Source organism: Streptopelia decaocto (assembly GCF_964273445.1).
Source record: "Streptopelia decaocto genome assembly, chromosome: 6".
In the NCBI taxonomy this organism is placed as follows: domain Eukaryota; kingdom Metazoa; phylum Chordata; class Aves; order Columbiformes; family Columbidae; genus Streptopelia; species Streptopelia decaocto.
This window is the reverse complement of record NC_138660.1, coordinates 35,619,599-35,721,083: the sequence shown is the minus strand read 5'-3', so window position 1 is coordinate 35,721,083 and position 101,485 is coordinate 35,619,599. Positions and strand designations below refer to the sequence as shown.

Below are 101,485 nucleotides of genomic sequence, written 5' to 3'. Positions count from 1 at the left end.
TAGCTCCTGAACACCAGTGATGTTATAAATTGAGATTTTTTTGTTCTTTATTTATGGAAGGTTAAATATTTATCTTTGCTACTAATATTAGCCAGAGGTATAAAGAGGTCAGCAAGGATGGGGAGGATGGGGAATCACGAAATCTCTCAGCTCCATTGATCTGAGAAAATTTGCTGCTGTCGTCTGGGGCAAGCTGATGTGTTGCAGGGTAAAACACCATCAGTCACGCTGTTTTGAATGGTGCCATATTCAGCCTTTATTAAACCAATGTCATCATATCTCCCAGCCCGCTCAAGCACAGCGAGCACTGTCTTGGCTTTCTCTGCATTCCTGGTAACTCCCAGTCCTTATCCATGCGGGAACATATGGAGGGTCTAAAGGGTCAGACAACAGCTTGTCCTTGCAGGGAGGTCAGTGTCCCCATCCGCATACATCTGGGTTGTGCCAGAACAGAGGAAGGCTGTTTGTTGTCATCGACCGCCTGGTAGCTGCAGCTGTGTGCTTGGATCCAGCTGTGAAAAGTGCGGTTGTATGTCTGTAATAGCCTGTTGTTTTCTGGAGCTCAGGAAACCCCCCGCTGCGTTAATAACACGGAGCTGTGTTCCCTTTGCCTGTCGTCTCGGTGGTGGGGATCGGCCAGCCCTCTGCCACCGAGGGAAGCAGCTCCAGCAGTGAGCTTGGAAGTAAAACGAGCCCGAATGTAAACCACACCTTGTTAAGAGACTTGTGGAGGTGTTGGATGCTGCTGCGCGGCAGGGTGGCTCGGGTGTGTTTCTGACAGGAGCCAACTGCGTCCTCCTTGTCTGTCCTGGGGGAGAAAAGGGACAGGGAGAGGTGCCCTGTACTGTCCAAAGGGAAGCTTGTCCCCAAGCCCAGTGAGGTTGGGGTCAGCCTCTCCCATGGTGGCTCTCCCCATCCTGTGCACAGGCACCAAAACATCTGGATGTTGCAGAAGGATGACATTGAGGGACACAGCTGGACAGGGCAACCCCGCTCCTTTCCCCGTGCTGCAGGGGATGGAGCTGGGACTGGGACCTGCTCCCTCACGCTGCTGAAACAAGGATGAACTCACAAAATAAACTAAAACAGTCATTTGTCCTTTAAACCTGAACAGTTGACAGATGCATCCTTAACATCCTGCTGCCTCTTGGCCATTGTGTGCTTGTCCTGTGCTCCAAAAACCAGTGCTCAGCACCTTGCCAGAGTTACTGGAAGACAGCAAAAGGCCTTGCTGCCAAGGTGAAACTTTAATGCAATTTGAAGCATTGAGCACAGGTTACAAACAGCACTTGATCCATAGATCTCTTGAGTCAACTTGGCATTTATGTTCGCAAAATATGAGATGCCAATATTTACTGTATAGGACAACAAAACAGATAAGTATCTCATCTTCCTTTCCTCTGGCTGAAATATGTTTAGTGTCCCCCTCAATAAATCCGCGTATGTGTGCATAGTCTCCATTGTGCTGAGACATTATGTGCAAATTTACAAACATTTACAACTAAGCTAACCTGAGGGAAAGCACTGCCCTGGGAAGCCAGCATCTAACAAATACTTGTGTTCAAGAAAGGTGTAAAAGTCACAAGTGATTAATTCTCCCTAATTTTATAAAGGTTAAGGAGTTGGTGCTCTTGGAAATCTAAGAAACTTCTTCCTCTGCATTGAATTACTGCAACCAATTGGACAGTCTGAAGCAAAAAAAATGATACAGAGAACGGGGGAAACGGGAAATATATCTCTAAATTTGGTTTATGCAGTATTTAAAGTACATGTAAAGCTATTCCAAGCAGTATAAGGCCCACACACTTTAAAATAAATTCATTGCATGACAGAAAGCCAGTAAAACAGTTTTGGCAGTGGTGTGATATAGTGCGACAGTCGCGTTCGGTGCGTGCATGAATCAGCCGCTCTGCACCCCGCTGAGGCAATGATCATCTTCACCGCCCTAAACTGATACTGTGATTTTCAAACAATGCGGGGCTTTGGAGCAAAACCCGCGCTGAAGGATGGTGCTGGGCTTACCGGCTGCTGAGGAACGTAAAAATCCTCATCTACCTCATGCTTCATTTCAAAGCATAGCCCATCTGGTAAAGACCCTTTTATGCAAATATGCTGGTACCTGATATTTTATTCATTAGTGAAGTTCCCCAGCTGTTTTTCAATAAATATACAATTATTATGTGATTCATCATGTAATGGGAAGAAGCCTGCAGAGGGAGGCAGTTTCCTCAGGTCTCACAAGTCAGTTGTTTTCCCCGAGGGTTAAAAGAGCCAAAGCATCTGTGCAGAGGGGGTTCCTCTCCCCTCATCCCCCTGAATACTGAGCACATTTCAAAACTGCCACATCTTGCCACAAAAGGGTGCTCAGCTTCAACATGCTGAGCGCCCACAGCAAGCGACAGGATGGGTTGGCTTCTGCAGAAGACTGGAAAAAAAAAAGGGAAAAGGAGCAGCTTCATGCTTTAAATTCCCTCTTTCTGAATCAAAGCCTTTAACAGACGTAGTTTGCTCCTCGGGCTGCCGTCTGGGGCCAATTTCGCTGCACGCCCAAAGCCCCGCGAACTCAGCGTGGTCTCGGAGGCACCGTGGGCTACGGCACCGACTTGGGGCTGCTAAGATCATTCGGTGCAGTAATTGGTAAGGGCCATTAAACTAGCAAGTTTTAAGATATCAAATATTGAGGGATTTGATCCCCAAAAGGAAATAATAATAATTTAGAAAAAGTCTATTACACTTTCAGACTAAGCAGCACAGTCAGCATTGCATTACACGGCATGAAATTATTAGTCGAGTCTCGATAGCAGGAACATCTGCTGGTGTTAGACATGGCATTTTTAATTAAAGGCAGCCGCAGAGAAGCCTGTGGTTCATCGGTTCAGCTTTTGCCGTGCGAATTGCTAAATCCAAAGGGCATATGTACAAAAGATTTGTCAGAGCACATGCTCTGGACCTGGCACTGCAGAAGTGTGAGCAGAAAAGCAACCAAGGTGACAGGTAATTTACACCTGCGTCCACCAGGCCTGTCACTTGGTGAGATCATTCTGTGAATTCCTGACTGGAGCAAAACTGCAGGGGATTTTACAAAATTGAGATTACTGTTCTGTGTTTTCCAGAAGAGGGAGAAGATGGGTTTCCAACAGAAAAGCAAGTAACAGAGAAAAGCAAAGCAGAAGGAAGCTCTGCGCTCAGCCATGCAGCTGGGAACCACATGCAGACCTTTGCTTCAGTGGCTGCTGATGCTCCCCAGCTCCCAGCCAGTGCTGGGGTGCACAAATGGATGACACAGACACTCCCTATTAAACAGCACCCCCAGGAGATTTATCTTTCAAAGCAATAAATGTTTGAACAGGGAATGATTTTCACCTCCTGCCTCACCCAGACCCCTGGCTCTTAGCAGGTTGAGAGTGACCAAAAATCACCATCAGACCTGGGCCAGGGATTTTAGCATGGCTGGAAAATTCCCAAAATCCCTGTCAGCATGAATACATCCAAGAAATGCCTGTGTGGATGGAGCCAACAAAAAAAAAAGCCTTCTTGCGCTCTTCTACCTATCACCACCACATGGGTCAAGACTAGTCAAGACCTACCACCACAAGCCTGGGTCAAGGCTAGGCAGTCTCCTTTGACAGGACCCAGGGTTTCTAGAATAAAATATGAATTCCAAATCTGTTTGCAAAAAGCCAGGTCCTAACTTTATTTGGTGAATGGACAGGGATGAGGAGCAGAGAAAAGCTCTCGTCCCAGGGTATGGATGGCAGAAACGTCAGGCCCCACGGACACGCACGGCTGCCTTCCCATTGGCACAGAGGGGGGCCAGGATTTCCCTCGATGAGCCCCACAGATGGTGTTTGTTTGCTCAGCCATGATAAAAAAGGAAAATATTTGGTGCAATCTGCTAGCAGGCAGAGGCAGACATATGGTCGGCGCGACGCAAGCCTGGATGCTCGGGAAAACGCAGTCAAAGCTTTGCAGCCGCTTTTAGATGTTGGATTGCCCTTGAGTTGAATGGGAAATAAGTCCACCTTTGAAGAACTTGGGTGCAGGTTTTGCGCAGTGGCTGCTGTGGTTCGAACCCTTTCATTATTAGCTCTAATTAGTCCTATTATACTATCCCTATTGTACTAGAGTCATGATAATTAACCCCATTTTAATTAATGCAAGCCTCAGCTCTGGCTCAGCACTTGGAGAAGATCTCCCTGGTTCGATGGCAGTTCATCTGGCACACACAAAACACAGGTTAAAAACGACAGAGGCAATTAAAGGCAATTGCTTGCACATTTGGACATGTCAGAATCGAAGTGTGGGTGCAGCATCACCTTCATTCTTTTTACCCTTGACTTACGAGCCTATTGTTAAATGTATCTTTGCAGCATCAAGCCTGTGGGAAATCTTTGGGCCTTCCCAAGACATAAAATCTTTTTTGTTTCTCTTTTAGTTAAATTTTAAAAACCCAAACCCTAATTCTTCTGACTTCTGTTTCCCAGTTATCAAGGCCTATTTCTTAATTGGGACTCATCCCCAGCTAAGACAGCACTGATGACATTAAAAGTTTTGGCGAGGCTTTTGGGCTGTGCCAAGGGGGTGATGGGGGCAACAGGCCACAGCTGCTGTGACATGAGCCACGATGGGACCCCGCACCCATTTGGAGTCTCTGCATCCATCTGATCCGAAGGGAGAATGATGAGGGCAGTGCATGCTCCACGGAAAACATTGCTTTTTTGGGTGTTGTGGTTTGTTTGTTTTGTTGGGTTTTGTTTGGGGTTTGGGGTGGGGTTTTTTTGAGGGGGGGGTTGTTTGGGATTTTTTTGGGGAGGGAGTGTTGTTTGGGGGTTTTTTGTGTTTTTTTTTTGTTTGGTTTTGGTTTTAAATGAAGAAATCACAATCATTTCCTTTTCATCAGGATGCTTTTGTCAGGATTTAATTCCCTTCCCCCCGTATGTGTCTTTTTGAAGATGTGCAGCCAAGTGTCCCTTTGAAGTTCTTGCTTTTAAATTTACCTTTTGGTTGCTGTGTGCTCCTCAAGGTCAGTCAGGGTTCTCCACACCACTGATCAGGGCTCAGCACCTCTGGTTTCATCAGGATAAAACAGATTACCAGGACTGTGGGCTCTGGGCTTATTCTGGTGAGAAAGTGGCCATGAATTCTTGACGAGAAACGTGCCTCGCTTTGAAGAATTCAAGTTATTTTGGGGAGAGTGAGTAGACCTCCTGGTTATACCCGAGCACGCAAGGGCAGGGACAGATGGGGACCCCCATGGAATGAATCTCCAGCCCCACCAAATTCAGAAGTGCTCGGCTGGGAGGGACGCGGTCAACTTGCCAGCCCCAGCGTGAGCTCCGCACCCAAGACACCGCATATGGTCGTGCTGGTGCCTCTGCTGGCCTTGCTCTGGTGCATGAGGGGCTCAGCTTAAATAAAGTCAAGTCAGAGAAAAAAAATATACACATATGTATCAGCAAGGAGCGTAGCTGCCATTTCTGGAGAATCTGAAGTGCGTGGGTAGTGCTCCTTCTCTGCTAAGCCTTCCCTCCAAAGGCAAGAGCAGAGGGCTCCAGGATCCCGCACAAAACCCATGTCTCACACTTTTTAAATATAAAAACCAGAGCTGAGCTGGAAACAAAACAGTAAGGAAAACCATGGGGTTATGACAGCGATACGTGGATGCGATGTGGTGCCTGGGAAATGCTGGCCCCATGCCCCACACAGGGGCTGGAGGAAGGGCTGGGGAGGTGGGAAGTACAGAGAGCTGCCCCTCCAAAATGTGCTGAAGACTTCCCGGTCCTGCTTCTCCCCCTTCTCCCCCGAGCTGATCTGTGATGGCGAGACACATTTTGCTCAGCTGCAGCTCAGCTGGCACCGCTGCACGCCCACCCATGCAGAGAGCCCGGAGTGTTTTCCCAACTCACTTCCTAACAGGAGGAAACTAAGGAACAAACACCCAACACATCTATATGTGATTACAAGTAAGGGTATATGTATTTTTAAATAGGGAAGGATATTATTTTTTTTATACTAATCCATACTAAATCCAAATTAACACGGTAGCAGTTGCTGATGATTTATGTTGTTATAATAAATAACTGCAACTGCGTGCCACTTAGCTGGTGATTAATGATCCTTATTTACAGTGTGTTCAGCTCAGGTCTGCAGATTACGCTTTCAGACATCAAAGGAGAGTTCAGCTTTCCTTCTCTCCTGTATTGTGAGGCCATGGCGTAAATCCTGTATGAGCAGCCTTGACAGCTGCATTTTAATCCACAAATAGGATTCTATAAACTGCCGGAAGAAACACCAGTCTGACCTGAGAGCCACGGGGGCTGTTCCTCTTTGGCCTGGCAGGAGAAGAGTGCTGAAACGTGGCAGCAGCCAGCACCATCGCATCGTCCCCTTCGAGTTATCAGCGTCTGTCACGCAAACATAAAAAGCACCAACCCCTATTTTTGTGCTCTCATTTTGTCACATCTCTCGGTTCACCTCTGAGGCAAGTGAGATCGTTTGTGAGCCCTCTGCACAAAACCTCCCTTCCCAAAGCCTCTGCCAGTCCCCAGTCCTGTGCCCATGCTGCTCCCTCCTGCTGCCAGGGCTGGGAAAACAGCTTCCAATTTTTTAAGATGATTTCAAGGGCTCATATAACCACGTAGGCTGACATGCCTACATGGGCCAAGCGATCTCACTCAGTAATTTCTGCTTGAGCCAGAGCTCACAAACACCAAGAAGGGTGGGAGGGAAACACAAGACGGCAGATTTGATTTGTCAGGACGAGGCTGATGAGTAACACAGAAACTTAGCAGTCCTGGGATGACGCCCATCTCTCCCATGTAACTTAGCGTGAGAGTGGTGGTGTGTTGTGCAAAGGGGCACTGTATTAATGTGTTCTATATCAGCTGATGTCAAGCACTGGAGTTACCATGCACGCATGGCAACTATGTGTGGAGCAAACTGTCCCATCTCCCTTCCCGCTCGCCAGGGCTGAACCATTCCTAACACCCCACCCCTGCAGGCATCTGAGGGCCCAGGTCTAGCACATTAAGGACCTTCGAAGATTTGGTCTTTTTTTTAATGGTTGTTGGTGGCTTTTTTCTTTTGAAAACACCATTTTCCAGTTCAAAAACAAAGCTTGATGGGCAAACAGGTCACAAGCAGCGTCTCCAAGCACAGGCTTGTAGCTCAGGTGCACACACACTGCTCAGCTTCCAGCCCCAAACCTCCCAGTGAAGGTCTCCATTGCTGTAACTGTAGCATTTCCTAATCCTGCCCAGTTTCACAAATCCCAGTTTATAACCCAACCCTGAGAAACAAGAGGTTTCATTTAACCCAGCAAACCTCATCCTGACAACCAAGGGTGTTGATAAGAAACATATGAACTTCGCCTTTGCTGCCATCCACCGATGTGTCACAAAGACTTGTTTATGGGTAAAAAAAAAAAAAAGTAGCTGCTTGCTTAGTCTTTAAAGAGTTGGGTCAATGCTGAAGATGTAGAAAGCAGGTTAAAGGAGCAGCACTGCTTCGCGTGGGAGGCAGGAAACACATACAAGCTGCCCCAGCTTGTTCATGGAGAGGGTTATTGCAGCGTGAAGCACCAGCCGGGAGTAAACGCTCCCTCTGCGGTGCCGCGCTCTCTGGAGAAGCTTTAATAATTTCTAGGGAGGCTCTGAAGGATAATAAGAAAAAATGAATAAAGAAGTCAGCATGAGCAATCACTCTCTTCCTCTTTCACTGCAAACCTGGAGCTGCCCTTGTCTGGCTGATCAGGTGCGGCTCTGATTTCCTGGGTTCCTGAAGCAGAACGGATTCAGCAGCATCGCAGCCTGCTTTGCCGTGATGGATGGGAATGACTGTAATTGTTAATCTGATTAAGCCTGTGGTCTCAAATTTTGCTCGTCTTACTGACATTGAAGATACTCAAAGAAACACTTGAAGAGGAGCATATGAAGATATATGGAACATGTGCTTCTGTGCACCTGGCAGTATTGATCTTAGGGCATGATCTGGTGCAAGCTGACGTGATTTTGCATCAAAATTGGATCCCTGGGTAATCAACACACACCAGCCTTCAAGCTGGCAGTACAGTGAGCAATGAGGAGTCTCCCTCAGCTTTGCTTTCTCCCTTGGACATGATTTTAAATAGGAATTTTGGGGGAGCAAGATGTGGTCCCACAGCATGCTGCATCCTGGGCAGCTTGGCTATGGGCTTCAACAGGGACTTTGACAAAGGCTCCAAGCCAAGGACGACACCCCTGACTTGCGCCTGCTGCATCTGTCTGCTCTGAGGGTGTTGTTATGATCCGGAGTAGAGGGTGAAAAGTATTTTGAGTTCCTAGACCTCAGATAATTCCCCAGAGATGGCTGAGGAACACCTAGAAGTACTCTTGTGTTTCTAGCATTTCTTAAGGTTTGCATTGTTAATTTTTTAATGAGTTTTCTTATCAAACTCAAATACTTTAGCTTCCACAGTTCCTGGGAGGAGAGGACGTTCAGTCACTGCAAGAGGGAAAGAGTTATGCACCAAAAAGGGTAAAAAAAAAAAAAATCTCTTAACTTTCAGAAGCACCTGGATCATAATTGCTTTCCAGCAATCATTTATTAGAGAAAATTGCTTTTAAAAAGCTGAAAATGGTTTCTGTGTTTCTCCTCCACCTTGCTCCTAGGGCTGGCCGGGAATAAATAAGAGGCAGCACTTTGGGTTGGGTTACCCAGCTCGCGTAAGAGCCCCAATTTAGCCAGAGAGCTTCTCTAGGCTCCCCCCTGCAGCCACCCAGCAGAGAGAGGATCCTCGAGAAGGTGAGTTAGGGCTTTTCCTATCGAGCTCCATCTCTTGTGATCCACCTCAAAGCAGATCTGTCCACAATGACCCGCCACCAGCCCTGCTGTGCTGAGGTTGAGGGAGCAAGAGAAAACTCCCTAAGGCAGGGGTGTTCACATCTGGGGCTGACAGCCTGAGGAGCACTGGTGTCCTCTGCAAGCAGTCACCCTGCTCCCAGCCACCCCAGGAGATCTCCTCCCAATAGAGGAGTGAACCACCACGTGGTGATGCAAACCCATGCGTGACTTCTCTGGAGCTGTGTGTCACCAGGCAAACTTCACCTCTGTGCTGATGGTCCCCTCAGCATGTGTCTGTTTGAAACTGCACTGGTGTAATTAAAGGTACTCTACTATTATAATTGGATGTGCAACCCTAAGAGACCTCCTTTAATTACATTTTGGTCTGGTTGGTATCATTTTAACTTAAATTCATGGCTGTCTTGCACAGGAATAACCCAATTGGGTCTGGTTATGGAGATGTAGGTCATCCTTCTTCCTCCTTCCCATCACACACAGGATGCACGGCAATTTGTTAGGCTCTGGCTGTGAAAAAGCCACCACACATTAAAGCAGAGGACTGTGTAAAATACTTTCAGCTTGTAACTAGGACATAGTAGAGGGCTGAGAGTTCACCTTGACCTGCTAAACGGGGGTAAAAACCTCAGTGATTACCCTATATTCACTTGGATTTTATCTTGTATGTGTTACCATAAATTCTGTCATGCCCTGCAGATGTGCTGCTTCTTTCTTTGGAGTCAGTGAAGACCTGAGCTCCTTCTAAGAGATGCTTTATTTCTACCCAGCCTGCCTGTTTGTACTGAAAGAGCCACTGCTTAAAATTCAAGAGCCTCCATTAAACTGGAGGCTGAGGTAGGTGATCAGATTGTTGCTTTGAGCCTCAAAGCTTGTGGGAGCACTGCCATTTATTTATCTCCCAGCACGGGGCCCTCAGAACTGCTCTCCCTGGCGATGGCCTATTTCCAGAAGTCTCCTCCAGCAGCAGTTAGCAATGAAGTGGGGGGCTGCACCCCCCAGGAATCGAGCACTGTGGAGAGGCACCTGGTTTCAAGCTTTGCTCTGTATCTAATATATTGCACAAGCTATATATTCACCCTAGGCTGAATGTGGCCACTGTGTCTCTCCCGTTTTAGCACGTGCTGATTTTCAGGTGCGGCAGGATTGTACCATGACATGGGCCCCAAGCCCAAAATATTGATATGCCTTGGGGTGATCTTGTGCATCTCCCCTTGTGTGAGAGTTACTTGGGGGGGGGCCCGGTCTGGCCCCAAATGGGCTGTGCTCCCTGTGCTGCCCTGAGCAGGGCCTGATCCTCCTCCCTCATTACCAGCACTGTGTATGCGCGTAGTGTGGGGAGCAGAGCCAACAGCAACTTAGCGCTGGCTGTGGCCCATACTAATGTTGTTCTTACTATTTCAGTGCCATCTTCCTTATTTCCACCCTCTCCCTGAACAACTAAATTAATTAGAGTGATTTTTTTTTTATTTAAATACTGTTGTGGAATAATAATTCCAGTCTTTTTTTTTTCTGTTTGTCATTCCCCACTGCTTCTTTCCTCTGTTGTGCTCTCTTTTAATGCACTGTTGATATTTTGTTATAGCTATGCAAGATCACAGCTGTTGTGTGAAAAAAAAAAATAAAAAAAAATAAATAGGAAGAGAGTAAAATCAAGCTATGTGCTTGTTGCCATCCAACAAGTATTTTTTCTTCCTCCACCCTCTCACAAAAGAGCCTTCCCCTATTAAGTGCAGGAGCATCCATTTTTCTTGGCTTGTAAAAAAGCAGAAAACCTCACAGTAGCTTCAGCTGCAGCCATGTGGGGAAGCTGAGGTGCCATCCTGAGCCTGTTATGAGGTGGGAACCTGCAAATCCTGGATCCCAGGAGTGACCCCACACAGGCAGCAGGTCTGTGGGCACCACCCGCTCCTGTGCTTCACTAGTCACTGGGTTACGTTTACCTTGGACATGTTCATTTGACTTATAAACATGTTTTCTGATCCAATCCAGTAGCAAAACCACTCCTGAGGTTCACCTGAAAGGACAAAAATAATCCTGTTAGACCCTGAATTTATATTTATAGTCATGGTCAGGGCTGAGAGAACCATGGTCCTTCTGGACAGCTCTCCTTGGCTGCCACCAGACCTTTTCTGACCCTGCAAGTTCAGCCCTGGGTGGCTGTTTGCATCGAGACTGAAGCTAAGCAAGGACCAGGCTGGAGAAGCACCGTGCTCTCATCAGCTGCGCAAAGTGATAAATGAAAGAAGCCAGGATGGAGATTTGAATCATTGTCTCCAAGCCCACAGCTCCAATTACAAAACTGATTTGAATCAGTCTCAGCAGCCACAGAACCAATTATGAAATTCCTCCTTGACTCCCTGGCCCTGGACTTGTATAGTGATTGCACCGTGTATACCTTGTGTCTGTAATATTTTAGAGCATTTTTAAATTAAGCTCAGTCGAGGCCCATGCAGTTCCAATTAGCACATATGGGCTGTGTGATCGCTCCGGCAGGGCTTGCCCAGCACTGCTGCTCCCGGTTGCCTCGAAGAAGGGTTATTAGGGTGGCTGAAGTGAGATTGCATTAAAGCAGTGAGATGAAAAGCTTGTTTTCCCCCCGGACAGCAGCATTCATCTCTCTTTCCGGGAGAGGTGATGCACAGTGGCATGCTGAGGGCTCCTCTGTCCCTTCCAGGGACACCAGGGTCAGTGTTTTTGGAGATCTTACCTCCCTGCTCAAACCAAAAAAAGGACTGCGCTTGCTGGCTGCCTGCCTGGGTTTGAAAGCAGAGTCATGTAAAACATATATTTCTGAGGGGATTCGGAGAGGGCTGACAGTGGGGGGCACCTGCTCTGACACGTGCACATCAGCAGGGTGAAGATTACCACAAGCACTGAGGGCAGGGAGTGTCCCCGTCCTTCCTCTGATGTCTGCAGCCCGCTCATCACCTTTAAGACAGGTTTTATCAGTTATTTTCTTAGGCGGGGCTCTGCATTTCTGGCCACCCGTGGAACCAGAATCAACCTCTCTCGGGGAGGCAAAGGGGCGATGAGAAACCTGGAGCTGGTGTTGTGATGCAGGACAGTATTACCTTCCACATTTACCATCCTGGAACTGAGCCTGGAGTGTGTCCCACCTCCAAAAAGGATGGGTTGAATCTGTGAGGCTCTGCTGGGATATTTGTGATGTGGCACAAAAGGTACTTCAGCCCCTGGTGATGTGATATACAACATCCTTGCCAGATGCTTCAACCCCCTAAACAGTTGTAACTGCTTATCCACAGGTTGCAATTAAATTCCCTAAAGTATGTAAACTTTGGCCTGTTTGGACCAATACCTACAGACTTGATTGCCATAGCAGATGTTTTATTTTTACCTGTGAGTGAAAACAGGGAGTATATATCCTGGCAGTGACACATTTAGCATGAAGCAGATGTTTCTATTAATGCCAGAATTGGGTAGAAATCCAAAGGATGCTTTTTTTTGAAAACTCTATTTTACCCAATTAAACTGCAACTTGCTGAAGTATTCAAATGAATCATTTCCTTTTTTTTTTTGATTAGTAGGCTCTAAAGGGACAAAAGAATAGTTTTGTATCAGTCTCACTCAATTAAATGTAAAGTACATCTGGACAGAGTCTGAAGATCCATCTTTCACTGGCAGTTGCAAAGCCATCGACATAATAAAATAATACTCTGATTGGTATTACAAGGCTGCATTTAAATCATTGGCATTCATGCTCTGAGTCCTTTGCAGGGAGCACAAGCCCTCCATTAGAGAAAAGCTTAATTTTATACTGTGATCTGTATAAGATAGGCAATGAAAATGAGAAAAAAAGAGCTTTTGCAGAGCTGGAGACATAATAATAGAAGCTACAATGAATGTCTGGGCAGCTTTTTCAGTTACTTATAAACTGCAGGTGTCAAACACATTCTGGAAAGAAGCTGAATTCAGTTTTAATTACAGTCAGCACGTTGAGGCATAATTCAAGGCTTGATAATACCTTCAATCCGTAGCTAAAACCCTCCTGCTATCAGTAAGACATTGACACTGTGATCAAGGAGAAAATGTGACCTCCCTGCAGTAGCTAAACTCTGAACTTCAGTATCCCACTGTAAAATCCCAAACACCCTTGATATTGAAAGTACCTATCCCTTGCATGATTATCTCAGCAAGTCTTAGCATCAAATGGGAACTGAACTAGTAAAATTCCTCTGATGATCAGAGTGAGAAAGATGTGTAATTGCAGCTTTCATCTAAAGTTTCCTTTGGCTCTAATTAGCTAGGGGGGGTGAAAGAAAACCAAAACAAAACAAACAAAACCCAACCAAACAAAACAAAACAAAACCAAACAAAAAAACCCCAACCAACCAACAACACCAAACAAGAACTTTTGGCTCGAATTGTGTGAACCCCAAACCAAGAGCTTTATGGGTCTTCCCAGTTATGTATGACCCAGCTTTATCGGCAATCTTTTACCACCAACAGTTAGTTTATTGAGCTCAAAGACTTTAAGTTCATTATGTGCTTGAATAGTCCCACATATATCAATGCCCTGACCCAAAACTGAGTCTTTGAGGCTGACCCAAAACTGAGTCTTTGAGGCCTTATGCTGGTACTTATAATAAAGAGTAGTATTAAATTCTTCTCCCTCTTAATGATTCTGGGGGAAAAAGCAGGATGTATGTGCTGGTGTGCTGAGCTCAGCTACAGGGGGCTGCTGCTCAAGGGTAGGCAGAGGTCTCATTTAAAGCCAGTGGGCAGAGTCTTTGAAGGGGAAGCTAATTATGCCTCATTACGTGGGATAATACAGCTCTAGAGTTACAGGGGCAGGCACCACCCCGGTGTTGAGGAGGAAGGTCACTGCAGAAGAAGCAGAGAGGCAGAGCCGCCTGGGAGAGGGAGGCTGGCGGAGGCAGATGTAAGGATTTCTGAGCAAAAGAGATGCTTGTTGCTTTTACTCTGCTCAGAGAAAAACGATATTATGAAGCTAACTTTGTTTTGGAGGATTCAACCAATATACCTGCCTTATACCATTCTTCTGTAACGGAGGAGCTCTGAAGAAGAAAGGGTCTGATTGGTGGAACGATCTTCCGTTGGGTACCAAGAGCCAGGAACTGCCTGGGACTAAAACTACAGAACAAACCAAAACCACTGGAAGTGATGATGTTTAAAATAATTATATTTGTGCTGACATAACCCACACATACAGATAAGCTTTATGTCATTACCAAAGACGGCCCCCACCAACAGCACCCATGACTCTCAGCACATAACACCTACATCCTCACTGCACCCCTGTGAGGTAGGACAAGGCCATGAAGCCCATTTCACCGGTGGGGAACCTGTCAAAACTGAGCAACTTTCTCATGGTGACCCAGACAGTCTGTTGCAGAGCACAGAGTGGAGCGTGGGCTTTCAGAGAGGGCAGCCAAGGGACTGCTTTTTTGTCAAACAGCCTGAGCTGCCAACAGCTCCTCTGCTCCATCATGGCCATTTCTGCTGTAACCAAGTGGCCACGAGCAGCAGGTGATGCCAACTAAGTCCTCTTGGGCATAAAAGAGATCATAAAAGAAGAGCTGGGAGTGGGGGGAAAGAGAACCTGTGGAAAGACCAATCTGATTTGTAACCAAATGCTAGTCTTAAATGCATACCATGTTCCTAGTAACAAAATAAGTGCATAGTCAAAAAAAAAAAAAAAAAAAGGTATTTTAAGAAAACGTGACATTTCTCTCCACCATCCCAGAATCATAGAAAACAGGGCTGGAAGGGCCCCAAGGGGTCATCAGGTCTTTTCCCCAGCTTCTACAATCCCTTGTGGTTGGGTCCCTTCAATAGATGGAGCTTATGGTGCTATCTTGGCTACTTGTGTCAGAGCTGTCCAGTGTCACATCAGGACCTGTGTCCACGCCATCAGGATCAGCTTGATTTTTAGCGAAGTTGATGAAAACCTAGAAGTTTAAAGGAAAACATTCAGTATGTGACAGCATAAAGAATTTATAATATGAATTAATATAAAGAAGGAATGGCTGTGAGCCTGGAGAGAGTGCTCAGGAATGGATTCACACTGGATTTGAGAATTGCAAATGTTGGGCTTCTGTGGGCTAATGTAAATAAATGGATGCACGCTCTTGTACCACTGAACTGGTACCCAGGATGCAAAGGTACATTCCTGTACAAAACCTAATTGTCCTGCAGCTCATGTTTCTGAAGTACTGGCGAGGTAATACCCATGTGGTGCCTCGTTTTGATCACAGTCTAATAGAGCTATATTATTACTTTATAAACCCATCTCTCTATATATAATTGACATCCATGCATGCAGAACTGCATATTATATAGATAGGTATATATAATCACACGTAAAAGTCTTTGTTTGAACAGTATCTAATGAATACATAAAATATTCTTATTAGAACACTGCCTGCAATCACATTTGCATATAGACAAATCCAAGCTGTCCTCCCACAAACCACGACTTGGGGCTTCCTGCTGTTTGTCTGCCCATTTCTCTCACCACCACTGCCTCTTATTAAAACAATATTGAGGACCTCCTCCTCCCCAGATCTCTGTTTAACAATCTGTAGGACCACAGGGCTGCAGTTTTTGCTCTCATCTCTGGGACAGACCAAATATATCAGAGGCTGATGCTCAAGAGGACAATTTCTTCTGCATATTCCTTGCGGCATCCCTTCAGCTGATGTGGTTCCTACAAGACTTTAATGCCAGTGAGAATGTTCTTCCAAGGGAAAATGGAAGGAACTCAACCATGAAGCTAGGTTTGGAGTAACGCTAAATGAACTTACAAGCAAAATACAGTAAGAGAAAGAGTGGAATCAAGCAAATTTCCAGGACTGGTGGGAAAAGCCCACTGCCAGGAAGCCTAGCACTGAACTCAGGGGTGATTCATAATCCTGCCCTTCATCCACACCTATGGGGCTGCTGAAATCTGCAGTCACAAAGGGAAAAACAGGTTCTTTATGCTAAGCGCAGCTTTCTATGTGCATTTTTCCTAGCACCAGCACAGGTATCTGGAGGCAGTAGTCCTGATAAAGTATCCCCAGGAGGAATATAGATGGAAATCCCTTTCAAAACGTAGTCTATTGTGTGCAGCAGTCCATTATGTGTAACCATCAGTCTGCTCCCCTGTTAACAGTTTTAAATGGATGGCCACACATCTTTAATTCCTTACCTCCTCTAAGGTTGTCTGACTCACTGAGAAGTGCCTGATATTGAAGGCTGCTTTGCTGGCTTCCAGGAGATCAAATATATTTGCTACCCCTCCTGCAGAGACCGGAACGTGATACTCCACCATGTTGAAATGCCGATCCTATGGGAACAGGAGGGATGGGGTTGAGTTAGGAGGGTGTTGCCTATAAAACACCAATAGATCTGGTGGCTGTCTGGCCAAGAACAAAAGCAAAGAGGAGCTTTGGAATCACAGGAGACTGAAGGGGCAGAGAGTGTGTTCTTCTGGCCCCCAAAGGTGAGGAATATTATTGTTTGGTATTGATCAGTGTTTCTCCATTGGGAACTTTTGTGAGTTTTGTGACTGGGAGATGATAATTAAGCCCCAGAGCTGGAAGCTTGAGAGTAGCCATAGCACTCTCCAGCTCCAGGTCTGCTGTTTTGATTAACACAGAGATGGGGTTATGGGCAACAGATGGGATTTGTGACTCAGTTACTCTGGTTTTACAGTTAGTTATTCAGTTACTGGAAGCACTCAGCTGTCTCACTACCCACTGCATATGAAGTGGGTCTCCACACAGCCCAGGCTTCAGTGGGACCATTAACAGAGGCAGAGGGTCACCGCAAAGCTGCCTTACAGGATCTCTGCAGCTGCTTGGCTGAAGTTATTTAAGCTACCAAGGAACAGGGGTGCTCAAGCCCTTGGATCACATTGCTGATAGCACTGAGAAGTGTGTGCATATGAATCCCCTACACTCCAAGAGCACAGATCTACAGGCACAGCATGTTGCAAGTCGTCTATCTTGCTAGATCCTCTTGGTTATTTGAAGGGCTTGAGAGGGCCTCTCCTGAAAGCATTTGTCCTGCTCACCTTCAGGCATGTGTTTGGAAACTGTGACTTCATGAACTCTGTCAATGTCTCAGTGCAAACTGTGTTGCTATTTAAGTGCATCTTCACAGTGAATCCTCTTCCAAACCTACACAAAAAAGAAAATCACAATTAACACAGTAGGAAAGAGAAACAGATGAAGAAAATCCTTTGAGAGTAATGCACAGGCTCTTTGGGGAAATCTAATCCAGGCAGAGTGCAGCTTGAATGGGGTCAGGGTTGTTAACCCGGAGTGAATCTTAATAAGAAGCTGAGCTATTGTGATAACTAATAAAATCGAAGCTCAACCCTAACATACATTTCACATTTTCAGCAGTGAGCAGATTACTTGAGGGAACACATCTCTGGGAAAAAGGTTGTGAGAAAGAAGAAAGTGCATTAGTTAACATAGAATTTCAATGGCGTAGTAAGAAACATAAATCAGAGAATGACATTATTTTGATGCCCTGTTAACAAAGGTCTCACGTTCTGAGTCCTCAAAGCTGTAGGTTACTAACTCCATATGCCATTCAGTAAGAGAGAAATTGGTACATTTTACTGACCTGCTCTTGATATGCTGCAATGAGCCAATGCACTGAAAACTCCCGTTCACCATAATTGCCAGCCTGGTACAGAGGGCTTCGCATTCTTCCATGCTGGAAAGCCAACCAAGAAACTTGAGTTGAGAAGGTGTAAAATTAAAAAAAAAAAAACACACACACAAAAAAACAAAAAACAAAAAACAAACAAACAAAACCCAAAACAAACAAACAAAAAAACCAAACCCCACAAACCAAACAAAGGGGGCCTCTCCATAACCCCCTGCAGATCCTGAGACTGGAGACAGAGCCAAAACCAGCCCTACCTGTGGGATGTGAGTATCACTGAGCATTTGTTCTGCACTTCCTCACTGATGATTTTCCAAAGGTGGCGTTTAGCGTTTGGATCCATTCCAGAGCTCGGTTCATCCTATTGGGAAAGACAGGACTCAATGTAAATTTGCACTCAAAATCTGATCTTCCTAACACTCGTGCTTTAAATATCTATAAACACCACAGGCATAACCTCAGACAAGAAGCTATCAACTGGCATTCGGTTCCCACGTGCACCTGCGTTTTGCCTCTCTCTCACCTGCTGACGAAGCGAGTGTTGCATTTTTCCATTTAGAGAGACAGTAAGCTAGAGATGAAAGATGGTCTATTGTCTCCTATCTTTGCATCACTGATAAAATTGTTAGCCCATTTCCCACTGACAAATTGTTATTGTCGAGGATAATGCCTTATATAAGGCAGAAATAAACCAGCTTGAGTTCAGGCAGCAGTCAGCATGGAGGAAATTTCCCCACCTTCTATTTTTACTGAGATTTTTTTTATGTCACAACAGCAGCTAGAGGGCTGGTATATGTGGTCAGAAGGAAAGGCAGTAGTATTGGGCTTGATACAAGCTTGGATGAGGGAGATTTATGTCCACTAGGTATCAAATTTAATATCGGAAAACCTGTTCACAGCACACTGCACACATTCAAAAAACAGCAAGTGCAAAAACTACACAAAAAGGTGTATTTTAGCAATGGCATCTCTCATGGAACAACTGGAAAGTTCAAAGTGAAAAACAGAAGGGGAAGCCAGACCTAGAAAAATAGTTTTATGTTCTAATCCTGATGGAAGTTGCTCCTTTGCTCTCCTACAGATTTGGAGCCTTGGATTCTGCTTTTCTTGCAACGCTGTGCAGGTAGTCAATAGAAACAAACAACAAACAGAAAACACACACAAGAAAGACCTGGCAACAAGGAGAATTTACTTGGCAAATATAAGATCTATTTTTGATCTCTGAAAGATGCTAACAGAGAAACTAGCAGACTCATCACACTTATGTCTCATCTGCCCCACAACAAGGCCCCCATTTCTCACCAGCAGCAGAATTGATGGATTCCCAATGAGAGCCAGAGCAGTTGACAATTTCCTGTTGGTGCCATAACTGCACATAGAGGTGACTCTGTCTTTGTAGGCCATCAGATTCAGCCGGTGGAGAAGCTGGAGTACAACCTATGGGAGCAAGACGACTGATTTCACAACCATGTCCAGGCATAAAATACCACACGCATATTTGTTTACTGAAAGACTAATTAAATCAATGTAAAATCTGTCAATAACTGGAAAATGTTTTAACTTGAGCCCCAGTGATACTCACTCCCTTGATGTCTCTCTCAGGGATGCCATGTAGCCTAGCATAGTAATACATGTGCTCTTCCACTGTCAGCAAGTCATCCAAGGCATCTTCTTGAGGACAGTAGCCAAAGAGTGACCAGTGTGCCTCACTAATGTCATTCAAGGACCTGTGTGAGGAAGTCAGCAAGTCATGTTAAACACAGTGAATTGTCGGTGTACTCTGGAATCACACAGGACAGAGAAAAACTCTTTCTACTGCTTTCTATCCCTTCCTCAACTCTCTAAGAAAAATTCTATGAACTTGCAGACCTTCAACTTTTATGTCTTCAGTTCTGCAAAGGAAGATCCATATCTGTGAGGTCTGTTAGCTGTGATGTCTAGTACATGACTCTCCATTTACCATCAGCACTTCAGATGGCACAGTTGTCACCAAGGCTGCTCCTGTTAGAGCGCGCTTTGAGATGGGCCTTACTGGTCTCCAGATACCGGCTCAGAAGTGGGATCACGCTCAGCTAAGGATCTGGGTCTGATCCCATTGGCAATGGACTGTTATGGAAGAAACACCACTGAGAGCAGCAGAGATATGACAGCAAAGTGCAACCCTGGGGAAGCAACCATACCATCTTCAAAGGATGAAATTTCCTGCCTTATTTATTTTTGCTCTCAATGTTTTGTTTCAGACTTTTACATTTATTTTCCTTTGCCATTCAGCCTGAAAAACTGCTCTCAAGCTGGTTTCCTCACATGCTTTCCCCAGAAATCATATCCTGCGTACCCAGAATGATCCTGGACCCGCAACCTTCCGCTGGATGCTCCGATATCACCTGTCAGCATCTTAAAGATGGTCGTCTTTCCAGCTCCGTTCACACCAAGCAAGCCAAAGCACTGAGTTGTGAGAAAGAAAAGTAGAAATGTAACCATTTTGTATTTATAATGCAGAAAATATTGCTCTGAGATGAGTGCTCAGTGCATCTTGTCTCTTCTCTGGACCCTTGAGCAAGATGAATTGCTAGAGCAGCAGAAGTACTCAGAGCATACAAACGTTATAATGGAGATTGTTTATGGTGCAATATACTGCAGCTTATATTAGGACCGTTTGTTTAATATGGTGAAGAATCAAGGATGTGCCTCTAATAGAGTGATTCCTTTTACTGCAAGGTACATTTTTGCAGTGAACTCATCTGACAGGCCAAATCCTGATCATCTAATTTGTGCAAAGCCTCACATTGACAGGAATGGAGCTATTCATAGGAATGAGGTGAGCGAGGTTTGTGCTGTCATTGGTAAAATCTTAATGCGACAAGATTTTTGTCAAATAATCTCACTAATGCACTACTTTAATAAGATTAAGAACTGGCTCCCTGTAGTGCAGTTCAGTATCTCATACTAAAATCTTTGTTTTATTGCTAAGGTTGGAGATATGCAGTTGTGTGTTGCATAAGCAATCACCACCGTGCTGATAATTCCTATTATTTTGATGTTGTTAGTACAGAGCAGCTGATGTGACAATCCTCACATGCTGGGCCCGCTGCAGATGTACAGCATTGATTCAAGGCTTTTCTCGTGAGTCAGTGTTTTTGCAGGTAACCGCACTGACGTGACCAAAGAGTCCTTTTTTTTTCTTTAGAGTTAGTTTTAAGTCCCGATACATGAAAATGTGTGCTTAGCTGAAGTGATTTGTCTTTCCCTGGTGGGAAATACAAGCAGATAAGCCTGGCTTACTGTCTCCCATGCAGTTTAGTTGAATAATTGCAACTGGACAAATTCTGCTGTCTTCATTTACTATATGGTAATCCACAGTGACTGCCCCCCCTCAAAATGCACTATGCTAGGTGCTGTACAAACACAGCAGGCAGACATTTTGTTCTGAATACAGCTCCATCACTGCCCCATCCACTTTTCCTCTTTTTGGGGCCTTCAAACTGTCACTTGGTGTCCCAAATCCACCAGGAGCCTTTAGTCACTACTATAACCCCAAGAATCAATAAATAAGGCAAAGGAGAAAGTTGGAGCAGAACAAACCATGACAGTTGTGCTGGGATGGCGACAGGGACTGGGAGAGAAGATGACAGTGGGACTGTGGACCTGTTCCAGTGTCCCTGCCCAGGGTGGAAGGTGCCCGCAACCTTTCCCCTTCACTTACCTCTCCAGCAGGAATCCCGAGGCTGATGTTTTTCACAGCCATGATGCGTTTGTGAGGGAGGTGGTAGATCTTTGTGAGGTTCTGGAGCTGCACCACGTCAAAGTCAGCTTTGCCAGACTCCACCCGGTTCCTCTCTGCCCGGACGTCCCCGTCCTCTTCAGCCGCGGGCGGCAGAAGCGATGTTTTGCCATGCACTCTGTCAGACAGGAACCTACGGGGAGGGCAGAGAGGGGACCTTACCCTCAGGCAAGCAGACAGCGGTGCACCTGTGTGCTTGGGGTACTAAGGAGCCTTCCTGGGACATCCCAGGGCATGCAAACATATATAGGTATACGCACAGTTTCTGTTCTCTCCTGATATTTGCACCATTTAGGGAATTAAAAAAACCCCTACGTTCTCTTTCTGCCTATTTTTTGTTCTTTTTCAGCAAATATTTTGAGCTGGAGGGGATCCTACGCCATAGACACACTCATAATGCAGGTGACAGGCCCGTTTTTGGTCTTCCTTGTGGGCACCCAAGCCAGAGGAGATGGGGAGACTGAAACAGTCAATGGACTGACTGCTCTTACCAGCCAGCTGAACATCAGCCTACCCAACCCAGAGCCCTGAAACAAAGGCCATAGTCTCAGCCAACAAGGACTACCAAGAGACTCTGGCAACCTATACCTCTATTAGTTAGTACTCTAATTACTGGTAGAAACTGGGACTGCTGCCAGAGAAAACTTACTCCTGGTTTGCAAAGTGTCTTGGAAATTTATGGGCTTCATAATTGACAATGATGGTGCGAGAGCCCAGAATTAAACCACTGAGTGCTGGCTTGGTCTGTTTTCATTGCGAGACTCCAGATGTTACTTACTCCAGTATGTTGTTCCAGACTCTCTGAATCATCCTGTCTTGAACTGCAAGACGAATGGCAAAAAACACAGTGCCCTGGATAAACATGGCAAACAGCTTGGATGTGGTCTTGTCCAGCTCGAAGGTTTTGTCAGGGTAGTCCACTCCATAGGCTTTTAAGAAGCCCAGCAGTGCCTGATCCTGTGACAGTTCAATCAAGCCATAGCCAAAGCAAAATTGTGGGAACAGAAGGAACGCATGCCTTAAGTTTTCAGCGAGTTCACGCAAGCCCTGAAAATAAAAAAAAAAAAAAAAAGGCAGCGCAGTCAGTCACTGTTTTTATTCATGGAACAAACTCATCGGCTTTACTGTGGGACTGAAGTGTAACAATTACATTGGGATTTGCTTGTGTCTCAGAGCAGAGATAAATTGAAAGCAAAGAGCTCTGGAGACATCTCATTTCACAGGCACAAGGTCAGAAAAGTCAACAGGCAGCTCTGAAGTTGTGATCACCCACAGCAAACAGCAGCCGGTTCCCAGTGCAGTCCCTCACTGCTGCTCCAGCCGCTCACCCTGTGTGTGCAGCAGCCCAAACCCACCCCTGAGCCAGAGCTTAATCCAGCCCAGAGCAGCACTGCGCCTCCCAAAACCACACAGCTCCTGCACCAGCCCACAGGGGAGCACGGCCCCCTCCCCTGCAGCGTTGTCCTGTCTGTTTTCCTTAGACAAACATCTCCATAAAACACAAGATTTGGCTTTAAAAGACACAGATGAGCCTTTCCAGTTAACTCATGGCAAAACAGCCCAGTGTGCGGTCTCACACTCACAAAATGAGATTTGGTACCTTTCGAGCAGAAGGAAGGATTAGTGCACACGGCAAAGCAGGGAAGCAGTAAATGAGCATGGAAAGAAACCAACTCCCTGCCACTGGGGCAGAGAGGGATAAAAGATGATCATAATTGCACATCCCTAAAATCCAGGGGGTTGCTAAACAAGCACTGACCAGCTAGAGAGAAAAATCCAACCCAGCTATTGTTTTACAAAGAAACTGCCCCTTAGAAAAAAAGAAAACTACATGTAAGGTGTACATTTTATCCCAGTAGTTCCCAGGGATATCTCAGTTTAAGAGAAGGCTTTACTTCAGGGAATCATCACTATCTCTGAGTCATTTTTCATCCTTGTACGGAGAAGATGATTGCATTACAGAACTAGATGACAGACAGCCGCTCCTGGGCTTAATACAGCACAAGTCAGACCCAGGGCAATGACATCTAGTTGTCACTCTTCACAGTTTGTGCTATAATAACGTGGCAATGGTTCAAAGACCCTATCAACTTCTAATCAAACATCTACACCCGCCTCCCACCATTCTCTGCACAGGCAGTTTTCTTCCCCTCTTTTTGTATTCTCCCCTCTGTCACCATCATTTCCTTCTTTGCTGGGGGTGCAGATTTACAGACAGGCAAGATTCCTATTTGACTCATGCCCTGGCTGTAGGGAATCCCATTAAGTCCTGCAACTACTGTCCTCTGCTTGGTCTACCTCAAACACCTTGAAACCAGCCAGCTGCTAAGGACCTGATCAAAGCCACCAAACTCAACGAGAAGCCTCCTGTTGTTTCACCAAGGGTTTAATATTAGTAGGGTTCCTACCTGGTCAGTGGCCTTTTCCTGGGAGAGCAGAAATACAACCGAGTGAGTGATGATCGTATTGATGCCAAAGAACAAGTTGACGCAAACATAAACAATGAAGGCCATTCCTGTTTCCTTGAAAAACCCAGCCAGCAGGTACATCCATGAAAATGTTGCATATCTATAAATTGCCAACATTGCAGAGAACACTACAGTAACTCGAAGTGCAATTGAAAACAAACAACTAAAGACCTCAGACAACATAATAGTTCTGGTTTGGCATGTGACTAGATTTCCATATTACAGGAGCTTCAAGAAGAAAAAACAGCTTTGTATCTGTTCAAATTTGGAAAGAAAGTTTATGTTACTTACTTTGAAAAATGGAACCCCAACTGAAAGCAGACAGACTGGGCCTGGAGGATTTAAATCCAGGGAGACAGTTTTGCTAAGTTTTCCTGATTTATGCTGCTCATTATTTTTTTTTTTCCTTCTCTGATTTTGAAATGCTTCTATATCTTGAACTTTGCAATAGTACAATAAGCATCTGCTTAGAGCTTGGGTCATCACTGTGACCTTGAATATTTCATGCCCTCACACAGAGTTTGCTTTGAACAAAGCAGGCATGATGACAGTAGTTTAGCTCACTGCTTCTGGAAGGAGCAACTAGTTACCGTATGTAAAGTAAATGTCAAAGAAAAAAGCCCACGTACTACTCCCTTGGATCCCAAATTGCAGCAGCCTGCAATATCCTGATCCTCACTCTGTGCAATGATATTTAAATAACTAAGCTCCACACTTACCCAAACATTAACAGAAGAAGAAATACTGCCAGTAAGTTATTGTTGTTGCAGAAAGCTGGTATCTGGAAGGATGAAATAACTCCTATTGAGAGTCCAACAGGGACCATAAAAAGTACCTGCAAAATGATATTAAAAAGATATTATTAGGATGATAATTCTTAAACATTTCTCTAAAACTACGCAGAAGCAACAATGCCATGCCTGAATCTGGTGCCACAAGCACAGTTTGGGTTTTATAAGGGAAACCAAGCACAGGAAGGGTCTCAGTCCTCCTGAGACTTTCAGGAGTCTTGCAAATGAGTTCCCACAAAGCCACTTAGAATGGGTTAAGCCTCGACATTCAGGACTGTGGACAGAAAGTGCTTTAAAAAAAAAGGTTGTGAATGAAAAATACCCCTTTGGGTTTTCTGTTAGCCTTGCAGTCAGACCACTTTATCGTGCCCTGTAAATCTCGTCTTTATAATGTTGAGTCAAGCCAGGGACCTACCAAACATCTGCATTGAGAGGTTCCTCTCTTCCCCAGCCTTGGGATTTAACAGAATTTATTGGCACGGGTTCGCTGAGAAATATCAAGTTGCCGAGAGCACTGGATTAGTCTCAGCCCACTGAATACTGATTGTGGCAAGGACTCTGGGGATTTTTCCACAGGCTGATTTAATAAATATGCAGTGCTGGAGGGAGGGCCTGGATCAGGGATGCAGACACAAGCCTGCCCCATCCTTCCCCAAGCCAGGCTGCAGCCACGCTGTCCTCAGACCCTTCCAAGCCACAGGTACTTGTGCTATTGCCTAATCACACTAGTCCCTGTAAACAGGCTACTTAGTGGTGAGCACAGTAGTGTTAGGACTGCTTTGTTAGCATGCATTGGTGTTACCAAAACACCCAGAAGCTGAGGCTCTGCTCTGCAGAAAGAGTCACAGCTCATGTTCCCCCAGGGATTTCAGCCCTTAGCCTTCACTGCAGCAGAGGGGCTGGCCACCCAAGTGCCCTCCAAGATTTCATATTTTCAGGAACTGATGACATCAGTGGGATTTTTAGGCACTAGCACAACTGCATCGATAGAAATTTGTTAAATACGTAGAGCTGATCACCATTACAGCAGAGCTGGCAGTGCCAAAGCTCACGAGCAGCTCTCTAACAGTGTGAGGGTTTGACATTGTGCACTGAAGGTAATTCATAAGACATAGAGTACTTTAGTCTACAGACACTGTGCATATTGATCCTCTTAGCTCAGCGATGCTTTCCAGCAGTGCTATTAACCCTCTTTACCATGAGGAAACTTAACTTCAGGGAGAACAAGGGCACACCTACGCCACGTAATGCAGCACAGTGCTGGGGAGCTCAACCATCTATAGGAAAAAGATTGTAAATCTATACAGAGCAGTGCAGGACTGTAGAAAGGAACTTGCTCGGGTCCTGGAAGGCATATAGCTGCATTATTAGCTTCCCTTGGCTTAAAAACCTTTATAATATATAACCTTAAACTGAGCATTCAACCCAGCAATGGATTTTTGCCCAACAGGGGAGTGCCAGCTGTGAGATGTCTGCTAATGTCACACTCTCTACCCCCAGGGTTTCCAAAATAGCTGTAGCCTCAAGAACCAAAGCCTTACCCCAGACGCGTAAAGCCTGCATGACAACTAATCTAGCCCTGCAAGCTACCAGAAAGGCAGCTTGCTGCTTGCATGTTAAAATTGAAATCAAACTCTGGCCTGTTGTGTGTTGAACTCATATAAACGTGCTGAGTGCTTTGCATACACTCGAGAGAGAAGAAATGCCTTCGCTTAGCAAAATCCAGCGTTGTGGTTCACTTTAATAGTCTTCAATGCCTTGGAGAACAATTACTAAGTAACACTCTTGGTAGTAATAATATTAAGAAGTCTAAGCAACCAACTTTAAATAAAGAACTTTTTTTTTTCCCCTGCTGCGTAATGCTACTCTTAGTGCATTTATGAATGTGAATTATTTACCAGATCATAAACGAAGTTAGTCACCCAGTAGCTTGTCATCCCAATGCCTGAAATATGCTGCAGTTGTTTGGCTTTGGTTTGATGTTCTTTTACCACGTAGAGCACAAAGCTTGCCGTTGTGATAGAGTAGCCAACCAGGACAGACATTGAAACTATGATGTCGAGTAAACTGTTGAGCCTGGACAGAAAGGGGAAAAAGATGTATATGGTGAGTGAAAGCGGAAGGTTTCCTTCACTGCAGAGGCACTGTTTAGAGCTCAGAAGCAAAAGGTCCTGATTCTGTGCCAGCATCTTTTGCTGATGTTAATTACTCTTAGCAAAAAGGAGTCACAGCACTGTACTATGGCATTGATTGGAAAGGCCAAAAGGAAAACTATGGAATTATTATTATTGTGGCAAAGCACAAGCATGTGTGATGCTGTAACAGTGATCTCCAGATCTATATGAGATCCTGCAAAGAAACCACAACAGGAATCAGCAGCTCTGATGGCAAGCAGGATGCTACTCAAGCGTAGAGGGAATGAAGACAAGGAAGAGAGCAGTTTCATCATCGAGAGATATTCAGTAATTTCGGCTGGTTTATGGTTTCCAAGAAGCTGGTTTGCTCCTTTTGAAGCTAAACAATTCAGGCATCAGCCAAATGAATCTTCTTACATTACTTGTTCTTGACTCTGTCCTCCAGGATATGGGTGAGATGATAAGAAAATACCTACAAAAACAACAACAACAAAATAAATTGAAAATGTGGCTAACTTAAAGCTTCCCTCACCAGCTCCTGATATCGACAGTAATACAGAAAACTCTGAGTAGAGAAGAAAAGCAGATCAAAAGCTGGCTTTTGCTCTGTCATCTTGGTGTGATGTTGGGCACAATTTTAAGCATCCTCATTTTTCCTATGACTTCACTTTGATGGACAGCAGATCTGAAATTCAAACCCTAGGCCTTGTTTCTGCATCTATCTGGCTGATGGCATCATTCATTTCAGTGAGAGCACTCCCACACCTAAAATGAGGCACATGGTCATAGGTCCATGTATTTGAGGTTGGATTCCTCAACACAGGCACATTCAAAACTGGTGAATATGTTTCATTTTAAAGATGCTGCTTGATGATCTCACTGCATTTAATTTGTTCTTTTATCATCAGAAACAATCATTCCCTATTGGCTTTTTCTACAACTATTATCTTCCTATGATATATGTCTTTCTCAATATAACATCTGTTGAGATGCTAGCATAAACCCATGTAAGCTGCAGATACTTTTGTTCCCAGTTTGGCAATGAACTAATTCTGAATTATTCTGTCTTATGCAGCTAGGAAAAAAAAAAAAAAATAGCATTTTGTCCAAAGGAACTAGCAAAAATCTAGTTACTGTGTTGGTAAGCCCCATGTGATATTTTGCAAAAAGATCCCTTAAAATGGGTTTGTATTGGGCACAAGCTGCAAGAGAGAAATTTTCTGCTCTTGTGCATCACGTTCAGAAGATTTGGTTTAAGTACTTCTTTACCAAGGAGAACACCTAACCCAAAATATAATACTATTGATCATCACAGTGCATTTTCTGTTTGGAGGCAATTCGTGCCTATAAAACCAGAGTTTCCTAACAAAAGGAGGAACGTGGGGGGCTCTGGTGGGCCAGTTCCAACCTCCGGTGAAGGTCTCTGCCCAGGTCTCACCAAGACAACAGCCCAGTCTCTAAGACTCCAGCACCTGAGAAAGGGTGTAGGCTAAGATGTGGCTAAAAACAAGGTACTCAATCCATATTTAGGCCCCTAAGTAAATGCCTCAGTTCTCAGGGAGCGCCGGAGGACCTGTAGCTGCTATTAAATCCCGAGTGATTTGCTAGAACATGCCACCTCTGAAATTTAAGCTCCTTACAGGCAGGCACCTGACTTTCAGCAGTTATACGAGGAAGAACTATTCTGGGTTATTTTCTCTAAGAACCAGCACTCCACACAGGGATCAGAAAGGGGGAGACTGTGGGCTGGGCTGTCTAAATGCCATACCAAGCAAATAAATTCAAAAGGGAAGATTTCATAGGAAATTCATTTTGGAGGAAAAAAAAAAAAAAAAAAAAAAAAAAACTCAGTCTTGTCATCAGTGAGGGAAATGGAATTAAAATCTTGGGCTGCTGATAAAGCCACACAAACAGCCAGGAAATGTTTCCCTTCTCTAAAAGAGAGAGAGAAAGAAAGATACTGTCTGTCTAATCTGTTAATACTTCACTATAAAGCCATTTTCCTTTACTGAAGCTTAGTCTAGAAGTCAAAATTTCCATTTCAATGCTTCTCTTTTTTGTTGGTTGGGATTGAGAGGACAGAAAGCACAATATACGTAAGTCAAAAGCTATTATGACTTGCTTAGTGACAGGGTAAAAAGCTTTTTATGTATTTTTTAAAAATATACACAGCCTGAGTCAAACCTCTAAAGCAGGACTGGCACCTCTTTCAAACTGCTGAAATGACAACACACTTTTATCTGGCCATTTCAGTGGTTCTTAAACTGTCATTTATTTGTCACAACAACAAATAGATTTAGCTGCCAGGAACATACCACGTAGAACGTCTGTTCAATTGTATTTCAAACTGGATTTACACTACCCCAGGGGAGCCATCCTTATCCATTCATTTTATTTCCCCTGTTCTATGGCTTGGATCATTAGTGGGAAGTGGGGAATTATCTGCCTGGTCATTTACTACTAAGCATTTCTTTCCAAAAATGCATAAGCAGCAGGACAGATGGAATAAAAACTGCTGCTATTCCTTCCCACTGAAAATTGTTGTGGTGTTGTGATAGTTTTTCTGGTTTTGTTTTGGTTTTTTTCCTGGTATAAAACTTACCCTGTGAAAACTCTCTGACTGTTCACATGAGCCTCCTGCCTTTGCTCTCGCTACAGCATGTGTTGGGAATACAGAGACAGGGCAAGAAGCTTCGCTGCTTAATAATTCATCTGCTCTGGGACGTTCCTGTTGCTGGAGGCGCCCAGCTCAGGTCTCCTCTCCCCGCACCCAGGCAGGGGCTGCAGCTTTGTGCAACATTCTCACAGTGCACACCTAAGAGCTTCAACCTTCTGACCTATCGGGCATGCTGCAAATCTCAAAGGCATGAGCCGGGGGGTATTTTAGGATGGCGGAGGGACAAGGCACTGGCTTCACTTGTTTTGAGCCGACCTTGTTGCGAGGGGAGTTTTGGTGCATCAGTATGTGGAGGTGGGGTGAGAGAGATGCTGTTTTGACTTGTAATCAGCGTCTTGCTCTTTAATTCATGGCATGACACTCAAAGCTTCAGACCAGATGCCTTTTCCATTGTAGTTCATTTGAGACACATCGATGAGCAACAGTCTTATGAGCAAAGAGACACTGTCACCTACTTCACCATCACCTGGAGCAGCAGCTCTCTGAGGTGAGGGGGCAAGGCAGGACCAGGACAGAGCTGGGAGGGCATCATTTGTCACAGAAAAATCAATCAGTAGGGCATTTCTGCACACAATTGCTACTCTTGTCAGATCCCATAAATCTGTGCATAAGGTTTCTCAAAATGGCATCAACATAAATCTTTCTCTACTCCCTGCACCCCCGCCCTCTCTAGGGACAGGCATATACACACAGACGTGTTTGTGCCCATGCCGCACCCTTAAAGTAGGCTAAACCACAAACTATGAGAGAGGGTGCCCTGGTTTATCAGCAGGAATTTGGGTTGCTGCATTACATTACTGAGGAGAAACTCTGAGAACTGATAACCCCAAATGGGTTACGCTAACACTCCTTGGAATCTGTGTCTGCTGGATGTCAGAGGAAAAATATAGCTGAAAATTATGTTTCTCACTTAATCTCCCTCTCATTCGAACACAAACACACACATACCCATATCCTGAGTTGCTCTCAGCAGAAGGGTGACATATTAAAATTTACTAATATAAACCACCCCCGAAGATGACCTAAAGTAGCCTTTCTATGCATAACTAATGGCCACCTGTCACAAGAAAGCTGTTTCAGTACCATGGGAGGCAATAAATCAAATAGCAACCATTGGCATTTTTTGGATGAAGGAAGTGGTTTACGTAGGAGCTGGGGTCATCCCTGTCCAGCTCCCCTGAGTCTTTGTCAAAGACAAATTAAACATGTGATTTATTCATGGGTTTCAATTCTGTTTATAAAGGAATTGCATAATTGGGAAAAAAAGAAATGGCCTCATTGAAGGCAAGGTAAGTGTTGTCATAGATTTCAACAGAACCAGGATATTCCCCCCAAAAATAGGAGAAATAACCTGCTTATGTAAAGGGACACTTACCATATCTGGAACTCTCATTTTCTGGCAAGTTAGCTCGAAGAATGAAGTTGTTCAAGCTGTTGAGATAGGCTGGAAGGCTGTGATAACCTTCAGGATTATACCACACCTGCAACAATTGAAAAATTGAAACAATTTGGGAGATAAATTGTTACTGATAACATTTTGGTTTGTTCTGCTTGCACAAATGAAACATTCCATGGTTGTTATCTGAAGTCATAAGCTCTACAAGTTAAAGTCCCACGATTAAGCCACATCAAGTACTAAATGAGCATAAAACCACATTTCACTTTCAGCAGAAGCAGTCCTATCAGCTTAATTTGCCTTCTGGGAGAGAAGAAAGAAGCATTAGCTGGATATGTGACGTAAAGCAGACAGACATTTGTTTTCTGCTCTGTAATAAGTTGCTCAGATCTGATGAATGCCAGCAGTGGAGACTTCCCAAAGAAAGTTAAGCAGTCAAATGTCTGACACTCCTTGAAAGCCAGGAGAAAAAAAGGTTGCTTTGGGGCAGAAAATGGCCAGTCATCACCTTCTCTTTCAGCAACAGCACTTCCCTCCCCATGAAAACTTTTCTTACCTATCCATCATAAACTCTGAGGATTCAAAGGAAAAATCAGATCACAGGACGTGCACTTTGGGGGAGTTTACCGTCACCTACTTTAGGCACAACTTACAGCACCCAGGTTGGAGGTGTAAGTTACCTACCAAAGGACAGAGAGCTTAGGCTATTAAGGTTAAAGGCTTCAACACAGCCCACAGCATCCACCTTTGCATATCCCCAAATCCTGCATGCTCAGTGATTTCATTCTCCTTGCCCAGCCGAGCAAGGACTGGAATCTGCCCAGCTTCCAACACTATCAAGTTTTCCAGGTGTTACATCTGACATGCAATAAGCAAACAGCTACGCTTTCAGATCTAAGATGAAGCTGTAAGACTGGAGGGGTGAAAAGCCCTGCAAATTCACTACATGACCTCTGAGGGATAGTGAAACAAATTTCGTGGTTCCCTTTCATTGGAGCCATCTCTGAAAACAGTACTGCTCTTGCAGGAACACTCTCCTGGTAGCTCAGTTTTGCAGTGAGATCACAGGATCTTGGTAACTCTCTTGCATTTCCCTGCTCCCTCAGATTTCAGCAGTGGTGCTTTTAATGCTGATGTGTTACAGCTTTTTCACTGAGCAGAAACAGAGAAAGGGTATATCAGAATGCACCAGCCAGCCCTAGCTAAGATACATACATTCCCTCATGAGATAAAGGTGCTAACTAATTGGTCTTTTCACCTCTGTATAATAGAATTATGACAGCAGAAAAATTGTCTCCTGCTAGCAAGAAAAGTCAGACCAATAAAGAAGAACGGGGAGAGGAAAGGAAATTAAGTGCGAGCCATTTCTCCCATGCCAAGGTGCAGAATTCAGAAGGTTTCGCTTCATTTTCTGAAATATCCCTGAACTCAACAGCACTTTTCCTGGGTCCCACGCTAGGATAAGCAGGTGGAGGTTAGTTACCTTAGTCAATGTTCTGTTGGGGGGCACCGGCCTGATATCAAACTGAAGATCTGGTGTCAAAGGCAGCCCGAAGCTCCAGCCACCGTACCTGAGTGAAAACCAGAGGGAAGTGCATTGCCACCCTCATTCAAAAGCTTTAATACCTTTGGCTGGTGCATGTTAGCATGCCACTGTCACCCCAGTTAATTCTAGCTTGACTTAGAAGAACATATCCCAGTACACAGTGTATGACCAAGCCAACACTGCTGCAGGAGCCCTTATTTGTGGGGGAATAAAAAAAAGGGAAACAAACTTGGCTATCGCTATCACAAAACTGTGCTGAAAGCCTCTATCTGAGAAACATTTTGGAGCCGTGTGGACTCCTAGCCCACTTACCTACCACACTGGAATAAGACAACTGCTTCTTAACCAGAAGACAAGCAGCTCGGTGTAAATCAATGGCAGATGAACGTATTCCTTGACAACCTTAATGGCAGGCTATTTTTGCCCCAAGACATGCTGTGCGTCTGCATTGCAGAGTCCAGACACACTAATAGCTCTAACAGTCCTATGGTGCAAGAAAACGCTCAGCCTCTGATTTCACTGGAACGGATGCGCTTGTTTAAGTGAAGCACACACTGAGAGTCTTCAGAGAATCAAACTTGGAGGAAAGTCTCTCCCTGGGGTTTACTTCATGACAGGCTATGTCAGATTTTCCTCTTTTTAAGCATTTCTGAGTCAGACAAAGGCTTGTCTGCAGATCCAGCCATCAGCCTACAGGGTGATTGACATGTTATCCCTAGGCTACCTCTGCTATGATCAAGCACAAACCTTTATCTTTAACTCCCTGATTGCAGGACATTTTGCCTCCTTTCACCAGATTCACAGGGACCATCAGCCGAGACGGCCTTCTAAACCTCTACTGCTCTGACACCTCTCCAAGCCCTGTGGGTAAGATATGTCTGCTCCCAGTAGGATTCAGGGGAGAGGGACTGGAGATTTATGCTGTACCGTTTCTGCAGGAAGTCTTTGGCAGTTGCCAGGATGTAGGTCTCCACATTGTGCCCTGTGAGGTTATAAACTGTCCGCGTCGAGAAGGTCCTTCTGTGAGGGGGAGTGTAGTTTGTCTGTGGACATGTCTGAGTGGAGACAAAAGAACAAAAATGTTAGTGTCTGTGTTTTAACTGAAAATTAGCGTATCGAGATAAGATTGAGAGCAGGTAATGGCAACAATCTGGTCCTGGAACCAATTCACAAATCAGGGTGCAAAGACACACCGCATACATTCCTTCATGCTGTCCTGAATATATTTCTTAAGGTGCTTAAAAACAACCTTTGCTTAAACCTACACTTCAGTTCTACTGACATCAGTGAGATCTTGACATGTGCTTTATGCTATGTACGAAGATTTTTGCTGAATTAAGGGTGATCCTACTTAGCAGAGCGTCAGAGTGACTGCACAGACAATGGCACAGGGCAAAATTCACAGAGCGGAGAACTCTGTGGTGGCCTCAAGCTCTCACCTTGCATTTCAGAGCAGCTACAGTCCACATTTTCCTTTACTATCAGTTATTAGGAATATTTACCAGAGCTTCAGAGAAACCTTGGATTAGTTCTGAATATATAATTTAACATGCTGAGGGTCAAGGTCACATTGACTGTTTTATAAGGTTGAAGTGTCCTACCAGCATGCTGGTTGTTTCTTTCTGCTTATCCATAAGAAAAACCCTGGTCTCTCCCATTGCGTATCTGTTCATAACTTTGCATCAGAATACACAAAATAGCTTCCTTCATGCTGAGGAACACCTGCTTCTGCTTGCTAGAGGTGAGAATTTGCTTTGAACATTATTCTGACTTACCAGAGAAATTATGCCAACACTTTCCATGATGTGAAATTAAGTGTACGTCCAGAAAACCACACAAAATAGCCAGATTTTAAGGAATGACTACGAACATTCAACTAAGGACATGCTTTATTGTACAAATGGCATCACACTGCACCTTGAGTCCGATTTCCTACTGTAAACAAGCTGAACAGCACTGGAGGGAGAAGAGATCAACTTCAAACTGGACTGTAAAATCGTAACATTCTTGGGGTAGAATCTGCCTTTTCCCCGTGTGCATATAAAAACACTAAGCCCAGCAGTGTCCATATCTGTTTCTGTGTGTACCACCATAATGGAAATAACTAATATTATTTATCATCGCTATTTATAGTATGGAGCAGAGGAAAAGCAGATGAGTCTAGCCTTTGCATAAAGTTAAATTCTGACAAGCAAACAGGAACACTAGCTGTGCTGTTATATAATGACTGTGTTTGAATAAAAATGCAATTTTCATCTTTAACACAATGCAATTTTCCTCTAGAATATATGTTCACCTCAGCTAAATGGGACAATCATATGACACTCAAAAACACCACTGAACCTTTTCCCACCATGGGCAGGAAGGCAGATATATTAACATGTCAATCTTCTGGGGACGCTGTTTCCTTTCAAAACTGGTGTAGACAGTGGTTATCCAGTGCACAAAATCAACAAGGCCAAAATAAACAGGAGAAATCTGAACACTGAGTTCCCCTTAGTATTGTGCCTGCCCACAAAACACCTCCCAACCTACAAGACCCCCAAATATCCTCCCAAGCCCCCTCTCTTTCGGGTTTATTCAAATTACCTGGATGCCATCTGTGCAGTTGCAAGCAGAATACTGAGTTTCCTGGTCTCTGCTGATAATCCACGGGCCGAGCATGTCCTCCTTTAGACACTGCCTGAAAATGAACACATTTTCCTTTGAGGTTCTCTATGCTCAGGTGTGCAAATGATGCTAATTGCTGTCATGTTTAATGACAGCAAGGAAGGCAGTGAGTGGAAAAGCAGACCTTCTTGTCAGCTCTGGGTGCTGCAGGGAACACCCATCCTCCCGCTGCCCTCAGCGCCCCTCGGCAGAGCCCTCACTCCTCCTCTCTGCACCGAGATTCATTCAGCTGATCAGAAAGAATCCAGACAGCACTTCTTTCCCACAGTAGATAGTGTAAGGAGTTGGCATGTAAAGGCCAAAATCATTTTACAGTGCAGAAATAAGGGCTACTGTCAGTGCAATAACTGGGGAGTCCTGCGATGGACTGTATTGACTGGGCAGCCACTAAATACTCAGTATAAACATAAACATGGCACCCTTGAGTATGTAAATCTGCCCAGGATTTTACTACTAATTCCTTGAAAATTTATCTGCAGAGCCTGAAACCAACCAACCAACCCCCATGGCACAGCTTTTAGATACAGGTAACAACAGTTATGCTAAGAACCTTCTGGGTGGGCTCAGTGCTGTAACTGGGATTACTGGGAAGACAAGGGCTACTTCCCAGATAGGAGAATAGCTTACTCCCGTCCTGGCATCCTGTCACTACCGAAGCTGCTCCCTTACTACTCACAGTAACAAAGGGTCTGCTTGTGGTGGCGAATAGTTCTTGGAACAAGCAAAGAACACCAGTGTCAAGGTCCCAGGACTGTGTAGATGTCCCAGTCTCAACCTTAAAGCAGAGTATAGTTCTGGTATAGTTCTGACTTCGAGAATATCTACAGTTCTGTGCTGCCAGACGCAAGCCATCGCTTTGAGCCGCATGGGAGCCACATCAGCTCTCAGCAGAGCTGAGTTTTTGCTTCACACCAGTCACTACACAGCTCCCTGTTCAGAACAGACATGCATCCCACCAGCTCAAGTGTGCAGGCAGTGCCTTGCACCTGCCTGCAAAAGGCCAGTTTGACATCTCCTCATGAGCTGAAAGAGCCTGCAAGTTGATTTGGAGAGGCAGATTTTTTTTTTTTTTCTCTGCATGTGACACCAATGTATGAAAATTCTGCAGATGATCAGAGATGGTTATTAAGGTCTAATGGCTAACAGTGTTATATCAATTCTCTCGCAGATTTGGAATTTAAAACGGAAGAAAACCAAGAACTACTTACGAATTGCTTTCATTCATGCATGTGTTATCCGTTCCAGGGAAAGCAAGCATTGAAGTGACTAAAGCATCTGTGGTTTCATTAAAATTCCTAAGATTTAACAAATTAAAAAAAAAAATAATGTTCAAGGAAATTCCTGTGTCTGAATGAAATAAGGTTTATTTACAATGCTAAATAAATGATTAATTGTGGTGCTGGCCCTACAAACCACTTAAGTGCCTGCAGTACATGAGCATAGTCACACATGTTTGAAAGGACTGCTCATTGCACACATTTCAGTGATCTGCTGCCTCTAGATCTAAGCAAGATAATGATGAGCTTTTGGACAATCAAGATTCTGTTTCCAGGGAGAAAGCATCTACTGCAATTTTCAGGCACTATTTCCAGCCTCGTCTCAATCAGCTCTCTCATCTGTGAAGTCCATTTGGTTTTGGTCATTCAAGAAGATGCTTCTCTCTTCTGACCCATTGCTTTCTAGCAGTGATCCATCAGAAGAAGTAGAGAACATTAGGAACAGAGGACTCCAGTTCTGGCTCATTCCGCCATCTAGCAGTACTGAAGCAGAAAGCCATCAGCAGTTCCTTCATGTTTCTTAATCATAAATTTCACACAAGATTCTAGTAAATTATTTAACTTAATGTTATATTAACATTTGTTCAAAGAGCTATCAAAATTACATTTTTTTGGGGGGGTGGGGTGGTGGTGGTGTTTCGAGGGGCTTTTACATAACAAAACAACAGCAATTTGGGTTATTGTTTAAAAAGCTTGATTTAGGAAAATAATTTTTTTTAATCAAGGTAATCTAAATTAATATTCCTTAGACAGTATTCCTAAAGTGCAGATAAAATCCTTCTAACATACACCTGAGAGGCATTTGCTAAAGCTTTCTTATTCATTTTCCCACTTAGCATTGAATCTGAGCAGTCTGAGGACCTGAAACATAACCCTGTGGCCATAAGTATATATCCATTACAAGGATAAACCAAGGAGAGTACTGAGCAGCATCATACACTGAGAATGGCAACAGATAAATTGGTTGCTAATGTTTGTGTTATCTGCGTAACATAACTACACAGATAATGTAACCACGTTATCTGCGTAACACTTTTCCACTGGGTGGTCTTAGAAAGATTATAAAACTGGTTCTTTATAAACAAATGGGTTTAAGGATCACGAAGAACACCCCTCACCCGAAGAAGTCTGCCTGGTCAGATGTGCCGTACAGAGAGGGGGAAAGAATCAGCTCGGGATATTCGGTCTCCTTGGTTCTCAGCGTCCCAAGTCCCATTGCAGCCATCACAAAGAGGACCGGGAGGATGACCTGAGCAATGAAGCCTCTGACATCCCGCCGGGTATGGTGGAATCTCTTAATGAACAGAGCTGACGTCTTCTTAAGCAGCAACGGCAAACCCTGCAGGCTTTTTGATCTAATCAGGAGCTGATCTGGGTACAACAGAAGAAAGCACTTGTCATGGATCAGTATTTGTGAAATGCAGGGAGAACTGATGGTTTTAGTACCCGGCGAGTATATTTAGCTTCCTGCACTCCTTTACAGATAGCAAATCAAAACTATTAAGCTGGACATATACAAAGTGTCAAGCTTGGGACAGAACTCAGATTTTGGCTCATGTAACACCATTTTTTTTTTTTGTTTAGTTTCAAATGTGTATATGTAGTGAATTCATTTTGAGATCTTGTAGCATCTGGAAGCCTGTGTTCCTCTTACAAGTTATCTACATCCTACCTTCCCTGCTGCAACTTACAGAGGAAACGTATTACTATTTTGTATTTGCAAACTGGATTTTTTCATAATTTAGAAAGCAAGTCCTTGGACAAATCAATAAGATAATTAATCCTGAAATAAGAAAACAAGGCACATAAAACAGTTGATCTTTTGCATTGACAGGCTTGTGGTATACTAAAAGAGAGCCAAATTCTGTACAACCTATTTCTCTTTATGAAATATTAACCTATATAATACATGAAGCAAATCCTTTTCAGTGCTTTCACTAGGAGTGACACAAAACACTCCTCCAAGCATATGAGTTACTGTTTACAGTAACAATTACAGTGCAGGGTCAGCTTTGAAAAGCAAGTATGAAAACACTTCTGCATTGTCCCTTGGATGGCTCCCTAACTATAAACGGCATACTCATAAGTACAAAAGATGTTTCTACTCTGAGAAAGCGTTTCAACCAGGTATTTGATCATTTTTGTGCCATGACACCTCTTGCAGCTCTCAAACCCTCAGAGGTACTGGTGTAGCTTGACTCTCTTCTGAACGTGGATTTCTCCCTCTGCCAGGCCCTTTGAGCTGTTTTTCCACACTGCAAGGGCTGGGACACAACATAAGGAGGACCCAGCTCAGAGTTGTCTTGCTTTTGCAACAGGCTAATAGGTTTCCACAATGTTTCTCTCCAGTTCTACTACTTGTGTAGAAATAATCCTCTACATCAATTACAGCAATTACTTTCAGAGGTATACATTGCTCTTTCACCCACACACTGTATTTGATTAGATTAAAACCTGGATCAATTTAAAGGAAGGCGGATGCAAACAAAATCCCTTTGTAATTTATTCTGTGATTCAGACTATTTCAAACCAGCGGATCTAAACAACTCTTGAGTGTTGTACTTCCAGTGATTCACTAGTTTTGTGATTCCTGGTTGGGTGAAATGTGGTTTTCAACAAAAAAAGAAGATGGGGAGCTCAAATCAGTCCATCTGTCACTGTTTACATCTGCAACAAATCTGAAATAAAACCTGGAGGTAATTTAGTACCGTCTCTTTCTGTGAAGGTATCCGTGCTCATAGACATATCGTCACTGCCAATTTGACCACTGGCTCCAGGAGGCTGTTGGGGCAGTTCAGCATCTTCCTGCCGGTCCTTCCCTAGCTCTTTTGTCAGATTGAGAAACACCTATGGAGCAAGACAGTATGAAGGAAAATTGGTCCAAATGACTCAATTTACCAAAACAATAATCAAAATCCACTCTCCTAACTTTGTAGCTGTAGTTGGTATAGCAATTGTGAATTACAATCCTCTTTCTCTTCTCTTTGTGCTCCGTGAGAGAAATTCACTTTTTTTTTTTTTTAATATAAAATTGTTGTTGTCTGGCTCCTTCGTCACCTCCTCCTGTCTCTCTCCTGCTGCAGCAGTGGAAACTTAAACCTTTACTGCTGCCCCCTGGACTTAGCTTGTCCTAATACCACCTGCTAATGAGTAGATGTAAGTGAGGCTGCATTTCAGCTCAGTCCTACAGAACTCTGCTCCCTCCACACCCACGCAGTGAGCAGCGCACGGGCGGCTCTCCCTGCATGGCACCAGTGAAGATACAAGGAAGGATGTTTCCCTGGGATATTTTTCCCTCTGGCCTCTGAACAATCCCGCTGCCTCCATGCTGGGAGTGTACATGGCCATGGCATCCCAGCTGCCCATGGTACATGGTGTATAACTCATTCTCACTGCCTCAGTATAAAACTCCTTGAAAGCAAGCAAGAATTTCTGAGGAGAAAGGTAGCAATCTCCCTCCCTCCTTTCTGCAAGACAAGGGTCACCACTGTTCATCATTTAAAGTTACTTTTTTGTTTCTGATGCAACTAAATGTTTGTGTTTATTTGACCAGAGATTTCCCATGGGCAGAAAGGTGCCATGTTACTCCGAGATGCACCAGGTGACTCACTTGTACAATACAACATCCATACTGAAGTTCATAATTTAGATGGTTCACTAACTCCTTCCCCACTCACTGCATCTGTAGACAACCCAGATTAGTGGAGACCAGGAGAACAGTTCAAAGAGAAACACATCATCTCCCTTTCTCCTTAGTCTAACTCCAGTATCTCATTTTATGGGTAAAATACCATAAAGCTGTTAGCAAGGTGAGACAGTGGTGCACTTCGTGCATTAGTATATTTATAGGTTGATAAATACATCTACACACTCAGATGTTCCTAAGTGTAACTCAGTGAACAACCAAACCACTTGGTCCCCTGCCTGCAACTGTCACATCCAGAACATGCTACCGTCTGGCCCAGAAAGCAGAGCTACACAGTGCTGTGAAGCTGATCTCCATAACATTCCATTAAACTGAGCAGATCCTGAGCTCATACCTCTTCCACAGTTGTGTTTGAAATCCCGTAGCAACCAAGGTGGAGATCACTCAAGCTGGTATCGAGGGCTCTGAGAAGCGCCTGGTACGCCCCGGAGACTGTGGACTTGAATGGGGGAAGCACGTACACAAGCTCTCCACCAATGTCCTCCTTGAGATAAGCCTCCGGGAGGTGGGACTGGATCAAGGAGGTCACTGCTGTGGTGTCACACTCCTCTATCATGTTCTGAAAAAGGAAGAAAACACTCTGTGGTCACTGAAAGGGATGCAAGGTCAGACTTCCTACTGTAGGATTTAGCCCAAATCCTGTCTCAGAGCATAACTGGCAGGTGATCTCAGCCCAGGCATGCAACATTTCAAGTTAAATATCGAAAGGAGATGAAAGTGGGTTTCTGGCCATTGAAGAGGGATGTGTGGCACCATGCTCACCTTGGTCCATCTGAGACCTCACTGGGTTCCCTCTGTCTACAGGGATATTGGGACTGGGCTGAATCAACCACTCTGCACTAGCTAGAGGGTTTGTAGTACAACAGAGCAGAAGCCTAGAGAGCCACAAGAGAACTGACACCTGAACTTGGCTGTCAGCACAAATACACTCTTTTTCCCATGAAAACCAGGACTTGCACATGGCTCTTTTTCCATTTTCTCTATCTATACTTGAAGAGAGGCTGATCTCTTATGGTATCTGCACATTATTCTGTGTGTTTGGGTTATGAACAGCACTGCAATAAATGCTGTCAAGAGGAGAGTTCCCCCTTCCTTGCAAGAACATTTTGCCTCAGGCCAGTTACTATTGGTGAACTCTCCCCATCTGCTTGCTTTCTCCAAACTCCAGAATTCACACTCTGCACCCAGCCTTGCCTTTAACCCTCAAGGAAGCAGTGTTCTACAAAGCAGAGCACTGACGTTCCTGTTTTCCAAGGGCATGGAGGCTGGTCTGGTGGCGCTGCTGGAGAGTCTCTCTCTGCTTCGAGAGAAGCGGGGGCCACAGGTTCTGTTAGCATCTCTCACTGAGAGGCAGCACGCTCACATCCAGATCCTCAATAGTTCTTTGGTATCACTACCGTACTCGCATCTGTCACTCCCTGCACAAGCCTTGACAGCCCCCCTCAGAGATGAAGCTGTTGGGAGCTCCAGCTCAGCTCACAAACAGGCTCACAAACAAGAGAATCTCTGCCTCTTCCTGCTGTGGTGACTGTGCTCATGGGACATGAAAGGGAGCCAAGGCCCAGCAGGGAAGGGAGGATAAAAAGAACTGCACGGTGCACCTGGGATACAGGGGGCTCACATTCAGACCTCTGCCTTGTCAACTAGAGCTGCAAGGCTTTGTGTAGAGGGGTTGAAGCTGGGATTTCTGTGTTTTGGTGAACTCTCTTTCTGAAAAAAACTTAATACAAAAAAGAAGGATGTGAATTCCAGCATGGGATAGGCAGAGAGAGACAGAGAGCAGAGTGACTGCAACCCAGGCATCTCAGTGGCTGAGCCATGTGAAAACATGATGCTATGGCAGCCCAAGGAAACAGACCAGCATATTCTTGAACCTGTGTGGCTAAACCCAAGGGTTTCAACCCAAAACACACCCCACTTTTGCCTGGGCATAAAGAAATTATTCCATGAAAGTGAAATTATACTGGAACAACTGTTCCACCACAGACATCTAAGACTGAGATGAACCTTCTGCAGTATGCTTCATTTCTGTGGCACACTATGACATGCCTTCTTCCTTCCTATCATACAACTGATTCAGTTTCCCAGCCAAGGCGCTGAAAATTTAGGAGCAACTCAGGCACAAACCTTCTTTTTCGTGAGTGTTAGGTGGTATCCATCACCAAATGTCTCCTTGAGGTAGAATGGTGATCCGCAACATTTGAGCCCTCCATGCTCTAAGAAGGCGATCCGGTCACTCAGAACTTCTGCTTCATCCAAGTGGTGTGTTGACAGAATGATGGTTCTGCCTGGAAAACACAAAGCTGGTATCAGCCACCACAGAATACATGATTCCACGGGACAGGTGAAAGCTATGCTGAATGAGGGAGCAGAGCATCACATGAAAATCCACTGTGCTTTTTTTAATTATCAGTGAAATTGGATGAAAGGCAACATTAGAGAGAAGTTGAAAGTTACCGCATTATAAATTGTGTACTATGGGAAAGTTACTTTTCAAATGACACCGTGAAATTACAAAAAAACAACTAGGATGCACCCAGAGTGCCTGCAAAATCCCAGCCTGCCACAATTTGTTCTCTGTGGTCTCCAAAACACACTATTTGAAGCCATCGGTTTCAAAAGCGCCACAAATCACCTTTGCCACTGGGCAGCATAACAGTACCTTTTTTATTCTTGGAGATAATTTCCCAAATACTTCTTCGAGAGCATGGATCCACCCCTGTGGTTGGTTCATCTAGTATCACCACCCTTGATCCACCCAGGAGAGCAATAGCTATAGATAACTTCCTCTTCATCCCTCCGGACAGAGAGCCAGCTAGCTTGTGACGATGGCTGTACAGTCCTGTCTCCTTCAAAGTCCTTGAAAACAACGAAAAAACAACCCCCAAAGGTTGTCCTTTAGGCACCTTTTAAAAGCAGGGAATCTGAAAATACCCCCCAAAAAAACATAACTACAAATGAAAAACTGCTCAAGTATGGACTGCTCTACTGAATGGTCACAGTGCAGGGAAGTTATTCACCCTGCAGCTCAGTCACTGGGATTCTAATTCAAAACATTTTTTTTAGGATGTTTTCAAAGTTTCCGTCTGAGAAGTCAAGGTTAAAGGCTCAACCTCATCAAGTGAGAACACCAAGATCCCAGCTCCCCAGGATGTTCTGGCTGCTTCATTTCTCTGCACAACCAATAAAGCCAACATCATTGTTCTGACTGGTTGATTAAATCTCTCTCTGGGGAAAACTGGAAAGCAGCAAGGACTAGACCCTTAGGCCCATAAATTTATCTCCAAAGAATTGCCACAGAAGCCTGCAAGCCCCCTGGAGAAGACCTGTTTTCTTACAACCACAGATATCAAAATATTCCTCTAGTCAAACCAAGGCATTCTTTTAACTCTAAGTTGGATCTGCAACGACCCTCAAAATCATTCATTTGAGCTTTGTGGTGGCAATGGCACTAGCACAGAATAATTTTGACAGCCCTCTTTCCCTTCTCCAACCCTGCTATGTTTATACCTCTTCACTTCTTGGTAGAGCTCCTGTTTACTCCAGTGAGGGACTTTGATGTACCCATAGAGCAGCAGGTGTTCCTTTGTGGTGAGGTAGTTGAAGAGCACATTGTGCTGCATACACACCCCCATGTCCTTCCTGATAACTTCCTGGTCAGTCCTGATGTCTTTGCCATACACAAAGATAGTACCTGATGATGTAGGGAACAACCCAGTCAAAATAGATCTGAAAGGCAAAAATAAATAGAAAAGGAAGTCAGAAGGAAAAAGCCATAGTTAATTTTTTCACATGGTCCTGTACCTATCATCGCTTTCAAAGTTTCCTTACATCACCATCACACTTTTTCCAGCCAGAGACCATTGGCCACTGCTGCTTCTGCTGTCTGATCATGCTTTGGCAGAGCTGTGGCCAATTAACATCAAAGGACATAGTCGTACCCCCTTGTGAGAATCCGAGGGCAAGTACCAAGCTGACACACTGAACTCTGGCTACTTTTTGTGTGCACTTTTTTCAGTCTTCCCCTCCCTAAGTCAGACCATTGCATATCCCATACATCAATACTCATGTATGCCCTGGGCTTCCAATTTAACCACTGGGAATTCATATAATCCAGTTACTCTTCATTCTTTGAGGTTTGTCTGCCGTACCCAGACAGCCTCATATTGCTAACCACAACAGAGACTGAAAACCACATCTTCATCTTACTAATCACATCAGAGCATGGAAACCTGATTTCACTGCCATTATTAACAAAAAATGGGGGAACTTCCAGACAAAACACCTCACAGCCAGCAGCACTTTCATCTAGTTCAAGCGAATAATTACCTACCTAGCAATACCTAGCAGACCTGAGTCAAACACCCTCTGCTCAGAATAACTACTTGCACATTATAAGTAATTTTTGGTGCTGTCCTGTAGAGACTAAAGGGAGAAGATGTGTCTCAGACTGCCCTTCACCTTCCCAGAGCTGCTCTCTCCCCTGGGAGTTTTAGCCATCATTAAAAAGGGAAGAAGTAACTTGTGACCTTACTTAGGATCTGAAGCTGGCACTAAGTCTCAAGAAACCATTATACTTTTCTGTATATCACCCCTGCCTACACTTTGCAAAGAGGATATGAGATGAATTGATAATAAGTTGAGATGAAGCACACATCTGTCTTACTGGTTTTGGCTCTTCTGAGGCTTCTATTTATCAGCTTAATGTTGCTTTCAGTGTGATGTACATATATATCAGTGAAGAAGTCAAGTTCTACAGGTCTGTTTTAGTGCTATTATCTAACAACTCAAATAATAATTTATAAATGGCAAGGTTGGAAGGGCTGAAAGGCTGATATATTAACCCACTAGCATTCCAGCCCAGCCAACACATGAGTTTGTACAGCTGAAATACACCTTTATTAAGCTTTCTTGCTCACATCACTTCTGCTTTGGTGTGTGCACAAGCTGCCCATGGCTTTCAGAACAACCCAACGCCAGGCACCAAACTGTCATGGAACAAAATGCTAGAACAACTGCTGTGCTGTGCGTTACAGGTATCCTACCAGATTAAAAAGCATGTTCCTAAGCAGAAAAGAACCTTTAATTCTAATAGATGAAGGGACTGGCAAGGTCATCCATGAGCAAGATAAAACTACAGGAGAGATTTGGCCTAATAAAGCACATTATTCAGTCTCCCAACACTACACAGCCCCACTTGCTCTCTTGTTCAGCCACAGTATAAAAAGGCAAAAACTTCTTTAAAGGATACGCACATGGTCGTCGTTTTCCCGGCTCCATTGTGTCCCAGCAGGGAGGTGATATTGCCTTCGTAGAAGTTGAGGCTGAGGTTGTTCACTGCAGCTTTGGATCCATAAACCTTTGTTATGCCACGGAGGGAGACTCCCAAGGTGAGATCCGTGGGCTCAGGCTCCAGGTGAGGAGGGGGAGCACCTTTGACACCAAAGAGAAGGGTCAGACGACAGTTAACGCACTGCAGCACACGTTTGTGCTTCTGTTTCCACCTCAGAGATAAGCAGGGCTTTTAAAAGCAAAATGCAGCAGAAGTAGGTGCCTTTCAGCTGGGAACATAGAGAACATTTCACAGGGTCTGTACCATTTTTAGCTCTATGGGATTTCTCCTTTTTACTTCTGCCGCTTCTAATAACTCCTGACAATAAGCATTAATCACTTTTGAAAAGGTCTCATATTCAGATGTTTCGGAGCACCTAACTTAATTTATATTAAGCAAGCGCAGAAAATTAGAGGACACACAGGAAAGCTGCCGAGTTATTTTCAGTGAGGTAGAAACAGCAAGCTTTTATATGTGATCACACAGTATTTCACAGGCTAAATATTTAAAGAGATGAACAAAGAAGCACACATCCATTTTGCCAAGCGGAAACCTCTATTTGCTTGCACAAACAAAAATGTATTCCTACACAGAGCTTTGTAGAGCGGATATATGCATCTAAGGTAACTGCCGAACTACAGCACACACAAATATGTATGTGAATATCAGTACTGGATTTCCACAAACAGGAAGAACAAGTACAATTTAAAAGCCATATCTCCATTCATGTAACAGCTTCCAGCTTTTCCTGAGCTACAAACCAGGATCAATATAGAAATGTGCTTTCTCAGTATGGTGCCCCTGTACAAATTTGGCTTCCTTTACCTAGAACATAAGTTAGTATCACACTACCCCATCCAGTATTCACGTACATATCTTATTGTTGAGGGTGGCTTCTTTCCTTAACATCAGCTTGGTGAAGAGAAGGCCTCCTCGTTTCTCATTCCAGAGGGGGAGGTAACTGTTGTATTCAACCCAGTAAGATGGAAGCAACGGGAAATACCAGGGAGCAGCCATGCCATATCTACCTGCAAGGAGAAGGGGAATCTCATTCAGGTGTCTGTTTCTGAGGAAGTATCAACATCAGGGTGCATTCAAAATTGCAAAAATAAAACTCCACAGAGATCTCTCCCCTCTTGATGTGCTCATGTACTACTGATACTTGGTAGAGACTTTGCCTGATTGACAAAATAAGAGGCATTCACTAATTTATTATTCTGAGTAACTTCAGAGCTGGAGGGCAGGAGTACTTTCCATTCTCCACTGGGTAGATTTCTGTATGCCAGTGGACTGCTTCATTAGGTGGGGAAGAAGAGTAAAAGACAAATGTACTGGTTCTTGCCCAAGGCAGGAATTACTTTCAGAAATCAAATGATATAAGTAATGCAACACAAAATCACTCAACTGACAAATGCAGACTAACATGCTCTGTTCTCATTTTCACCCACCAGACCATAAACACATCCTACCATGTCCTTGGTTTCAAGCTTCTTCAGGAGACCCACCTACCCATGTGATAACCAGAGAAACCCTAATTCTTCCCTGCTCCACTCTGTTTCAGTTTCATTAACACTCTCAGACATCCACAAAGCCATGCTGCCTAGAAACAGAAGATGTATCCTGCATGTGCAGACTGCTCTACTGCCTGAACCATGGAATGAGCCAGTGTTGAATTCATTGTTTTCCAAAACAGATGGTTCAGCATCAGCCTTTGATGTTTCATATCCTTACCTGGGAAAACATTCCTTATATACCATCCCAGGATGAAGTAAATGAGAGAGTCTATCAGAATGAGCCAGCACATCAAACCAAAGGAAGTGTTGTCTCCAATCATTGGGGACTTATACATGTTGTCCCACTGCAGACCTGCAGAAAGAAATTTAGAAATACAGAATCCATATTAGTGAAATGTCACTGCCATGGGAGCTCAAAGCCTAGTTTTGTCTACAATAAACATACCTATGCCCTGTGCCTCATATCGAGCAATGTATTGACTTGCATAACTGAACGCAGTTGGAGACAACAAACTCTGTGGAATAAAAAAAATATATACATACATATTGAAAATAAAGAGCTTATGAATGAGTCTGAAAGAGAAATCAAGTCAGTCAACCAATCAGGTACCTCATTGGCTTGGTCCAGGAGCCAGAAAAATGAATGGGGTTGATTTTAGTTTGTTTGGGTTTTTTTCCCAACAGTCACAAAGAGCACTGGACCAGGCTTATGATGGGCAGTGCTTCTACTGATGGGCTGTAACATCTCCTTAGAGCCCACCTTTCTTTTGCTTCTACACCCAGGACCAAATTTTCTCCTGCATACAGGGCTCTATTTTAGGCTTTTGAAATACAGCAGTGCTTGTGAATTACCAGCCGTGTCATTAATATTTTTACCACTTGCGTTAATAGATGTCCTTTCCTGAATCTGGTGACTCAAAGAAAACAAGTCTGCCTTCTGGAACCTAATACCTGTCTATTTCTACCCTTGGTAAGAAACAAGGCTTTACCTCTACTTCCATGGCTTGGAATTTGAGATACATGAAACTAAAGAGTGGGCAGAGCCAGCAATGAGCAGAGCCCTGCTACCTAAACTCCTTACTGAGACAGCCTCATTTTTCACAGTGGTTGAAAGTAGCCCATTTTGCTTTGCAACTCAGAAGGGCAAAGTATGTAGCTCAACGTACTTTGATTCAGCTGGCAGGTGGGAACTCACTAGAATTCCACAAGTATTGCTTTGGATCATGGGACACAATTAATTCCAGGTCTCCCTCAAACAGGCCATGGCCAACTCTCCTGTCAGCGCTCACTGATGGAATTCAGAAAGGCACCAAACTCAAGTATATTTATAACACAAGTTATAATAAGAGTGGAAATTTTTTGAAGGTGCACACATGGTCCTCTTACTGAAAAGCAGAACTTACCAGTAGGGTCTTCACAGAGAAGCTCAAATGATTCTCGATGACGAGCAACACAATGAAGGGGAAGAAGGTGAGGATGTACACAAGACTGCCCACCAAGGCTGCTATGTTGGTGTTATTGAAGAAAACACTGATGAAGTAGCTCATGGCTATGATGGACAGGCTGTAGTCCATAAAGTACAGGAACAGCAGCGCTGTGTTTGCTTTGGGAAGGATGTCACCCACTTTCAGAATAATGATGAGGAAGGTGACAGTAATTAGAAGGAAGATGGCACACTCTATGAACCAGGCGATGAAATGGCTGCTGGCATTAACACCCATCATTTTCATGTACTACAGAGAGAAAGGTGAAAAAAAGAATCACAAATACAACCGTTTATTAAGAGATCTTTCTGCTGATATTGAAATGTTGCTTTTTTTTCAGCTTCTGGACATGGCATACAATGAAAACAGGCTCTTTCATACTTCAGAGTACTGAATGTTGATAAAGAGGGAGAAACCATGCGCTCACATTTCTGGAACGCCCCAGGTTTGCAAAGCAGTCTATTACAAAAGAACAGCACAGACAGGATCTGCAAGTATGAAGTGTCACAGCCCACAAGCTCCAAAGCCATTTCTGCCCTTAGATTTGTTACTTTTCTAAAGTATTTTGGTTATTAAAAAAAAAATAACGCTAATTGACTCAGTGGCTTCAGTGTAAAAACTCTTAAGTGTCTTCGAAAGCAAACCATTTCTCACATACCCCCAAGACAAAAAATAATGTCTAAATTACCATGGTTATGAGGAAGCAATATTAAACTATATTAGCTGATGACCTAGCCCACAGACTTATCATAGTATCACAGTATGTTTGGGATTGTAAATCTGTAAGTTTGTATTGCTAAATCCAAAAGAAACTACAGGTGCTGGTGTCATTTTGTTGATTATTACACACCTGAAAAGATGACTGACAGCCTGGTTCTTAGAGACAGTGAAACTGGGTTTTCTAAACTACAGCAAGGGGCTGTCAGCTAGTCACCAGGCTTCATTTTCAGTCTAATCACAGTTCATAGAGTGATCTTTCTTGGAAATGTTTTTGGTGAATCAGTATTTGTTTCCATGGTACTGGATAAAAACCAAATCTGCTCGAGATTTTGTTGCTTGCTGAAGCTTAGTTTTACAAAAGTTTTTTGCTGCTCCTCTCTGTTGATTGTGTTCACACTGAAAACCTGAGTTAATTTAATAAATTCCCTGTGTCTCAATGTCATTTCTTTTCCAATAGGCAACCTGAATGAAGAACTTCATTTCAGTGGAGCTGATGTAATATGTAGCACCTTCTGAAATATTAAGTATAATAACTTCAAGGATAGGAAATAAGTCACTTTTCATGTCTTTGTCCCCAGCAGGTATGACTCAAAGTCAATTTTTAGAGAGCTTTAAATCTTCAGAAAACTTGTAATTTTGTGAGGTCCCCATGTTTCAACTGTTCATAACTGCAAAGGAATATTCTCGCTACTTGAAGGGCACATGCCCTGCATTTCTGTGGTTTCAAGCTTGGTTACAATGTCAGAATTCAAACACTGCAGGTCAAACAATAGATATTTGGAATATTAGTTGCCTTAATGCTTGTTTTGCTCCATTTAATATTGCACATGAGACATACTACCCACTAATAAGGAAAATCTGTTTATAATTTTGCACGCCCCAGAAAGTTTCACCGTACCTCATAAAGCCTCAGATCTTTCTCTTGAACAAGTGTCTTAACAAAATCAGCTATAAACAGCACCCAGGCAGCCATCAGAGCAAATGGAAGAGAGTAGGTCACACTGGTTAAGAACCTGTAAAAGGCAAATAGAAGCTTTAGCTGAATACAAAATGTTCTGGGGATTAAGGCTTTATACAGAATATATTTTTCAGAATAATACTTTGGCACAGGAAAAGACATGCTTATATTTCAAAACGTGGACTATAATTAATAACTACAAAAAAAGCTATTTTGCCATTGCATTGGATTTTCTATTCATGGGACTCCTGACTGTTCAAAATCTTTTTTTCTTTTTCTGAATCACAGAGGGATTTCCAGATGCATTCTGCAAGTTTTGCACCACTGGCAGGAACAGGATCCACCACAGATAGGGGCATCTCCTGGTTCTCTGATGGGGTGTATCCCATTTTGAAACATCACAGCAGCCAGCCATAATCCCCAGTTCTGTTCAGAAATATAATGGCCAAATTTTGTTATCAGGTTATATTTCCTAGTGCCGGAGTTTGGATATAGGTACTTCCCCTCAGAGTGTCTGTCCTATTATCCCACAGGAGAGGAATCGCAGATCGAGGTCTGCAACATGGGCTTCACAATTTTTGGCACCTCACTTCGGTTAAAGCCTTCCTCCCGTGCCAAATGTGTGCAAAGACAACAATGGCCAATGCAAAATTTCTCCTTTTGTGATGAAAAGCAAACTTATTTAGCGGGAGTTTCACTCTGTTGTATCTACAGGGCTATGCTTTCCTCCATCATTTCTAAACCTGGTTTAAAAAGTGTTATTCCTAGGTAAAATTTAATGTGCAATAACAGGAAGAAATTAATATGACTACATCTGTTTTTAAAATTTCTTACATGTAACGCTGAAATTTTCCCACAAACCAGCAGTTTCAGGGCATGCTTCCATGCAAATGAAGCCATATATATAAAGAACAATGAAAGCACATTTTAGTAGCTCTACTACCTCTTTGTTATTTAGGGTTTCTTTTGGCTACCACCTTATGCATGATCTCTAGGCTACTAAAAATTCTCAACACCTTCTGTGTACTGGTCTATGTATTTCCTCCATTTCCCTACAGGATGGTAACTATGCAATAACAATCAATATACAACCATTATATGATGATGTCTACTGGATGTAGCCTTTAGGTATTTTAATAATTGAGCAACCTCATATCCCTCTGAACCTGGGGTGAAGAGGGAAACCCGAAGGCAAGTGGTTTTCTCAGCAGCTCAAGAACAAGAGAAAGAGCAGCTAACGCTGTAAAAAAACACCTCCAGCATCCAGTTAATTGTGGTACAAAACTCTCTCTCAGCATTAATCCAACATATTTGCTGTAAGAAGTCGACACTTGGTTTGAATGCTTATTGCCTGCATGCTTGCAGGCATTTTGCATGCTGCTACCTCGAGAAGAGAGAACAGGTCCCCAGCTCTCTTGAGTGACAGGAGGTTAATAGGTCTGCTAGAGGTCCTATAGCTATAGCTCCCAGAAATCTTCTAGCTCAAGCGGGAGACACGCAAGCTTTTCAACAGAAAGAGCTCCTAGGTCTAGTCTGTACTCTTGGTCCAAAGGAGACCTTCATGTCAGGGCGGAGGGACCATCCAACCTACCAATACTATTTGTTGAACATCCTTCAGTGCTTTCTGATGGACACTGAAATCCCTTCCCTGTATGTTTTCCACTCACTTTGGCCACCAGCTGTGATCAGGGTAATAATTCTGAGGACATACTATATTGCCAGCTTTCCAACGTAGATCAAAATTGCCTTGCCAGAAGGGGCAGGTCCTCAGCTGTGAGAGATTTGCTTCTCTCCATCGCATTTGGCAGAAATGTAGTTTATATTAGCTGCAGATCTGGCTCAAAATGAGAGGAATGGAAGATGATCCAAAACTTTCTGATCTGCTTCACCATTCGAAACTTAATGCTGGTCCACACACGGTTCATGCTGCACTGCTCTATACAACAGGCTGTTAACTCCGGCAACCCAGCGCATCAAAAGCTTCTCTGTCCTGCCTCATTATTGCAGAGATGAATGGTATAATTTCATCTTCCCTCTTATCCTTCTTAAAGCATCTGAGAAGCACCTGTATTTAGAGCTATTCACTATACACTGAACATGAGCTAGAATCACTGGAATGAAAAACAAATACCACAGCTGGATAGCAATCTCTAGGAACAAAGCTCATAAACCTAGGGACTTTTTGCCCAATAAATAAATTTTCTAAATTCTGCTGCATTGTCTGCATGTAAACACCTGCAGAACAAGCCAACACTCATATGCAACCCAAGTCCTTCCAACCCCAGTCTCAGTTCTACTATGTGTGGTAAAAAAAGGGACAGAGAATTTTACCTGCTGTAAAACCTATAGTTACTGTGACAATTCAGGTACATACGGACCACTGAAAACAAAAGATTGAGCAAAGTAAACAGAGATAATTTGTACTAGGGTCCAAATTTTGTTCAGACTCATGAAAAAACAAACAAACAAACAAAAAAACCCCACCCACAAAATGAAATTATTTCTATGCCACGTGAACATCAAATTAAGGAGACCAGTGCAGCTGACGGACTCCAGCAATCAGACAAGATGAGCTTACACAAAGCACGAAGACAAAAGCCGCACGAACTTACATATCCTTATTGTAGCAGGGGTAAGGCATGGCCTGGACCTGAACAGCTATTTCCTCTGGATTCTTGCCAGTCTGTAGCTCAATAATGGCTCTTTCGATGCTGTCCTGGATATAAATAAATGCCCGGCTGTAAATCTGGCTCTGCGAGGTGGAGTTGTGCGGCCCCACCGTCCAGATGCGCTCCCTGATCCTGTTGGTGGTTTGCGTGATCCGGCTGCTCATGCGGATGGTGTAGTTGAGCACGGGAGGGAGGGCCAAGTCCCCAGGGCTGCTCTGGCTCGAAGGCAGCTTGAAAATGATACCTTGGAAGAGAAAGGAAAAAAAGGCTTTCCCTTCAGAGTGGATAGCATGGGAGCAGTACACACAGATACGTAGGAATTCCTCATTTTTATAAGCCTTTTCTACATTACAATCCATCATTTCATTTCGTTGCTGCACAAATAATGCTCAGATGGGTAGGCTGCTTATTGAGGGTCTGGAAGCGGAAACTATACATCACTGCAGCTACTCAAACTTGCAAACGTGACCAATGATTCCAAGTGTGAAATACACCCCCAAAATACACCCCCAAAGCCTTTAAATCTTTTCCCACTGAGCACTCAAAAACCAAAGGCTCTCAAAATAGCCAGCTGTATTTAGAAAAATCTTGCTGTTAACATGAACTGCCACACATCTGTTGGGTACATCACACAGCACACAAACCTCTCATGAACGTGCCCAAAGGTTCTCTTATCAATACAGCTCACACAGTGATGCTGTAACATACAAATCTCAGGAACACAGCGTTGAAAATTGTTCATGACCTATAAACATATTTTTGCGCCCACACAAATTCCTGCAAAGCTGAGATGTCTAAGAATATAAAAGCTTTGCAAGTTCCTGTTAGGAAATGGCATGCTGTAGGTACAGTTTGACAGACAGGACTTCTTTTCCTTTAAAATGTCTGGTGGTATTATTAAAAATTAAGACACTCAAATTTAACATAAGTTCCTATTCTCTACTGCTCCCACCCCTCTCTGTAGTCTGATCTGAGGCTACAATCCAATCCCAGAAATGTGAAATATGTGACCGAGAAGACCTAATACAATATCACAGTGTTTGGCTGGAACATCTCAAGACCTTCTAATGACCTTCTAATAAATTGAACTGTCTCATATTTGGACTTGATCTTAAAAATCTTTTCCAACCTAAATGATTCTAGGATTCCATGATCTCTTTCTCAGTTAAAGCAACTTTTCCTAGGGGAGCCTGAAAGAAGGCAGTTGTCATGAAGTTATCCTAAGTGCAGTGAAATTTTGTTCAAACTCAGAATTAACCAAGAGAAGACACTAGTTGACCAAAGAATTTCTATACAGACAGCAGAGGTGTAAGAGAGGAGGACACACAAAAAGGAGAGTGTAAACCACTGCCATAAGGAGGTCCCAGTGTGTGTGTCCCGCAGACACTGGCTCAGAACTGATCACTGTGTGGTGGGAGCTGTGACCACGACAGTTGCTGTTGGAAAGTCAGACTTTTTATGCCGGACTCCCACCCTGAAGGAGGCCAATTTTAATTCACAGGGAGACAGAAGACTGTCACGTACTTGCAAAAAGCTCATTCTTCAGAAAGAGCTCTTTAGCCATCTTCTCCATTTCCTCCAAGCTCTTGACTGCCCGAACGCGATGAAATGAGACACAGGAGGACACATTTACAGCAAGGGTAGCTAATGTATTCAGCTGATCGACGATGTCAGCATTGTCCTGTAATTCCAGACGAATATCATCTGAAAAGAAACACAAACAAAACCAGTAGCATCACTACACGGAGTAAAAAATCCAACACATCATTCTGCTCTTTACACTAACAATGACAACAGAAAAGAAGAAAGCAAGCCATCATACTAAACATTAAGTGTAAAATACATTTCTGCACTTAGCAGCACAATGAAGGTATGTTGTTGACCCAATTTTTATGTTAATCATTTGTAATACACTTGTGAGTTCACCTTTGGGAGGATGCCAGCAATGGGATGTGACAGCCATCCCAAATCAGAAGTTGCTACTAACCTGCTGAGGTTTTAGACTCGCACATGATGCTCGCCATTCATTCCACATCTTACAGGTTTTGATGTAATCAACTTGTCTGTTGAGCTGCTCTGTCTCAGGGGAGAATGTGCTTTATCCAAGCACATCAAGGAGAAGTTATGTCTGTTGTGCTGATGTGTGTACTAAACCTGATAATGCGGTTTAATAAAGAGGCTGCTGTTTCTTGGCTTTTGTAAAAGGTGACTGCATAATGCAGTGTAACTAATATGGAACAGCTGCTGCAGGCACGATGATTTTATGGGGAGTAAAGACAGGCGATGCTACTTGTGAAATTACACAGAGGTCATCACAAACAGTATGTAAATATCCTGACTACAACAAATGACAACCACTCATGGTTTATGCTGGGTTTTGCTGTCACAACCCAGATTTATGTTGATATGTATGGCCACTCATTGAAAAAGCAGGTAGGAACAATAAGACCAGCTAGGAAAGACTGTGCTCATCGCACCGTGCACTAACGGGATGCATCCTCCACCACTGCTAGCTGGTGATTCCCACGGTGCAGACCAGCAACTCTCACCTTGAAAGACCATGCAAGACCACCAGAGAACAGCAAATTCCAGCAGAGCATCTCCTGTAATGATGCCTCTGGCTTCATCAGCCTGGGTACCTGTATCTGATCCCTTGCTTTTCTGCTCTGGAAAACTTTTAAGTTGAACCCTGATGCGATGCAAGTGAGCTCACCTCAACATTTACCAGTAGAGCCTCAGGTAGCTGATTTGAAGTGATAATTATGGCTAAACAGTGTCCTCCAGTGGCCACACTCAGCTGCAGAGATTCCCATCCTACTATCCCTTCAACGCTCACCAGATACATCTCTTCATACAAGCCTTTTGCTTTCCAAGAGCCTTTTCCCACAGACGACTAGGTTTTTGAGTCACAGTTGAGATTGCCTTGCATTAAAGCATCCGATACTGGCCAGACAGCAGTACCAGAGGATGGCTTACAGTTTGGTGACTCTGGAGCTCCCAGACCTCAAGCTACAAATAAGAGGACAGCACATGCAGACCAACTTACCCAGTTCATTTATTTGACTCAGCAGTTCAGCTGCATCCAAATTCACCATCAACTTGATAAAAACCTGAACAAAGGGATTCTGCAGGGCGTTCTGTTAACAAGAAAGAAGAAAAAGCATCAGTTTGACCAGAGGCCCCTTGATCTTATTCAATGTATTTCTAAAATACAACAAACCAGCTGCCTTCACTGTGCATTTGTACAACTCTCCCCTAGTCTTTTCCTGACCTTCCATATTTCACTCTATTTATCAGGATGGGGAAATGTTAGCCATGAAAAACATCATACAGAACCCTATGAGTCCAGGCTAATGTTTCTTGAAGTCAAGAGAGGATGTCTCTTGTCTCTCTACCAGGAACCAGAGTCCCATAGAAAATTCATAGAAAACCTTTGTTATTCTAAAAGTGCAGTACATTTCACCTGTGTTTTAAGTCCTGTGAACACAGCCAGAGAACAATGGGTAGGTGACCAAAGTTTAGCTTGAAGACCGGTAGACAGATTTTTTTTTTGCTAAATAGTTTATTATTCCACCAACGAGTGCAGCCAGCAGAGAATATTTCATTTCACTTTTGCATATTCTACTCTGAATTTTCTCTCAGTGCCATCAAAATTACAATGAATTCCATCCACCAAAATTAACTTCTAATACGTTAGGGTTCCAGACATCTAATTTTCATAGTTTTGTAAGAAAAGGAGACAAATTATACTGCAGAGAATGGGAAGCAAGTATGCGAAACATTACAGCCTACTGCTTTCTGTATCCAAGCAAGGCTAGGCTCCTTAAGAAGGGAAAAAGAAATTTTATTTACTTTCACTGAGATACAAAGACATCTTATAGCTCTTATGTGTGTACCCAGAGCTACATGCTTATTATAGATACTGTTTCATTTTCTGAAAAAGTCATTTCTTGCCTGGTCTTGGCTGGCTGGATCACTCCATCAAGCAGAAAGTTAATTTACAAACTGAAGAGTGTTCCTCGCTCATCTTCGCCCTCCAGCAGGCCCCAGCACGGCCAGTGTCAGGGGGCATATTACAAACAGGTCATTTCAGAAAGAGGATTTAGATGGGAAGGTGCGTCAGGAGTATTTCTGTTACAGGAACAGGCAGGCACAGAAACTGTGGAGTCTGGCACAAAAAAGCCTGAGAAGGGTTTCCCCAGCTGACTTAAGATGTCCCTGAGGTCTGTGGAACCCCAGTTTACCTCAGGGCAGAAATCCACCCCCCCAATTCCCTCCCGCGAGAGAGACGGGAGAGGTCGGATCTCATACCTTGATCATTGGAACTGTCTGGTTTAGCTTAGCCAGTGAATTCATTATGACAGGAGACTTGTCCAACCACTCCTGGGACTTCAGGGCTAGATCAGCCATCTGCTTCAGGGTTGCACTAGACTATAAAAAACCCACACCATGTAGCGATTCATTTATTCATTTACCTTAAAGCTTTTTAAAAATAAACAAGTCAATAAAACAGCTGAGACCAACTTTGGTTTCCTTAGGATTTTTCTTAGCACCCTGTCACTGCTTGGCAAAATGCCCCTTAACACATTGAATTGGGATGCAAATACTTAAAAGTATGGCCTCATATGGGACGTTTGGAGCATGCCTTGGATATCAGCATTCCTTCTACTACTGGGCTGCTTGTGAACAAGCACTGGTTATAGCATCTGTCCTGGGAGACATCACTCTGTTACTGGCTGAAAATATGGAGGTAAAACCTTATAAGCTGAAGGCCTTAAAAAATAGTATTATAAATATTAGACAAACTGCAATATTTCAGAGGTAAGATGCATTCAAAGACAAAAGATGACTCATATGACCAGCAATGCAACTAGGAAAAGGTAATTTGACTAATACTGCAAACAGTCAGAAAATAGACTTCTGCTTCTCAAAGAAACAAGCCCATGCTAGATAAATTAAAATCCTTTTAAGTGGGTGTATCTTGATGTAGTGTAAACAGAGCCATACCTTTTCCATGATTGCTCGAGTTTCTATGGTATCTGGTGTATAAAGGATCTTCCCAAGCACCATTGGTTTTAAAAAAGACCAGATTAAAGCTCCACTTGGGGTCTTGACCAGGTCCAGGTAAAAGGATAAGCAAAACGGTGCTGCAAGGGGAGAAAGGCAAACAAATTGCTTTTTCCTGAGAAACCTACCAGTGTATTTTTTTCCCCATCTGCCCAGTTTGTTGCTGTGTCCAGTGAAAGACTTCAGGGCCCTCTTCACTGACTGATTTAATGTGTCTTGACAAAAGCAATCCAGCCCCAAAACCTCCTGTTGCTGAACTCAAGACAACAAAAGTCTCAGTGTTCGAGCCTAGATTCTCTGCTTGAAGGTTAAATTAAGTTCTGTTGAACTCATAGGAGCTAATAATGTCAGTACAGTCAGAAAAACTACACATCAAGGAAAAGCAGTGACCTGTCAAGCCCTAAGACCAGATCAGCAACAAATGGGAAACAGCACAGCATCAAGCACTGCTCTGCTACACAGGCTGTTTTCCTTTTAACATTTATGGAAATCAACCGCTGATAATTAGGGCAATGCAGATCTTCAGCTCCATAAATCATGAGCACTTACAGCCCCCCAGAGACATACAGAGGGACAGCTCAGCACTGGATCTCTCTGGAAACAGTAGAGTTTGGCTCTGAAATGTTTTTTGCCTTAAGGAAGAGTCAGACTTACTGGAGTCAGGAGGAATCCCATATTTCCTTATCATCTTTTGGACATGGATATCCTCCAGAGAAGAACTGTTGCTTACATGGTCTCCAAAATCTGGAAGTAAGGACTCAAAAAACAGGGGTGTGATCTGCTGGTTGCAGAGAACTTTTGACATGGACTTAAATGTGCCATGTGTTGTCCTAAAGTTGTCTGGTTTAAATAATGCCTGCAGGAGAGATAAAATACAAATAAATCCTGCATGCTAGAAGCACCCCATTCTGAGAGAAAAAGGGAAAAAACAGAATTAGAAGGCAAGGATTGAACATTTCTATATTGCTTTCTTATGAGAAGTTTGTCTCTACAAAAAAAAAGAGTGACTTGCCATGCTTTTTCAGCTAACATCTGCTATGACAGAGGTGGTAAATTCATTTCCAGGTACAAGATCCAATGTGGGAAATGTCTACACTGTGTGATTACCAGAAATCATGCCTGTGATCTGTGGATCAGAGAGGGATTGGATCCAGTGCTGGATGAAGTTAGTGCAACCTGAAGTTACTGAAGCTGTCAGAGCAGGATTGGGTTTGTACTGAATGTTTTGGGCAACCTTGAGGCTTTCTGTGTGACCTGATGCACACTAAAGCTAGAGCAAAGTTTTGCTGCTGATTTATGTGGTTTTGGATAAGCCTTGTTCTCCAGCTGTTTCCACAAGCTGACCCCTTCCAGCATTTTGTTGGAAGTCTATACTCCTTCAAGACAGCTGTTCATTCCCAGCATTTTTGTTCCTAGTGTCCCTCCCACAGCAGATGTTCCCAATGTCCCCCCCGTCATGAGCACATGATGAGCCCACTGCTCCAAATCAAAGCTCTCCCAGGAGGGCAACATACAACTTTGATAGAGATTCTTCTTAGAACACTGCTGCTTCTAAAGAGAATCAGTAATCAATGACTTAATGCACCTTTGACTTCTAGGGTAAAAAATTCCTGTGGGAACTGTTCCAGTGGTGTTTTGCCTCCAAAGCACATGCAGACTACACGTACCTTAGTCAGTGGCACATTTCTAGACTCCCGGAGCTTTTTCAATGAATGAATAGCTTGTAGCAATGGTTCAACACCAGATTCAACCTGGTGTCTGAAATATTTCATTTTTGTCAGAAGGTCTAACATCATGTCCATGGGTTTCTGCAGTTCCTTAGGGAAAAACACCTGCGAGAGGCAGGAAGGAAATCAATTATCATTAGCAGGAAGGAATCTGTGTGCACATGCATGCACACATCCATATTGTATTAATTTTAAGACAAAGACTATGGGATTTTAAAAACCATTAGGAGGCTTAGGGAGAGGATGTCCCATGGGAAATGAATGGGATTTGTATTCCTAAATCCCCAAATGCTTTTGAAAACCACTACCCTGAATATTACATATTCCGACCAGGGCATATTTCCAAACACCTACAGTTAGGAAATGTCTATCAGATATTGGCTGAGATATAGTTTAAGTCTCTAAGAGGTAGCATTTCACACAACACAGATGTCAAACACTACAAGTGACTTTTCACCTGAGCCAAATTTATTGAAATTCTCGTTTAATAACTTTTTTCCCCCAGGATCACTGCTGTAGCATTTTTAAATATGTATTCAATACACACGTCTCCATGAATGGTATTTTTACATGCCGTTTATATAGTTGTGTGCATGGGATATTTGAATAATTTAATAACTTGGCAGTACCAACTAGACTGGGAAAATGTACTTTAAAGGACTTTTTCCAGGGCTTTCCTTTCCAAGGAATAAAAAAATGTAGCCCAGTGCCTTACTTTTGTGAAGGCTGACCTCAGCTGGGGATGTTCAAGAGGTTGTGACAGCATATAAAAGATACTAGCAGATAGGGAGGCATTTAGAGTAGGTCCAGTGCCTTAAAATGAGGTTTGCTGGTTTACACCAGCTGGGATCCTCGTTTATAGCCACACTGTCACAGCATGGATATGCAATAAAAATTACTGCACGAGCAAAGCCTGATCTTTGGCTTGTGTAAATCAGTATAGCTTCTGGCCACTGCAATGATATTTTATGACCTTTCAGCCACTACGCGTGGCAAAGACTATAGAAAGCACTCTACAAATCCAGCACTAACCTTGTATAAGAAATTGTAAATGTCTAAGTGTCGTAACAGGGTGACCCCCAGGATGTACATCTCACGAGTCCTCTCTGAAAGAGAGAGATTGCAGAACTCCTCCGCTACTGTTTGCAGCTGTGGGTCAGCAGGACGGGCGCTACAGGACTCCAGCTGGAGGATCTGAGAAATGAGCTGTTTGCACAACAGAAGAAAAGATTTGTTAGGGGGGTAGACTGCTAGCTCTGGCACGCATGAATTAGTCTTGCCTTGCTGTTGTGCTTTCCACAAGAACCAGAAAATGCCTACCCATTACTCCCACTGCAAGGGACAAAACCTGAGGGTTGTGTTTTACTGCTGAGCTGGCACAGTAATAAAAGCTTTTGTGGCTTCAATTTCCCATTGATTGATGCACGTGAAATTTGGAAAAGAGCCCCTCTTTGGGGCTCGGTGCAGACAAGACGGTTGGGAAAGGGAAAAGCATCTGGAGCTTTGCTTGCACAGGCAGGCTCACCTCTTGTTATGGGAGGCTATTTTTGGGACCCTGCATGCTCTCAGGTGGTTAGAAGTCTGCTTTTCCATCTGGGCTGCAACAACTCCTCAGCACTGAGGACTCTACCGAGGACACCACTTGGTCCTCATTAGCCTGTTACAGTGAACTGTGCCCTTGATACGTCTCAGAGCAACCACTATATGGCTCTTGGTCTCCAGTGGCTGAACTAACATCAAATATCACCCTTACTGCATTTCTGATGGCTGTTTGGATCCATAACATGCCATGCTGCCTGTCCCTGTGGGATCATCTACCTCTCTCTGTGCTGTCACACACGCAGTGATCTGCTTAGCTCATTCGCTAACAAATTCTGGTTTTAATGGTCTGAGAGGTAGAAAGCAACAAGATATCCCACCAGGATGACAGCAAACTTACCTGACTGCTGTTTTCTGGGAGAGATGCTTCTAGAAGAGCATCAATACTGGCTGTAGACATTCCTGTTGTGTTTTTGAGATCCTCTTTAAGCTGGTCCACATTTTTTAACACATCTCTTAACTTTTCTGTAAAGAACAATCAAAGAACAATTGATGTAACAGCTTTCTCCAGACATACAGCAATCTCAAGCACACAGATGGGACTTTAGGTTAAGTCTGGAAGTGTGGTACATCACTGATGATGAGAAAAAAAACTTGCAAAATACAGACGCATTTCCTAGGGTTTAACATCTGATTTGTGGGCTGAAGTTGCCAGGTCTAGTGATAGCAGAAGTTACTCAAATACAAAGACTTGGAACTGTCAGCACATAGGACTACTTGGGCTGCACATAAAACATAGAGTAGTCTAGAATATGCTCTAGAATTACCCCAGGTGAACAAACCTAAGGACATGGTGATTTCATTAATATAACTTCTTGGAAGCTAAGCAAGTCTTGGGATTTCCAGTTGAAAATACAGCGCTAGTGACGATGTTTACCAACATTGTAAAGTAAATACAGAAAGCTACCTTGCGTGCTAGAATCTGTTAAATTCTCAGTGATATTCAACACGGAATTCAAAGTATTCATATACTGAGGAATCTCTTGAAAAAAGGCAATTTCCGGTACATTTTCTTGAAACCTAAATTGGAAAAACAAAACAATCAACAAAATTGGGAATATGAAAAGAAGACAAGAAGCCATTTCATCATTTCATAAATAGAATATAAAGGAATCTAACTCAGAGGGAGAACCTTACCACTCTGTTTGTGTCTGGATGTTTGTGGCATCCCCAATCAATGTATTTTTAAGCTCTTGGGAGATTCTTCTGTAATTCAAGACATTGGTCACAACTTGATTGCTCAGTTCAATAGCATGAAGGAGCTGCTCAGGAGATTGACTTTGTTCACACAGTTTTCCGAAGCTAACATCAGGGAGATGGCAAACATGCTGTACTGACTTAAAGCTCTCATAGTCACAAAGAAGTGTTGTCAGATCCCAGAGGCGAGATATCTTCAAAGGAAATTTTGAAAAGGAAGACAAATGTACAAACACCAGTCAGATAACAGAATTATAAAAGGCAAGTCTTAAAGAGTCTAGCTGTCCCTTTCCATTCTTCTTTAGGATTAAAATTTTAATATATCTTTTTAGTTCACTAAAAAGGTCTCCAACAAAACAGTTGATAACAATCATTCCTACATGAGTTTGTAGCAGCTGTGGGTACACAACATTGCACGGGATCTAACAAACCTTGCAAGCCTCAACATATTTCCCCTGCCCAACATGCATACCCAGCAACACTCCATTTGGACTTACCTATTGATGACTTAATATTTCCAGAGACCAAATAAATCTACCTTGTCCAACAGGCTTAGACTTTCAGATACCACCTGGTCATCTCTACTACAGTATTTGAAATGGAGCTGGTTAGAAGTCAGGACTTCGCCTATTCTGCTATTATGGGCTTCCCTCTTGTCTGACATCACTATATTATCAGTCTCTTAGGGCAAGAACTGTTTTCCACCTACAGTACCTGTCACAGGGACACTCGCTGTATTTTTGTTACAGACATTAGGCAGCAACAGTATTGCATGCTGTTAGCTTTTTTATAGAAAACTTTTTAATTATATTTCTCATACAAAAAAATAATGTACACGCATGATATTAGTGCAATCATGTATGTATGGTGTAAGAAGCATTTTATCCAAATGAGGCATTGCCAAATCCAAAGCTAGTGAAGGAAATTAATGAATTAATATTGTTTAGGTGCTTAATGTCAGAAACCATTACAGTGTTGAGGCACCCAGGGCTAAGGGAGCATGCGGGGACTTGGACTCCAGTCACGTCGGTGTTGGTACAGCTCAGACATACTAATAATTAAATCAGTGGTGCTTCTAACTGCCAGCTGGGTATCCGCAATTCCACTGGTTTTCAGCAGGGCAGAGTTATCTAACTGCTGTTTGTGCCTTTGGAAACTCCTCCTGACATACTTCTTAAATGAAGCTGAGGCAGCCAGGAACGGGAACTACCGATCTCCGCTCTGCAAGGTGCTTCGTTAATTATCAGTACATGGAACTTTAAAACTACTAGTGATCAGATTCATGAGGAATATGATGCCACTAGCAACCTACATAGTGATCATCCTTTTGGGATGGCTGGTGGAAAACAGAAGCCATTCTATCCAACAGACAGGGAGGACAGGAACACCTCTCCCTTCTCAGAAAAATGGGTGCACGCTGGGTAGACACTCACATAACAAGTTCCTCAGCCCATTTCATGGTGAACTTTAAATATAGGCAGCAGGCAGAAAACAGAGTTTCAGTCCTAGTTTTTATCAGTTTTTTTTAAGAAACTTTTTTTCTACATGCTGTTTCAAAAAAAACCCTATTGCACATTCATGTATCACTGCAGGATGTCCTTCAAGTCAGCATTTTAAGCAGACTCACTTTTAGCTTCAGGAGCTCTGGTATGGATGAATGTTTCTCAGAGGTATTATTTTGCATAAAAGGGTTCTTTTTCAGATGAGCTCGCTTCAAAAGCAGCGTGATGTTTTCTGTGCAAGGAAGAAAACAAAAGTTACTTTAGACAAAATGCCAGACTTGCAGAAACTTCACAGATGGGAATACCGTCCCTTTTATTCCAAGGCCTACTGAGCCTTGCTATTGTTCACAAAATTCCCGTGGCTCAGGACCTCTGAAATCACAGACCAAGACCTGGGTTTTAATCCGGATGTATTGGGTTTGCATGGCCCCCTGCATCGCTGGAGGGGAAGGAGGCAGGGGTGGAGGGAAGGTGTTTTAAGATTTCGGTTTTATTTCTTATTATCCCACTCTGATTTGATTGGTAATAAATTAATTTTCGCCAAGTCGAGACTGTTTTGCCCGTGATGGTAACTGCCGAGCCATCTCTCAGAGCCTTGCATTATATTTTGTCTCCCCTGCCCAACTGAGGAGGGGAGTAACAGAGCAGCTTTGGTGGGCATCTGGTGTCCAGCCAGGGTCAACCCACCACACTGGCTGTTAATGGAGCCAGCTCAAGTCAGTGCTTTGCTCCTGATGAAATCCACCCCATGCTGGAAACAGGACTCCTTATGGTGCCCTTCAGAGCACACCCGGTATCTCTATTCTGCGAACAGATAAACCTCTCAGGTTTTACAATAAGCTCATATGATGAATATCTGTGTGAAATACCATGTTAACTCTCAAAAATAACTGCTGTCATCTTACAGGTACATAAAGCTGTGAAGGCAATATAGGTTTCTATTTGTAAGATTTCTTTATCTGAGTGTCAGCAACCTGTCACCACACAGCCAAGAGTACACGTGCCTTTTGGATAGAAAACGTATATCCACTATGTGACACAACTCAAACAAAAAGGAGTCTGGCTTCCCAAGGTCTCATCGCTCCACTTAATTGCCAGCAGATGAAAACATGTAGCACCATTCCTTCCCACCATTACAGAAAACACTTTGAAAAGACAGGCACAACATATTCCAGCTGAGGTCCCACAACATTAATGAAATCATGATTACCTGTCAACTTGCTGTCTTCGGTTTCAGTGGCATTTATTAAACACATCAGGTAAGGGCTATAGCTGTTATTTGCTGTCACCTGTAAGATGGTGTTTTCAAATTCTAAAAACAGAAATCTGAAAATAAGATAGGATTTTAAATCAGCTTCTCTTTCAGAAACAAGGTATATTAGTGAGTGACCTGTCAGCTGTGTAGGAGCTGTTCCCTGGTCGTGTAAATAAGAATTCCAGATGAAGCCATGTGTCTCCCATGACATCTCCTAAGTGGATACCCACCCAATTTTATTTCATCAATTCTTTTTGCTCTTATCTCCCAAAGCTGTCATTCACTCTCAAACCATATGTAAAGAAAATACACTTGAAAGCTTCGCTGTGGATGCAAGATACAGATGGAAAGGCATGCCCTGGGGAGACTAAGAATCCAAAATTAGAGAGGCATACCTCAGAGAAGGAGCTTCTGACATTTACCACTGGTGGCAAGCCTCCCTACAGGACTCTGCTCTCACTGTGAACTGACACATGCCAACACAAAAATTCTTGAAAGTCTCACTTTTAGCTGTACGTTCAGTTCAAGAAGAAATTTCCTCCTCTTTAATTTAACCCATCTTATATGTAGTGTGCTAAATTATGGTAATTTCAGGCTTAAGTTGCTCCACTGAGAGACAATTACATACATCTCCTGCTGGAATGAGAATAATGGTCACTACCCATAAATGCAATTACAGTAAGCAAAAAGGAAACTCACTGTGTGATCAAACTGGTTGGTGACAGGGTTTGGTCACTCTGAGTCCAAGGCAGGGTCTTGCTGTACATGGTTTCTGCCATGACGATGAAGTGATGAGCAACAATATCAATCACACTGTCAAAACTAGTTTTGTTGGAACTGGAACTTAGATTGAATTCATTTAGCAGATCAGAGAAGTTCAGCCCCTTGAGGATGTCGCGACTGGCTTCTATGATTTCTACAGCTGACACATTGTTGTCAGAGTTGTTTTCCACAGCTTCCAACAACTTTGCAAAGGCAGTCACTTCGGTTAGACTCAGTTTAGTTTCTAGCAAACTGCCAACCACATCCCAGACCCTTGAGTAATAGCTCCATTTGGTGAGGTTGAAGGTGCCTTGGAGTCTTTGCAGCAGGTCATTTGTGTGGAGCTTATCCTGTGCCACACTGAAGAGCAGGGACAGGTTATTCCAGCCTGCTGAGCTGTCAGAGAAATTAAAGGAGCTCAGTACTGTTTCATTCAGCATGAAAGGAACAAGCACATCCAAAAGCTGAGATGGGAGCACACCACGCACGTCTCGGACTGGGATGGGGCAGGAGGCATCACTCCGCAGCAGCTCCTCCGTGACAGCAGTCAGAGCTCTCGCCTTCTCCTGTACCCAAGAGCTTTCCAGATCTGAGACAAGGTTTAATTTGGAAAGGAAGCTCAGAGAAAACTGCAGAGACTGGACCATGCACATCAGCTCCTTGGAAAAGAGTTCACTGCTGTTCTCGTAGACAGCAGCAAACTCTGGAGACTGTTTCAGGTTTCCTAGGGCAAGCTGGAACATTTCTGTGAAGGTGTCATTGAGCACTGTTCCATCTTCCATGTCCATGGAATCAAAGAGGGGTTTGCAGGGGCTCCCACCTAAGGACTCTCTTACAGTCACATTTTCAAACAGCATCTCAAGTGCTACATGGAGCATGTCTTGTGCAGAGCAGTTCTGCGGTGTCCTATAACCACTGTCGCTGTTCTTGAGGAAAGGACTCAAGGCTAAATGCAAGAACTCCCACATTTTTGCCTCTAGGGTAGTATTGTGCTGTAAGGAAGACTCACTGAACTCCTTCTGCAGCAGCAGATGTGAGAAATTACAGACAATGTTGATTTTTTCCTTGAATGTTTTGTTTAAGTTGGTGTCATGAAGGACTTCCATTCCCGCTCTCAGTATTTCAATCAGTCTCTGGGTATAGTTACTGTAAGAATCAAATAATAGGTTGACAGTTCCAAGTTCACTGACATTATAACTTTTCTGCAAACCTTTTAAAATTAACATACTCCTTTGCATGGCTTGCAAGTGTACAGAGATGTTGGTTCCTCTGGATTCTTCTTCACTATACAATTCAAATATAGAGGATGCAAAGTTTACCAGCTGCTTCAGTTTCTTACTGAAAGGAAGACTGGAGTCATTTTCATTGGCACTGAACTGATTTTGCAGTATATCTAGAAGTGACTGGAAAGTGAGAGCATCTGTGCTATTCCAGTTCAGAGACTGGAGTACTTGAGCAATCTGCCATGAAGCACGAAGCTCATTTCCATGCCTTCCATGAAGAGAACTCCGGAGTTTCTGCATCAGTTTAGACAAAGACGAGATCAGCAGATAACGATCACTGGTATTCACCTTTGCCATGGCAGGAAGAAGCTGCTCAAGGGACAAAAGCTGTTCTGCAAAATTTTCAGAAGTTACAGGGGTCAACAAGAAGTCAGAAAATAATGATGACACTTTTTCATTTGTGCTGAGGTAATTTTCAATGTCTTCAAGCGAGATAGCATGAAGTGCAATCATTTTGATAACCTCCCATGCTTTCTCTGTATTAAAATGAGTCCTGTTTAAAATGATCTGATTCCAAATCACTGCAGCCATAGTTAGAACATCTTGATTTTCATTTCTATCGGGATTAGGGTAGAACAATCCTTCACCACCAACTTCATAAAGTGGAAGTACTTCTTGAAACATTCTTTCCATCTCCAGCGTGCTGTTTGTGGCAGAAGTTGAATTGAAAAAGAGTTTTAATGAACTATACAAATCATTCAAATCTGAGGATTTAATTCCTCCAGTAAAATTATGAAATATCTCATATACTGATGTTTTGCTAGGAGCAACCCCGAAGTCCACAAGAATTAGAGCTTTCCTCATAATTTCCAGAAGTTTCACATATTGATCCACTTCTGTCAGGTTCCATTTGGTGGTCAACACATTGCCAGTGCCGTGCCACAGCCGCGAGAAATGTTCCCATTCGGACTGGTTGGAAGCATTTCTGCCCACCTGTAGCAATTCAAATATACTGCTGTTCCTCACAGAAGCAGTAGATAACAGATGGGAAAATTTGGGCAGCCTGTGCCAGCCTGCTGAGCTATCAGTTAAATTCAGGGAGTTCAGCACTGTTTCATTCAGCATGAAAGGAACAAGCACATCCAAGAGCTGAGATGGGAGCACACCACGCATGTCTCGGACTGGGATGGGGCAGGAGGCATCACTCCGCAGCAGCTCCTCCGTGACAGCAGTCAGAGCTCTCGCCTTCTCCTGTACCCAAGAGCTTTCCAGATCCGAGACAAGGTTTAATTTGGAAAGGAAGCTCAGAGAAAACTGCAGAGACTGGACCATGCACATCAGCTCCTTGGAAAAGAGTTCACTGCTGTTCTCGTAGACAGCAGCAAACTCTGGAGACTGTTTCAGGTTTCCTAGGGCAAGCTGGAACATTTCTGTGAAGGTGTCATTGAGCACTGTTCCATCTTCCATGTCCATGGAATCAAAGAGGGGTTTGCAGGGGCTCCCGGCTAAGGGCTCGCTTAGAGTCACATTTTCAAACAGCATCTCAAGTGCTACGTGGAGCATGTCTTGTGCAGAGCAGTTCTGGGGTGTCCTATAACCACTGTCACTGTTCTTGAGGAAAGGACTCAAGGCTAAATGCAAGAACTCCCACATTTTTGCCTCTAGGGTAGTATTGTGCTGTAAGGAAGACTCACTGAACTCCTGAAGTAGGATACGTGTGAAGTTATAGACAGAGGTGATTATTTCTTCACTGGGAGCTTCACTAGCACTTGTATAATGAAGGATTTTCATTCCTGTCCGCAGAAGTTCAGACAAGCTCTCATAGGTTTTATTGTCAAAATTAAATAAAAGATCTACAGATTTTAATTTACTGACATTATAATTCAGCTGTAAGTCTTTTAATACATACAAGGTCTTTTGTATGGCTTGAGTGACTGGTGAGATATTGGCTACTTCAGAGTTTTCCCCAAACTCTTTAAAGACAGCTGTTATAAATTCTGACAGCTGATCCAATTGTTCACTGAATACACTGCTTGAATTATTATTCAGCTTTTGTAAATGGCTGTTTAATACCTCTAAAAACTGCCCATAGGCTATGATGCCTGTGTTATTCCACTTCATTGATCTCAGCTTTTCCCCAATGCGCCAATAGGCATTGAACTCATCCCACCAGGCTTCACCCATGGAGCTCTCTACTTCCCGCATCAGTTCAAACACAGGCATCAGTAGGTACTGATAACCTATGTTGGTGCCTGTCATTAGAAAAAACATCTTCTGAAGAGCTAGAAGCTGGTCTGGAAAGTTTCTGTAGGACACAGTCTTCAGCAGATAATCAGAAAACAAAGACTCTATTTCTTGTATTCCATTTAAATGTTCTCTGAAGTCTTCCAGAAATGATGGCACACTAGTGGAGAGCAACACTTTGACAGCATCCTTAGCTTGTTCCGTACTAAAATTAGAATTACTTAACATAGCTGGATTCCAAATCATTGTAGCTAATTTTAAAGCGTTCTGAATTTCTTTCCACTGGGTCATTATACTGAAAATGGAAGTCCCATTAAAGTCACTCTGTAATTGCTGTGATGTGAAGTTATAGATTTCATCAATTATTTCCTTATTATATGGTTCCTTTAATTTATAATCATGATGTGGATTCATTCCCAGTTCAAGAATTGCATACAATTTTTGTAATGTTTTATTCCTCAAATTTCTGAATAAACTCAAGCTTTTTAATTCACTTCTATTCATATTTTTCTCAAAGCCTTTTAAACGATGTAGAGACTTCTGTATGGCTTCTAAATCATCTGAATTAATGGACCTCTTGGAGTCTTTTCTACCAATCTCTGGTGACTTTATTTTTCTAGAGGGGGAAAAAAGCATTTTAGTGAATATGAAATCAATGCAAGTGGAAAAGTACAGTGATTTAGAGCAAAGAGCATAGATTTGAATTATACAGTTAGTAATATCCCTTTAGCTAATGTCTTACCTCAGAACTTCCTCCAATTCAGACACTAAAGTCCGATCATCTTTCCAGTTAACCAAGTGATTACAAACATACCTCGTCACCAAACTTTTTTCTTTATCTACAACAAACATTTAAAGAGTATTAATAAAGATCACATTAGTTTGGAAACTGAGAAGAGCTGTATGGCAAATCTTTCAAAGATGACACGCATATTGAAGTTGGGCTCCTACAAGACGCGAGACCCTGGTCAGAAATTTGACTGTTCTTTTAGGTTGTAACTCCTCCTGGCCTTCCAAAGGATGTCAGGATGCCACCTGTCATTATCAAAATTATTTTCCATCTCAGGAACAGCTCGATGTTCCTAAGACCTGGGTGCTAATGGAGCTCTGCTCCCACTTTAGGAGCACGCGTCTATCAGGAATGCAGCAGAAGCTGCCCAAAAATGCATTGTCTCTTTCCCTTTATTCAGGAATGCTTTTTTACTACCCACACATAGGCTCTGTCTGCAGCATCATTTATCTCTCCCATAGCCAATGCCCAGGACCCTGCTGTGAGCAGACAGGGGTTTAAAGGAATGGGTAATCTTGATGCATACACCTTGTTGTGCAGCCCAGCCCCTACCTTGATATACTGAGGTTTGACAGAGCCCACAACTACAGGCAGATTTTGACTCCCCCCAAAAAATAAACCAAGGTAAAGAACTACTGCTCCCCATTTCCACTGAGACTGCAAACATGTCTACTGACAAAATCAAGCTTTTTACTTTTCCATTTGAAATAAGGTATTTTATCCACATTTGTAAAAAGTTTAAAGACTTCATTATGCTGAGTCCTGAACAGTATGCAATCTGTATGGTTACTCATTAGCCTGCAGTTTGCTTCTCCTCAGCACCACAGGTTGTCAGGACAGAGATGACTATATGTGGAAGAGTCATGGCTATATGTGGAAGAGTCTTACCTTGCTCCAAGCAGTTCAGGGAATATGGAGGATCTGTAACCCCATCCTGAACAGTTTTGAATCTACCATCAGTCACAGGCAAGGCAGAGACATTCTGAGCTGCCAACACAACACTAAAGGGAAAAAAAAAAAAACACCACAACACAAAATGAGATGAAATAAAACAAGTGTTCAAATAGGAAACAGCTGGAGTACAGCTTCTTAAAATGTCTGACAGACACGACATTGTCCCTACTTTTAATATTTGTTCGATCATGCACAAAATGCAAATAAAAACATCTTTGATGGAAAGCCCTGGCAGTATAATAGCACAAACGTATGTGTTGCATTCATTAGATGTACTTATTTAAAGGCTTATGCAAAATCTATAGACCACTTAAATCCTCACAATAGGGCTTAGAAAACATTCAGGTGATATGCCAGGCCCACTGCTGCGGGTGAATCTCCTCCTAAAAGAAACCAAGAAGTGAGCAGAAAAGGCTCCACGGAGAGCAGGGATCCCTAGGGAAAAACATCTGTGGATGGAAGAGGCAATTGCAAATAACAATTACCATTTCCAGTTCTGCTTCTTTCCTCTTTTATAGTGTAATAACCAGGCTGACAGGGAAGCAAGGAATATTTTTCAGTCTTAGGAAAGAACGAGCTGATAATCAGGCATATTGTATCACAGAGGAAGTCATTTAAAAGACACTCAGCTCAATGTGTGCAGGTTACTGAAAACTTCACGGTGAGTATTAGTCCCTTTTGCTTCTCCCGTATAACGAGTAGCTCTTCACTGTAGGCACAGGGTCACCGTGAAATGCACAATCTCTCGCTTGCCTGAAATTCTGCTGGTGACACACAAAGAATCTAGCTGAGCTGATTTCAGTGGCATGAATAAATACATACTGATTTGTGGGAACAGACTGCTAGTGAGAACAGAGCACCAGAGATCTCTTCTCCTCATTTAACATAATGTCTCCATGCAGGTTTCGGGGACTTGGTGGTCACCATTTCCATTCTGCAGAGGTGCCTGTTAGCAAGAGTCTTAGAGGGGGAGGATGGGGAAGAATCTGCAGTTATAAATGACATATTTAGTTGAGCAATGGCAGGGCCAGGAGGAGGGAGGTACAGGCTTGCCAGAAGTGGACACCTATCACACAGATCAGAAAGCAGCAAACATGGAAACAAGTGGTGTTGTTGCCCTTTTATTTCAGTCTTGCAGGGCTTTTGCAGACATCGGCTTTAGAGAAAAGGTTCAGCTTATGTGCTTATCTGAAAAACTATTTTAAAGCAACAACAGGAGCATTTGTGAATTGTCTGTAAAACAGGTTTGCGTGGGTAATAAAATTTGCTTCTAAACTTTCTATAGAATTCATGATTTTGAAGTTAGTGTTTCACAGTGGTGGTTGTTATTATGTGGTTAATACAGATGCCACAATGTGCAAAAGTTATTTTCCTTCGTATCTTCATATTTATACTACCAAAAAATGCCCTGGACAGCATTTCTTTTGGAGGTCAGTACTGCCTGAGTAAAAGACATGGCCAGGCTAGCCAAGATGTGCTTTTGTAAGCATCATTAAAAATACTATTTGTGCAATCTCTTTGCAATAACTCTTTACTCATGCGCTTACACTGCCAGATGCTAAGCATAAAAGCGCTGCACAGTTCTGGTGATGAAATTCTCTGTGCTTCTTTGTTGTCTGTATGATAACTTTGCCCAGTTCTGCAGCTGTAGAGCAAAGCAGACAGCACAGTAAATATTACTTCTTCCTGGGCACCCAAAGAGTGCAGGTTCTCAGGCTTGATTCTGCAAGCCAGTAAATGCAAACAAATGCAATAGTCCTGTGACTGAAGCAGCAGCACGGACAGAACATCTCTGAACAAAATTAAAATTCTTGCCACACTGCTACTGACTCCTTTAAGGGCAGGACATTACAACTTACAAATAGTTCTCACAATGCAATATCGAAAACTAGCTATATATTAAATGTACAGGTTTTTAAGTGCCTTGGTAACATGCCAGTGATGAAAAGTGAATCTCTCTAAGCCTACGTGTCACCAAAGTGGCAAAGGTTCTACAACCTCTTTTGGAATCTTAACCCAACTGCTCACATATCCAAGGGAAAAAAATATATAGATCTGAAGACACTCAGTTGCTGTCCTCCATGTGCTGTAACAAGTGACTATTCAGAATAATTTACAGCAGTGTCTGCCACATATCCAGTAGATGATACAGAACAAAATTCCCATAACTCTTGAGTAACTCAAGTCTTCTAGATATCAGTGAGGGTTTAGCCCAACTAAGCACTAGGAAAGAGATTTCAAGGCTAAAATCATTTTAGAAGAGTTTTTATTGTCCTAGCTGCATACGACATCAACCATCTCAGCACAATTAATGAAGTTAAGCCAGCTCTGTTTTTTGTGTAACCATTGAGCAAGAATATAGCTGGTACTTTCTTCTTGATGTCACACATATTCAAAGCCCCATTTGTTAAGAACCAGGCTCCCTCTCTTCTCTGCTTTCTTGGAATCAATCTTGAAAGATAAAACAGCAGTAAATCAGGAAATCAATTTTTTAAAAGAAAAAAACAAAAAAGAATTCCTGGCTCCCCAGCAAATGCTTAAGGTCTTCCAAAGCAACTTGAATTCGGCTCTATGGTTTTCTGGAAAGAAGGGGCCAGCTGCTGTCTTTGGCAGAAAACCATTCCAGCCAGGAATGCCTTTGTTAAAAGCAGTGGCTGTTACACACCACTTTTTCTATCCACACAGGGGCATGACAGTGCCTCTAACCAGGCTGGAAGAAAACTAAGAGTTCATATAAAGCGTCCATTTGCAAAGTGGCACAAGAATCACTGAGAATCAAAACACTGCTCACTCCCAGATACATTAGTATGGAGCCATGCTCTTAAGCTAATACCCCTTCTGCAAAATGAGAGGTGACACGTCCTTACAGTTGACTACACAAACCTGTCAGCTTTCAGTGACTCTCCTGGCATTCTCTGTATTTTTACCTGCTTGGATTCTGAAGGAAATCCATTATATCTTGCAGTTGCATGCTGCCCTGAAACACATCCGGGGCCAGCAAAAGGAGATGCCACAGGGAGGTATCATTCTGTACTTGGGAGATGAGCATTAGAAATGAGACCATTTCATTGACGAATGCTGCCTGGTACTGTGGGTTGTGTTGCACCTTAACAAATAACAATGCAAAAAATTATTTAAGAACAAGAACCCTTGTTGCCAGTGGGTCTTATGATTTCCAGCTTGCACTGCACTTGTACACAACCCTACAAACAATACATTCAAAGGACTCTCGTGACAGGCAATAACAGAGAGTGACTGTGCTTTACCTTCACACCCCAGATTATACAATAAATTCTCTGCGTAGACAAGCCCCACGATTCACTATGTCCCAGACAGTCAAAAGACTAGGAATATTAGAAAAATTAATATCAATCCTCACCCTGGCAAAAATGAAGGCATTACCTTTAAAGGATTAATTTACTTTAATTACATAGCTTTCCCAAAGACAAGTACTGCTTCAAGCATGAATTGTTGGATCAGGTGCAGGAGTTATTGGATGAAGTTTTACAGCTAAGGTAATACATGATTAAATTTATTGCCTCCCCCAGCTTTAAATATCCTTATTTACACCACACCCTCCCACTGTTTTATCTGCCTATCATGGCAGCAGGGCCAGTAAAGAAGAGAAACAAGACCTAGCGATGATGAGAACCCTTAGTGGCCACCAGCTGACAGCTGGATGTCCCTGCCTTTCCGAGCTGCATTCTCAGTGCTAAGGTCTCTGGGCTAATCCCTTTCCCAAGAATTAGCTCAGCCTCATCATGCACTGCATGCTCTTTGGGAAAGAGAAAAGCAACTCCTGGGCAGGTGGAGCCACGTTCTATCTCCCTAAGACTGCAATAAGGTATGTGACTAACACAGCTAGTAGCTGCAGATATAGCAAAGGTCCCAGGCACTCACCTGAGAGAGTTGACTTCTGAACTCTTGGGTAAATGACTCTAAAAGTGATGAATCAGTAAAGCAGAACATCCGGTGGATATTGGCTGCCATCTTCTCTTCAGTGAGATTGGGATGCGAGATGTATCGTGACAAGACCTCGCACAGAATGACTTTGAGATTTGCTGCAGTTGAATATTGGCTCTGGCTCTAAAAGTAAGACATAATGTTAAAGGTAGCTTTAAAGCAATACTCTATTTGAGATAGTTTTAAATAGTGATGAGACTTCAAGGGGTAGTAGAGACATCTGAAAAGTATTATCATTACAAGCACTTACACACATACAGAATTCTAGAAGGTGAACAGTGTCACTGAAATCCCTCAAACTCCTCATGTAAAGAGAAATGTGTGCATAAGTGTTTGTAGGCCTTAATACAAAAACATAAGCATACTGGTGTCCATTACATGGTACCATGTTCCTGTTACAAAGGAGTTGTTTCTACACACAATCAATTACCTACGTAATACACACACAGTGCCTCTGATGTCGCTGCAGGAGTATTGCGAGCAAATAAATTAAATGGCAAAGCCTGTAATATCATATCTTTAATTTCACGTGAAAGAAAACAGACTCTGAACAAGTTTTGAGCAAGATATCTCAGGGTATTGTGTGAGGCCGTATTTGGGAATTCACAGTATTATGTCCCAAGGTGTCTGGCTTACCTGGTTTCTGCTTAGAAGGTAAGAAACTTACCACAGAGCTTAAAAATCCACCTGCAATAACTGTCTTCCTCTTCCCAAAATCAAGTACATTCACATAATTGGAGAGATCCAAAAGCAATAAAATCTGTATGTTTGTACTTTGAGCTGCTAACTCTTTAAATGTGGCTATACATAAATGCTCACATTCTGCTATTACGCAAATACAAACCTACCTTCCCAAAATTGAGGATTTTGTTGAACATGTTGATGCTGGAAGTCAAGTTGGATGATGATGAAATATCCCGAAGAGTTTTTTCTCCATAAGATACCAAATCCCCAAATGCTGCAATAACAGTTTGAAACACAGTATTTTACTTAATGTCTTTTAACCTCTTTGCTACATCAAACCATGACACAAGATAGCCGACTACAGATTTGGGCATGCCATCGTTACTGATCTATTTCCAAAGGTACAGCCAATGGCATTCTGTAATTACCTATGTAAGGTTTTTTTCTGATGTAATTAAATCTTGGATTACATTCTAATTTTTAAAAAGTTACAGAAGGAAATAAATGCATTTATCTGCTTTCAGTTGAACATTAATTTCCACCTGTTTTCTCCAGCCCTGCAGTTCCCCCATGCAGGAGGAGCCATGGGTGGCCTTACAAGGAAGCCCATGGCAGATCAAGCCAGGAGCCCTGTAAAGGAAAACTCTCCAGATGTAGAACTGAGTTCCTTCCTGACCATCCACGGTCATCAACATGCATTGATAGTTCCCATAACAGTTCATTGATTATTATTTTCCCCATGTCTCTGCATTTGGTTTGTTTCGTGTTCTGCCTTTTTCTGCCCGTACACAAAGGACTGAGTGCATTGGCAGGAATGCTAATGGGAACAGTGAATAGCTGGGGCAGAACAGCCACAGAATGCAAATTTGTAATCATTCGTTTGACTGTGAGCTCCCTTGCAGAAAGGACTATCCATCACGGTGGCTTGTGGATAGTACTAGCCATTACCATCAATAAATGATAGCTGTAATGATTTTATGGAAAATTTAAGTCTGAAAGTTCCTTCAAGAAAGAGAATCACATCAGAGGAGAACATCACCAACAATAAATATCCACTGTGGCACAGAAGACTTATTTGCTGGATAACTGTGAATAAGAAATACATTTGAAAGAAATCATGAGCTGTTTATGGACAATTTTGGGCAGTAAAAGGGCAATATTCCATAAATAGCCAGGTCTTCAATTAATGTCCAAACAGTCTGCAATCTCACATTACTTCTGTTAGGCACAACAATTGAATCCTGTTTACTTGGTCAAATTCTGGATGTCTTTTTTACAGACAGCTACTTGTAATTATTCCCAAGAACTTACAGTAATGTCACAGCCATGATCACATGCCTGTATAGAACATGTAAATCATACCAGCAGTGCTCTAGTAATTGCATCTCTGTCCAGAGATCTTCAAAAGATCAGCCTTTAAAGACCAGAAGTCTGCAGAACAGTAAATAACCTACCCAGTGAAGCATTCCTGCTTTTAGGAACCTCTGTGCTCCCTGGTGATGGCTGGTTGTCCTTTGTCACACTGGATGAGCTCCTTCGCTTCCTAGAGGAAGGAAGGAAAAAAGAAAAAAATTTAGAAGACCCCTGTAATAACTCAGAGTTTCTTATGATTAAGCACACACTTAACTACCCGTGACTCAGATGGGTCTACAGCCAGATTTCACGGCAGGTATGTTGAAACCTGGGCTGTGCAAAAGTCTGGTTCCTTCCAGAGCCCTGGTGTGTATTTTGGGGAAGTGAACTGCAGCACACCCGGGCATGAAACCGATGGAGAGGACTGCATTCATGCCTGCTCTGCAGGGACACCAGAGACAGGCAAGGCTTGACATATATACTGGGTCAAATCTTTAAAAACTCCCACTTCTGCAAAGAAGGCCTCATTGCATCAAGTCCTATTCTGTCCTCCACCAGTGTATGCTCAGCAGAAGAAACAGTGCAGAACCTTATGGTATTGTTAATGACCCTGGGAATGAGCAGAGAGCTGGAATGGCTCTAAGCTATAATACCTGGTCACACACCCCTACCACAAAATCCTTCAAGACATCAGGACCTTACTTCATCCTTCCCAAACTACAAGGAAAAAGAAAGGGTTGAAGACATCGGTGTTAAGCTTGTTTTTTGTCCCCTTTTATTAATGGAGATCTTAAGCAACCATGACTTGCACACCTTCGTAAAGGCTTCTGAGGAACAGAATCAAAGATTAAGAACTTTGCATATTTTCTCTGCTGACCATTGGTAAGACACAGTTATAGGGCAAGTTATAAAACTGTTTAATAAGAGCTTCGGTGAGCTGCAGAACAGGAGAGGAAAAAAGAATAGTCTGCATTGCTGAATATTACAAACCCTAGAATATTACACAATAATATATCCAGACAGTGAAAGGTCACAGCTCAAATACATTGCCTTCATGACAAACTCACCCATGGTGATTTATCTCCTGAGGCAAAGCTGCATCTACTCATGTTGGCTTCTGGAGCCTTCCCCTACCAAGTCCACCTTCTACTGAGGTTTGAGATTCTGCTGTATACTGCTAGGTTTGCTGTGACTACTTAATAGTTGGGTGGTTTTTTTGTTGCATAAAATATATTTCTAAAGCTGACATTGACCACACAAGGGTAGGTATACCCACATAGTTGTGTGATACTTCACACAGCCAACTGCTAGCATCAGTAGTGGTTAAGATGCTTATTAATGACTCATGTGACTTGAGCTGTACTTTGGCCAAATCCTTTGATTTTCAGTTGGCAGGAAATAACAGTTATTTCCTAAATAGCTGTACAGAAACCAAAACCAGAAAGCAAGGAGGATTTGTAGCTATTGAAACTCATGGAAGACCTCCAGCTTTGGCACTAGAAGTTCCTGTTTCTTCATTTCAATACCCCAAATTAACCATTGTTTAACGTGATCAGGGAAAAACAATGACACCAAGGAAACAAGTGAAGAGCTGTGAATGCAGGCATCCAGTCTCTGCACAGTTCTGCCCTATTCTGCTGTGTGACCTTGAATTTTATTAGGATTCACCCTGCTTAACTTTAGCCATCCACATATTTAGTCACCCAGACTCCTTCTAACCAATGGAGAGATCCTGACCATTGACTTGGACCAGGAAACATCAGTCCCTCTGCACTGACTAAGGAGGACCCTTGAGGACCTGTCTGGCTCCTTAAGGAGCCACCAACCCAAGGATCCCCCATCCTGCCTGATGGGCTCTCTGGTAGAAAGCATGGGGCCCACCTTAGCTCTCCAGATTCAGGAGCTCTGGCCAAGGGGGATTTTGAGGCTCTGACATAGACATTATGGAGTAGCCTCTCACCTGAAAGCAAACGTAAGCAACTAGGGACCTTGTATACAAGATGCCCAGATTTTAAACTCTCCATTAACCAGCCAGGCCTCATAGTAGCACGTTCCCCAGGGGTGTGTGAGAACCGGGCAGCCAGGAGGTAGAAACAACATTGGCTGGCATGTCTGAAAACAAACACTTCCACTGGAACACCAATGAAATTGAAATGCCTCCACTGAAGATGTCAAATTCAACAAACCAACATTCCAACAAAACATGCCCGGCCAGCTCCACGCTGCAACTCCCTATGCTTTTGTGGGCAAAAACTGTTGCTTCATTTTAATCCGTTTCCTGGTATGTTTGATGGCTTCCAGAGAGGACGCTCATTCTGGTTGACACCTGGAGAATCTACTGAGAGCAGTTTCTCCAGAACAAGTGTACCTCAAGCAAGAGCTGTTGGGGATCATTTGCCACCTCCACCCAAAGAGTTCCGAGTCGAAGGCCACAGTGGCAGATCAGCACACTGGGCTGCTCTTGGTGCAAGACTCATCCACTGACACCCTGCAGGACCTGACCCACAGTCATGCAAAAAAAGTTTCTTTGCTCTGACCTGGGTGAGCAAAAGCATTTTTCTCAGGGAGTAAACTTCTCTTCTACTATCAAGCTTGGACCAACTGACACATTACTGATAGCTGTCCCTAATATGAACATTTTTTAAGTGTCACATGTTGCAGTCCAGCTTTTCATTTCTAGATCTTCAGATACCTGAGATAATTCTGTTGTGGACACACTTGCACATACACACATGCATTGCTGCTCCCTCCACCTCAGAGCAAGTTTTGCTTTACAGCTTGTAACCCCCAGATACGTTCAGATTCTCTTACAATCTGAGGGATGAGATGTCATTAAGTCTTGGCAGCAGATCGTCTGGTGTGTACGGTGTGCCTTTACATCTGGCATCTGAATCACACAGCACGGTTTGCAGGAACGGGAAGAAGCCAGCACTAGGAAGGTTTCGGGGTGCAAGATAACCTGAAGGAAGGAGAAAGAAAATGCCATTATTATGATGCAGATGTGCACTTTTTTGCCATGTGTTTATATCAGTATACGCTGTTTCCTCTTACCAAGCCATAAGACTGAGTTTCACTGAGGCTCTTTCATTCCACCCTGGCTGCCTTATCTGCCAAATCCCACTAGAAGTGCCTCCTCAACACTGACAAAGCTATGAAAGGCTATTTATTAGTAAAAAGAGCCAAACTATTTGTTTATAACAAACATGTCAGTCCCAAAGCAACTTTGGATGTCCTCCATCTGCTCCAAAATGCAAGAAACAGGCAAGAAATGACAAAAGCACCATAGGTTTATGATAGCCTAATTCCACCTTCAAAAAAATAAAATAAAAGCAGGCACATGGCCAGAGTCACCTGAAGCACCTAAGAGCATGTTCTCCAAGGCTTGGTTGGATCAGTTTCTATGCAAAGCCACAAGCTTCAGTTTCAGGCTGTTTAAACAGGGCTCTGGCCCTGGATACAGATCCAGGACTGGACAACCTCCTTTGCTTTTGTGCACACCTGCCCAGGGAAGGGAGAGAAGCAATCTTTCACCACGACCCATCATCTCAGAGCAGGTCCCACCCCATCTGCTTGGTGACATGTGATGCTGGCAGCCAGAGCTGAGGGGTGAGACGTATGTTCCTGCCGCTCATTTCTGCAAACACAGAGTGGACCTGAGCAATTAGAGACTTTAGTATTTTATGTGCCACTTGCCCTGTTCTGCTCACTGCCAGCCCACAGAGTTCATTGGCTGCTTCTCCTCTCACTGACAAATGCTATAATAAATCTCAGAACTCTTTTGCTGGATCACAGCAACATATTATTTAAAATAATCATTCGGAAAATTAGCTGGCAAAGGACACTGCTATTATTTCTACTATGGAAAGGAGCCAGATTTACAAAAGGCCTGCAGGCAGGCTTGGGGTAATTGATTACCTTGCTCTTTAGACTACAAAGATGACCTGTGATTCTTGCCCAGCCACAGTTCTATCTCTAACTCCTCCAACAAGGACATCATACCACATTTGTACTACCTTTATTAATTACAGCTGTGGTCAAAAAACAGATGTTCCCAAAGGGGATGGCAGGTGGAATACACAGCTGTCAGTCTCCTTGAAGGAGATTTTACTTGCCTGAGCTTTCCTCAGCATGGCTGGTCACAACCTATGAGTGTGCACTGCATTTTTGGGTCAAAACACAAAAGCTTATAGTTTAGCACCAGAGTTCCCAGTGCTTTGGGCCAGCGAGCAACTGGCACAGAGGATCACTGAGACCTGCAGAGTCAAAGGCACCTGTTTTGAGTGTTGTTGTGATTCTCTCATATATCTCAACACAGAACTGCCCTAGAAAATTAAAGGAGATGATACCCTGCCGGAGGAGAAGGGTGGAGCTCTACATGCTGTGGGAAGCTCCTCCAACACTCACTGCATCCCCTGGGCCACCACAGTTCACATCAGGCTGAGCCAGCTCCCGGTCATCCCAGAGCACCAGGGAGAGTAAAAGATCTCTCCTGTCCCTACAGGCAGTCCTTCTGGTGTTGGAACCAAAGGACCAAACATACGCCACTCAAAGTTTGGAAGTGTAATTAGGTCAGCTGCCCACGAGGGAAACTTTAGAGTAAGGCACTTTAATCAGGAAGGTTCTTTGTGTGAATATCCCTACCACGCCTGGGACATCTGCCCTTTGAGATCACCAATTACAACCCTGCATCATGGTGTTCTGCACACACTGGCATTTTTCTCTCATCTTCCTTCTGATCTCCCATAACCCTCATTCCCATGCAGGAAACTGACTCAAGCCCCAGTTCAAAAACACACACCACAGACCTCTCTGTCAGTGTTTCTACCAGGAACTAAGCTCATGTCTCTTGGGAGACCTGGAGCAGCTGAAGCAGTGAGACTCCAAACTGGACAGCAGAGTAGGGAACACAAGGCTGGGAGCTTGGGGAGCACTCTTTCTTCAGAGAGATGTGAGATGTTTCCAGAGACAATTATGCAAGAGATCCTGTGGAGTCTAGAGTGGGGGAAGATAGTTCCTTGAGATATAAGTAGCAATAAATTCAAAGATTGGACTCAAAGGTGGTACACTTTGAATTAAGCGGACAATTAAACAATGAGTTGCTAATATCACAAGCAAGGTGCATGGCATAAGAACACAGTGATGATGTAAGCTCTTTTTCTTTTGATACAGCAGGCTGAAAAATAGAGACAGGAATTTGTAACCTGAAGTGGAGGGAGCACAGCTGATTTGGGAACCCAACCCCCAGACATACAGCGTACCCTCAGAGCTCTCCCCTGCAACTCCCTCTCACCCTGCAAAGGAAGGAATTTCATCGTGAGAAGGTGAGTCAAGAGATTAAGGTGCTCTCTGCTTCATCCTCCAGCCCTCCGTCCTCTTGCTTCTGGCAAGGAGACGTGACTCCAGAGCCACACGAGCTGCTCTGTCCACACATCCACATCCAGCCCCTGTGTCAGCCCTGTACGCCGCTGCAGGGACAGCTGAGAAGGAAGTTGGCTCCTGATTCCCTGTGATGTTTCAAGGAGACATGGAGAACTACCTGTCCCTCCCTTGGCTAAGGTTTATCTGGCACATCCACCACATCAGTACACTACATAAGCATTAGCTATGAAACATAACTGAAAGAAAGTTGTAAAGACACTGCAAATTTTAAAGGACAGTCTTTCAATGGGGACAGTTTTGCAACCTGAAACATAACACCACCATTAGTGACTTTTGTAGTATTTCTATTGTTGGGAATCCCCACAGCTTTCCACACGTTGCAGAAGGCAGCTCCTTCTCTCATCAAAGTCTATGGCAATGCCACATCCAAGGAATATGGATTTCCCTAGCCCTCTAGTCCCCAACTTTATCATGCCACATCACACAATACAGCAGATCCCCAACATATGACATCATTTTTCATTCTCTCCACTGCATTTAGCTTTAAATCTCTTCATTTCCTAAAATGACCATGACCTTTGGAGGGTGTCACTACACTGCCTACGAGCCAGGAGGGATAGACCACTGCACCCACTGCTGCCCCATGTCTGAGCTGAGAGGTCAACAGCACATTTCTTGTCAAGCTGGCCTGTCTGCGACCAAAATCTGAGCCCAGATTTGTACCGTGTTAGCAAAGACTGACTTCAGGACTTGACAGCAGCTGAATCCCAAGCGCAGAGGCTTTTGCTGCTTCCTCTTACTGAGAGCTTTGATTTTCTGTCACCACTGGAAGAAGGGCACTGAATCTGAAGATTCTCCTCCCCAAAGGGCAGGAGAGGCCAAGGGCTCAGCACCGCATGGGCTGGTTCTCCCTGCTCAGGAGCATCTAGCCAGGCCAGCCACATCTCCAAGAGCTGAGGAGAAATAAAGCATGCACACCAGCAACAATAAACACAAGATATCTATAATAGATACATGTATGTCACTGGAAATTGTGGCATTTCTGGATTTGCTTTCATTCAGAATAAAATGAGGAAAACTCATGTGTCTTGTTTCCCTGACTGTTGTAGATTCCAGCCTGCTTCCCTACAACAGGAGCAACACATTATGTTTTCTTCAGGTAAAGGTGCCTTGTATAATAACGATGAAAAATGTCAGAGTAATAATAGAAGTCATACACGACAGATGAAAATTATTATTTCACTACGATCTATAAGATTAATTGAAATTGACTGAAACGTTTAAATCTAAATGGACCATGTTTTATGTTGCCACATTGATTTTCCTTCTTTCATTGAACTGAGGTTTCAGGCATTTGCATCAGCCGAATCCAACCATTCATCTCAAGGAACTGTGCATTTCGGCAGACCCCAGGCACAGCACCAAGAACACAGCCCCCCCCATGCCACCCCCAGTGGCAGCATGAATGCCCACACTGGAGCAAAGAAAGGAAATAAGTAGTATTTTCAGGTTATCACTGCTTGCATTTATTATCACTGCTGTGCACGGAACAAGGGTATAAAGACAGGACTATGTCCACATCCAGTACAAGTTACACTCTGGTTTACACCAGCCACATCCCTCGTGTAAACCAGCAACCAGTTCACTCGGTGCACAAAGGACCTTCCTTTCCCTCCATTCCCCAGTCTCAGCTCTGCTGCTCTGATAGACATTGACTATACCACAGCCCCAGAATTCCAACGTGCAAATCCCCTTAAATATAATGGAACTACTTGGGCCATATCTTTGGCTTTCAAAATGTCACCCATGCGTCCCTTCCTCCTCTTCTGACCACACTCTATTTCTGGTTTCAGGGTTTCCTACCAAGCTCTGCCATCCAGCCTGCAAAACCAGGCAAAATGTATATTCCATTTTATTCATATCAAAGATACGGGATGTACACTATGAATAGCTACTACTTAAATAAATTTGGGTACATTAACTGTATTTGCTTCCGCCTTTTACCACCATTTTTTTTTTTTAAAAAGCATGCTAAGCTTTTCTATTTTCTATTCACCCATAGTTTAGTGCTGTATCACTAACCCTCCTTGGGCATGAAAAAAATTCCCTTGGCTCAGATTTCATGCACTCTGGTACTGCACATACCTTATGCATTAATTCCTTCCATAGTTCATAAAGAATCCATACAAATCTCAACTCCCCCACTGGTGAATTAAATGTATTAATGAGCAAATGACTTCATTAGGAAGCATTGTGTTTAATTGAAAATGCATTCAATCACTGCTAAATCACACAAAGAGACTTAATAACTGGGACTCTTCAGCAAAGAAAAATATGGCCAAAAATGGTTTGATAGAGAAATAAATATGAGCATGATCAGTCATGAAAAGGGTGAGTAAATGATCATTCCTCACAACACAGGGACAAAGAAACACAATGAGATCATGAGGCAGCAGATAAAGGGAACAGAAAGTACCATTTTAAACAGACATCAAAGTGTTGTGGAACTCACTGCCACAGGGTGGTGTATGCTGAAAAGTGGATGTTCATTTAAAAAACTATTAGACGAATTAACAAAAATAGATTTCCCAGTGGCTATTAAATATGAGCACTTGGGTGCAACCCATTCAGCTTCTGGCTGAAGAAACCTTAAAACCTTGAAGATTTTTTGTAGTGGAGGGAACACCCTGTGCCTTGCATTCCTACATGCAGCAGGGGCCCTAACCCAGAGTGGCTATTCTGACTGTTTATCACCTGTGATTTATGTTTATCTAAAAAGTTACAAAATCTAATGAAAATATTTACTCCTACAGTTTTCTAAGCAAAATGTTTACATTTTATACACACAAACTTCTCACTTCCTTTCTAGTCATTCCCATAGTCACACAGCAGTAAACTTTATTCCTTTCCTTTGTTAAACAGTCAAGAAGACAAACGTGCCTGTTTCATGACGTGATGACAATGTTGTTTCTCTTCAACCATGTGCAACTACCCATTTCCAGCTTTGTTCACATCTATTTCTGAGTAACAACATACACTGCCTATATTTAATAGAAAGGTTTATGACAATGCTAGGACTTCCGATCTCTCTCGGAAAACTAAACTCAACCATTAAACCTATGGAACAATATTAATTTTGAAGCAGAGTATTTCTCTTAAACACATGGAGAATGGTCCAAATAGCCAGCTGGCCTATTCCTTATCTATGAAAAAAAAAAAAGTATTTAGTTGCCATGACACTTATAGTGCTGTGACACGGGAAAAAAAAGCAGAGCAGTGATTAGCCCTACTGATTTTAATGGGATTACTCAGACTTCAGGTCAAACACGTACTTAAGGGCCATACTGGATCAGAAATAAGGATTTGGTATTTGCATTCCCACTGTCCCTACACTGCTGCCTTTCGTATCACAGAGCAGATTTTTAAAACCACTCTGGAGCCAGCAGGTGGTTTCTTTCACCCTGTTTTGGCCAGTCAGCAGAACCTCCACAGTTTCACCTGTTGAGCAGACGGCACTGACAGAAATTGCCTAAGTTGCATGTCACCAAACACCTTTAGTATCTATTCTAACAGAGACAATATGTCTCACAGTCTCTGGAGCACACACATTTCTCCACTGCATTCCTGTTATGCATCCCCAGCCTCTTTTCCTCAACCCTAATTTGTTTGGTTGTTTGTTTTTCTAATTTTCCCTATAGAAATCATTATGTAACAAAAATGTTGTGAGCATCTACTGCACATGCACCAGTTCTCTTGGGTAACGCGTAGCCTATCCTGATTTGCAAGTCACACACCCACTACCCGGATCCTTTTTTCCTAAATATAAGCTCAGCGGGACTCCAGATAACTCCTTTCAACCCCCTCCCCCAGAATCCCAGTGTGGCTGGGTGAGATTCAAGAGCCTGCATTTTTCATCTTTACAGCAATAGCATCTCTGTTTTCTCGAGTGTCCCAATAACACCACGTCCTCAGTTGTCTGAAGCAGCAGACAACTCACTGCAAGGCTCCTCCCTGTGTTGGTGGCCTCCATGGAGGAAGCATTTCATCACCTAATTGTTCCCTCAAGCATCTCAGGTTCTGCAAATAAGACAACCATCCCAGTGCAGACTGCAACTACCTCCATGCTTATTAAGACTAGGCAAGCTAGTTTTGCTCACCCACAGACCTTCACCTTCCACCCTCTTATTTAATAAATTAAAAATCAGCACTTGAATCTGAATGCATTAGGTTCATGTACTGATGAGGGAGATCTTAAAGACAAGAGAGCATAAAAATTTCAAAGGAGCAGAAGAAGCAGCAGGTGTAAAGGGAGGAGAAAGAACCCCCAAACCAAACACAAAGAACAAAGGGAGAGAGTGTAAAACCTTCTAAGGGGTATTGCAAATTCATGTCAAGATGGGGAAGTGACAGACCTGATGTCTGCATCGCAGACAGAGTGATTGACTGCCTTGTGGAAGGATGCACCACCAACAGAAGCACAAATACACCAAGAGAGAGGAGGAACTGTACACTAGCCCTTTTCCTACAGAGCTTTTTAAAGCAATATTTAATGCCAACAAGGCTAACTTAGCCTTGTAATAACAGCCACCTTGCTCTTGTATGTATGAGCAGCAGGGCACAGCACAAACAGGACTAAAGAAGACAGTCAGAACACTTCCTAACTAGAAACTGGATCCTAAAAGCCTAAATCCATATCTAGACTCTAGGAAAAAAAAATCTGCACAAAAGCTGTATTTACTAAGCCAGTGTCTTTCAGTGCTGAGTGCATCCAGGTAGTCTCTGGAGTTCAGGTTCAGATTCTTTAAACAAAAGTGACCTTTCCAGAAACACAGACATCAATAACTGCTAACGTCAGTGCAAGGCAAACTGCTCAGTACCTTTGGAAGAATACTTCTCTGCTTCTAGGTCCCAGCATGTGGATTTAGACACTTCAGGAAGTCAATTAGAATTAAGCGACTGCCCCAAGGCCCTGTTGTAATTCAGTAGGGAGGAAAAAATACTGGTAACTCAGGAGTTCCCATCTCCAATTCTAAACATCCCTCAGTCACAGCTCACAAGGTGGAAGAGTCTGAGGAAAGAATGGAGGTGTGGAGATTTATGGAAAGGGAGGCATTATAAACATCACAGCGCTGTTTAGGCTATGGGTCTCTGAGCTAAGTAGATGCTTGGGCAACTCACAGGGAACTGTATGGCTGCGCATTGCTTCTGTGTGCAAAGTGATCAACATATAGGTCTATTCCAGCAAATGTGGGGATAATTAATGTAATTCATACCCTCCTTCAGCATTGTGTCAATGAAACAGAGTGTCATATGGCAATCTACTCCCTGGCACAACAGCAGCACAATAGAATGAAACAAAAAGTTCATATCAAAGCAAGGAGGGACCTAATGAGGCTATTTCGCTAAACACACTGCAGTTGAACACAGACAAAAATATGGTGTTGGGTTGTGCAAAAAGGGGAGAAAAGAAACAGAAAAGAAAGGGAGGAAAATGAAGACAGCAGTGTAAAGGAAGAGTAGGGCTGCTCCAACACAGGCAAATGGTGAAGGAGAGCTGGGAGTCTGATGGGTGCTTGTCAGTATAGAGTAGGCTGAACCCTTGGGGTGGATTATGTCTTGCATAAATCTCCGTGATGTATCCAAATTAATGGAGTGGCCTGTGTCACTGAGCCACCATCTCAACTCCCTGTAATTAGCATGGGAACCTATTAATTTTTCCACACTACTGGAAGAAGACATGAGTTCAGGTTCTTCCAACTACAAAGCAAACTCCTTTAAAGTGGAAGCATCTTTTTAGACCTTTCTGATACTCAGTATGGTATCTCAGAGGAAGGACAGTGCTGTGACAGAACATGACAGTCACTGCTTGGCAGAACAGACACTTCACACTCATCACAACCAACTGCATTATCTGCTTCCCCAGTGGTATGGGAAAGGGGACTAACATCTACATTTATCCTTTTCTTTTAAGCAATATAGAGCATCCTACCCCTTTTTCTGACACTGCCCTGCCCAGGTTAACTCATGTCTCATTTATCTCTAACATGGCAATAGTGCTCAGCACAGAAGTCACAGGAAAGCTTCGCCTGCAGGTACAAGCCACAGCCGCTCTCCTGAAGCATCTCAGATCTGTGCTCTGTGACACTGATTTTTTCAACCAGTTCTGGACCTGGTCAAATTCTGACTACCGATCACAGTAAGACTGTGACAACCAATGACAACCAATAGTAAGACAAGGGGTAATGGGTTCAAACTGGAACAAAAGAGGTTCCACTTAAATTTGAGAACAAACTTATTCTCAGTGGGGGTAACAGACACCGGAACAGGCTGCCCAGGGAGGCTGTGGAGTCTCCTTCTCTGGACACATTCAAAACCCGCCTGGACACATTCCTGTGTAACCTCATCGGGGTGTTTCTGTTCTGGCAGGTGTATTGGACTAGATGATCTCTTGAGGTCCCTTCCAATCCCTGACATTCTGTGATTCTGTGAGCATAGCTCAGAGATCCTCCTATCCTGGGTCCTCTCCCAGGAGCCCTGGAGCCAAGAATGAGAGAAGAGTATGAGTATCTGCTCCTACATAGCATTGCACAACACAGCTCTGGCTCTAAACTAGACCTAAACAGCTATGCTAGTCCTGCAAAACAATGTAGTGCTCAACCATTACAATATTGCCCCAGAATATTGGCTGCAAAGAGCAGTCTTGCAGAATGTCTCCAAGTGAATGCAATACACCCTGAAGGCATCTCCATGGGCTTGATGAAATGTGGATGGAAATTCTAGACAGAGGTAAAGAGTAGGATGTGGTTCACTGAGAAGAGTTTGACAAATTCCTTGTCAGAAAAGATTTGGTGGATTTTAAGGCCAGGCCCATCTTTCCAGAGCTTTCTCATCTCTGGGATGGTGTCACAGAGGAAGGATAGTGTACAGCTTCCTTCCATGAAGAAGGATAAATATCTGTGAAAGGGGTGTAGTTTTCACAGCCCATGGGCTGTCCCGTGGAAAGGCAGGGGAAGCAGAGCAAAGCTTCTACCACATCCTCTCCATAGCACTGAAGAGAAGGGTTTGTGAATGAGTGGACAACCAACCACACCCAAGAGAGCTTCTATGGAGAATAATGATGAGCCCAAACTGACAGGAAGAGAGAGATGGGGAACAGACAGGGAAGAAAGCGGGCAGGGAAGGCGTGACAGGGTGTCACAGAGCTCGTTAAAGCAAGGAGTGTAATTGGGCTTCTCTGTAGACTGAGTGGGTTGAGCCCTGAGGGACAGATTGTATCTCGCACACAATTCCCATACGTTGCAAAAACCTATAGTGATGGAAAGGGACTTTAGTCCCTGCTCATTCTACAATACAGGTGATACAGGCACAAAAGATTGGAAGATACCATCAAACCCCATTCACTGGCTTTCATGATGCAGGCTTCCAATCCAGAGCTTCCTATTCCACACGGATGCCATAAAACACATCAGAATATCTTCTAGCAAACGTAAAGGCTGTAATAAAAAGGTCAAAAGCCTCAACTGTGATGTGCATAGTAAACTGGACTGGGATTTTGTTTGGTTAGATTCTCAGATCATCATAGAAACTGGGTATCCAGAAACAGAGAAATCTCTTCTTCATTTCTCCTGACAAGAATCTCTGCTGACCTGGAAATACATCATCAAACAGCTGCCTGGGAGAAACAAGAGAGGTGTTGTGTTTGTTTGTTTGGTTTTCCCCCTCCTAGATGCTTTAGTTGTGAAGAAGATTATATATTAGATGTATTTCATTTGTTTTCTTCAGTTCTTAGTTTTCCTATGAGCATCCTCTTGACAGGTGACATTTATTTGGCATGTCATCTCCCTTCGGAGTCCAGCCTGGCACAAACTCGCATTGCATTCGGTGCTACACAAATATAATTCAAAGCAAGCAACTTACTCTTGCAGGAAACTCTTACCACTTGGTCATTCTTGACTGATACGTGCTAAGTAATTTCTCTACAAAATCCTCAATCAATTGAATGTTTATTAGACATATTTCAAAAGAATTTACTGTCTCAAATTTGAGCTATTTTAATTGAGCCAATAATAGATTTCATGATATTTCCGTGGCTCTGAATATATGAGATAAGCTTACAGACTGATATTTTCTTGGCAGGGGTTCTCTCTAAGGCTTCAAAACTCAGAATTTGAGTGGCTTATTCTGTCTCTGTGCCATGGAGCCTGTGCTTCTAGACTTTTGTCTACCTGCAATCATTTCTTGACAGCAGAACTGGAAACAGCTCCTTGTCACATCTTAACAATTGTGGTTGTTTAAGGAAGGCATGAGAACTCAGCACAAAGTGGATTTTATTCCTATTCAAAACAAACTAAAAACTCCCTCTGCCCTATTTTTTCCCCCATCAGAAAATGAAGTTCCCAAATGATTTGTCTTTTGCTTTTCAAGCAAAAAGTTGATATATTTTTCCAGTTTTCAAAAAAAGAGGGGAATTGTGAAGTGGCTATTCTTGTTTAACTAGGGAAGTAGAAGGAACTGGCTGTCTGATGCTCTGGTTAACGTTCTTCATCCCTTGGGATTCCTAGGAGGTCTCTGAATATCTGGATCACAAGAACACATCAAAACTACTATTTTCCAGCATAAACCCTCTCTTGCATTAGAGAGTTCCTATCATCTGCTTCTAAGAGAAACAGACACCTACTTGCATATTTACTGAGACTTGTCCCAAAATAGAATTCATCTGTGGAAGAAAAGGGAACTAGTCCAAAGATACAGCAAAGCACAAGTGATGAAGCTCCTTGCTGTTCCTAAGAACCTTCCTTCCAATCCATTAATTCCAAGAAGAAACCATCCAGAGCAAACATGCTCTAATTAAATAAACATTCAAACTAATAGCCATGTAGAGTAAAAGAATAAATATTTTACCATCCAGCTGGCTCTCTTGATATTCATCTTATCCAGTTTATCAGGGACAGGAAGTACAACCAATGGAGAAGTGTGGGAGAACTGCCATTTCCACACTTGGGGTTTTCACAAAATACAACATGTCCCGTCTTGCCTGCTCCGACTGGTTCAAGGGAATTTGGGAGAACTTAAAATACATAACACACCTAAAGAAGGCCTTTTGCTGAAAGCAGATGGGCTTGGTGTTAAAAGACCACCTTAAGAGACCAAGAGTGTCCTTCTCCATTAAAGACTTCCTGTGATACTTGTTGCTTACTCTGGGTTTCTACCTCTGTCTACAAAATTAGGTTCACAAACCTTTAGCCAGATCAGGCTGCAAGCTCTCAAAGTTATCCTAACCGTATATCCAGTGGTTGTCACAATGTGGTCCATTTTCACACATCATACAGACACATAGACTTCTTAAACAAAGAATCACACACATCATGCTAACCAGGTCGAGCATTTCCAGTGCACATACATATCATCAGAACTAAACCCCAAAGATGTAAAACAAAACCAGTTACTTACAGTTTGGCTGTGGTTCTGGAGGGAATCGGAGGCGGATAATGGCCAAGATTATGAAAACCACCACAGGCCAGGAAATTAAAATGAACGACCATACCTATAAAACAGCAATGAAAATATATTGGTTATGTTTGTCGTTTTGATGTGTCCCAGAGTTTGTCTGGAATGTAGAAATAGCAGCCTAAACGAATTATAAGATGCATTGTAAATCACACCTGTCTTGGTATGCATACTATTAAAAGCCAAATATTATCTATGCAGGAAGGAAAACTACATGAGATTTTAGGAGCAAATAACAAGCCTGAAAATAACATAAGCCTTCCTGTGTTTCAGTTTAGCTGATAATTACCGAGGACGGTGTTTACACAAGCTTTGAGACACTGCTATGTAATAGTAAAAGCACACAGAGAAGTACAAGACTTTTGGAAGTACTGATGGCAAGATAAAAGAGCTGAAGTGTGAAAGGTTGGTTCTGCTTTCGGTGAACAGCACTGCTCAAACAATGGGTAAAAATGACTTTGATTCAGTTATACGTCAAAACTAAAATGTCTGGCAGGCGAATTGACAAGTCTACAGCTTTTTTTCCCCCCCAAATTTTCACTGTTCTTCTCAAACTGTAGTTCAGCCTCACAGCAGAGCTGAATGAAAGGATTTTCACTGCAGTCATTTACAGGATGTGGAGCTCAAGCGTGGTTAAGGAAGAGGCTTGTGGAATTGTGCAACCAGCTGGAGAAGTCATATTTAAACACTCATCACCAGGATCCCTCATAGGAGCTTCTGGCCCCAGCAAACCAGCTGCCTGACACCCTTCCATTTCCAGACTGTAGCAGCCCATGCAGATGAGCTGAGATGGGAGATGATATAAAATCAGCCTAGTATGTTGGAAAAACCATGGAAGTGTATAAAGCTCTTGTCTCTGACATGAGGGTTGACCATTTCAATGGACAGGAATAAAGAAAACACAGTCTGCTAGTCATCTATTGTAGTAAACCAATCTAGGTACGAGGTCCTCAGTCCATCTTAAAACTACAAGCCTTGGAGTTTTGTAAGCTAGGAAACTGCAATTATTCAAATAATCAACTGCTTTTGCACTAGCTGGCTAGCTTGCTACTGTGCTTACTAGATTAGAGTTTTCCATCCATCAGTAGTTAAGCTCAAACCACTCCGTGCTGCAAAATTGCTATGCTATCTTCAGGCCAATTTTTGAAACTGCAAAGATGTCTTTCTTCAAAATCATCCCATTTTTCATCACTGTGTTGCTGTTTTTTTCAGATCAGCACGTATTACCCAAAACTGTTTTTCCATAGTAATTCCAAGCCCATAACAGTGTTTTCATTTCCTGTGATACTTACTGGAACATAAAACCAACCAAACAGACAAAAAAAATCCCAGAGAGCAATTCAGCTTAAAGATGGTTGTTTTACAGCAACTCCATCCCTACCTTCCCTGGCAAGATCACATAGTCATGAAAGTAGGAGCAAGATTCGTGCCCCAAAAGAGGCACCTGATAGACATCAAACCACAAGGCACATCTCCTGTATCCTTTCAGAGAGGGTACTCCTATGATTTCAGCACTCAGCAACGTTTTAGCTTTTACAGACAGTACTCTTCCTGCTCTTATGTATGCACAGACAACTTATATAAAAAGATGTTGGTTTCAGTGATGAATCTTGTTAAATTTTTATATCACCTGTTTTCCCTACAATCAGTCCCCAAACACACTGTTTAACTCTGATTAATTCCCATGCAAACAGTATTATTAACTTCTCCTCCTGGTTTAGTACCACATTGGCTAAAGTAAAATTACAGGTTAACAGCACAGGAACTGATATTAGTCAGAGGTGCCTAAAGGAAGGGCAAGAGATCTGTCATATTCTTGGAGGAACAAATTAATACTGATTGGGAAATTTTTATAGCTCTCTGTTCAGATCTAAAACGGTGCTTCTACTCCCCACTTTCAAGACAGCTCCTCCCTTAGTATCTGTCCTTCGACTTAATTGGATTTAATAGTAGCTGGGTACATCAGTTGCAACATAACAGCATTCCCACTGTCCCAGGCCTTTCTAGTCAACAAAAACAAGACAGCCATCCTGGCCAAGCTGACTGCAGGTGCAACACGTTGACTTGAAAGAAGCCATAACCAACCTCAATTTGGCTCTTGGTACATTAAGCACTATGATGCCTGTTGCATAATCCTCTGGTTGCTGGAATATTTCACTGTTAGAAGTAGATTTAATTGCTCACACCTCACTTAGTATCTCTGGTTGCAGGCACATTTTCGATGTTTAAGTAACCGAGTTGCCTAGAAGTGACGGATGGAAAGCACCAGAAGTGCAAGAGGCACTGATTTCTCCAGTTTCTCTGGGAACACAAGCCAAATCTTAGGCTGCCGCCTAAACTCATGAACATTCTTTTCTCAGCAGGAGCAACCTGTATGGAGGCAACCCCTGGCCATGGCTGCAGAGCTTCAGCTGATTTCAACCAAGAGCCAAACAAGCCATAGCTCTCCCCTGTGTGCTGCACAGGTAGAAGCAGTCTCTCACGGGGCTTATTTCCAGAGGAAATAAAGCGTAAAGCAAAAGGAAGAAGCAAATATGTTTTCCAGCCCTGGAGAGGTTGATAAACAGAGCAGGAAAGCACTTGAGTATGTGGGGTGAGGACATGGGCTGCCTGATCACAGAATCACAGAATGTTAGGGATTGGAATGGACCTCGAAAGATCATCAAGTCCAATCCCCCTGCTGGAGCAGGAACACCTAGATGAGGTTACCATTCCATGACACACCAGTTAGCTGAGGAAAGGGCAGCCAACATGACTACAGCATCTGGAACTGCCTTCATAGAATCATAAAACAGTCTGGGTTGGAAGGGACCTTCAAAGGTCATTTAGTCCACTTAGGCAAGTTAGTAAGGTAGTTTCACTCCTGATCAGAAACAGAGAGGCACAACAAAACTACAAGCAGGAGGACAGAGAAATCAGGATGTGTTTGGGAGAAAAGATCTGGGTTTACCTCCTCACATCTTCTCCAAATGAACAACCTCCCTAATTTGGAGCAAGAGAGGGAAATGAAGGAGGGTTGCAGGGACTACCTGCCATAAAATAATCAGCAGTGGCCAGATTTTTATTTTAATCGACATTTCAGTTCTACAAAATTGATATTTCAACTCCACAGCAAGCCAGACTTAAAGCAAGTGCTACTGCATGGTCAGAAGTACAGGTAGGGCTTAGGTTAGCATCTACTCTGGGTACAGAAGAGGTGAGACAGACCCAAGCCTTCTGCTTTTAATAAGGCTGCTACAGTTTCTCTTGAGAAATTACACATAATTTGTGATTCCTCTGCATTCCAGAAAAAGTCTCCTGCATCCTTGGCAGGATATGCTACTCTAAGGTGCACAGCACATCCACAGCTCCTATGGAGGATCATGAGGAATCAGACAAACTCAACACCTCTCTGAATCAGGCTCCAAAACTGAGAGGCAGGACAGGGCAGGCAAGAGCAGACCTTGCAGAAGCATTCAGTGATATGAGGCCTCATGCTCCATCCTCAGATCACACCCTCCATGGCCATTTCTCTTCTGTCAGCATTTTCTGCACCTGCCAAGGCTTCCTTTCAGCTGAAAAGTTCTAAACCGTCACATTTAGATTACTAGCAAAAGGATAGGTTGCAATACAAGTCCATGAACAGCAGTATGGTTCTGCTGAGATTACTGTGCAGCTGTACCATAACCAGTCTGGGACTAAACTACCAGGCAAACTTTGCTTGGACATGAAATGCCACCCAAAAGAACATTTGTCTCCTCAATGCTGCTGCAGTTCAGATTGCTAGACACTGTTGGCAATGGCTTAGTTTTTGGAAAGAAAGACCGCTTGAGGTGTTTGATTTGCAACACTCTGTACTATGCTGGAAATCTGTCCTACTTGCATCTCAGAGACACTTTAATTTGTCCCTCATTTACAAATTGTTTTATGTAAGGGCACTCCCCCGTCACCCTCAAATCCCAGGGACCCCTTGGAGGCTGTACACAGACGATGGGGTCTGCTCACACGGGAGGAGAACTGCAGCCTGAATTCAGGCCTGTCCAAGAGTTTGTGCATGGTTTTGTTTGCATGGAACAACAGTGGCATCCATGGTAGTCAGTCTGTACTCCTGAGCCCTCATGCATGAGCATCAAAGCAAGACCAAATCACTTTGGCTTAAAAAGACCCACCTTCACTTCCATCCCGTTCCTTCCCTCTCTGCTTCTACCACCAGCCCTCAAAATATTTTTATTTTAATACTGTGACCTTCCTCTCCTGCAGTGCCCCCTCTTGCCCCTCATCTTCTGTGATTTCCAGCATCCCCCTCCTCTGCTACTTTATTTCCACACTCACCGGCTGCCTCTTGACACTCAGCCAGTTCTTCCACAGCAGGATCCTCAGGTGCTGAGAGAGCGCAGCCATCCTTGGCCGACCCCACCAAAACCAGACCGGCTGTGTGTTCTTCCTCCCCAGGCTTAGAAGGCAAAAGCAGAGGCTCTAACCCAAATGGGCATCCAACGTCCAATATCCAAGCCTTTGCCCCTTCCCCACAGCATAGCTCTGAAGCAGCTACTTCATCCACTTGTGGCTGCTGTACTCCCAAGTAACCGTAGCTCTTGTCCTCACAGCAATAGCTCCCAGCAAATTCAACAGGTTATTCTTCTCCAGGCAGGCAGGCACAGCAGCCTGCCTCCACTTGTGCTAATTACAATATCCAGCCTCTCCTGGCTGCTCCTTGTTCAAGCCCTAACCGATAAAATGGATAGCATTCCAAAAAGATGCTTCTGCTTAAACAAAAGGTGATGCATGCCTCCTCCTCCCAATGATGAAACTACCTGTCTGCCCACACACCGCTTCTGCTGGAGCAGTGTCATCAACAGGAACGAGTTGGGCCACTTGCCAGGCCAGTCCAACTTCCAAGTTCACAGGAACAGCTGGGAAGAAGAAAGAATCCATAGCACACATCTTCCTGGCATTGCTAATTTGGAATTAGTTTTTTTTTTAATACTTTTGAATGTCTAAAATCCACCCATCCAGGGAAATTAGATGAAAGAGTTAAGAAATATATAAAGTATAAAAATGAAAATTCCAGGGATGGATCTAATTGCTCAGTTTCTCGCACCTTCCCTTTCCTCCAGGAGATCAGTCCTGAGGTTCTCACTGATACAATTCAATCTAACACATCAAATCCACTGGGAATGGGATTGCAGGATCAGATCCCACAAACATCTCAGAGCACTACTATAGCTTGAACATTGTTATTATTCATTGAATTTTTCAAGCTAGTGGTAAGATACCTAAAAGAAAACAAACAAACAAAAAACCCCAAAGAGCTAGAGATGAAAGGAAAGAGCAAATGGCAGGTAAACAGGAAAGCAATGACAGCAGAGGGGACTGCTCGTTGCATCAAGGACTAGAACAAATTTGAGATTTGAAACCAGATACAGACTTGTCTGATGAACTCTGGTCCTTCTGCTCAGGAGAGGAACATGTACACTCATGCACCCCATCTGCCAGCACTGAGATCATCCTCAAAGTACCTAAGTAAGCCATGGAACACTTCACTGCTCTCAGTGTATTTCCTAAAAGAAATCAAAAAAGATGCTCCTACGTGGTATTTCTCCCAACCACAAACTTTTTGCCTCAAAAATGAAAAACATCTTGAATGAGTGCTTGCCCAGCTTCACCCAGGGACAACAGCAGAGGGGGCAGCCCTGCCATCCAGAACAATCTTGGAGGAGAGGAGCTAGGATCCAAGGGCTGCAAAAAGTGCTGTGAGAGTAAGAGAAAGAGAGGAAAACGGAGACCTGGTACTCAGTGAAGAGAAACGGCTGCTCTGGATTTGTTAGGAAATAGGGAACAGCAACAGAGATGGAGCAGTCCCTGCAGTCTAAATAGACTGGACAGTCCAATGGTGGGAGTAGAGCTGGAGCTAATATGAGCCTAAAAGGCTTCCCTGGTATGGTTTTGATAGTGATGGGAAGAAACCCAAATGTCTAACCTCCCAGCTCTACATTCACTTTTTTTTTTTTAACCAAATGTCTTTAGGAAAGAGAGGGATATTGTTTGGGTCTGTGAGTCAAGAAAAGGCACTGCTCCCCAGGATGCTGTTCTAGTTCAGCTACATTTAAGAAGCACAGCCAAATTAATTGCATTTGGTCCAAACACCATTTGAAAACTCAATTCACTTCCTCTCTGTGGCTGAAAAAAAAGAAATCCAAATATAGATCATTCCGCTCTGAGGGTGTAAGAGAATAAGTTTATAATTTTACCATTCACTGCTTTGCAAAGGTCTTTTAAGGCAAGCATCTGATTGCTTCTTTTTGGTATTCAGTCAAACAACTGTTTCAAAAGAACACTGTGATTTGGATAATAATTTTCACAAGCAAATGCACATCCTTACTTCCTTTGTGAACTGAGTCAACAAACATTCCCCTTGGGAAGTACCCAAAGGGTAATTTGTTCAAATTCACCACTGTATAACCAGAATAATTCAATGTCAGTTGGCTCTCAGAGCACTTGCACTCAACTCCCCAAACACCACACTGTTTCAGTTTGAGAACACAAGTTGAGAGCTTTTTAATTCCTTTGCTTAACAGTTCCTGTAGATGACACAGGAGGCTGTGCAACCACATGGCCATTCCTGGACAAAGTGACCAGAGCAGACGGACATCCCAGGGACAATCCAAATGTGCATATAGGAGGGAGAGGCCAAATTCTTCCTTCTCCAAATATGCTCTCAGTTTATTCCTCTGGTTGAAGAACTAGGGCTTTTCTGGGCTGAAGGGCAAATTGTTGGTTCAGGTCATAGGGAAGAAAAGCAGTATCTGCTTCTGTGACTGTGAAGCTGAGGAAGCCCTCAGGGGAGCTCTGAACTGTGATTTCATCCAATGCAGGTCTTTAGAGACATGACTCATCACATGTACTGTAGTGGTGGGTACAGCTCACAAAAATGCCAAAAGCAGGGCCTGTAGCCTCCAGGGGAATAAAAACAATCAAACAACAAAAAAACCCCAACTCTCCCCACGCACCAAGAACTCACAAACTGAGACCTTCCCTAGAGACGTTCTTTGAAATAGTGGAGTTTTTACTCCAGTCAAAATGAATGCACTCATGCCTTCCAGGTGTGCCAAGTTGCACCTATGAGAAATGAAAGCTCAGGGAAGTGATGCAAGACAGAACAGGCAAGACATCATCAGAAGAAGATGAAGCCCATGAGCGGACGACCTGCAAGAGTGCTGGAAACATGCTTGCAGGAGGACATATCCTTATGAGCCCTGCTGCATGAGGGCAAGCAGCTGCGTGTGCCAGAGGCAGCAGCACTGCGCAACGCAGGGGAGGGATCCATGAACAGAGAACACTCTCCTGTGGAAGAGCTGCTGCACAGGGCCACACCAGGGCTGTGGGGGGAGCGCTTTCCAGATCTGACACACAGGGATGATGAGAAGAAATGGCCAGCCTTACAGGTAATGTTTCACTAGTTGTTTGGTCAAAGCAATAGGTCCACACACCACAAAGCTAACAGCACCATAAAACACAAGCAGCTGTCTGTTCATTAACCCCCTTGGCTTGGCTTTTAACACAAATGTAGCTGGAGCAAAACTGATAGAGCAGAATATTTTCCCCCTTTAAGTCATTGCCAGACAAGAAAGAAAAAAACTATTCTGCTGGCTACCAGCAAAGCAACCAAAACAAAACTCTAATCTTGCAGTGATTCTGCATGCTACAACTGCAGAGACTTCCAGAGGCACACAGGGGAAGGGTGGTTAGATGCCCTCAGGGGGCTGGAGGAGGAGAGACCACACCATTAACGAGAGAAGAAGCATAACCAGATTAACTACCATGCCAGAGAAATACAGACAAAGCGGAATGAACCAAAGGAGATCTGCAAGGGGAGCGATGGGGTAATGCCATGACTCATGAAGAGGCAGGACTCCGAATTCGGTACTTTCCTTGTACAGAGTTTGCAGTATCTTTAGTTACCAAACTTAGCTCAGGAACAAGTCTGGACTGTGCAAATGGATTTTCCTTATGGCTTGTGTAAGCTAATACTGACCAAATGTTTGACATGCTCTCCATAAAGATCTCAGCGATGCCATGCACAGGCTTTCCTTAGCTGTGATCTCTTATCCACAAACACAGCCAAACCCAGGGCTGCTGAGCAAGCAGCCTTCAGCCCCACACTCCTCTCTGCAAGCTCTGGGCACTCGCAGACCTGTGTGCTCAAAGGTAAGTGCACACTTACCTCTCCTGTTATACAGCACTTTGCTCAGGTCACATGCACTAGCAAGGCACTACAAAATTCAGGTGTCACCATTTCTACTAGAACAGGGCAAAAAAAGCCCTCATTCAATGGGCATGACTAATTTTCAGCTCAAAGCCATTGGATAGCTGCTCATTTTCATCCAGTAGCCCTCTATGAAGGGGCAGGCCTTCAAATGAAGTCCAAATTTTAGGATACTCTCAAGCCAGAATGAATAGGAATCAAAGAACATCACATACCCTTGCAGCACCAAGAAAGGTAAAAGTTAAAAGGCTATAGCCAACTTAAAACACTGCCTTCCTCACAGGTAGAGAGGCTCTTGCCTGAGGACTTGCCAGGTTTAAACAACATGGTGCACAGAGCTGGATGATGCCGAAATAGCACAAGATTCTTGTGTGAACAGAACACCATTTGCTAAGTAATAAAAAAGGCTTTTGCTGAGCAGCCCATGACATTCCCTAGTGAGAGACTGCACATACTCTTTTTAGACAGTATGGAAACTTTGGGTGATGTGGCATCACCACAGTACCACTCTGCCACCTAAAAAGATATTTCCACAATTCCCCCCCCCATTAAAAAGCATTTGCAAACCAGCCCCCTCTGGAAGCAGTTTTCTCTCCAGTGGTCCACAGTCATCTATTAGCTTGGAAACACAAGAATGTTGTCACACAGGACCCACTCCAAAGAGCTCAAGGAGAAATGTGCTGCTGTTTTTGGCTCAACACCCTCAGACATTAACTGCTTATTTCTACAGAGCAGCATCGTTTTTAGGAAAGATCCCTCAAATCCAGGGCAAGTTTTGGGATACTGTGATATAAGAGTAGTTAAGGACCAAAATGTCTGAGCTTCCAGCAAGTGCATTAGAGGCACCGTGGGCTGAAAATGTTTGTGACAGCATTTTCAGAAGAGCTCATCATCAGGTCTTTTATATCAACAAGGCTCTATAGCAGCAGATCTAGGGAAGGGTGGGGAAATGCAACTTTTGGCTCTAAAGCCATGGTGCTTCTGTTCAGAAGTGCAGTGTTACCAGCCAGCCCTTTACCCTACTCGTTTGCTCCTAAGGTCACCTTCATCTGGTCCCAACAAACCCACAGGTCCATGAATCATTTCCCACCACACCCAGCAGCTGAGGGCTTTATTTCTGAGGCTCCCACATGCTCACCTACCCTACTCCAGCCTGCTCGAAGGCTTCACACTGCCCCTTTTCCATCAGTTACAAACTCCCTTGATACCATTCACACACAAGGCTAAATAAGGATTAAAAGTTAGTCAGAGAGTTCTTAGCACAAGGAATGGACAGTGAAGGGGAGGTATTCCTGATAGACTCTGGTGGTCACTGATAACCCCAGGTTAGTCTCTCCCTGGTACAGTCAAAGTGCAGAGCCACATGTGCCTTCTATTCCACATTCTTGCTCATCAAATAAGCCAAACAACGTACAGCCCTTCAGAGTCT

At 43.3% G+C, this 101,485-nt stretch overlaps 1 protein-coding gene across 1 annotated transcript; it reads right to left on the bottom strand.

Moving 5' to 3' along the window:
* Positions 1-14,161: 14,161 nt before the first annotated feature.
* ABCA12 (ATP binding cassette subfamily A member 12) lies at positions 14,162-96,191 on the bottom strand (the record flags this gene model as incomplete). The annotated part of the gene is made up of 54 exons (XM_082055431.1): positions 14,162-14,768; positions 16,010-16,147; positions 16,877-16,982; positions 17,437-17,529; positions 17,739-17,842; positions 18,784-18,918; positions 19,064-19,208; positions 19,817-19,926; positions 21,185-21,395; positions 22,041-22,309; positions 23,671-23,830; positions 24,450-24,565; positions 26,420-26,597; positions 27,074-27,128; positions 30,709-30,814; positions 32,213-32,300; positions 33,203-33,330; positions 34,865-34,958; positions 36,154-36,240; positions 37,341-37,593; positions 38,931-39,069; positions 40,263-40,487; positions 42,056-42,216; positions 42,591-42,787; positions 43,439-43,657; positions 45,184-45,361; positions 46,133-46,288; positions 46,992-47,126; positions 47,220-47,289; positions 48,178-48,507; positions 49,877-49,991; positions 52,549-52,849; positions 54,130-54,309; positions 55,652-55,742; positions 56,917-57,036; positions 57,613-57,752; positions 58,327-58,528; positions 59,340-59,504; positions 60,432-60,605; positions 61,339-61,463; positions 61,906-62,018; positions 62,136-62,389; positions 63,823-63,929; positions 64,908-65,023; positions 65,652-69,797; positions 69,924-70,020; positions 70,860-70,972; positions 73,853-74,031; positions 74,826-75,011; positions 75,737-75,846; positions 77,027-77,115; positions 79,737-79,884; positions 91,755-91,848; positions 96,123-96,191. The coding sequence occupies 54 exons, from the start codon at positions 96,189-96,191 to the stop codon at positions 14,649-14,651; spliced, it is 11,940 nt and encodes a 3,979-aa protein (XP_081911557.1). The 3' UTR covers positions 14,162-14,648.
* Between the last annotated feature and the right edge of the window lie 5,294 nt (positions 96,192-101,485).